Source organism: Cervus elaphus, chromosome 20 (assembly GCF_910594005.1).
Source record: "Cervus elaphus chromosome 20, mCerEla1.1, whole genome shotgun sequence".
NCBI lineage: Eukaryota > Metazoa > Chordata > Mammalia > Artiodactyla > Cervidae > Cervus > Cervus elaphus.
In genome coordinates this window covers 63,140,267-63,284,445 of record NC_057834.1, presented here as the reverse complement: position 1 = coordinate 63,284,445, position 144,179 = coordinate 63,140,267, and the positions used below count along the sequence as shown (strand labels likewise).

General features: G+C 36.1%; 2 protein-coding genes across 12 annotated transcripts; both read left to right on the top strand.

Annotated features, from left to right (window-relative positions):
- Nucleotides 1-36,498: 36,498 nt before the first annotated feature.
- On the top strand, nt 36,499-67,814 carry RNPC3 (RNA binding region (RNP1, RRM) containing 3). Of its 4 annotated transcripts, XR_006335603.1 has the most exons (17): nt 36,499-37,006; nt 38,139-38,186; nt 43,248-43,366; nt 44,275-44,358; nt 44,787-44,898; nt 45,952-46,020; nt 48,100-48,242; nt 50,042-50,167; nt 52,842-52,993; nt 54,907-55,068; nt 56,132-56,226; nt 56,314-56,372; nt 58,445-58,577; nt 59,276-59,347; nt 61,855-61,922; nt 67,318-67,493; nt 67,661-67,814. XR_006335603.1 is itself a non-coding variant. In XM_043875935.1 (15 exons), exons 1-14 carry the CDS (start codon nt 36,815-36,817, stop codon nt 59,333-59,335), a joined length of 1,551 nt encoding a protein of 516 aa, XP_043731870.1. In that variant the 5' UTR covers nt 36,499-36,814; the 3' UTR covers nt 59,336-59,347; nt 61,855-65,386. The 4 variants fall into 4 exon arrangements, 3 of the variants coding, with proteins under 3 accessions (XP_043731870.1, XP_043731869.1, XP_043731868.1); XM_043875935.1 differs by lacking the exons at nt 67,318-67,493; nt 67,661-67,814 and having other exon boundaries at nt 52,845-52,993; nt 61,855-65,386; XM_043875934.1 differs by lacking the exons at nt 67,318-67,493; nt 67,661-67,814 and having other exon boundaries at nt 61,855-65,386.
- Nucleotides 67,697-126,285, top strand: LOC122676562 (alpha-amylase 2B). Of its 8 annotated transcripts, none has more exons than XM_043875939.1 (12): nt 99,515-99,815; nt 101,615-101,687; nt 115,154-115,367; nt 115,699-115,845; nt 116,904-117,101; nt 117,496-117,726; nt 118,585-118,718; nt 120,895-121,017; nt 121,108-121,207; nt 123,991-124,109; nt 124,216-124,341; nt 125,636-126,285. In XM_043875939.1, the coding sequence occupies exons 3-12, from the start codon at nt 115,200-115,202 to the stop codon at nt 125,823-125,825; spliced, it is 1,536 nt and encodes a 511-aa protein (XP_043731874.1). In that variant the 5' UTR covers nt 99,515-99,815; nt 101,615-101,687; nt 115,154-115,199; the 3' UTR covers nt 125,826-126,285. The 8 variants fall into 8 exon arrangements, with proteins under 8 accessions (XP_043731873.1, XP_043731872.1, XP_043731874.1 ...); XM_043875941.1 differs by lacking the exon at nt 99,515-99,815 and adding an exon at nt 99,984-100,036; XM_043875938.1 differs by lacking the exons at nt 99,515-99,815; nt 101,615-101,687 and adding an exon at nt 67,697-67,820.
- The last annotated feature ends 17,894 nt before the right edge of the window (nt 126,286-144,179 follow it).

Genomic DNA, 144,179 nt, shown 5'->3' with positions numbered 1-144,179 from the left:
TCTTTGAATATAATCCCCCACTTTACTACATTTTTCAATACCTCAATAATTAGCAAAAAAAAATGCATTATAATTTATTTTTGAACAATATTAATGCTCATAAAATTTAGAAAAATTGTCATCTATAAAGTATATTTTAATAGGTATTTTAATAAATTACATACAGTTGGATTTTGCAATGCTGATAAAAATATAAATAAGGTCAACATGGACATTTCTAATAACATGCAAAGTTATATAAAATATATTCATTATGTTCTACAGTAAACACATTTTTCTGAAAGTTGTCATTCTTTAGAACTTCATTTATTAAGCATCCCATGTAGTGCTTGTAATAGATTAAGGATTATAAATAGAGGATGATGAAGCTACAGCTGTGAAAACCATTTAATTACCTGAATTAAGCTTGTAAGTTTTGCCAAAAATGCCTGCAGGATCAATCCATGTGTAGTTCATCAGGATTTCCATTTATTTCTTGATTTATTTAAAATTCTACTGAGATTGAACACTCAGGAATGACTGTAGAAGTCTTCATTTTTAATAAAACACTTGTTGACTCAAGTTATTAAGTGTTATTATCAATTCCAATAGAGAACCTAGATTTTGCAATAATGAAGGTAGAGATAAAATGGATAGAATCCAAAAACAATCTAAAGCCTGATTTCAGCCAACGTTTTATTCTCTATCATAGTCTTTATGAGTATTAATAAGAAATATTAAAATTAATAACTTTTAAAAGCTTATGTCCTCTAACAAAGTCTGTGTGTCTTAGTCACTCAGTCATGCCCAACTCTTTGTGACCCCATGGACTGTTGCCCTCCAGGCTCCTCAGTCCATGGAATTCTCCAGGCAAGAATACTGGGGTGGGTTTCCATCCCCTTCTCCAGGTTATCTTCTTGACCCAGGGATTGAATTCCAGTCTTCAACACTGCAGACAGATTCTTTACCATTTGAGCCATCAGTGAAAGTGTTAATCACTCCGTCGTGTCCAACTCTTTGCAACCCCATGGACTGTAACCCACCAGACTCCCCTGTTCATGAAATTCTCCAGGCAAGAACAATGGAGTAGGTTGCCATTTCCTTCTCGAGGGGATCTTCCCAACCCAGGGATCAAACCCAGGTCTCCTGCTTTTCAGGTAGACTGTTTACCATATGGGCCAGCAGGGAAGCCTGGGTCATCAAGGAAGCCCACTAACAAAGACTGGAAGAATTCTAATGTTCAATATTCAGGAAACTTTATGTAAGTTGGTGTACTTTATTTCCAGGTTTCCCAGGTGGCTCAGTGGTAAAGAGCCTGCTTGCCAATGCAGAAGATACAGGAGACACAGGTTCAATTCCTGGATCAGGAAGATCCCTTTGAATAGAAAATGGCAACCCACTCCAGTATTCTTGCCTGGAAAATCCCATGGACAGAGGAGTCTGGCAGGCTGAAGTCCATGGGGGTCACAAAGAGTCAGACATGACTGTGCAACTGAGCACACACACACATTAGATATTTTATATTAATTTACTCTTTTAATCCTCACAACCAGCCTATAACATAGATATTTATTCAATGCTTACTAAGAAACAGAAACTCAGAAATGTTAAAACAATTTGTTCAAAGTCATACAACTAATAATTAACAGAACCAAGATTAAAATGCAGATCTGTGTCACTGCGTATTCTATCCTCTATGCTATGATTCCCTAGTACTTGTAAAGCATGGGGAACTTTTAGAGCCAAAACAAATAACTTAGTTCTATCAAGAAGGTTCTATGACAACACAATTCTTGGAAAAAGAATATAACATTAAGTACATTTCAATAATAATCTCTATTCTGTTATGACCCGTTATTGTGATTTTTCAGGTGTCGTTTGAAACTTTCTTGGTATTCTCACCTTTAGGAAAAAAATCATATAACAAGTGAATAAAACAATGACTTTGAATTTGCTAATATCAATGAGAAAATAAAAAGGTCCATGGAAAACCAATTTAAAGAGTAGGGTTAATATATTTGTAGGAGAACTCATTAAAGAAAATGCTGACCTTTAATCCTAATTGTTCAATTAAATAGAACAACTGGAAAAAGGCTATCTCACTTGGTATTCTGTTAAAAAATGAATGTAGGTAGCAGAGAAACTTTGAAACGCCTGATTGATTTTTCTGAGATTACCAGGTTGTTTTTTCAGGGCAATTATAATATGAAGTAGATTGGCCAATTATAATATGAAGTAGATTATGTAGTATTAGCTAAGATTTAGATATGCTAATAATATACCAGACATTGTTTTAAATGCTTTCGGTTCAGTTCAGTCGCTCAGTCCTGTCTGACCCTTTGCGACCCCATGAATTGCAGCACGCCAGGCCTCCCTGTCCATCACCAACTCCCGGAGTTTACTCAAACTCATGTCCATCGAGCTGGTGATGCCATCCAGCCATCTCATCCTCTGTTGTCCCCTCCTCCTCCTGCCTCCAATCCCTCCCAGCATCAGGGTCTTTTCCAATGAGTCAACTCTTCGCATAAGGTGGCCAAAGTATAGGCGTTTCAGCTTCAGCATCAGTCCTTCCAATGAACACCCAGGACTGATCTCCTTCATTATGGACTGGTTGGATCTCCTTGCTATCCAAGGGACTCTCAAGAGTCTTCTCCAACACCACAGTTCAAAAGCATCATTTTTTGGTGCTCAGCTTTCTTCACAGTTCAACTCTCACATCCATACATGACCACTGGAAAAACCATAGCCTTGACTAGACAGACTTTTGTTGGCAAAGTAATGTCTCTGCTTCTTAATATGCTGTCTAGGTTGGTCATAACTTTCCTTCCAAGGGGTAACTGTCTTTTAATTTCATAGGTGCAATCACCATCTTCAGTGATTTTGGTGCCCCCCAAAATATAGTCTGACACTGTTTCCACTGTTTCCCCATCTATTTGCCATGAAGTGATGGGACCAGATGCCATGATCTTAGTTTTCTGAATGTTGAGCTTTAAGCCAACTTTTTCACTCTCCTCTTTCACTTTCATCAAGTGGCTCTTTAGTTCTTCTTCACTTTCTGCCATAAGGGTGGTACCATCTGCATATCTGAGGTTATTGATATTTCTTCCTGCAATCTTGATTCCACGTTGGGCTTCTTCCAGCCCAGTGTTTCTCATGATGTACTCTGCATATAAGTTAAATAAGCAGGGTAAAAATATACAGCCTTGATGTACTCCTTTTCCTATTTGAAACCAGTCTGTTGTTCTATGTCCAGTTCTAACCATCGCTTCCTGACCTGCATATAGGTTTCTTAAGAGGCAGGTCAGATGGTCTGGTATTCTCACCTCTTTCAGAATTTTCCACAGCTTATTGTGATCCACACAGTCAAAGGCTTTGCTTTACATATCTTATTTATCCTTAAAAAATCCTAATGAGATACTTTTATTACTATTTTCATAAGCATTTTGCAGAAGAGATAATTGAGACAGAGAGGTTCATTCTTCAAAGTCACACAACTGGTTAGTGGCAGAGTATAAATTTTTTTAACCCAACCAGTCTTTTGTGTCTGCTTTAAACAATATAATCTCCCTGCATAGAACAGAGGTAAAGAGCACAGACTCTGGAGCCAGACTGCCTGAACTAAAATACTAACTCCACTGCATACTTAGTATGGGACATTGAGCATAATTTCTCTCAGCCTCAGTTTCCTCATTTGCACATTAGAATGATAAATGGAATTATGTCTTATTCAGATCTTTGTCAGGATTATATGACATAGCCCACAAAGAGCCCTCAGCTTAGTGCTCATTAGCTGGAATTATTTAATCACTGTAAGCCATGATAATGATAATGAAGTCACTCTTCCCTTTCCTCTATATTAGACCAACAGGTATAACACCAGATGGGAAAAAGGAATCAACCAATTCATGGGTATCAACATTTAAATATCACATATCCTTAAACATGGGCTTAAGACTTTTTAAAAAAGTGTTTAAAAATATTTCATTATTAGATCATGGAAGTTATGATAAATTATGATATTTTATCTGATCTGATATTGATTAGAAGACATCTCACTAACTTTTATGATATGATATTAGCAAATACTCCTAGTTATACATAGATAAATGTACTCTTCTAATTTTTATTGAAAATATATTTATTTAGATATATATTTTTAACATATATCACAAGGAAAATGTTACTTAAGGACATTTGTTTATTCCTAAAATCTTCTTCATTAAATCTAAATCTATAAAATCTTGTTTTTAACTTGGAGTCATTGTCTTCCATGCTTTTCAACATAATATCTGTTTCATCAAATTTTGTTGGTGATACAGCATTTCTTAAAAGACTTCTATTTTGTTGTCTACAAGATTTATCTTCAAGTTTTTAATATCCATTCTGAAAGTTGTGATGCTGGTTTTTTTCTATTTGAAAGCTCATAGTATTATTTTTTCCTCAGTTGAATTGTATTTTGCTGAAAGTTAAGCAGCTTCTGTTCAAAAATAATGAGAAGTTTTAAAACAAATTGATGTCTCAATACTTTAACAATATCTTGTGTGATGAAGGGATTTGGTCATTCTTTCAGCCTTAGTTTACAACCAGTTTCATTTACTTCAGTGAATTTGGTATCTCTCCGGCTTTGGTTGCGTTGTTTCACGTGCAGGAACAACAGACGTAGTTCCAATAAGACACATACCTGAATTAGATAAGTAAAATATAATTTAGCTAAGCCAAGTTTGCATAAGTATAGGCATTAGCTAGTACATCACAATTGACACTTAATTGACAGCAACTGTAAGACCCATCCTAATTTTAGATATGTTAGTATTTAGGGAAAAAAATGCATCTTTGATTGGATGAGATGTGATAACTTACTACAGTGCTTATCTAATCACATAAACATATCTGTCACACCCTCACTGTCACTAACTTCACTATCCATAGCTTTCTCATCCTTTCTTTCTTTGCTTACCCAACAGGAATATTTTTAACTTCCCCTAAACTTCATAGTTTAGAATAGAGACACAGGTAGCCCTTCAGGCACAGGGCTACGAAGAGAAATAGAGTCTAATAACTAGGCTGCAAAAACCAATCTACATCCCTCACCAAAACTAATCATCCTACATTTTTAAGGACTGTAGTGTACTACATAGACTGATCATTTCATCATCAACCCTTTGCTCTTTTGTGTAAAAGCTGATGAAAAGTCTTGGGCAAAGTTGAGACTTAGACTTCTATTGGACCCTTTTACCTCCAGTGTTAAAGTAATTAACTATACATTTTAGGGGAGTGATCATTAAAATGTTGACATTTAACCTTTTAAAATCTGTACCTTTGAATATTTTGCTCCAATTTTTAAAGTTCTACTATACGTTCTCTGAATAAACTACAGAGAAAGAACCAAAACTAAATATAATTTTTCAAAGTAGCCAAACAACTTACAGATAGTAACAGAAGCTAGAGAACAAATAACATAAAGAACATTCTGACTAAGACTTAAATCTCAAATTGAAATCTGTAACAATCTTTCTTAACTGACTAAGCTGTTCTTCGTTCTTAATAAACTAAAGGGGAAAAACATTCTCTAGGAATTTGATCTATAATTATATTTTTAAATACAAGTTTTTTTAGTGATTTTGTTATTTCTGGAATAATACTCTTCTAAGTATTTACATAGCAAAGTTCTTGGTAAGTACTCAATATATGTCCAATATTATTTTCAATTCATTTCCCACATACAAATTCTAGTCCTTTAACTCAGAATAATTAAGTCCTATTAAAAGCATCTTAAACAAGTGTATTTATCCTGCTTGCTTATGCTTCCCCTGAATAGGGTCTAGTACTGCTGATTTATAGCGGTTAATTGAAAAGATCAAAAAAAAAAAAGATCTAGTTGACCTAAATATAAATTTAGCTTTGTTTGAAATTTCTGCAATTCCATTGAACATATTATTGTCCATCTGGATGATTAATTACTATAAATATAAAAAAGATGATCTCATATTGCCATTATATATACATTTTATGACAAGGTAGAGTTAAACATAATCTTTGATAAATAAAACATTTTCTTTATAAGGAGACAAACAGAAATATTATTTGTTTACACTGTCTGACATTTTATAGGAATAGGGAAAAAAATGCCAAACTAGCCTAAATGGACTAGACTAGGTAGTGAAAAAATAATTCATGAGAAAGTATTCCCTATTGAATTGAATTTGCAATTGATAGCAGAGTGTTAAAAAGTTCCATTTACTTAAATGTTTATCTTGCTAAATATTAGTGTCCTTGGAACTAGTGATTAAACAATTCTCCTAGGCAGTAGATCAATATAAGTTAGTGAACTAATTATATCTTATTTTGTCCTACTGAAAAGTACAGCATTATAAAGGTTTCACATTGTAATTTACAATCACAAACCATTAACTGTCTCAGCATGCTACTAAATGGTATGTTCTAATTTAGAATGTGGCTCTAACTAACTCTTAAATGAATTTACTTTAAAAACACTGAATGCTATACAACAGCATTTGGTAAACAGTATTTGAGGGATATTATTAAATATAAAAAAACAAGTATGGCAATCACCAAATGAAGAAACAGAATGAAATTTTACAAAAGTTGTATTGAGAAATGTGATATATAACATTCTCAGGTGTACAATTTAATAATGCAATATGTGTATATGCTGCAAAATGATCACCACAATAAATTTAACAGCTATTACCTTATGCACTTTTTCTTGTGATGAGAACTTTTAATATCTATTCTCTTAGTAACTTTCAAATATACAATGCAGTATTTTTATCTGGAATGATCATGCTCTACATTACATCCCCAGGACTCATGTTTTATAACTGGAAGTTTGTACCCATTTCTCCCACCATCATCCCTTGCCTCTGGCAACCACCAATCTGTACAACTGAATTTTCTGAAGCCATTAACATAAAAACTGTACAAAAGTTTTCACATTTTACTGTTAAATAACAGTATGAGACCTTAAAAGTGGCCCTACTATTCAACAGAATGGATAACAATTGATGTTGGATAAATGTAAAGAAAATCTGAGTAGTTGTCAGCTTTTATGTTTTGTCATGCCCTCTGGTCAAAGACCAAATAAGGAACATGTCTATAGTTGAACAAGTTAGGTTTGTTGCTTGCTGCTGTGAGAGAGAATGCATGCTACGGAGAACTGTGGAAGTTTTCAGAGATCTAGACTCTGGCTGCATGATTTGGGAGAGGGTGAAAGCAGTGATGCCCTGAAGTTGATTGTTAGAAAATGGGACAATTTTATGATTGGGTATCTCAATAAATCTTATTTATAAGAAAGGTACACTAGAGTGAGGCTAAAGCTATAACTGGGAAAGAAGCAACAGACATTCATATTAGCTAGAAGACTGAAGTGTTTGCTCTTCTGTCGTTCCACAGTTATTTATGTTCTTTTGTGTTCAGACATGATTAAGTGGGCTTGTTTTTGTCTTGCTCCATCATGGTCACACAGTAGCCTTGTCTAATCTTGGCATTCTGTAAATTTATTCTATGAGCAACAAAAGAACACCAACATTTAGCTAGGAATGGCAGGGCAACTGATAAGAACACTAAGCCTATGTTGATAGTACCAGGCCAGCCCCCTAAACGTTGGCAGTGGCTTTTCTCTTCATCAGTATTCATTTATGTAGACATTTAGTTGACTTTTTTCCTCTTCTTTGACAATTAGTTTATTTAATTCCATAAAAATGTATACAGTGGCTTTATTTTCACTGAATTCTGTACTATATTATCATGAATATTTTTAAAATGTTTTTCTTCCAATTTCACAGAGATAAAATTGACATTCAGGCCTGGATAAGTATAAGGTGTACAGCATAAAGGTCTGACTTACATTTATCATGAAATGATTACCATAATAACTTTAGTGAACAGCCATCATGTCATATAGACATAAAATAAAAGGAAAAAAATTGTTCTTGTAATAAAAACACAGGATTTACTCTCTTAACAAGTTTCATATATAACATTAAGCAATGGTAGTTATATTACTCATATTGTACTTTAGACCCTTAGTACTTATTTATCTTACAAGTAGAAGATTGCAACTTTTGACCATTTGTCATCACATGTAGATGCAAATGTGCTCCTGAATAAGCAATATGGGTAGAGTGTGTGCTAAATCATTTCAGTCATGTCTCACTCTTTGCAACCCTATGGACTGTAGCCCACCAGGCTCCTCTGTCCATGGGATTATCCTGGCAAGACTACTGGACTGGGTTGCCATTTCCTTCTCCAGATGGGGTAGAGTGCCTCAATATTAACTTTACTAAGTTTAATTTTTTATTACAACTAATGATGTGATCTTTTAAAAATGTTTTAATGATATTGGGTGGACTTCCAATTTATATTAAGGACTTATGTAGGGGGAATTTTATCATTAAAAGTAGTAATTCAAAAAGATTTGAAATAAATATGGAGAAAATAAAGCTGAAGTAGGAACTAGATTTTTTTGTTAACTTTGGAGAATTAAGGTTTACATAAAGTAAAAATAATAAAGAGCAAATAGGATAGAACTAGCTAATGGCTAACATTTATTAGATTATTATACCAATAATATTAACATTTTGAGTGCTAACTATTGGCCAAGTACTGGACATGCAAAAATTTATTTACTCCTTGCAACAACAGCATGAGTTCTAGCATTATTCCAATTTTACAGATGAGGAAAAAGAATAAGACAAGTTGCATAACTTACCTTAGGTCATCCAGACTAATATGTAACAGAAACAGATATGTGATATGAAACTATGTCTGTCTGCTTTCAGGGCCAAGACCTCAATCTTTATGCTATCACTTTATTTTCTAAAGAGGTTCCTCTAGGAAGATAATAAATCATAAGATTTAAGGTTATGAGACATCAGAGTGTCTATCTAGTATGAGGACACAGAGAATATGATGCCAATCACTGGTGAGGTCATTATTTTAGACTAGATAATATAATTTAATATTAATATAAAGAGTGAGAAAGGTAATACATAATTTTCTGCTACTTCTAAGAGGCAGAGGAACCAAAGATCAAATTTTTAACTTTTGTTGGATCATGGAGAAAGCAAGGGAGTTCCAGAAAAAAAATCTAATTCAGCTTCTTTGACTATGCTAAAGCTTAGTAGTGGCCACAGGACTGGAAAAGGTCAGTTTTCATTCCAATCTCAAAGAAAGCCAGTGCCAAAGAATGTTCAAACTACCACACAATTGCATTCATTTTATATGCTAGAAAGATAATGCTAAAAATCCTTCAAAACAGGCTTCAACAGTATATGAACTGAGAACTTCCAGATGTACAAGCTGGATTTAGAAAAGGCAGAGGAACTAGAGATAAATTGCCTACATCCATTGGATTATAAAAAAGCAAGGGAATTCCAGGAAAACATCTACTTCTGTTTCATTGACTATGTGAAAGGCTTCAACTGTGTAGATCACAACAAACTGTGGAAAATTCTGAAAGAGATGGGAATATCAGACCACCTTACCTGCCTCCTGAGAAACCTATATGCAGGTCAAGTAATAGAACCAGACATGAAACAACTGACTAGTTCAAATTGGGAAAGGAGTATGACAAGGCTGTATACTGTCACTCTGTTTATTTAACTTCTATGCAGAATACATCATGAGAAATGTTGGGCTGTGTGATTCACAAGCTGGAATCAAGACTGCTGGGAGAAATATGAACTACCTCAGATATGCAGATGATACCACTCTAATGGCAGAAATCAAAGAGGAACTAAAGAGCCTCTTGATGAAGGTGAAAGAGGACACTGAAAAAGCTGGCTTGAAACTCAACAGTAAAAAAGTAAGATCAGGGCATTTTGTCCCATCACTTCATGGCAAACAGACAGGGAAAAAGTGGAAGCAATGACAAATTTTATTTTTGTGGGCACCAAAATAACTGCAGATGGTGACTGTAGCCATGAAATTAAAAGGTGCTTGCTACTTGGACGGAAAGCTATTGCAAAACTAGACATCTCTTTGCTGACAAAGGTCCGTAAAGTCAAAGCTATGATTTTTTCATTAGTCACATATCGATGTGAGAGGTGGACCATAAAGAAGGCCAAGTGTTTGAAGAACTGATGCTTTCAAACTGTGTGTTGGAGAAGACTCTTGAGAGACCCTGGACTGCAAAGAGATCAAATCAGTCAATCCTAAAGGAGATCAACCCTGAATATTTATTGGAAGGACTTATGATGAAGCTGAAACTCCAATACTTTGACGACCTGATGTGAAGAGCTGACTCATTGGAAAAGACTTAGATGCTAGAAAAGATTGAAGGCAAAAGGAGAAGGGAGCAGCAGAGGATGATATGGTTAGATAGCATCACTGCCCCAATGGACAAGAATTTAAGCAAACTTTTGGAGATAGTAGAGGACAGAGGAGCCTGGTGTGCTGCAGACTATGGGGCCACAAAGAGTCGGACATGTCTTAGTAACTGAACAACAAAATAAAAAGCACAAGAACATAAAAAGCAATCTGGAACCTATGTGCTACAACTAGAAAGTCAGTGTGTGGCATAGAAGATCCCACATGATGCAACTAAGACTCAATGAAGCCAAATTAATTAATTAATTAAAAATAAATTATTGTTTTAATGAATAGATAATTCACTAAAAGGTAGCTAGTACATTTCATGATTCTACTACTATTTCATAGAACATATGTGTCTTAGAACATAAAGTACAAACCTAGATCTCTCTCCTTGAAGTTAGTATTAAATTTTAACAAGATCTACTCATACTGTCAAGATTATTATATTTCTTTAGTGCATCACTAGATCATGAGTAAAAAGGATTAACAGAAGCCATGTTGTAAAATGACATAATCCTTTCAGAAAGTTGCCAATAACTTGACAAAACTCAAAAGTATGAAAAGTCTTCATACCCAGCTTCCTTACTACATACCAATAATCTAATAAAGAGAAAAAGATTAAAATCTAAAATGCAAAACAATAGAATAAAATACAGGAAAAAATTGTGAGCAACGAATTTCATCAAAATATTTATAATGTTGGAAACATACAAAATTTGTAATATCAGAGGAATCACATACCCAAATAATTTAATACAATGCAATCATTTATAATTTATCTTTTAATGTTTCTAAGGATGTAGTGAAATATTTACACTATGTTAAGAATAACAAAAAAGCAAAATAAAAGTCTATGCACAAACATAAGATCATAACTATGCAAATGTATATACAGAAACTGGAGAGAAATATAGTATGTTCTTTATGAATATTTAAGAATAGTAATGACATATTGGGCTTCCCTGGTGGCTCAGTTGGTAAAGAATCCACCTGCAATGTGGGAGACCTGCGTTTGATCCCTGGGCTCGGAAGGTCCACTGGAGGAGGGCATGGCAACCCACTCCAGTATTCTTGCCTGAAGAATCCCCATGGACAGAGGAGCCTAGCAGGCTAGAGTCCATGGGGTCACAAAGAGTCAGACATGACTAAGCAACTAAGCACAGCACAATGACATATTATTTAAATATTCCTTGAAATTCTACTTTCCAAATTTTTGACTAGTAGACATGTCTGTCATTCCCTTTCTTAAATACTCATTTTCTAGAATCTATTGTAAACATAGACCCTTGAAAGGCAGAACTTACAACCTTTTAACTCACCTCCTCATATTCAACCACAGAAAATCATTTATCCCAAAGCCAGTCAAGGTACTGGAAGTCCAATGCTAAATATTTCCAGAAATGAACTAAGACAGAATGATCATATCAATTACTGAAAAAAATAGATGCTGAACATTCTCAATTTCAACTTGTTGCTGTTGGTCTAATGATCATTATACAAAAGGAATGAGAAGGTGGTGAGAGAAAAAGAGAAACCAAGTAGTGCAGCAGCAGAAAGGTAGAAAGCTGATTTTAGAGTTCACAGGATTTCTGAAAATAATAGAGTGGTCTCAGTTCCTGACATCCCAAATCCAGATTCCATGAAGCCCAACATTAATTATTTTCATTCTTTGGAATTCTGAGACATCTGTGGCTTTATAATAAACAACTTTTTACTTGACTTAGTTTAAGTTGGTTTCTGTACCTTGAAACCAAAAGAATTTGACAGGATAAATGAAAGAAAATGTAGCAGAACATCTTAACATACTTCCCCTCTTATGAAAAAAGGAATGGGAATATCAGCTGGAAAAGTACAAGTTTCGCGTCCCTGTGACTATAAAATTCAGTTGTTATTTTCAGTTCCGGAGTTAACATGTTTTCTTTTATGACTAGCTGAAATTTCATTTAAAAACAGAAGAATGAGTCAGAGAGACTGGAATAAAGGGAAGTGCAAGAGATTTCAAGCATGAGAAGGATTCAAAACACTAATGCTGGTTCTGATATATACAAGAAAAAACTCCTCTATTAGCTAAGGTCAACCACCAGCTGACAGAAAATGAGGATCTCCGCCCTATAACCATGAGGAATTAGATTCTGCCAACAGCCTGAAAGAACTTGGAAGTTGATTATCCCTTGAGTCTTCTCATAAGAACTCAGTTAGTCAACACATTGGTTTTTGTTCCTTGTGAAATCCAGAGCAGAGAAACCAGCTGAGCCAATTTAGACTTCTGGACCGATGGAACTGTGCAGTGATAAATTTGTGCGTTTAAGAATCTAAATCTGAAGTAATTTATTTATGGTAGCAATAGGAAACTAATACACTATCTTAGACCATCTATCCACAGTTGAACATTCAGAAGTCTACAGACATATAAGAATCACAGTGTGAGCCTCGTCCAATTGTGATCCACAGAAATGTTTGATGTTTTAAGCCACCAAATATTCATATGATTCATTAGGTACTAAATAAATGAAACAGATATAAGTACTGAGAATTGGGGTCTGCTGCATTAAAAATCAAAGCAAAGGTCATTGGCTTAGAGACTAGGTGAAGGGTGAAGCCTTGGAAAGTGGAGAGTAAGTTTTAGTGAAGGCTGAAAATATGGTGATAAAACTGCGATAGGAAGCTATAAGTAGAAACCAGGTGCCTAGATAATATACAGAACCCTTCTGCCAAATGAGGCAGCAGGAGAGGTAAGAGATGCAGGTTTGATCCCTGGATCGGGAAGCTCCCAGGGAGGAGGAAATGGCAACCCACTCCAATATTCTTGCCTGGAAAATCTCATGAACAGAGGTGCCTGGTGGGCTACAGTCCATAGGTAGGAGGAAATGGCAACCCATCCAGTATTCTTGTCTAGAAAATCTCATGGACAGAGGAGCCTGGTGGACTGTAGTCCACAGGGTCACAAAGAGTCAGAGAGGACTGAAGCAACTTAGTGTATGCACACATCTGTGTGTGCGCGCACTTGTATGTGCGCGTGCGCATGCACACACACACACACACACACACACACACACACACACACACGAGTATGGATAGCGAGAAGGGCATAATTAGATCCCTGGAAATCAGAAACATTTAAGGGATTCAGAGAGAAAGAGTAAAGGAGATCGATTGGTAGTATCCTAGGAAATGGGCAGAGGACCAAGAAAGAATGATTAAAGCAAACTGATAATGACAGAGGGGCCAGAAAGTTGTTTGACTATGTTAATGTATGTGTGTATCAGAAAAAAAAATTATAAGTATGTACAGTGAAATAGTAATGGTGATAATCTTTAGTAATATGATTAATATTTATTTCTTCTCCTATTTACTAATATTTTCTATTTTTTCCTATTAAAGATATGTGTAAGCTAAGGGTTTTTCCTACTTTAACATTAATGAAGATATCTTTCTGTACAAAGAAACACTAAAATGCCACAGAGAAATAAATAAAAAGGAAAAAGGTGTTGACTTGATCTGGCAATCAAACATTATTTACAATTTAAAAAGCCATTCCATTTATCAAAAGAGGAACGGACAAAGAAGATGTGGTTGTTGCTGTGGTTTAGTCACTAAGTTCTCTTGCAGCTCCATGGACTGTAACTTACCAGGCTCCTCTGTCCATGGGATTTCCCAGGCAATACTACTGGCGTGGGTTGCCATTTCCTTCTCGAGGGACTCTTCCCCACCCAGGGATCGAATCTGTGTCTCCTACATTGGCAGGTGGATTCTTCACCAATGAGGCACCAGGGAAGCCCCAACAGAACATTACTCAGCCATAAAAGAGAATGAAATAATGCCATTTGCAGCTACATTGGATGGACCTAGAGACTGTCATACTGAGTGAAGGCAAACACAGAAAGACAAAAATCATATGACATCACTTATACATGAAATCTTAAAATGGGTACAAATGAACTGATCTACAAAACAGAAATAGAGTTACAGATGTCGAAAGAAATCTTATGGTTATAAGGGTTGAGGACAAATTAGGAGGTTGGGATTGACATATACACATACTATATATAAAATAGATAACTAATAAGGATCTACTGTATAGCACAGGGAACTCTACTCAGTACTCTGTAATGGCCTATATGAGAAAATAATCTAAGAATGTATATGTATATGCATAACTGATTCACTTTGCTGTATATCTGAAACTAACACAACATTATAAATCAACTACACTCCAATAGAAATTTAAAAATAAAAAATAAAAATAAGTTACTTAGGAAGTAAAAAACATTTTTAATTAAAAATGATTTCATGTGAATTTGGAAGATGAATGGAGGTTGAGGAATGAATGGGAGCATCCACTTCACAGAGCTGTCATAAGTAACAAACATGAAAAAGTGGGTAAAGAGCTTGGCCAGTGTCTTAAACATATCAATAGAGTAAGCACTCCAACAGCGAATACCAGTTAAGAATTTTAGGAAAGGATGACAATATCTATATCATGGTGAACACACTTTGGATATAGGTTACCTTCATCAAATACTTTGGATTCTTTGAATCTGTTTCCTCATCTGTAAATTGTGACTAGGAATATCTACATATGTTTGGTCACAAGGTTAAGAATTTGATACTATGTGCAAAGCCCAAGCTCTAAGCTTTGGTTTTGAAATATTTCTGAATTACTGAAATAAAGAGGTGGAGAGAGCAAGCCTATAAAATCCCTTACAAAAAGTTTGGCAGTGAAATAAAGGAGTGAGTATGATCAAGATACACAGAGCTAAGGGAGAGTGTTTCAAGACAGGTGAAATCAAGTATATATGTTTATTTTCAGAAGAGAAGGAAATAATGAAGAGTGATAAGATAAAGCTATGAAAAAAGAACTGAGGATTAACTCATGAAACAATATTATTGAAGAAATGGGAGTAGATGGGCTCTAAAGCATGGGAAAGGCCTTTATCTCAGTGATATTTCCTGTGAGAGCTGAAATCTGGGAAAATATTTTCTTGGTGTGTCCCAGCTTGAGTGTGCTTCCACCTCAAGGTTGGAGAATATTCACTGACGCTACAAGTTTGAAAGTGAAGAAGAACTAAAGAGCCTCTTGATGAAAGTGAAAGAGGAGAGTGAAAAAGTTGGCTTACAGCTCAACATTCAGAAAACTAAGATCATGGCATCCAGTCCCATCACTTCATGGCAAATAGATGGGGAAACAGGGTAAACAGTGGCTGACTTTATTTTTGAGGGCTCCAAAATCACTGCGATGGTGATTGCAGCCATGAAATTAAAAGACACTTACTCCTTGGAAGGAAAGTTATGACCAACCTAGACAGCATATTAAAAAGCAGAGACATTACTTTGTCAACAAAGGTCCGTCTAGTCAAGGCTATGGTTTTTCCAGTGGTCACGTATGGATGTGAGAGTTGGGCTATAAAGAAAGCTGAGTGCTGAGGAGCTGATGCTTTTGAACTGTGGTGTTGGAGAAGACTCTTGAGAGTCCCTTGGACTGCAAGGAGATCCAACCAGTCCATCCTAAAGGAGATCAGTCCTGGGTGTTCATTGGAAGGACTGATGTTCAAGCTGGAACTCCAAAACTTTGGCCACCTGTTGTGAAGAGCTGACTCATTTGAAAAGACCCTGATGCTGGGAAAGATTGAGGGCAGGAGGAGAAGGGGACAACAGAAGATGAGATGGTTGGATGGCATCACCGACTCAAGGAACATGGGTTTGGGTAGACTCCGGGAGTTGGTAATGGATAGGGAGGCCTGGAGTGCTGTGGTTTATGGGGTCACAAAGAGTCAGACATGACTGAGTGACTGAACTGACAAGTTTGAATGTGATCATAATAACAATAATAATCATTTCCTTGCTTTTCTTGGTGTATTATAAAAATCATCCCTTCCCCCACAAAAAAGAGAAATTTAGAAAGATATTTGCTTGAATAAAAAAAAGAGAGAAATATATTTACTTGAGTGGCGCCTTATACAAACACCTTACCCCAAAATTATTGCTAGATTCCAGATATCCTTATACAATTAAGCCTCAGTAATTTGAATTCCCACTTCATATAAACACTGATTAGCACAAGGTATGTGCTTGTTCCCTTAGTACCTGAATTAATATTTTGAGCACTTTTAATTTTGGAGGTCGTGTAAAAGGAACGTTTTTAGGGTATTTTTGGCAGGTGCTTTGGCTGGCTTAACTGAATCTATTCATTAGTACAAGGGGACATTTTCCACTAGTTGCAGACCAAACCTAAGGTAAAGCTTACTGAGTAAACATTTCTGTTTACTTGTCATGGTAGATTATTTGATTTACATTTGAACTAGCTTGCTATAGACAATAGTTTTGCTTGATAAATTAATAAATAGCACATAGGGGCCAAGGTACATGGCTGGTAATATGTTAAGGACAACATAACATTGAAAGGTTTTAAATAAAGTGAATAATAATATAATTAGTATGGCTATATTGCAATTATCACTACCATCATCATTTTACCTTCATGTGGAGTTGAAGTTTCTTCTAGAAAGTGAATATGAACATAATTCATATTTAGTAAGTATTTTGGTTATGCCTTTGTATTGGCCAGGGTTCCCTCTGAATATATGAAGATATTTGTTTTAAGAAACTGGCTTACCTGATTATGGAGGTTAACAAGTCCAAAATCTGCAGGGTTTGCAGGCAGGGAGGCTGGAGACTCAGGAAAGAATCAATGCTGCAGTTCAAATCAAAAGCAGAATTCCCTCTTTCTTGGGGGAGTTCTGTCTATTTTTCTATCTAAACCTTAAACTGATTAGATGAAGCCTATCCACTTTGAATCCATTTCATTCAAATTTCACCAATTTAAATATTAATCTCATCTAAAAACACCCTCACTGAAATATCTAAAATAATGTTTGAACATGTATTTGGCACCATAGCCCAGCCAAACTGACACATAAAATTAATCATCGTGCCCATTTTTAATTGTAATCAGGTTTAACGCAACTTTTAAAACTGAGTTAGAAGGATATATATCTGTCAGAAATAGAGTTGACTGTAGTAAATTACTACCAGCGAGAAAGTTGTCAGATGCTCATACTTACCTCATCACTTCTGCTATTCTGGATAAGTAAGTTGTCTGCAAAACACTCACCCTGACTTTGTTTGACCTCCACCCCCACTCCCTAACCTTTATACCTACTTTGAAAAACCATCAACATTAATCCTATTGTTGCTGTTGTTTTAGTCACTAAGTCATCCTACTCTTTGCGACCTCACGGACTGTAGTCCACGAGGCTTCTCTGTCCATGGGATTACCCAGGCAAGAATACTGGAGCAGGTTGTCATTTCCTTCTCCAGGGAATCTTCCTGTCTAGGACTCAAACCCACATCTCCTGCACTGGCAGGTGATTCTTTACCCCTGAGACACTAGGGAAGCCTCAACATTAATCTTATGTCAGCCTTATTAAAAAATGCAAGCAGGCAATAAGTGGCATGCCATATGTTTCTCCCCTCCTCCCACTCCCCTTCTCTTCTCTGCTTCTGTCCTCTCCCCTCTTCTCTTTGGCAGCCTCTAAACCCAGGGACTTGTGAACACTGCTCTGGAGAGGTGTGTTTGACATTAATACCTTACACAGGAGGGAATGAACACATGACAACTGGCCTAGTCAGGCAAGTACAATAACAGCACCAAACTCTTAAGACCATTCCTAGAAAAGAGAGTGCAGAGGGTAAGAGTTCTGATTTCTTACTCAGTGCATAAGCACACTAACACATATATTTTGTAATTTTTAAAAATATGTAAAACATTAAGCCATCTAAGTGGAATAACTCAGATGACTATGATATGCATTTTTATGATACACATTTCAAATATAGCATTACCAATGGCACAAATAAAACTGAAATTTATTCTCACACAAGTTAAAGGTCCATGCTGGTGTGACAGTTGTGCTACACAATTTAATCACAGAGTCAGCCTCCTTCTGTCCTGTGTCCACCTATGTATTCATAGAAGATTCACTACCACCTATACAAAAGTAAGGACGAGAGAGGGAAGGAAAGATATTTCCTTTTTCTTTAAGGGTATTATTTACAGGAGGCAGAGAGTATGTCTATTTATATGCCACTGTCAAGTACATAAACATATCTAGCTTGAAGGGAGACAGGAAATCTTCTTTTCCAGTCTAGATGATGTATCATTATTATAAGGGGAAAGAAAATGGGTGAGTGGCATTAATAAACAGCAGTGTTGACCACATATCTAAGTTAGCTTAAAAATAATTATATACATATATAATTTTAAATGTGTTATTTGTATTATTTATATATAATTATTCTATTATATATGTATAAAATTAGGAATTTTAGCCTAATTTTCATTTTCATAATGGTCAAAGATAATCCAAATCTTTGCCCCAAACATTAATGCCAAAGAAGCTGAACGGTTCTATGATGACAAACAAGACTTTCTAGAATTAACACCAAAAAAAGATGTCCTTTTCATCATAGGACTGGAATGCAGTGTTGGAAGTCAAGAGATACCTGGAATAAGCAGGCAAGTTTGGCCTTGGAGTACAAAATGAAGCAGGGCAAAGGCTAACAGAGTTTTGTCAAGAGAACACACTGGTCAGAGCAAACACCCTCTTCCAACGACACAAGAGATGACTCTACACATGGACATCACCAGATGGTCAATACCAAAATCAGACTGATTATATTCTTTGCAGCCGAAGTTGGAGAACCTCTATGCAGTCAGCAAAATAAAGACTGGGAGCTGACTGTGGCTCAGATCATGAATTTCTCACTGCAAAATTCAGACTTAAATTGAAGAAAGTAGGGTAAACCACTAGACCATTCAGGTATGACCTAAATCAAATCCCTTAAGCTTATACACTGAAAGTGACAAATAGATTAAAAGGATTAGATTTGATAGACAGAGTACCTGAAGAATTATGCATGAAGGTTGATAACACTGTACAGGAGGTGGTGATCAAGATCATCCCCCCCAAAAAAGTGAAAAAGGCAAAATGGTTGTCTGAGGAGACCTTACAAATAGCTGAGAAAAGAAGAAAGGCTAAAGGCAAAGGAAAAAAGGCAAGATTTACTCATTTGAACACAGAGTTCCAGAGAACAGCAAGGAGAGATAAGAAAATCTTCCTCAGTGATCAGTACAAAGGAATAGAGGAAAACAATAGAATGGGAAGGAAAATTAGAGATAACAAGGGAATTTTTATGCAAAGATGGGCACAATAAAGGACAGAAATGGTATGGACCTAACAGAAGCAGAAGATATTAAGAAAAGGTGGCAAGAATACACAGAAGAACTATACAAAAAAGATTGTAACGATCCAAATAACCATGATGGTGTGATCACTCACTTAAAGCCAGACATCCTGGAATGGAAGTCAAGTGGGCCTTAGAGAGCATCACTACGAACAAAGCTAGTGGAGGTGATAGAATTCCAGTTGAGCTATCTCAAATCTTAAAAGACGAAGTGGTGAAAATGCTGTACTCAATATGTCAGCAAATTTGGAAAACTCAGCAGTGGCCACAGGACTGGAAAAGGTCAGTTTTCATTCCAATCCCAAAGAAAGGCAATCCCAAAGAATGTTCAAACTACCACACAATTGCACTCATCTCACAGGCTAGGAAAGCAATGCTCAAAATTCTCCAAGCAACACTTTAACAGTACATGAACCAAGAACTTCCAGATGTTCAAGCTGGGTTTAGAAAAGGCAGAGGAACCAGAGATCAAATTGCGGACATCTGTTGGATCATAGTAAAGCAAGATAATTCCAGAAAAACATCTACTTCTGCTTTATTGGCTAACCCAAAGCCTTTGACTGTGTGGATCAAAACAAACTGTGGAAAATTCTGAAAGAAATGGGAATACCAAACCACTTGACCTGCCTCATGAGAAATCTGTGTGCAGGTAAGGAAGCCACAGTTAGAACTGGACATGAAACAACAGACTGGTTCCAAATAGGAAAAGGAATACATCAAGGCTGTATATTGTCACCCTGCTTATTTAACTTATATGCAGAGTACATCATGAGAAACGCTGGACTGGAAGAAGCACAAGTTGGAATCAAGATTGCAGGGAGAAATATCAATAACCTCAGATATGCAGATGACACCACCCTTATGGCAGAGCGAAGGAGAACTAAAGAGCCTCTTGATGAAAGTGAAAGAGGAAAGTGAAAAAGCTGGCTTGAAACTCAACATTCAAAAATCTAAGATCATGGCATCTGGTCTCATCACTTCATGGCAAATAGATGGGGAAACAATGGAAACAGTGACAGAATTTATTTTCTGGGGCTCCAAAATCACTGCAGATTTTGACTGCAGCCATGATATCAAAAGATGCTTGCTGCTTGGAAGCTATGAAAAACCTAGACAGCATGTTAAAATGCAGAGACATTACTTTGCCAACAAAGTCTGTCTAGACAAAGCTATTTTTCCAGTAGTCATGTATGAATGTGAGTTGGACCATAAAGAAAGCTGAATGCTGAAGAATTGATGCTTTTGAACTGTGGTGTTGGAGAAGAAAGGACATCTTTTTTAGGTGTTAGTTCTAAAAGGTCTTGTAGGTCTTCATAGAACCATTCAACTTCAGCTTCTTCAGCTTTACTGGTCAGGGCATAGACTTGGATAACCGTGAAATTGGATGGTTTGCTTGGAAACAAAAAGATCATTCTGTCATTTTTGAGATTGCATCCAAATACTGCATTTCAGGCTCTTTTGTTGACTATGATGGCTACTCCATTTCTTCCAAGGGATTCCTGCCCACAGTAGTAGATATAATGGTCATCTGAGTTAAATTCATGCAATCCAGTCCATTTTAGTTCGCTGATCCCTAGGATGTCAACGTTCACTCCTGCCATCTCCTGTTTGACCACGTCCAATTTGCCTTGATTCATGGACCTAACATTTCAGGTCCTATTTAATATTGCTCTTTACAGCATTGGACCTTCTATCACCAGTCACATCCACAACTGGGTGTTGTTTTTGCTTTGGCTCCATCCCTTCATTCTTTCTGGACTTACTTCTCCACTGATCTCCAGTAGCATAGGAGAAAAGGAAAGATATACCCATTTAAATGCAGAGTTCCAAAGAATAGCAAACAGAGATAAGAAAGACTTCCTCAGTGATCATTGCAAAGAAATACAGGAAAACAATAGAATGGGAAAGATTAGAGATCTCTTCAAGAAAATTAGAGATATCAATGGGACATTTCATGCAAAGATGGACACAATAAAGGACAGAAATCGAACAGAACTAAGAGAAGCAGAATATATTAAAAAGAGGTGGCAAGAATACACAGAAGAACTATACAAAAAAGATCTTCAAGATTCAGATAATCACGATGGTGTGATCACTGACCTAGAGCCAGACATCCTGGAATGTGAAGTCAAGTGGGCCTTAGGAAGCATCACCAAGAACAAAGCTAGTGGAGGTGATGGAATTCCAGTTGACCTATTTCAAATCCTAAAAGATGATGCTGTGAAAGTGCTGCACTCAATATGTCAGCAAATTTGGAAAACTCAGCAGTGGCCACAGGACTGGAAAAGGTCAGTTTTCATTCCAATACCAAAGAAAGGCAATGCCAAAAAATGATCAGACTACTGCACAATTACACTCATCTCACATGCTAATAAAGTAATGCTCAAAATTCTCCAAGCCAGGCTTCAGCAATACGTGAACCCTGAACTGCCAGATGTTCAAGCTGTATTTAGAAAAGGCAAGGAACCAGAGATCAAATTGCCAACATCCACTGGATCATCGAAAAAGCAAGAGTTCCAGAAAAACATCTATTTCTGCTTTATTGACTATGCCAAAGCCTTTGACTGTGTGGATCACAATAAACTGGAAAATTCTGAAAGAGACAGGAATACCTGACCACCTGACCTGCCTCTTGAGAAACCTGTATGCAGATCAGGAAGCCACTGTTAGAACTGGACATGGAACAGCAGACTGGTTCCAAATAGGAAAAGGAGTACGTCAAGGCTGTATATTGTCACCCTGATAATTTAACTTCTATGCAGAGTACATCATGCAAAATGCTGGGCTGGAAGAAGCACAGGCTGGAATCAAGATTGCAGGGAGAAATATCAATAACCTCAGATATGCAGATAAGACCACCCTTATGGCAGAAAGCGAAGAACTAAAGAGCCTCTTGATGAAAGTGAAAGAGGAAAGTGAAAAAGCTGGCTTAAAGCTCAACATTCAGAAAACTAAGATCATGGCATCTGGTCCCATCACTTCATGGCAAATAGATGGGGAAACAGTGGAAACAGTGACTGACTTTATTTTTGGGTCTCCAAAATCACAGCAGATGGTCTTTGCAGCCATAAAATTCAAAGACGCTTACTTCTTGGAAGGAGAGTTATGACCAACCTACACAGCATATTAAAAAGCAGAGGCATTACTCTGTCAACAAGAGACCATCTAGTCAAGGCTATGGTTTTTCCAATAGTCATGTATGGATTTGAGAGTTGGGCTATAAAGAAAGCTGAGCAACAAAGAATTGATGCTTTTGAACTGTGGAGTTGGAGAATACTCTTGAGTGTCCCTTGGACTGCAAGGAGATCCAACCAGTCCATCCTAAAGGAGGTCAGTCCTGGGTGTTCATTGGAAGGACTGATGTTGAAGCTGAAACTCCAGTACTTTGGCCACCTGATTCGAAGAGCTGACTCATTTGAAAAGATCCTTATGCTGGGAAAGCTTGAGGTCAGGAGGAGAAGGGGATGACAGAGGGTGACATGGTTAGATGGCATCCCCAACTCAGTAGACATGCTGTTGCTCCTGTTGCTAAGTCGCTTCAATTGTGTCCGACTCTGTGCGACCCCATAGACGGCAGCCTACCAGGCTCCACTGCCCCTGGGATTCTCCAGGCAAGAACACTGGAGTGGGTGGCCATTTCCTTCTCCAATGCATGAAAGTGAAAAGTGAAAGTGAAGTCGCTCAGTCGTGCCCGAGTCTTCACGACCCCATGGACTGCAGCCTACCAAGCTCCTCCGTCCATGGGATTTTCCAGGCAAGAGTACAGGAGTGGGTCAATGGACATGAGTTTGGATAAACTCCGGGAGTTGGTGATGGACAGGGAGGCCTGGCCTGCTGCGGTTCACGGGGTTGCATTGAGTCAGACACGACTGAGTGACTGAACTGAACTGAGATGAACTAAGAGATCTTTTTAAACATTGTTTTTAACAAAAATTATAAATAATAAGAGGTTGGTGGAATGACAGTAATGCTAAAATGCATTACTAAGTAAAATTGAGCTAGTCAGAGGGTAAAGTACACAATGAAATGAAGCAGAATAAAATATATGCAATTCTTATTTCATGCTTAAACTTTCAGATTCCTTTCACCTCACCAACCTTAGAAACACATAAATGACATTTGCCCCAATTTTGTGCCCTCATTCTTCAGTTGAGGGCTTAATACCAGGAACATTTGCCTTGTCTAGGACAAGATTGCCATCTAGTGATAATGACTTGTAACTACAGGATATGGGAATGTATTTAGTGCGTACATATATGGATGTGCTTGTACTTAGTCACTCAGCCCTGTTCAACTCTTTGCTACCCCATGGACTGTAGCCTGCCAGGCTACTCTGACCTTGGGGATTCTTCAGGCAAGAATACTAGAATGGGTTGCCATGCCCTCCTCCAGGGGATCTTCCCAACCCAGGGATCAAACCCAGGTCTCCCACATTACAGGCGGAGTCTTTACTAACCGATCCACTAGAGAAGCCCACAAACATGCATGCATTACCTCACAACAAACCATTCTTTTTTTTTCCCAATGAATATTTATAGAGCTCATAGTATGAGTTGGAATGTGGAGAGACAATGGTTGGATATAATTAATATGGCTCCTAAAAGCTTAATTGGGAAAACAGATATCCAAATAATCACCAGTTAAATGTAAAAATAGCAAATATAATCACTTCTCTAGCACCAAACCTCTGCCAGAATAACTCACTTAATACTTATAGCAATTCTAAAATAAAGACATTGTCTTCCTACAGATCAGAAAACTGAACAAGAGAAGTTAAGTAAATTTCCCTAGGTCACAAAGCAGAGCAGGATTAGAAGACATAGACTGTTTCACTCTCAAATCTGTGTTTTTAAATTGACTGTGAATGTAAAACTGAAACTGTGATACATGCAAGCAAGATAAAAATATGACTTGACAACATTCATTGATTCAACAAATATTTACCAACCTCTTACAATGTATCAGATACTATGTTTGACCTGTAGATAAAGAAGCAAATAAAGACAAACATTCTAAACTCATGGAGCTTATATCATAAACACATATATGCATGCACACACAAATATACCTATAAGAATTAATATATAACTTCTAGGTTGTTATATGCCAAGAAATTAATAAGGCAAGCAAGTGATTGCTGCTGCTGCTGCTGCTAAGTTGCTTCAGTCGTGTCTGACTCTGTGCGACCCCATAGACGGCAGCCCACCAGGCTCCCCTGTCCCTGGGTTTCTCCAGGCAAGAACCTTGGAGTGGGTTGCCATTTCCTTCTCCAATGCATGAAAGTGAAAAGTGAAAGTGAAGTTGCTTCAGTTGTGCCTGACTCTTAGCGACCCCATGGACTACAGCCCACCAGGCTCCTCCATCCATGGGATTTTCCAGGTAAGAGTACTGGAGTGGGTTGCCATTGCCTTCTCCGAAGTAAGTGATTAGTGATATTTAAATGAAGAGGCATGCTACTTCCCAGAGCACTGGCAAAGTCCTCTGTGAGGAAAGGACATCTGAAAAGAGACTTAACAAATGTGAAGGATGTGAGCACCTAAAACAAGAATGCTAGAAAGAGTGACAGCAAACACAAAGGCATTAGAAGGGAGCCTATTTTTCTCTGGTGCCTTCACCCCACCATCCCCAACTCCCATTGAAGCAAGAATGACTAAAGGGAAGTATTCAAGAAGAATAGTAGTGGGATATTAAATTACAGCAGTACCCAGAAACCCTTAGAGGGCATAAGAACTTTATCTTTTATTCCAAGTGTGATGGGAAATCAAAGTTTCAAGGAGGGAAGTAACACAATCAAATTAATTTTTTTAAAATTTCACATTAGTTAGTGTGAGGAAAGTAGACTTTAGAGTATATAAGGTAGAAAGTAAGGAAATTGATCAGGAGGATAGTGCAAAATTCCAGGTGAGGCATATTGATGAAGTCTAACCATGTCAAGTCAAACTCACAAATAACCATAATTCAAAAAACTATAAATGTCATAACAGAAGTTACAAAGTATATAGGGGATAAAAGAAAAGGTCACATTTGAATGAGGATCAAGGAAACATAAATCAGGGTCAAGTAATGGAGGGACTCAAAGAATTAGGGAAAAAAAGATTAATCTCTATATTTTTTTTTTCTCCATGCTTTCTTAACACAGCTTCCAGGAGGTCCTAAAACAATTCTGGTTTCTATCTATCAATGTGATTAGTACATGTCTTTTTAAGTTCTTGAGAGTGCTGAGCACAGAAAATGTTTTTTGGAAATGACTAATAAATCTGCTCAAAGACCATCAAACTGTGGCACATCCATAGTCTGAAAAAGTTATGTTTCTTAATTTGCTGCAGTAAGAGATTGCATATCAGCAGAACTGGTGGAGAATTTCATCAGAACTAAGGAAGGAAAAGCCAATATTCTCACTGGTATGGGGGCAAGGTGAAGTTTAAGTAAAATTTAAATGAATAGTTCTTTGATAGGCTGAAAGCAAAGGATCAGGACTGGATTGAGAAATGGTCTTAAGGTCCTGTTTCCTTGGAAACTATGAAGTAAAAATGAATGTGGAATCACATCTGAGAACACATTATCTGAAGCTTTACACTTGAGTAGGAAATTGAGGGTATGTCTCTGTATCAAAGTAGCCACATAGTTCATTCCTCAGGAAATATGAGGATGTTCCCATGGCACTAACGTGATTGCAAAAAAGCAAAGTTTCTTGTTGTCTATTATTCTAGGGAACAAAGTTTTTTCAGTGGTACATCATTGGAGTTAATTAACAAAGAGGTTTTTATTTATTTATTTTACAGTTTTTCATCCTTGTGCATAGCTTTTAACATTATTATCTCATTTATTAGAGTGCAATTTTAAAATGCTAGTTTTGCCTAAAATATTGAAGTTCAATTTAAGAAGGCTATGAAGTGGGCACATGCCTGTCTTGGGAATGAATGAATGAGAAGAGCAGAGCAGTTTACAGGTGAGTGGAGACATTTGCCATTTGCTCAGACCACTTGTGAGCTAGTCAAAAGAATGCTGAAATGTCCTAGAAAGTAACTGACATTTAAGCCAGCAAACCACTGTAGGAAATAGCTGGATTCCTTGTGGATAGGGTCTATCCAACAGGGTCATTTGCTTGAATGAATGGCTCCTAGTGATTAGAAGCAATAACTGAAGGGGAATCGTAAGTAGTCAGCTAGAAGTGGAGTGGAGTGTTAGTTGCTCTTTGTCACCCAATGGACTGTAGCCCACCAGGCTCCTCTGTCCATGGAATTCTCCATGCAAGAATACTAGAGTGGGTTGCCATTCCCTTCTCAAGGGGATCTTCCCAACCCAGGGATCAAATCCAGGTCTCCAGCATTGCAGGCAGATTCTTTACATTCTGAGTCACAAGGGAATCACAAATATCATGAAGTTGTATGGCAGAGATCTTGCCCTTTAAAGGTCCACCAAAATGACCTATATATTTGGATATCTGACAGGAAGAGGAAACCAAGAGTCAAGAAAGAACTACATCTTTTAAAGCACAAAGGGGCTTTTAAAGCACAAAGAGGAAGTGAAGGAACGCTGAAAGAAAAGATTACCCTAGCTTCTTCACTACAGATTTCCATGGAGAAGGGTATAAGCTTAGAACTGAGATTAGTATTTTAACTGGACTGAATAAATAAATGATAAATAAGAGTTTGCTTTAAAATCAAAATGTAGGGAAGCTAAGGGACATGTCAGGGGATGCGGATCCAATAACACATGTTCGAAGCTGTAAAATACATACATATTTGTTGCCATGATTTATACCTTGACGAAACTGCAGGTAAAGTTTATTTAGAACTTAGTTTTGTCACTAAACTGGAATTATGGGAAATTTACATGTTGTGAACAAAGCTCAGTACCCACATGTTCATAATACAAAGATAGATGATTATATAAGACAAAGGTTTTGCAAAAACAGATCACAAATTTATTTTTAAGTGACATTTTTATTCCACATTACTTCAGAGACTTGGACTCATTTATCTCAAAAGAGAAAAATTAAATCCACAAAGAGACTGGTAGAATTATATACGTGTAATTGGATGACAAAGGAAGAGATGGTTGGATGGCATCACCAACTCGATGGACATGAGTTTGAGCAAGCTCTGGGATTTGGTGAGGGACAGGAAAGCCTGGTGTGCTGCAGTCTATGGGGTCACAAAGAGTCGGACATGACTGAGCAACTGAACTGAACTGAACTGAAGGTTCATGTGCAGAAAGTTAGTTTACTTACTACTGAGTAAACTAAGCTGTAAAGTGACAGGTGAAAGTTGTTAGGTCACACAAAAAAAAGCTTGATTTGGGTCTTAGAAACATATATAATTAATTGAAAAAATATGTATGTAATTAGGTTAAGATGAACTCATGAAGGTGGGGCCCTCATAATGGGATTTGCCCTTTTAAGAGTTATACCAGAACATTCACTCTATCTCCCTCTCCCTCTCTCTCTATCATGTGAGGAGGCCAGCCAGGAAAAGAGTTATCACAAAAACTTGATAATGCTGATACTGATCCTGGACTTTCAGCTTCCAAAACTGTAAGAAAATAAACTTCTTAAGGTAATCCACTCAGTTTATGGTATCTTTTTTATGGCAGCCGAAGCTATCTAATGTAAATTCTGAAAACAGAATTGCTAGATGAAAAAGTGTATTTATATTTTATTTAAGCAAAGGTTAAGGATTTACTCTTCTGAAAGCTAAGACAAAATTTACCTTCATATGCATGCCAACATAAGATTTCGCAGCTGGTTAAAAGGCTTATTTTACCCAGAAGTAAATCTACACAGGCTATCCATAAGATCCACACATCATCATCTCTCAATAAGTAACACAGAATAATACTGACATTTTGTCTTGAGCAGCATGATAATTTTGCAATGAATTCTTTAGCCTAGTTTCTTAAAGTCAGCATGCAAATCAATGAATATGTAGCCCCTAGTTACCAGCAGGATATATTTTAGTTTCTTGTGAGCAATATTAATTTACATGTAACATTCAGCGACCACTAATCTACTTGTAAGGCATACGTTGGACCATTCAACTTCAGCTTCTTCAGCATTATTGGTGGGGGCTTAGACTGGGATTACTGTGATATTGATGTCCTTTTCATTATTGGGGACTGGAATGCAAAAGTAGGAGTCAAGAAATACCTGGAGTAACAAGCAAATTTGGCTTTTGAGTACAGAATGAAGCAGGGCAAAGACTAATAGAGTTTTGCCAAGAGAACGCACTGGTCATAGCAAACACCTTCTTCCAAAAACACAAGAGAAGACTCTACACATGGACATCACCAGATGGTCAATACTGAAATCAGACTGATTATATTCTTTGCAGCCAAAGATGGAGAAGTTCTATACAGTCAGCAAAAAAAAGACCAGCAGCTGACTGTGGCTCAGATCATGAACTCCTTATTGCCAAATTCGGACTTAAATTGAAGACAAGGAAGGAAAACCACTAGACTATTGAGGTATGACCTAAATCAAATCCTTTATGATTATACAATGGAAGAGAGAAATAGATTCAAGGGATTAGATATGATAGACACAGTGTTTGCAGAACTATGGACAGAAGTTCATGGCATTGTACAGGAGACAGGGATCAAGACCATCCCCAAGGAAAAGAAATGCAAAAAGGCAAAATGGTTGTCTGAGGAGGACTTACAAATAGCTGAGAAAAGAAGAGAAGCAAAAGGCAAAGGAGAAAAGGAAAGATATTCCCATTTGAATGCAGAGTTCCAAAGAATAGCAAGGAGAGATAAGAAAGCCTTCCTCAGTGATCAGTGCAAAGAAACAGAGGAAAGTAATAGAATAGGAAAGACTAGGGATCTCTTCAAGAAAATTAAAGATACCAACAGAACATTTCATGCAAAGCTGGGCACAATAAAGGACAGAAATGGTATGGACCTAACAGAAGAAGAAAATATTAAGAAGAGGTGACAAGAATACACAGAAGAACTATACACAAGATCTTTACAACCCAGATAATCACAAATGGTATGATCACTGACCTAGAGTCAGACACCTGGAATGCCAAGTCAAGTGGGCCTTAGGAAGCATCACTACGAACAAAGTTAGTGGAGGTGATGGAATTCCAGTTGAGCTATTTCAAATCTTAAAAGACGAAGTGGTGAAAATGCTGCACTCAATATGCCAGCAAATTTGGAAAACTCAGCAGTGGCTACAGGACTGGAAAAAGTCAGTCTTCATTCCAATCCCAAAGAAAGGGATTGGATGCCAAATGCCAAAGAATGTTCAAACTACCACACAATTGTACTCATCTCACAGGCTAGGAAAGTAATGCTCAAAATTCTCCAAGCCAGGGTTCAACAGTACATGAACCGTGAACTTCCAGATGTTTAAGCTGGATTTAGAAAAAGCAGAGGAACTAGATATCAAATTGGCAACATCCATTGGATCATCAAAAAAGTAATAGAGTTCCAGAAAAACATCTACTTCTTTTATAGACTACGCCAAAGCCTTTGACTGTGCAGATCACAACAAACTGTGGAAAATTCAGGAAGAAATGGGAATACCAGACCACCTGACCTATTTCTTGAGAAATCTGTATGCAGATCAGGAAGCAACAGTTAGAACTGGACATGGAACAACAGACTGGTTCCAAATCAGGAAAGGTGTACGTCAAGTCTGTATATTGTCACCCTGCTTATTTAACTTATATGCAGAGTACATCATGAAAAACGCTGGGCTGGAAGAAGCACAAGCTGGAATCAAGACTGCTGGGTGAAATTCAATAACCTCTGATATGCAGATGACACCACCCTTATGGCAGAAAAAGAAGAGGAACTAAAGAGCCTCTTGATCAAAGTGAAAGAGAATGAAAAAGCTGGCTTAAAACTCAACATTCAGAAAACTAAGATCATGGCATCTAGTCCCATCATTCCATTGCAAATAGATGGGGAAACAGTGGAAACAGTGGCAGACTTTATTTTTTGGGCTCCAAAATCACTGCAGATGGTGACTGCAGTCATGAAATTAAAAGATGCTTGTTCCTTGAAGAAAAGTTATGACCCAACCTAGACAGTATGTTAAAAAGCAGAGACATTACTTTGCCAAAAAAAAGTCCATCTAGTCAAAGCTATGGCTTTTCCAGTAATCATGGATGGAAGTGAAAGTTGGACTACAAAGAAAGCTGAGTACCAAAGAATTGATGCTTTTGAACTGTGGTGTTGGAGAAGATTCTTGAGAGTCCCTTGGATGACAAGGAGATCAAACCAGTCCATCCTAAAGGAAATCAGCTCTGAATATTCATTGGAAGGACTGATGTTGAAGCTGAAACTCCAATACTTTGACCACCTGATGGGAAGAACTGACTCATTGGAAAAGACCCTGATGCTGGGGAAGATTGAGGGCAGGAGAAGAAGGGGATGACAGAGGATGAGATCGTTGGATGGCAACACCAACTCAATGGACATGAGTTTGAGTAAGCTCCAGGAGTTGGTGAGGGACAGCGAGGCCTGGCTACTGCACTCCATGGGGTCACAAAGAGTCACAAACGACTGAGTGACTGAACTGAAGGAATACATTAATGCTTAGGGGATACAGAGAACAATATAGCAATTCCTATTTTCAAGCTTACTAGCATGGGGGAAACCACACACACACTCAGTTAACTATAATGAAATGTATATATGATGATTTGAACTATAAAAATACATTCTGTCTTAGGAAAAGGATAAGTCTTTGGTGGTGGTTTTATTAAACTACAGAGTTTTGGCATGGTTTATTACACAGCAGTAAATAACAAAAGCATTGAAAAATCTAGTTTTCTGTGTTTCAGCTGCTGCAACACTAAGGAGAACAGAAAGTGCAGAGACAGTGTTGACGGACAAGGAACAATATAGTGAAAATGCAACATTTGAGGACATGAAGAAAATTAGGGAGCCAAAATGCAGATCTCTGTGGGAAAAACATTTTTGAAAGTTTTAGCTAGTACAAAGATCTTAGTCAGGGGTCTGAAAAACTCAAGAATAGAGAGAAGGTTCATATGTCTATAGTACGGTGTGAAGGAGGGGGAAAAGAATAGATGAAGTTCGAAAAGTATTTAATACTACCCTGGAGAAGCTAGATCATGTAAGCTCTTACAAATCAAAGGAAGAACTTTAGCTTTTAGTCTAAGTGAGAGGAAAGGCCACTGGAGAGTTCCAAGGGCATAACAGAATCACTGTGGCTTCTGTAACAAAAACATATTGAGGAATATATTATACATAATATTACACATGCGTAATAAATTTAAAAATATAAAAATTAAGTATGATTTATTAATGTATTTTCATACTTTAATAAATAAAAATAAAATTATATTTTACATTTATTTTTGGGTTGGTCATAAAGTTTGGGTTTTTCTGTAACATCTTATGGAACACTTGAACAAACATTTTGGCCAACCCAATATATATTTATATTTTATAATAATATATATAATATCATATATTTATAAATTAAAATGTGTATTCATTTATATATTCTTAAAATATAAATATATATATTTATTATGAAGAATTGGCTCATGTGACTATGGAGGCTGAAAAGTCCCATGATGTGTCATCTGCAAGCTGGAGATCCAGAAAAGCTGGTGGTGGAATTCAGCCTAAGTTTGAAAGCCTAAGAACCATGGGGAGTTGATGGTGCAGAACCCAGTCTGATTGTTGAAGATGAGATAAGATGTCTCAGCCTAATCAGTGAGGCAGGAAAAAGGGGATGATTCTTCTTTTCTCCACCTTCTGTAGTATTCTGGTGCTCAGCGGATTATATGATGCCTATCCACATTAGTGAAAGCAATCTACTTTACTGAGTTCACCAATGCAAATGTTAATCTCATCTAGAAACACCCTCAGCTACATACCCAGAAATAATATTTAATCTGGGTACCTTGTGGTCAGTCTAACTGACACATAAAATGAGCTATCACAGAGTATATTTTTAATGGTGAAAGAATAGGCTTTACTATGGGAAAAAAAATTACCTAGCCCTAAACTAACAGTGTATTTATTCAATAAAAGTTAATAAAAGCTATTTCTTACTTATGCAAAATTTGGAGACAGTCAAGCACATTTGTAGGGCAGTTGTCATTGATGTGGTGACCAGGTAGGTATTCTATGCAGTGTTTACCTCACAGCTCTTTGACCTTAATATACAGCCCCTACAATCACTGCTTTCACATCTCTTCTTCCATAATATAGTTTGGAATTGACACATGTTGCTTTCATTAACAGCCCACTGACCGGAATGAATTGTACAGTCCCATCTAACAAGGGAGTTGGAAAATGCAGAGAAATAACATGGAATAATTGCTGAGCCTTACTGAGTCCGCCCAGGTGGCAGTGCCTCTTAAAAATCAAAAGGTGGGACTTCCCTGGTGCCCAGTGGCTAAGACTCTGCTCTCTAAACCCAGAGGGCATTTCCAGGTCAGGAAACTAGATCCAACATGACACAACTAAGAACTCACCTGTTGCAACTAAGATCCTAAAAAAAAAAAAAAAAAAAAAAAGAGCGGTAATAGGCAACAAGGAAGCAGTGAGGGATGTTGTGAAAAAATTACTAAAACAATAAGGGTACCATAAGCTGAGAAAAGTCTGGGAAGCTCTGGGCTATAATAAGAAAAGGAAATGAGGGAAGCACAACCCAAAGCAGACCACAGCCACTTGCACTTAAACATGGAAGAAACTAAAGCAAATCACATCTTCCTCCTATCCCTCAGGTCAAGCCTTATACGAGGGTAGGGTAAGAATTGTGAATTTATTAGAGTTTGAAGATGATATTTCAAAACCAACTTGGACTATTAGTAACTGAGGGTGACCAAGATATTATGAAATCTGCCTGAGTTATTGTCAAGGGAAGGATAAGTTGTATTCAATTGACTACCACTAAAGCAATTAAGTAAAGAGAAAATAAAATGTTGTCATGTTCTTATCTCACTGAGTTGTGATAGCTCAATTATAGTAAAGACAATTAAACTTATCTTGACGACTGATGTAGCTATTACTGACTATAAGAGGAAGGGATAATATTAAAGTTAATCCATTCATGAACTCATTCATTGAACAAATATATACATATGCCTACCATATGCTAGGGCTTCCTTGGTGGCTCAGACATTAAAGAGTCTGCCTGCAATACAGGAGACCCAGGTTCAATCCCTAAGTTGAAAAGATCCCCTGGAGAAGGAAACGGCACCCCACTTTAGTATTCTTGCCTATGAAATCCCATGGACTGAGGAGCCTGGCAGGCTACAGTCCATGGGGTCACAGAGAGTCAGACATGACTGAGTGATTAACACACACACACACCCACACCCCCCCCCCACACACACCCCATATGCTAATTATATATGATAACTGTAAGAGATGCTGGAGAAAGCCTCCAAAGATAGTGTTTAAAGCAGCATGCTCCAATCAGTTTGGGCTTCCCAGGTGGCTCAGTAAAGAACTGGCCTGCCAAAGCAAGAGACACAGGAAATGAAGGTTCAATCCCTGTGTTGGGAAGATCCCTGAAGGAGAAACTGGCAACCCACTCCAGTATTCTTGCCTGGAAAATCCCATAGACAGAGGAGCCCAGTGGGTTACAATCCACAGGGCTGCAAAGAGTCGGACTCGACTTAGCAACTGAGCACACTAATCAGTTTCTCTCTCTACCTTGGCTGTATTATTTTTTTCTTTCTCACTCAAAGCACTTATTTATTCTCCAAAAGGAACCCATTTACTTACTCATCCACATGTTTCAGTCCGTCTTTACTACTAGAACGTAAGTGCCAAGAGAGAAAGGATTGCTTTGTTCTTCCTCCTCTCAATTCTCAACACTGGCATTCCCCATGGATCAATACTGGTCCCATTTCTCTCTACTTATACTCTTACACTTTGGATATAAATATTACATGTGCTGATGCTACATATGTACCCAGTGTTGCTGTTTCGCCAGAATGCCATACTTACACATCCAACTACCTACTTTAAAAATGGATACTGAATAGGTTCTTTAAATTTAACATTTTCCTTCCTCCCTTACAGTCCCTAAACTAGCTGCAATTTAGGAACTCTTCTCATCCTCAGTAAATGACATCATCATTCACCTAGATGGTTTGGGACTTAAGCCAAAACCCCCAAATTTATGTGTAACTACTCTTTTTCATCTGCAAATCTATTAATTCTACTTCCAAAATATATCCCAATTCCTGTTTGTTTTCTCCATATCTACTGTTGCCAAGGGCTTCTCTGTTGGCTCAGTGATAAAGAACCCACCTGCCAATGAAGGAGAGGTGGGTTCCATCCCTGGGTTGGGAAGATCCTCTAGAGAAGAAAATAGCAACCTACTCTAGCATTATTGCCTGGGAAATCTCATGGACAGAGGACCCTGGCGGGCTATATCCATGGGGTTGCAAGAGTTGGACATGACTTAGCGACTAAACAACAACTGTTACCATACTATTTCTAACAGTGTCTTTTGCCTAGGCCGCTGCAGTAGCCCAATTAGTCTTCCTGCTTCTACTCCATTTTTCACATTGCAACCAGAGAAATTTTCATATCTAACATGTAATCATTACATACACATTTACACAGGGCTCTATTAAAAAATTGTGTCAGTTTCCAATTGCTTTTCAGATAATCAAGACTCCGAACTAACCCATAGGGCCCTCATGATCTGGCTCTCCATACATGACATTTTGTGGATGGGTCCGTCACGGTTTCTCTAGTTTTTATTCGTTTTTCGTTTTTCCCTTCCCCGCTCCCCAATCCGTTTTCCACGGGAGCCAAACTTTGGTATACTGCTGCTGCTGCTGCTGCTGCTGCTAAGTCGCTTCAGTCGTGTCCGACTCTGTGTGACCCCATAGACTGCAGCCCACCAGGCTCCGCCGTCACTGGGCCTCTCCAGGCAAGAAAACTGGAGTGGGTTGCCATTTCCTTCTCCAATGCATGAAAGTGAAAAGTGAAAGTGAAGTCGCTCAGTCCTGTCTGACTCTTCGCGACCTCAAGGACTGCTGCCTACCAGGCTCCTCCGTCCATGGGATTTTCCAGGGAAGAGCACTGGAGTGGGTCGCCATTGCCATCTCCTTTGGTATACTATTTATTGCTATCCAGTTACCATCTGATCAAGTAGCAAATTAAAAAGAGCAGTAAGAGGCACCTTAGACCTCCAGACTATAGTTGCTGCACCTAAAATACCTCTACCTGGAATTCTCAAGGCCCTCACTGTATGGAATAAGTAAACATCTCAGGCTCACTCCATTCAGAAACAGGGCAGAATAGTGTAAAGTCCAGTCTTACTAGCAGGATCAAATTCCAGCTCTCTCATTTACTGGCTATGTGATTTACACATCCTTGTACACATCAGAGTCTTCAACTGTAAACTAGGGAGTGATGTTAGGGTATCTCTTCCTGCATGCCAGTCCTGTCCGACTCTGTGCGACCCTAAGGACTGTAACCTAAGAGGATCCTCTGGCCTCATGGGAGAATCCCATGGAATACTGGAGAGGGTTGCAATTTCCTCCTCCAGGGGATCGATCTTCCCGACCCAGGGATCCAACCTGTGTCGCCTGCGTTCTTTTACCACTAAGCCCCAAAGGCAGCTAGTTGCATAAAAGGGAACAATGGCCATACCTCATCAGGCTGCTGGGTCCCATGATTCAACAAAACAAAACACGGTTTGTGTCTCAATTTTTTCTTCCTTAAAACTGAGTTAGCCTGGCTATGTGAAGGATACTGAGCCGAAAAAGAAACAAACGTGCAACCTTCAGGCATCCCAGTGCCGTGGGCAAACACCCTGTATTTGTCAGTCAATCACAAGCACTTGGAAATCTGCCAGGATTAGAAACCTAACAAGCGCCATTCGGGACAGCCCCGGTGCCACGCCCAGACCGGAGCGCCGCTCGCACATGCGCAGCAGTAAGTCCTTCTGTCCTTGTTAACTTCGTCTTCGGAAAAGGCGGCTGAAGTCCGTCGTACTTTAACATTTTAATCCTCACACCTCTCTCGGGGGAATTTTTGTTTTAAACATCATCAGCAGCTATCTGGAATTTGAATCATTTTGGTTTCCCATCACTGTGGAAATTCCCGTTCCAATCTAAGGAATTTGTCCCCGAAAAGTTGTCACCGTCAGTGGTGCAGGTCTCGCGAGAAGGCGACCGTCTCGCGTTATTTCCTTGTTTCCAGAATCCTTAGCGCGGAGTGGAAGAAGACTCTTAGCTCCGCTTCTTTTGATTACTGCGCGTTCCTCAGCGGCTTCTCAGGTTTTGAGTCTGTGTGAGAAATGGCGGCCCCAGAACAGCCGCTGCCTATGTCCAGAGGATGCCAGAGCTCTGTTTCTCTTTCTCCCCCGCGGGGCGACCGAACCCTTCTAGTGAGGCACCTGCCAGCCGAGCTTACCGCTGAGGAGAAAGAGGACTTGCTGAAGTATTTCGGGGCGCAGTCCGTGCGTGTCCTGTCTGATAAAGGCCGCCTGGTAAGAGCGCGCGAGCCTCTAGTTTCCGGGGAAGATCCTATGCTGGTGACCTGGGGAAGGGAAGTTCTGATAGAAGGAAAAAGAAGAGTGGGGAAGATGCGCTTGTGGAGTGGGGGCTTCCTCTTCCCCTTCCCCGTCTTTCCTCTTTTATATCAAAATATCTTTCGTCCCAAATCAAGTTTTAATTGGCTTGTGCCTCGATTAGTTGCCGCGCTGAGGAAAAGGGCGATTGAGAAAGGCAAAGCAGACAGAAGTTATAGTTCGTGTCTCACCCACCCTGGGAATCTCTAAACTAATCGGATTTTAGAAGTATTTCTCTTAAACTCAAGAGTACTCTCAAAAATATTTTAAAAAAGGGGCACTTAAAGATTTTGGTTTGCTTATAAGCCAACGTTAAGACATTCATCAAAATAGAGATCAACTACAGAAGTCGACAACTTGAGTAAGCTTAGTTAGAGGATTTCTAGATTTTTGAGGAAGATGTTCTTCATAAAAATCGTACGACGTAATCTTTCAGGGAGCGATAATTTAAGACTATTGAAAGTTCAACCCAGGAATGTACAAAATTACTTTATTTTCCATTATATCTGAAGACGTTTTAGATGATTGCTCTTCATTAAAATAGTGACGGTGATGTTATGTTTCTGCCAGATGATCTATGATGGGACAGGGCATCAATAGTTAGTCTCCCCAAGTGATTTTAATATGCAGCCAAGGTTGTGAATTGAGTGAAAAGAAAGACCCATTTAAACTTTGCATTTGGCTATCTAGTGAAAAGTTTAGATCTTTGGATGCGTTATACATGGAACATATTTTATGATTTTGGATAGTTTAAGAATGGACCTCTCTGGATAGTAGAGATTTTTAAACGTACGGATGGTTGAAGTACTTGAAAATATATTTAAAACATGCTGTGTGTGTGCACTCCCAAGGCTTTCATTTCAAAGAAGTCTGATCCTAAACATTCAAAAACACTGTCCTGAAATTTGTAGTCAGTTAAATGATCTTGATTTCCTGCCTTTTCTGTGATTTTATTAATATGTCAAATCACTGTCAGCTGGTAAAATATCAGACGTCCTTATGAGAAATTGAAATTATATTTGAAATAATTTGTACCTTAATTGTTTTTCAGAAACATACAGCTTTTGCTACTTTCCCCAATGAAAAAGCAGCTGTAAAGGTATGACTGTTTCTTTTCTGTTACTTATTACCAACTTTCTATTATCCAGGCATAGTTAAAAAATGAAACATGAGGCTAAACTATAGTTTTTAAAAGCAAAGTAAAGTAAGTGAAAGTCGTTCAGTTCTTTCCTACTCTTCAGGACCCCATGGCCTATACAGTCCATGGAATTCTCCAGGCCAGAATACTGGAGTGGGCAGCTTTTTCCTTCTCTGGAGGATATTCCTAACCCAGGGATTGAACCAAGGTCTCTTGCATTGCAGGTGGATTCTTTACCAGCTGAGCCACCAGGGAAGCCCTTTTAAAAGCAAAAAGGTTTATATTTCCAGAGTTTGCCTCATTGGCTACATTTGGCTTGTCAGTTGGCAGATTTTGCCCAAAGTTTAGATATTTGGGCATAAGACTATTATGAGTTGACCAAAAAGTTCGTTGGGGTTTTTCCTTATGATGATATGCAATAGATTAACAGGAACATGAACTAAAATTGAATTGTAACCTGTTACATAATTAAAAATGACAAGCTTTGAAGGATGGAAACATCCTTTAGACGTAACAGTTGCAAGGCAAGGTGCTTTAAGCATTAAATAGAGAATGTATATTTAAAAAATCCTAGGGGATCATTTGCAAAGGAGGTGACCTTTGAGGTAGACCTGTAATGATTAGTTGCATCTTGAGACAAAAACAAAGGGAGATGGGCCTTCCATGTTTAGAGACCACTAAAGAAAGCTGTGGAGCATGGAAAGCTCTAAGTGGAGCAAAAGCTGAGTGTTGAAATCAAAATAGGACTTACTTGGAAAGTAGGTTGAGTCTAAATTTGGGTTGAAGGAAGGGAGGGATTGAATTTTGTTCAGTAGTTATTCTTAAGGTACGTGGTAAATTTAAGCTGACCAGTAACATAGTCAGCTCTATGAAAGATATCTTGTAGAGTTCATGTAATGGATTCAGTATGGAAAAAGATTAGATATAGAAAAATCAAAAGGAACGCCTAGACAAGAGAACTGTTACAGTGGCCAAGGTAGGAGAAAAGATCTGAATAAGGCAGTAAGAGGACAAAAGAAGAAGTAGATATACATTTGGTAGAGATTGTGTTTGTAGGTCCTGTGATCCCTATAGATATGGTTGAAAGAGAGGGAACGCTTGAAGATTTTCAGACCGAGTTCTTGAGTTATTACGTTAGCTAATATGAGGGACAGGACTCAGAGAATGTTTGCAAAGGTTTGTAATGAATTCATACATTATCTATTAACTTTGAGGAGTCAGTGGGCTACTTCTGTGGAAATATTATAAAAAGCAATTAAAAATATGGGTCTAGAGTAGAGGCAGGCTTAAAAATGGAATTTCTTCAACAAGGTGAATGAATATGATTTCCCAAAGGAAGAAGAGCCAGCAAAGAAGACAGGGAGGGAGGGAGAAGTTAAAAAAGGAAGTAGAACTAGAAAACAAATTCTCATGGCTGCAAAGAGAAGGGGGTTTTTCTTTTTTCTCTTTTTTTTTTTTTCTGTAAAAATATGGAACGCTTCACGAATTTTGCGAGAAGGGGGTTTTAAGAAGACAAGATCCTCTGATGACACAAGGTTAAGAATTAACAGTCTAATAGTAAAGTACTTTTTATTGTAAAACTGTAGAAATGACCAAATTCTTAATAAGGGGAAAGGGCACTTTAAATTGTAGTATATCCATACACTGGACTACAACGCTCAGAAAATGAAGTCAAATGAATATGTATTGATCAGGAATGTAACCCAGATAGATTCATGAACAAAGCTGGGAAATACATATGGTGTAACCTTGGAGTTTTTGAAAACTACTACTATGTATGTTAGTGTATGCCTAGAACAAAATGTGGAGAAGGCAATGGCGACCCACTCCAGTACTCTTGCCTGGAAAATCCTATGGATGGAGGAGCCTGGTAGGCTGCAGTCCATGGGGTCGCTAGGAGTTGGACACGACTGAGCGACTCCACTTTCACTTTTCACTTTCATGCATTGGAAAAAGCAATGGCAACCCACTCCAGTGTTCTTGCCAGGAGAATCCCAGCGACAGCGGAGCCTGGTGGGCTGCTGTCTGTGGGGTCGTACAGAATCGGACACGACTGAAGTGACTTAGCAGCAGTAGCAGAACAAAGTGTAGCAGAGCTATATACCAAATAATAAATGTCTTTCTCCCAGGGTGGAATTACAGAAGACTTTCACGTTGTATATATTAAAATATAGGAAAACATTTTTTTCAAAAAAGACCTTTTGAAATATAGTTTTAAAATATTGTTGGTAAAATATGGTAATGAACCACGTTGTTCTAGAGTCAAAATTAACTTGGAGGAGAGGACATGGAACCCGTCATTGTCTTTGGGAAATACTATATTGAAAAGAAGGAATGAGAAGATAGTAGCAGTGATAGAGTTTTTAGGCTATAGTGCACTTGATTGATAGTTTTTTAAAACAAAGGGAGAGACATGTTTCTAATAAGTAGCTGAGAAAGCTATGAGGACTAGTTAACATTAAAAATTAAAAGCTATAACTTTGAAGAGAATGTGTGACACATTTTGAGGGGAAGAAACTTGAAGTAATTCACCTGTATTTCAGATAATCAAAGGTTCGTTGACAGTGAAAAGTTCTAGATTGAATTAAGGACTTGAAAATTATTAAAGCATTTAGAAACTTGGTTTGTATAATGGAGTCAAATAAGAATGCATAAAGATGGTAAAATAAAATATAGTCCCAGTTAAGCCCTAAAGTTCCATTTGTTCAAAAAATACTCAGTACTTGCTATGTGCTGGATGCTCCTTTAAATCTTGGGATTAATCAGTAAATAAAACGCAGATTTGTGCCCTCATCTGAACTCATGTTCTCGAAGGAGAGACAGACCATAAATAATAAACTTAATAAGTTGTTTAGTATTTGAGAAAATGAGAAATGCTATTTGGAAAAAAAAAAATAGGATCAGGAGTGCTGGGTTGAGAGGGTTAAGCTACAGTTAAGGTAGTTAGGGTCATGTTGATCAACATTTTGAAAGAAGTGAAGGAAGTTAGCTAAAGAAATAATCTGGGGAAGTGAATTCCAGTAAGTGGAATAAGTGAAATGCTCTAACTTGTGACCAAGGCATAAAAAATGAGGGGAGAAATTGAATTTGAGGTCAGATAAGTTAGGGCCATAACATGTACATTCGAAGTACACTAGATTTTGCTGAATAAAATTGGGTGCCATTGTAGTACTGTGAGCAAAACAGCATCATAATTTGACTTATATTTAGAAGTATCACTTTGTGTTAAGAATAGATGGAAGGCAGGGAAGAGTAGAAACAGGAAAATGTGTTAAAAGATTATACTGCTAGTTTGGGCCAAAGATGATGGTTTCTTGGACCATGGTGGTAGCAGTGGAGATGGTAAGGAATAGTTAGATTCTAGATTAATTTGGAAGTAGAAGCAAATAGGAATTCTTGATGGCTTAGATATGCAACGTGGGAAAGAGGTATTAAGGGTGATTGCAAGATTTTTGACATGAGTAAATGAAAGAAGGGAGTTTCCATTGAAAGTTTCCAGATGGGAAACATTTGAGGTGAGGGTGGGGAGAGAAAATTCAATTCCTGGAGTGTTAAGTTTAAAATGTTTAAAATTAAAAGAAGCTATCCAGTAGTTTGGATACATGTTCGTTGACTTAAGGACAGAGATTTTGGCTGAAATTATAAGTTGGGAAATTATCAGCATAAAGATGGTCCTTAAATTTAGGGTACTGGATTAGATCCAAAAATAGACCTCTGGAGTATACTGACATTAAGATTTTAAGACAGTATAAGCCAAAGTGATTGAGGAGTAAAATACAGTAAGTGTGGAAGAAAACTGTAGGGAAGTTATAATGTCTATAGACTCCAAGTGAAGAACATGTATCAAGGAGGGAGTGATTGTATTAAATAGTATAAAATGAAGATAGAGAGTTGGCCATTGGTGTGGCAGTACAGAATTTGTTGTTTATGACAAGCAGTGTCAGTGGAATGATTAAGGCATAAACCTGATTGGAGTGAGTTTGAGACTCGATGGGAGGAGAGGAATTTTAGATAGAGGGCATAAATGTTTCATGAGGAGCTTCAGTGCAAGAGTAATTTAAGGGGAGAGAGGGGAATAGTGATAAGTGGGATCAATAGATGAGGGAAAAATACTTTTTTAGGATGGGAGAAGTCAGATTGTGTTTGTATGCTGTTGTGGACAATCCCGTAGAGGACAGAAAATTAGCAATGTAGGTAGGAACACACCCTGTACAGTTTCAGAGAGAAGAGGGGCTGGGATTTAGTATACAAGTGAAGTGAAGTGAAATTGCTCAGTCATGTCTGACTCTTTGCGATCCCATGGACTGTAGCCTACTAGGCTCTTCCATCCATGGAATTTTCCAAGTAAGAGTACTGGAGTGGGTTGCCGTTTCCTTCGCCAGGGGATCTTCCCGACCCAGGGATTGAACCCAGGTCCCCACATTGCAGACAGACTCTTTACCATCTGAGCTATCAGGGAAGCATATACAAGTCAACTAGATTTAAATAAGAACATGGATCGTTGATATGTGATAACAGATAGAAGGTAGAATATGTGGATTCAGAAGATGGTAGATGAGAAATTATGGTGGGAAATCCTAAGTTCTCATTTTGTAGCTTCAGTTTTCTTAAAGTAGGAAGCAATATCCAAGGCTAAAAGAATGGGACAGGAATATCATGAAGTTAAGGAAGAAGGCAATAGTGCAAAATATTATCTTAGAGATTGGTAGAAAAAAATGAACTGAAATGTAGTATGTAACTGGTTGGCTTCACTAAGGGTTGCCCTCAGATTTGTGTTTGTGACTGTGAAGTTAAAGTGAAACCAGCCCAGTTCATTATGTTTGTTTTTCTAAACATTTTATAAACACTGCCTAAGGAATAATGAAGGCTTGGCAGCCTGAGATTAGAAATGGGTGAAAAATAGCCAAAGAAATGTTATCAGCTTTAACAAAAAGCATGTATAAATTACTTTATATGTTGTCTCTAATAGATAACTTTGGTACAGTTATGAATATTTTTACTCTTTTGTTCTTCCAATTGAAGGCATTGACAAGACTTCATCAACTGAAACTTCTGGGTCATACTTTAGTTGTTGAATTTGCAAAAGAGCAAGATCGAGTTCATTCACCATGTCCTCCTTTGGGCACTGAAAAAAAGAAAAGGTATGTCGATAGGTTTTCCTAGCCTTTTAAAAGTTTATTATTATTTTCTTATTTTATTAAAAAAATTCTTAAAAATTAAAAAATTACTAATTTTTTTAAAGAGTTGTATTGCTCTTTGATTATTTTCAGACTAGCAAGTAAATAATCTGAAACAGTAAATAATTGTATCTGCCTACTGAATCTAGTACTTGAAAGCAATACATTTGTTTGTTCCTAATTATGCATTAGTAACCTGAGTATTGATTTAATATTAGGACTTAACTAATGTGAAGTGGAAAGAGAGTAGGGTGAAAGTGTTCAACTATAAGTGGAGAGAAGGTAACTAGTATAAAATCCTAGTGTATAGCAAGGTATCATTAATAGGCACGGCCTTGATTCCTAGCTGTAATTCTTCGTAGCTATATGACCTTTATAAATTGATTTACACCAGTGATTCTCATAGTACAATCCCTGTACCAGCTGCATCGTCTAGAATCTTGACTGAAGGAAAGATTGTTCATCCTTAACCTAGTCCTGTTGAATCAGAAGTTTGGGTTGCTTGGGGTGGGGAGGAGCATAGGCCTCAGTGGTCTGATTTTTAAGAAACCCTTGCTGATGCACATTAGAGACATTTGTATGCCGCTATTTTATACCTGTGAACTTCAATTTTGGTGGATGAGGGCTGTCAGTAAGATTCATCATACCATTGTCGTGTGGTTGCTATGAAGAATAAATGAAAATGTGGCTTGCCTTATATAATATCTGGAATTAGTTTCTCTTTTTCATTGGTATTTACTTAACAGTTGAAAATTTTACTTATGCAGCTGTTTTCATAATGCTGTGTTTGAAAAGATAGTGTCATTTTTGTGTGCAGTTTTTCATTCTGTTTCTTCTGTAGATAACATCAACTTTGATTCCATATTTCTTAGGTCTGATGATCCTATGGAAGATGATAAAGAAAAGAAAGAACTGGATTGTTTAACTGTAGAAAATGGAATTGCACCAAACCATGGGTTAGCATTTTTGTTTGTATTTCATTGTGTCTTTTGGTTTTATTTTGGATAGATAGGTTTGTGTGTGGGGGGTATGTGTGTGTGTGTTTTGTCAAATAAGATATTTTTAAAGGAAATTTTATTATATATAATGAAGATTTTTAGTGTGTTGATTAAACATATTGAACATTAAGAGTTTGTCACTGAATTTGGTTCCATTAAAATGTTCAAAGTTGTAAGATAAGCTCTGAAAAGAAATGCTATATTCTTCTATAATGCAGAGAGAAGGCAAGTTGCTGTTTAAATGTAATCATTTGGATCTTTTAGGAACAGAGTACTCTTAGATTTACTTAATCATTTGAGCAATTTGTATGTTATTAGTTTACCTTAAATGAGTTATTGATATGAAACTTACTAAACCACAATAAGCATTTTAAATATTTTTTTAGGCTGACTTTTCCTCTAAATTCATGCCTCAAGTATATGTACCCACCACCTTCAAGCACAATCCTAGCAAATATAGTAAATGCTTTGGCAAGTGTGCCTAAGTTCTATGTGCAGGTAAGTAGAATGAACCTTTCTCAAAGTAAATACTTTCTCATACTTTTTAAAAAATAGTTGTATTAATCAGACTAATTCCTATAGGGGTGATAATATTTCAGAATTTTAAAGATGTCTTAGATTGGGCTGTTACAGCTAAGTACCATGATTGGGGCGGTTTTTAAATAATAGAAAACTATTTCTCACAGTCTGGAGGTTGGAAGTTGTATTCCAGTGTGTCAGGATAGCTAGGTTCTGGCGAGGGCCCTCTTCTGTGTTGAAGATGGCCATTTTCTCTTTGTAACTTCATGTAGCTGAAAGAGCGTGAGAGAGCTCGCGGTTGTGCTTTTTATAAGGTACACTCATCCCATTTGTGGGGATTCTACCCTTATGACCTAATAACTTCCCAAAAACCTCATGTCTTAATATCATACCATTATAGGTTAGGATTTAACATATAAACTTTTGAGAGGGACATAAACATTCAGTCCATTGCAAAAGGTAGTGAAAAAATTACTACTTTCAAGTAAGGGTTTTTATAAACTATAGCATAAAAATACTAATATGTTTAGTATTAATAATACTAATAAGGATAAGCTAATTTGGGAAATGTAATCTCTGGTAATTCTTCGTTACTTTAGCATATGCTTTTCCTTTCTTAGAGGAAAAGATACAGAGGATCCCTCAATAAATGCTTAGAAATATTGACAATAAAAGATACTTTTAAGTAAAAAATATAGATGATGATTTTCTTATTATTATGCTTCTCTATGTTTCATAATTCCACAATAATCAAGGAAAAAAACACTTTAGTAAATTTTACATTGTAAGAAAATGACATTTTTAATAATGAGAATGATGGTATTTTGCACAATTGATAGATATTTTAGGAAGGCTGATCTTCTAAGATATACCAGTTTAGTCTTTTCCTGGGATTATAAAGGCAAGAGGTGATCCTTCCTTTGCACTAAATTAATCACTTGTGTTATTGCAAAGTGTTTGAGTACACTATCAGATGTGAGTTGAATCATGATTTTTCTATTTGATTTCAAATGTTTTATCCCTTTTATTAAGGTGCTTCATCTTATGAATAAAATGAATTTGCCCACACCTTTTGGACCAATTACTACCCGGCCTCCTATGGTAAGAAAGCTCTTGGAATTTTCAACATTCAAAATTTCTCTTGTGGTGAGATTATTGAGGCTAAATTTTACAAATGTTGTGCCACTGATCTCTAACGTTTATTGAAAATGAAGAACCAATACAAATTTAACTTAATAATAGTCCTGTGGAGAACTGAAAGTGGGAAAAAGCCAGAACTTTTTTTTTTTTTTCTTTCTTGGCCATGCTATGCAGCATGTGGGATCTTAGTTCTGTAATCAAAAATTGAACCCATGACCCCTGCAGTGGAAGCGTGGAGTTGTAACCACTTAACTGCCAGGGAATTCCCCAGAATATTAAAGCAATGCTTTTGGTAATAGAGGCCATTATTTCTCTTAGGGTTATTCAGTCCTTTGATCTAGAACATTGTGCTGTCCTATAAGACAGTTACATTTTAACAAGCTGAATTGTCTAAAATTTCCATCTTTCTGGTTTTATTGCTGGTAAGTTATATTTGCAGGAGATGAAAAAGGTTGATAATTTTTTTATTAGAGTTTACTATGCAAATCTATCAATAATTTTGTTGGTAGGTTATATCTGCTCGAGTAATTTTAGTAATTTTATTGTTTGCTGTAATACTCAGTACTTTATTGGAGAAGGCAATGGCAACCCACTCCAGTACTCTTGCCTGGGAAATCCTATGGATGGAGGAGCCTGGTAGGCTGCAGTCCATGGGGTCACTAGGAGTCGGACATGACTGAGTGACTTCACTTTCCCTTTTCACTTTCATACATTGGAGAAGGCAATGGCAACCCACTCCAGTGTTCTTGCCTGGAGAATCCCAGGGACGGCAGAGCCCGGTGGGCTGCCATCTGTGGGGTCGCACGAAGTCAGACATGACTGAAGCGACTTTGCGGTGGTGACAGTACTTTATGTTTTCTTATGTTATTTTTATTTTTATTAATTGGAGTATAGTTGATTTACAGTGCTGTATTTCAGGTGTGCAGTCACACCTAAATCAGTTATATTAATACATATACATATAGCCACTCTTTTTTAGATTCTTTTCCCCATATAGACCATTGTAGATTATTGAGTGGTTTCCTGTGCTATACAATAGGTTCTTATGTATATTATGTGTAGTAGTGTGTATATGTCAATCCCAATCTCCCAATTTATCCCTCCCTCCCTTCCCTCCTGATAATCATAAGTTTGTTCAGATTCATGACTGATTCTTAAGTCATGTTTGTAACTCTTTTCTGTTTTCTAAATGAGTTCATTGTACCATTTTTTTAGATTCCATATATAAGCAATATTATATGATATTTGTCTTTCTCTGACAACTTCACTCAGTAAGACAGTTTCTAGGTCCATCTGTGTCACTGCAAATGGCACTGCTTCATTCTCTTTTATGGCTGAGTAATATTCCATTGTATAAATGTCCCCTTAGTACTTTTTTAGATAATAACAGTGATAAATTATTTTAAAGGCTAACATATAAATAGAAAATTTGCTTTTGTATTGTGCATTGATTGCTTTTCTAATGTCTATATTAGCTTCATAATCTTTCTTTGTAACTCTGAAACCTCAATGCCTGGCATGTTGCGAGGATAATAGTTAAGATTATACTAGCTGCTGTTAACAAAACTCAAATCTTAGTCATTTAACACAATTCATATTATCTCTTGCTCATGCCAGGTTCATTCCAAAAGTAGGGCAGAATGGTGTTCTTTTCTGTCACTAAAAAGACCCAAGTTAATCTGCATTATGTGCATTCCCTGGTTGGTGAGGACGTTACCATGCAGCCTGCAGGTAAAAAAAAACAAGAGAGAATTTTATGTGTGGGAAGCTTTTATGCTAACCTTTTCATTGACTAAAACTCAGGTGAAATCCAACTGCAAGGAAAGTTTGGAAATTTAGTCCAGTTAGGTGCCAAGGAAGAAGAAACAAGTTTTGTGATCGACTAAAGTCTACTAAGGCAGGTGTTCCATCAGTATATGTTGAATGTGTAAAAGAAAATTATGAGGAATAGAGAAATGTGAGAATCATGTATCTGAATGGAAATAGTTTTCTATTCTGTAAACATCATAGATTACCATATTGTTTTTTGTTTTTACTTAGTATGAGGACTATATGCCATTACATGCACCTCTTCCACCTACATCTCCTCAGCCACCAGAGGAACCTCCTTTGCCAGATGAGGATGAGGAATTATCTAGTAAAGAATCAGAATATGAAAGCAGTGATGATGAAGACCGTCAGAGGTATGTAATGTCAAGTGTTTGTGTAGATTCTAATAAACATAGAATATATGAATGAGATTCTCTTACTCTTCTTAAATTTTGCATATAGTTCTTCCTAATTCAGGGTCCTTAGCATTTGTCCATCCCCAGCTCCCCATTATACTATAGATTAAGACCTGAGACTAGAAATCAAGACCTTAGGAAAAATTTTTGCATAACGAGTAATTTTTTTGATTGATAATGTTATAAAATTGATCATCGTTTTTTATTGATTCTGTATTTGAGAACTTGCCCACTTGTTACAGTTTATTTATAACTTCAGCATCAGTAATTGCAGTGCTTTTACGGTCTTCTGGCAGACATGGGCATGTACAGAATGGTGAAAAATTTGAGTTATTTGACATGCACATTGCTAGATGAGGTAGAACAAAGGGACATTCTGTCCTCTTGTTTCAGCTCTTATACTGTAAACAAGGGTCTTTTTCACTGTTTATAAGTACCATGTTTTTCACATTTTTGTGCTGTTTGTTGGTTTTGCTGTTTAAAATGCCCCCAAGTGTAGTGTTGAAGTGCTGTCTAGGGTTTCCAAAATCAAGAGGGCTATGATGTGTTTTATGGAGAAAATTCTGTGTGTTAGGAGACCTGAGTTAGTGCTGTTGACTATGAGTTCAGTGTTATTGAATCAAAAATATATATTAAATAAGATGTTCTTAAAAGTAAACAAACATAAAATGAGGTGTATATTGATCAGTGAATGAAATGTGAGCACATGCTTGCGGGAACCTAATCCTGAATTTCCTCTAGGGACAGTGATTCATTATTCACTAATTCAGTGTTTGCAAAGACTTTATAGAACAAAATCAGGTTGTATTTCTGTTTTGTCAGCTTACTTCCCTGGACTTTATTTACCCCAGAGTAATTTCTAGAGCAACTTCATAGAATTTTATACAAGAATATTCATAATAATTACTGAAAATGAATTATTCTTTTATTGGTTGTTCTTGACGATCTACATATATTTTATTTAAAGCTTCTGGAAAAGAACAATAAGTTGTTAATAATGTTCAGCAGAGCCTAAAATAAAATTAAACTCTGGAGAAATAGAGCTGTGACTAATGGTTTTGAACTTGCTTTGTGGAAACACTGTATCTGATCCTGTGGAAGAGCCGAGAAAGACTAGACAAGATCTATTCTAAATATTCATAATCATAATGCAGATAAGTTATATACAAAGTATCAATTGTCAACCCTTGATTGATTAAGCTACTTTAGAGTATAGTATTTGAAAACTCTGTTTTCAAGAATGGTGTAAGTTATTTATATAAGGATGCTTTCCAACAATTATGCACAAAATGTTTTTAAATAAAGTATTTAAGTCTAGGTTTTCCTTAATAATTAGAATATGAATCAAAATAATTTTACTATGTTTGTAAGGTCTGTTGAATATCAGTCAAGGAAAGAGCAGTAAAGTTACAAAGATTATATTTAGTGTATCTTGTTTAACTTTTTGGCACAAAGTACAGTCATTTATTTGGGCAACTAATAATTTTCATAATAAAACATATCTTTAAAACTTGACAAATTGCAATTAAGAAAATTCCCGGTTCCTTCAAGCTAAGATGAAAATTGGTCAAGGAGATTCATAACTTGAGCTTTTGTCAAATGAAATATATCTTAAATTATGACTTAGAGATTCTACTTAAGCTATACAAATCATTTTATAATTTATAAGCTCAAATAAAAATTTAAGCTTAACAAAAGCAATGGTAAATAACTGGGCTTTTACATAAATCTTATTTACTTTTCTTTCGCTAATGTAGAATGACCAAACTAATGGAACTGGCAAATCTTCAGCCCAAAAGACCAAAACCAGTAAAGCAGCGCCATGTGAGAAAAAAGAGAAAAATAAAGGATATGTTGAATATATCATCATCTATTTCACACAGGTAGTTTTGTTCTAGATTATAGGATAACGGTTCTTTCTATACTTTGTTTAATTGCTTAACTGAAATCATTTCTCATTCTGACTTTTATCAGTCCATTTGGCTTACCAGTGATTTCTTATTTGCCAAATTCACAAGTATCCCTAATTTTCTCAAAGTTGACCAGCATTTGATACTATTGACTATGCCAGGTTTCAAAATTGTCCACCTTTAATTTTTTTGTTTCTCATCTTAACTCTGTCTCTTCCTCTTTTTCTTCATACTTTTTTCTTTTGTGACTTTCACTCACTCACTCACTCGCTTTTTAAGTATTGGATTCCATTTACTCCTGTCTGTGGTCATTTTCCATTCATATGTTTTTACTACTTGTTAATATCATTAATTTTTATGATTTACCTGTTGTAGCTGATAGATTCCAAATCTCCATCTGTAGATTTAAACTCCTGAGTTCCAAAGTCTTTATTTCCAGTTTCCTGTTTGTATACTCAATGTCTTATATGCACTTAAGGTATTATTCAAAACAAAATTAATTTACTTTATCTCTTTCTCTTCCTGTACTGACAGTTTTGATAATGGCATCAACAGTGTGCTTACATGAAAGTTTGTTAGTTTTTCCTAACTTCACTGCCTAATATCAAACATTTTTTTGCTTCAAAGTACCCTAGCAGGTAAAAGTTCACATGGCTTAGCACACAGAACCCACCTTTAAATATTCAATGTGTGATAAGTTTTATGCTAAATATTGTGGGGTTTGGAGTATGCTTCCAAAGCTCAGTGCTACCTTTTCAAACAGTGAGTTAATGGTCTTATGGACAGGTAAAACATACGCACAGATGACTATTGTATTAGCATTTATAATATTAAATGTTATAACAAGATGTAACTGAGAATGTATGATTGTGAGAAAGGAGAGATCACAGCCAGTTAAGAAATCTGGAAAGATTTTAAGACAGAGGAGACAGTTTGAGCTGGGCTTGAAGGAGGAGCGGCAAAAATGGGTCAGGGAAGAGAGATCCAATTTGAATAAAAAAGTACATTTCCAGAGGTAAGGCAGTTTGGTGCGTAGGAATAGAAATGAAAGGGAAAGCTAGAAGGATGTGGAGATACCTGCCTTCCTTAAATGTTATGTTACGATATTTGAATACATTGAAGGAACTGTTTTAATACCACTGACATTAAAAAGTTAAAAATTTCTCTCAGATTTTATCATCTTACAGTAAGCTTTCAGGAAATACACTGATTTTGGGGTGATGATCAGGGCTATAAGTATGAAGGAATTTTATTAGATATAAATTAATTTCCCACTATGTCTTAAACTTTGTGTTAGAACAGAGAAATTGCCAGTGAAATAGTGTTTATTACTGTGTATTTTGTTTGAAATGTATTATCCCTTTTGACTGATGATCTGACATTTTGCATTAACAAATTTTTTTTTGAAATTATGGTAGAAATTATTAGCCTGTTTACCATGGATTTCTGTGTACTTAGATATCTTAATCAGTGAAAATTGCCATTAATTACAGTTTTAATTCTATTCAGCTTTTCTACAAGGTAAATTTACTTTGAACTTGTAAGTAACTTCATAAATAGAGAAAAGTTTGTTAAAGTTATGTTTTTACATTTTTATAGGAGTGGGTCTTTAATCTTTGGATTTTTTAGAATTATTTTCTCATGTTAAGTGTACATAATATGATGCATATTTCCCACCTATGTATGTTTTGATATCACAGTCCCATGCTTTTAATTTCTATAACAGCACCAAGCAATTAAAAACTAATATAGTTGACCCTTAAACAACGTGGGTTTTAACTATGTGGGTCCACTTATATTTATGCAGATTGTTTCAGTAAATACTACAGTACTACATGATCTGAGGTTGGTTAAGTCCATGGATGTGGATCCATGAATACAGAGGAACCATGGATATGGAAGGTTGATGAAGTTATATACATACAGATGTTTTACTGCTGTGGGGTCAGGGCCCCTAACCTCTTGAGTTGTTCAAAGGTCAGCTGTAATGTGAACCAATTAAATTTACCAGTGGCTACATTAAAAGATGAAATTAATTTTAATAATGTATTTTATTGAACCAGTTATACCTGAACTGTTATTTCAAAATACAATTAATATAAAACATTATTGAAATGTTTTACATTTCTTTTTTTCCATACAAAGTTGTCAAATCTGGTGTATATTTTGTACTTAGAACATAAGTACAGATTAGAACATAAGCAAGATTTCAAGTGCTTATTAGCCACATGTGGCTTATGGCTACTCCATTGGCCAGCATAGATTTATTACATATAGTATATAGAATACAGTGCATAAAATACTTACATTAATCATAGAGTGAACTTTTTTGCATATTGGCCAATATCCTGACGTTCAGGATCAATAGTCTTCAAGTTCTATCTCTGTCTTTTACTGACTGACTTTATGCAATTATTTAACATCCTTTAACCTCAAACTCCTTACCTGTCTAAACTAAGAATTTAATAATATCCATATGAGAATAGTTGTTAGGATTTTTAAAGTATTAAGTATAAGTTACTTTGTTCAGTGCCTCTAGTGTGTTTTATTAGTGTTAATGTTTTAAATTTAAAGTTAATATGAAATAACATTTTTCTCAAAATTTTGTTTGCAATTACAAAGTAATGCTATGATTGTTTATAAACAGCAGTTTACATCCAGTGTTGTTACCTTCGGATGTATTTGACCAACCACAACCTGTAGGTAATAAAAAAATTGAATTCCATATATCTACTGACATGCAAGCTGCATTTAAGAAAGATTTAGAAAAGCAACAAAATTGTGAAGAAGAAAATTGTGGTAAGCATATTCTAGTTCTTTAACATGCTATGTAAAAATTTTTCTCAATCAGTTTTTTGTGTTAGAATTAAATTTTGTGTGCTTCTGTTTTTAGTATTTGTGAGTATATTTAAAATGTGCAATTAGGTCTTCCTTAGTGTCATGGAATACTATTCATTTTAAACTTTTTAAATAAAACTAAAATTGGTTCTAAATGTGTTACCTTTTACTAGTAATGAACTCTAGGGTGAAATTTAGTCTGGTTTTTGCTGATGTTTATTTATGCGAAAAATATAAGTGTTTCTTGTACTGAGTTATTTTTCACTGCTTACTAAATGTGTGATGCTCTGTGGTTTTACTAGTATAGTTGAATTACTGGTTAGGAAAACAAGCTGTGAAATCTTTTGTAGGTTTCATGTAGATTTTTTTTAATCCAAAAGACACGGAAGGTTGTTAAGCAAGATACCATTCTTCAGTTTAAAGATAATATATTGATATTACAGATTTTTTTTTCCTGCTTATTTTAAACATTAATTTGATATTATACTACAATGTCATTTCTTTTAATTTTTAAATTTTAGAAATAATACCAGCCTATAGACAATACAATCAGAACAGAAGCCTGTGAAGTTTTAAAAAGTTAACACCTCAAACCCCACTTTTCCCTATCTGACTACTTAGAGATAAGCATTGTTAGTAATTTGATATGAAGATAGTCCTTCCAGATCTTATCCTATGCTTGTGTATAAACATTTTATTTTCTCTTCTTTTTTTAAAAATAGTCATCATAGGTTACTTTTTGAGGCTGCATTGCACTCTACAGTATAGTTATGCAAATGTTTCATCAAAATCTATTGATAGAAGTTGAGGTTTTCATTTTTTTTATTACTACAGAAATTCTGGTATGTACATTTTTGTACATATATCTTCAAGCACTTAAATGAATATAGGGTAGAGATCTAGTAAGTATTGCAAATGTACTGAATGAATAGCTAGTTTTAGTCTTGTCTCTCTGATGGTAGTGAGAACATGTTGCCTTTACAGATAGCTAATTTTTTTTTGTTTCAGTGTCTGTATTTGATGGCTAGTCACCCTTTGACACAAATTTCTATTTTTTTAAGCATAATTTACTCAAAGACTTATCTCTTATTGAGGGGCGTGGCAGTCATCCCATTCTGCATCAATGTAGAGTAATGGTGAATAAACAATGAAAACAGTTTTAAAGGTTCTTTTCTTACTGATGCCTTCAGGCCACAGGAGATCTCTTGGCACAATAGTTTTGCTGCATTAGGAGGAGACTTTTAAGATCCTAAGTGTGGCATTATTTGCATCATTTTCATAGCTTTTTTAAGGTTTTGTTTGCCTTTTTAGGTAGTATAACTGGGAATTTTTCTACTGCATGTTTAATCCTGTCCTTCCCAACCCTCTACCCCAAATCAGTTTAACTTTCGCTGAAGCTAAAATTCATGTTTTCTGAATGAAATTCATTATATTGCTATGTTGTGAATTAAAAACTTATAATGATTTTAATTTTCCTAATTGAGTAAGTGTGCAAATACATATTTTTCCTGACTTCTTGTAGGACCACCATTAGTATTGATCTTTTTTTTTTTTTTGGTGGGGAGAGGTATAATGGATTTTTGTTTTTGTTTTTGTTTTTTTTAAGTATCCTCAAATGGAAGTGTCTTATTTTATGATTTTTATGTTATAGTGTCAGAGTTGAATAGTTGTGATAGAAACCATATGGCCTGCAAAAGCTAAAATATTTACTGCTTGAACCTTTATAGAAAAAGATTGCTCACCCCTGTTTCAAAGCATTGAGAAAAACACCAAAGAGGTTTAGTGCTAGAAGATATTGTAAAAATTAAAAATGGAAAAGAAAAACTATTTTGAAGGGAAGATTTTTAACGACTAACATCAATGTTAACTCTTAGACTTACCTGCTACTGAAGCTGATGCATCTAATATAGGATTCGGAAAAATCTTCCCCCAACCAAATTTGAACACCGCAGAGGAGATTAAAGATGACTCTGATGAAATGCCATCAGAATGTATTTCTAGAAGGGAGTTGGAAAAGGGCAGAATTTCTCGAGAAGGTAATTTCATGAAATAAACCAGAATTTACTTTCTATTTTACACTTCTTTGGCCCTTCAGAAACAAAACAAATCTCTTCATGTTATTTACTTTAACTAAAGCATGTACTTCAAGACATCTCTGCAGTTAAATGTTTTTAATCATCACTTTTGGTTTTTAGTGCTCATACTTTATAGGGAAGAAAGTATTCCTCAATACAATGTTCCCAGAGTATATTTGTTTGGAAGAATGTTTTCATTTCTGAAACTTTTATATGACATCTTAAGTCAGTATGACCAACAGTCTGGAATTCTGTATTCAGGTCACAGTTGATAGACCATCACAATACTGTGTCTGAGATGTATGCAAAGCAGTTGTTTGTCTAAAATATAGTTTTAACTCTTTGGTAATTAAAAGCCTGTGTTTATGAATTTTATATCCTAATATGATAGCTTTTTACTTCTAATGGATTTTTTTCCTATTTTAGTATATCTTAAAATATTTAGGGATTTTAGATTGACGTGTGACACATTATAATTTTTTCATAATATCGGGAAACAGACTTCCAAATCGCATTTTTGCTTAAACATATAGTTGTCAGGAATACATTTCAGAGACTAAATAGAAGTAGCTACATAGAGATTCAGAACCCACAGTTTGTTTGAAATTCTTGATAATTACATTGTAAGTAATTTATTTTACATTTGAATATATTGGTGTCTAGTACTTAGATTGACTTTAATCAGAACAATAACACAGATGTTTGATAGCATCTTTATTTGCTTCAGTCTTTCAAATAAAGTAACTCATTCTTAAAATTAAACTTTAAAGCGCTTTAATGAAAATATTTTATCAGATACATTTTAGTTATTCTAGATGCCTGAAATTTTTTAACTTATCACTTTAGATTTTTAATGGGTATTTTTATGCCATTAGTAACATTGTCATTAATTTCTATGATTTTAACATTTTCTTAATGCTTGTCTATTTAGCAGTTATATTTGAATGCTGTTAAGTTTTTCTTGAAAAAAATTGATGAAGCTGTCTTAATTTTATATCTTTGTTTTGCTTTGTTTTTATGTAAGAAATGGAAAATCTTTCAGTTTTTAGAAGTTACGAACCTGGTGAACCAAACTGTAGAATTTATGTAAAGAATTTAGCTAAACATGTTCAGGAAAAGGTAAGCTGAAATTTATAAATTGGTTTTATTATTTTGCATGTTTTCCCCTGGTTTTCCTCATTGGTCTTTTCTTTGTTGAAATTCTAGGACCTTAAATTTATTTTTGGAAGATATGTTGACTTTTCATCAGAAACACAGCGGATAATGTAAGTGGCATGTATATTCTCAAATTATGTTTTGTTTTTACTCTGTTAGAAATTAACCCTTTTTTAATATCATTTTCCCTTTAGCGATTAAAATTATATGAAGAAATTGCTCATATCTGTTGCATAATTAATCTTTTAGACATCTAGATCAGGATTCAGCAAATTTCTTTTTAAATAGTAAAAATTTAATATTTTTATATTAAAATATTACAGTGTCTGTTGCAACTACTCAGTTTTGTCTTTGTAGCATGAAAGCAGCTCTAAACAATATATAAATGAATATTAATGACTGAGTTCCATAAAACATTAATAGAAACAGGTTTCATCATAAATTCTAGACTTCTTCCCTAACCCTAAAGCGGTGGTTCTCAAACTTTAACCTGCCTAAAAGTTTAGTAAAACCATTTCCTTGGTCCATCCCTAGAAAGGATGGTTTTCTAAGCTGAGATAGGGTGGATATATTTGTGTTTCTAAAAAGCCTGTGGATAATGCCAGAGCTGCTGGTCCAAAGATTAGATTTTGAAAACTAGTGTTTTAATGACTAATCCAGGAGTATATGGTACGAAAGCCAAGTGTTTTAGATTCTTACTGTGGTGGTAGCTTCTCTTCTTTCAGTTGGAAAGACTGAAAATTGGAAAGACTTCCAATTTTATGAGTGCAAAAGAGAAGGATATGATTGTAAATGATTTAAAAGCTAATGTTTGAAGTTAGAATTTCATTCTTTGAAATTTTATAATTAGTTAACTCTAAAATATGTATGGCCTTGGCCATATAAATTAGAAGTAAAAATTAGAAAATGTAAGGAGGGAGACTCTTGAAGTTAGCTAGAGAAGTGACTAATGTAAAATTAATATTTTTAAAGTCTTAACCTGGGCAGTGTACTTCTTTAAATAAGCATACACTATGTTTTAAAATTGTCCATTTATATTCATCAGTGGCAGATACCTCTTTTTATCAGGACACCAAAAGTTTATTCTGCTGGATGTGCAAATACTAACCCTTGTTCTTGTTGTTGCCTTTGTATAAGCGGAAAAAATTTAAAAATATTTACATTTGAATATATTGGTGTCTAGTACTTAGGTGTCACACACTGTGTGTGTGTGTGTGTGTGTGTGTGAATGTATGTATGTCACAAACAAATGTGTTATTGTGTGTGTCTATATATATATGCATGTGTCTGTGTGTATATGTATATTCCATGTTTATGCATCCTTTCTATTTCCAGTATTGCCTCCCATTACCATTTGAGAGGAAAAATAATTCTGTATTGAGAAACTGTACACATCAAAATGATAAATTAATAATTGTTTCCTGTGGGACTAGTCTTGTGAATTTTTTAGAAAAAAACTTGACTGCACATTTTGATTCTTAAAAATTCTTTATATGCTTTTGCTAGTCTCAGAGACTAAATGTTAGGCAGTACTTTAGTTTTAAATTATAGTCTGTTTTTTAAGTAGTTTAGAGTATAGTTTGCTCCCCCAAAATGTTGACAGCTATACACTAGGGAATAATGACTAACTTGGAATACAAAATCTGGTTTGTGTTTTTGGCCCTAACTTTACCTCTCAATGTAACACTGAAGAATTCACTCAGTCTCTGTACACATCGTCTGTAAAATGGTGATTTTTGACTAGGTGATCAATAAGGTCCCTTTCTCCTCTGAAATTCCATGTTAATTTTCTATAGTTTCTGTCAACCCTTTTATTCCTCATCGTATAGTTGTTTTTCTCACTTGAGTAAACAGTATTAAATTGGCTGCATAAAACTTTTAAAAAAGAGAGATAAAAGAAAAACTTATTTACTTTTATAGTTGCAAGTAGTATGATTTTTTAAATCACATATGCTTTTATAATAGTTAAAAAATGATAAGAACATCAACTTACATCACCTACTTATGAAAACAATTTTAAAACAGAATATAAAATATAATTTTAGAAAGCCTAAGTAATGTGCGAATCAGATAGTATAGTCATTTTTATTCTGAAATAGCAGAATTTTAACACATTCCCATTCACAATCAGAATTCTTTGACATTCTTTGAGTCAAAACATTCTTTCTTCCTTGACTTTTAGGTTTGATATACGCTTGATGAAAGAAGGTCGCATGAAAGGACAAGCTTTCATTGGACTTCCAAATGAAAAAGCAGCAGCAAAAGCGTTAAAGGAAGCTAATGGATATGTTCTTTTTGGAAAACCTATGGTGGTTGTATCCTTCAAATTAGTTGGTTCCAGATTGAGTTTATAGCAGTAAGGGTATAGTTGAAACTAATTTTTATATTATGCTTTGGAAATCTCAGCAGCTTGCATTCCAGCTTGAGAATATTCAGTTATAAATATTTATAATATAAACATTTGAGTCAGATGACAATGTTATTTAGATTTTTATCAGAAAATAAGCATAATGAGGCTATTAAAATCCAGCCAAGTCTAAACATTTTATTTAATACCTAAAATATATATACTCATGCTAAACCAAAGATAGTACAGTATCCAGAAGTACATTAGAATCCTTAAAAGGAAGATATGATTCATTGTACTTCAGTTTTATATTTTATTGCATTGTAATTAATATTTATGTTTAAGAATTTTAATAACAATATATCATTGATTAGCCATCGTATTTTCTGCAGTTAATGCAATTTCAAGCTAGAAATCAGTGGGATAAATGAAGGAGCAGAGGTCTAGGTGTAAAAAATGACTAAACGAAAGGAAAAATTTTTTGCTTCTCCCCCAGATCGTAGACAGCTAGGAGGCATTCAAGAAATACCTACAAACGACTGAGTAGGAAGACAAATAAGAGAAATTAAAAGCTCTGCTGCTACCCTACATTAGGATGTTCTTGATAATTCTTTAGAAAAGATTCCTTTCATGTTTCTAAAGGAAACCTTAATTTTTAAATATTAGCAATTTGCTCGATCTGCTAGACCAAAACAAGATTCTAAAGAAGGAAAAAGAAAGTGTTAAAAATTAGTAAAGGTAAGTGTGGAGATAACATACTAAAAGGATGACTTTCTTGAGAAAAAATTAAGAAAGGATAATAGCCTGAGTAATGTTTTTAAAGAACCCATCACTCTGACCGTCTAACTATGCTGTTAATTTTCATTAAACTTCACAATTCTGGAATAAAGCTCATTTGTATGTAAAAAATTAAATTTGGAGAGAACAAATTTTATAAGGGCAATGTATCTTTAATATTCTTAATTTACTTTCTTTTCTTAGAATAAATCAGTACTTCTTAAATTTTAACGTGTATTATAATCACCTAGAGAGCCTGTTAAAACACAGATTACTGGGTTTCCTCTAACCCCCATACAGAATTTCTGACTCAGTAGTTCTGCAAGGGTGTTTGGCCTTGGGTTATCAGTTTTCCTAGTTTTCCTGTGAATAAGATTTTCTAGGATACTGGACTTTTTAATGCTAACATTGGGAAAATGTCTGCCAAGTTAGGACAAGTTGGTTATGGTTGGTGAGACATGAGAATTTGCATTGCTAATTTCTAATTGTCCTCCTCACAGAAATATGTCCATATTTTTTGGAATGAAGTATTTCATCTTTCAAATAAGTAATTTGAATTCATAATTAAGTAATTTAATAATTAAAAATGGGAAAATGAAGCATTTTATGTCAATGTTGATTTAAGAAAGATGAGTGGAAATACATTCATTTTGTTTTAAATCTTTCTGCTTTAGAATAATGGAAGAACATGAATAAATGGGCCAAAATTACTCATGGTTAAGCTGAAAAAATTATATAAAGTTTTGCTAATGTTTATTCCTTTTGGGAGGCACCTTGAATATTTGAATTTTGTAGTAAAGTATCTATATACTGGTATAGTCAGATATCTTACAAATACCTTAGAAGAACAAATGAAAATAAACCATTTTCTGTGTGTGTTTAAAGTAAACATTTATTTGTAAATCTAACATGAAATATGAGAAAAAAATTAAACTGCATTCTGCTGTTCCTCTTTAGAAGCATCCCTGCGTAAATACTGCTGTAATACTGTCATACAAAGTGTATCCTTTCTTGTCGTATCCTTTTGGGGCAGTGTTTTTTTATTTTCCTAGAAGTGTTTTGTCTCTCCCCAACCCACTGATCCAGCTTAAGCAATATATTTTTTTTTTTTACAATGTATTGAAATTAAGTATTTCTAAAATTATCTGTGTTGATTGAACAAATCTTTTATGTGGTTTTTAGATTTGTTGCTGAATTTTCTATGCTATCCTTTAGGTTATGTAGTTTTTCCAGAGAAAGTTAGTGAATCAGGTCAACTTACTTACTTGGAGAATGGATGCATTTACTTTAACACAGATTTTCTTCTTCTATTTATATATTTTCTAAGTCTAATTGAGTAACATAAATGCTCTCTCTTTCATGATGTATCTGGTTTAGGTGTTCTATATAACCTGTTATAAAATTTGACTGGGGAAAGGGTTTTTCCCCCCTATAAAAAATACATATGTTGAAAATTTAAATAACTGAATTTCAGTGTGAATTCCAGATAAAAGTAGCAAACATCTGAGGTTTTATTATGGAAATCTCCTTTGAGATAGCAAGTGGAAGTATCTTTTTTCCCTTTCTTTTTCTAAACAAAATAAAAGGATTGAGAAAAGAGTAGCAGAGAGGGAAAAAGATAAAGTTGACTCAGGGTAGCACAATAAGCGGAAAGAAACAGTTCTGGTAGGTATGTAAGAGCAGTGGTTTCCAGACCGGTTGATAATCAGAACCACCCAAACAGTGGTTCTCAATTTTCACTGCATATTAGAATGACTTGCAGAACTTAAAAAAAAAAAAAAAAAAAACTAAAGAAAAATAATAAAGTAAAAAGTATTTTGCTTGGATTTCTTCCTAGAGTTTTGTTTTAATTGGTCTGTATTTCTGCGTAGATATCAGTATTTTCTAACCTCACAGAGTATTGGTTCTAATGTACAACCAAGGTTGAGAACCACTGAGGAAGGATTTTTATACATTAAGATTCCAGGATTCTATCATAGAACTAATAGATGAGAATCTCTGGAATCAGGACCAAGAATCTAATTTTCCCTTAGTGGTTCTAAGGACTGACCAATTTGAATACTGCTTTGTTAGATTAAACTGATTACATGGATCCAAGACATTACCCTAGCCATCTAAACTTTTATTAGTAGGAAAATAACAGCATTGGAGGATTTACATCCCTTTTCTTGCAAATCCTACTAATAGTACTATGAAAACAACACAAAATTCTGTTGTTAATCATTATCACTCAGAGTACCAAAAGCAGGAAATAGTGAAGTTGCTGTTGCTTTTTGCTATTGGCACAGTTAAAATTTTTATTTTTTTAATGTTATAAGTCAGTTTATATGCTGTTAGATAATTAAAATTTTGTTGCACTGACATGATTCACTAATTTTCTAAATATAAATGTTCTAGCTTTTAGTTATTTTAGAACTAGTGAACTATTTAATAATCATTATTTTTAATGAATTTTTATGGTGTTTTAGGTACCTTTTATCTCTCAAGTGCTTTCCACCTTTGTGGAGATGAAATTGACCACCTGGACTATGGAACTGTGCGTAATAGCTTTTAAAGTGTATTTAAAAATTAAATCTGTATGCATTCAAATTAGTTTATTAGAGATCTGTCACATGTATTTTAATCATCTTCCTCATATAATAAATTATTTTCTTTCCAATTAAAATAATGATCTTAATTTTTCTTTGTTATTTATATGTTGAGGAAAGTGTAATTTGATAATTACATAAATTTTTTTATCAAATAATTTTATAATACTAAATAGAAATTTTCTTTTATGGTTACAAATATTGCCCTTTTTCATTCTCACTTGTATACTGATGCACTTAACACTTTTTTTTATAGTAATCTTATTTTTTGTAATTATTCTCAGAGTAGTTCTGCTTGGCTGAGTTTTGATGATTTTGATGTTGTTGTTTTGATTTTGTTTTTTCTCTTAAGTGGTGGGGGATTTTTCACAGGTTAGGGAATTTGTATACTTGCCCTAACAGTTTTTCATTGTTGTGTCTCCCCGTGTATCAGAATGTCACGCAGTGGTATAAATGTTTCCTATATAAAATTATTCTGTTCCCTTAGTAAAATTAACTTCAGCTCTATGTTAAGTAGGAAACATTGATATGTTTTATTGGATTTGTTCTGGTTGATACTCTTCTGTGAGTATGTAGTAACAGTTTTACCTTAGAGTCACTTAGATCTTTGTTAGAATGATGTTGTATATTACAGCTTCTTCCCTTTTACTCATAGCTTTGTGAAATAAGGTAAGTGAAAAGTTTAAAGGTAGGAAATAGAAGAATGGAGATTTGAACCCTGGCACATGCTAATATTTAGATGTCAAGTGGTAAGAAAACTTGACTAAGAGTAGGTAAACCCAAATGAAGAAAGAAGCTGAACTAGGAAGGAGTGATTAAATATGTTAGGTCTGTTGATGATGCAAGAAAGATGAGTTCCGAAGACAACTTTGTTAAGGAGTCTTGCTCTCTGAGGGAATAGTGAAATGGGTTGTTAATACAGGGGGATATAGTATCAAGAAGGTTTTGTTTTTATTTGATAAAGATTGAAAATATAGCAGATTTGTATGGCCTAATGTAGTAGAGAAAAAACAAAGACATGATGCAGGAGTGAGAGAAATGTCACTGGAACCATAGATATGGTGTATAAATAGAAGGGTTAGTTTTAAAGATGGGTGTGTAAACAGCTCATTAATAGCAGTGGAAGGAAGGGCAGATTATAAAGATCTAGATATTTGCAGTTTGGTATATCTAATGGGAGCATATACAATTTTTGTTATATTTTCTCAGTTAATAGGAAGCAAGGTCATGAAGTAGAGGGATGAAGTGTTGGGGAAAAATGGATTGAGGAAAGATGTAATATAGATATTTAGGGAAGTGAGAAAAAGACACTTAGAAGGATTGCTGGATATTACTTAAAAAGTGCCTACTTGAAGTCCATGGTTGTTAATTTAATTGAGATCAGTCAGTGTGGTTTTGTGTTTTTCCCAGTTTAGCCTTTGTACTGCTATTGAGTGGACAGTCAGATTTTTAAAGTTGGAATTTCCTCACATGAATATAACAAAAAGGGAGAAGGGGAAAGGTGTTGACATAATCAAAAGAATGATTATGAAGGAGGGACATGGAAAGTAATCTGGTAATGAGCAAATTGAGAAAATGGAGTTTCAGGCACAATGGAGAAATGGTATGATCCATTGAGATTGCAGTGTGGTTGAAGATGTGTTGTTATTTCCTAGAGGTAGGAAATTTGGGAGGTTGAAATAGAGTAACGGACTGAGATTGAAAATATTAGAGTACCGTAATTAGTAACTTCTAGAATATGAGTATGGTAGTTGAGTGAAAGTGAGGTTATGTAAAGATATGAATTCAAGAAATTAAGAAACTTGGATATTGAAAGGATCATATGCGTTTTTTGAAATGATCATTAATTATGATAGGAATAGTGAGCCAAAAGCTAAATTATTCCTTGGAATGTGTAAATTTGTCAGGTTTATGACAGTCCACTCCACTATTCTTGCCTGGAGAATCCCATGGACAGAGGAGCCTGGTGGGCTACAGTCCATGGGGTCGCAAAGAGTTGGACACAACTGAGTGACTAACACAAACACACCAAAAAAGAATATTTTTTAAAATCAACCTAAATAAAACCCTGGAGTCCCTGTCCTGCTATAGTGTTAAGAATTTCAGCCTTAATAGTTCACTGAAAAATAGTGTTTTTAAAGTGGTTTTACAGGTATAGATTCTAAATTCAAATCTTGTGTCCATGCCTTAGTTGCTTTAAGACTTTTTTTTCCCATTTTCCATGGGAATAATAAAAATGGCTACCATGGGATTGTTATAAAGATGATTAGATGGATATAAAATACTTAAGTCTGGTGTTGTGTGTGTGTGTATATATATAAAGAGAGAGAGAGTCACATTTTCAATAAATATTAGCTCTCATAGTGGTGGTTGTGGTGGTTCTCAACTCACCCTGATACTGAAGGTGATATAAAAATTCTGAGATTTTCAGTAAAAATTCAGTCATCTTTCCACCTCAATTATCACTGAGATGCCCAGATTCTTCCTTGCCACACCTAGGGAGCAGGAAACTATTTGAAAAGTTTTGGATCTTTGGTGTCTAGAAATTATGGAGATGGAGAAGTACTTACATAGCAAAAGCCCAAATAGCTAGTCCGTCATTGGATTTTTCAGTTATTTTAAATAATAGTAACTTTTTCCTTTTGCCAGAGAGATTTGGCACACTGGCCAAGTGTGGGTCAGACATTTCACCTGTGAGGCAAGAAGTGAAGTTTTATATAAAACATGTGACTTGAAAGTTGGGAATAGGCTTGTTCTCTCAAGGAAAAGCATAGCATTGTAAAATCAAAAAAGAAACTTAGATATTAGGCAGCCAAAAACAAATGTTTTGCTACAATATGAAGTCTATAAAACTCTTTTTTCCATGTGGTTGTTTTCCATTTATGCCTTTTACAAGGGCCTGGGCTGGTGTAAAGCAAAGGAGGTTCCTAGGGTGTAAAATTTAAGGAGGCATATACTTTCAAGTAATTCAAGTGCTCTTCACCTTATCCTAGTCATTAACAGAATGAGCATAATCCTGATTATGTAAATCAACAAATTAAAGGAAAAAAAAAGATAGCATGCAAGTTGGGCTTCCCTGGTGGTTCAGTGGTAAAGAATCTGCCTGCCAATACAGGAGACGTGGGTTCAATCCCTGGGTCAGGAATATCCCCTGGAGAAGGAAACGGCAACCCACTCCAGTATTCTTGCCTGGGAAATCCCATGGACAGAGGAGCCTGGCGGGCTACTGTCCAAGGGGTTGCAAAAGAATTGGACACGACTTAGCAACTAGACAACAACAGCAAAGCATACAAGTTGCTGGTTTAGATGATTTGGAAAGTATTTGCTGTGCAAGTGAAACTCCTTCAAAAACCAGTGTCTTAAAAAAAAAAAAAAAAAACCAGTGTCTTGAGAGATTAAGTCTTTGAAATTTGAAAGGAAGTAAGGGAAAGGAATCAATACCTATTAAGGACCTAAAATTTTAAAGACATTGTACTGAGTGTTTCAGATCAGTTCAGTTGCTCAGTCGTATCTGACTCTTTGTGACCCCATGAACCATAGCACGCCAGGCCTCCCTGTTCATCACCAACTCCCAGAGTTTACCCAAACTCATGTCCATTGAGTCAGTGATGCCATCCAACCATCTCATCCTCCATTGTCCCCTTCTCCTCCTACCCTCAATCTTTCCCAGCATCAGTCTTTTCAAATGAGTCAGCTCTTCACATCAGGTGGCCAAAGTGTTGAAGTTTCAGCTTCAACATCAGTCCTTCTGATGAACACCCAGGACTGATCTCCTGTAGGATGGACTGGTTGGATCTCCTTGCAGTCCAAGGGACTCTCTGTTTATGTATAGTAATTTGACCTTCTAACACCCCATAAGAAGAGAACACTTCCCTTTGTGAGTAATGAAGTTTTTTGATAAACTTCAAATCTAAGTTAATAAGATACTTTATTACATTTAATTGTTTTTACTAATGCATGTAAAGCAAAAGATAGTGACTTCAGAAGGATTGTTCAGTAGAGATGACAGCTAAACTACATGTGTTAGGCACATAAGAGACAGAACTGATGATTCTCAGAAATAGATATAGAATTCCCACCCCCATAACTTAAGCTACTATAAATTATACACTGGAATTTCCTGAAAGCAAACTATAGTAGAGATACAGCATTCACACAAAGGATAGTATAGGGAATTTAGAATAAACAACCAAGACTCACCAAATACTGAAAAAGTACTAGGAAAAAGAGATTCTGTACCCACTGAGCTCAAGCTTTAATACTATGGGAAAAAACTGGGAGATCAATGAAGTATCTTTGATTTAATATACAAAGATTTAAAGGGATGAGAATGTTTAAAAATATATGTGTATATTTATATGTATATCAGAAATCAGTAAAAGGGTATTTGACTACATAGGACATTTCTTTTTTATTACATTATGGTATGGCATCAATATACCACTTCTCTAGTACTTATATTCTAGGATCTTTGAAAATTTAAGAATTGCAGAAGAAAATATGAACAGCTGATTAATTTCTGTATCATGAATCTTTTCAGAGCTTAATATGATACATAAAATGTTATATATTATTTATGAAAACATTTAATATCTTTCTGTGTAAGAAAAAGATGGAGGGGAAAGAGAGTGAAATTTGAGTGGGTTGTTCTCTCTCTATATATATATATTGGAATTTTCTTTTAAAAACGTATTTGAATATTTTTCTAAATGTTAGCATTATTAAATTTGGGTCTTGGGATATGGAGTCTGTTACACTTTTTCACACTTTTCTGTATGACAAATATATCACCTCTTAAATGAAAAATAAAATAATGAAACACCTCTAATCCAGTGTTTCTTAGCCATTTTTTGCCCTTCTACCTCCATGAATTTTTAGACTTTTTTTTTTTTTTCCTAATCATCCTTATGAAATTTTAATACCACAGTATAATGTTATGTCTCTTTTGGACTTTGTATCTGTTCTTATGTTTTTAAAAGAGTAAGGTTTTTCTTCCTGCCCAACCCAGTGAACTAACCAGCAGTAGAATTTAGAAGATAATTATTCTTATTAGCAAGCTAAGAATCTTAAATCATGTAATTCTCTGACCTTAGCTGAGCAAAATCAGATACTGGTAACAGAAATATCTGAAAAAAGTTCAAGTTCCTAGATATTAAGTAATGCATTTCCACGTTTTATATATATGGATCAAGATAGACTTTTTAAGAGAAATTGGAAAGTATTTGAATGAAAATGAAAATATGGCATCAAAATTTGGGAACTCCAGCTGAAAGGAGGGTTTTTAAGAGAATTTGGCTTTATTAGAAAAGAAGAAAACTAACAAATTTAACCTTCTACCCTAAGGAACTAGAAAAAGAATAAACAATACAGAACAAGGAAATAATGAAAACAATTATACATCAGTGAACTTGTAGACAGAAAAGAGTTGAAAATACTGGAAACAGAACTAGTTCCTGAGAAGATCAATTGAAACAGTTCTGGCCTGACAGCAAAGGAAAACTGCTCTTCTCTCTCAGGTTGTAAGTACATGATACTGGAGTATTTTTAGTAAATTTATTTCCATAAATATGGCAACTTTGATGAAATGAGCCAACTTCCTGAAAATATTTAACTAAACTTATATGAGAAGCAGGTAACCTACTTCTCAATTCTGAATAATTCCATATCTAATAAATTTACTTTGTAGTTAAAAGTCTCCCTGGAGGCCTGAAGAGCTTGACTTGTGAATTCTGCCAAGCATTAAATGAAGAAACCAACAACAATGTACAACAAAACACTTCCAGATTCATGTTAAGAGGCCTGCAGTACCTTGGTCATAAAAAAAAGACTATGTGTTTCTATTTCTCGTAAGTATAGATGTAAAAATCTGCAACAAAATATTAGCAAGTTGAATCAAGCAATATGTAAAAAGGATTTAAATCATGACCAAGAGAACTTTATATTGGGAAAGGCAGTCTGTTGAACCTTTTGAAATCAATAAATGTTTACTCATTCTGTCAGCAGACTAAAGAAGAAAAAGCTTATGATTATCTTAATAAATGAAAGAAAAACATTTGACAAAGCTAAATATCCATTCTTAGTAAAAACTCAGTAAACTGGGAATGGAAAAGAGCTTCCTTAAGCTGAAAAGTGTCTGCAAAGTCTCCCAGTTGTCTTTCAAAGTGAAGTGAAGTCCCTCAGTTGTCTCCGATTCTTTGTGACCCCATGGACTGTAGTCTACCAGGCTCCTCCATCCACAGAATTTTCCAGGCAAGAGTACTGGAATGGGTTGCCATTTCCTCCTCCAGAGGATCTTCCCGGCCCGGGGATCGAACCTGGGTCTCCCGCATTGTAGGCAAATGCTTTGCCATCTGAACCACCAGGGAAGTCCTAAAGGCTAAATGTTTTTCCCCAAAGGAAAGGGAGACAAGTCAAGGAAGGCCACATTGACTACTATTCAACATCTCACTGACAGCCAGTGCATAAAATGAGAAAGAGAAGAGTATACAAATTGGAAATTAAGAAATAAAACTATTCTTATACAGAGATGATATGATTGTTTATGTAGAAAATTCCAAAGATTTAAAGGCTCCTACAATAGAGTTAAACAAGATTGTAAGATTAAAAGTAAATATGTAGGAGTCAGTAAATAAACTAGCGATGAACTACTAGACCTTGAAATTTTTTTTTTTTTTTTTTTTTATAATTAACATTGCAGTAGTACCAGAATTGAAATAATTAGGTATAAATCTACGAAAATGTGTACTAGGTCCTTATGCCAAAGGCCGTCCACCAAATTTTGAATTAATCAAAATTAAAGACTTAGGTAAACAGAGAACTATACTGTATACATGACTTGAAAGAGTCATGATTGTTGTGATGTCTCCTCAAATAGATTAATTTCAAATTGATATTGTAGCAGGATAATTTGTTGATACTGCTAAACTGACTTTCAGAGCTCTTTGGAAAAACAGCAATCAGAATGTCCAGCACAATTTTTAAAAAGTCAACAATTATATGACTTAAGTTACATACTTCTAAGGTTTATTATACAGCTAGAATAACAGTAAAATATTTGGCAGAAGGATAGATGCATAGATCACTGAAATAGAAAAGTCCACAAGTAGACCCACACATGTATGGCAGATTTTTTGACAAAAATGAGAAGACAGTTCAGTGGAGAGAGGATTGCTATTTAAATGTAAGATGTTAGAATAACCAGACACCTGTATCCCCACCCCCCACCCCCCAAAAAGAAAAACCTTTAAAAACTTCCTTTCACACAAAATTGATTTGAAATACAGACCAAAAGTTACAGGAAAAAATATCTGTGTGACATTACTTACACAAGGAATTCCTGTATACAACACCAAAAGTTTTCTTCATTGAAGATAAATTAGATGTCATCCAATAAAAATCTTATTTAGAAGACACTATGAAGAATGAAGAGGCACACACTGGGGAAAATCTTTGGGCAGCATATATTTGACAAAAGAATATCCAGGATATATATAAAGAACTGTAAAAATAAGAAAACAAAAATGAACAATAAATTTGTAAACACTTCACCAAAGATTAGCAGATGGCAGATAAGCACATGAAATGATGCTACACATCATCCATTAAGTTCAGTTGTGTCCGACTCTTTGCGACCCAATGAACCGCAGCACGCCAGGCCTCCCTGTTCTTCACCAACTCCCAGAGTTTACCCAAACTCATGTCCATTGAGTCAGTGATGCCATCCAACCATCTCATCCTCCGTCGTCCCCTTCTCCTCCTGCGCTCAGTGTTTTCCAGGATCAGGATCTTCTCAAATGAGTCATCTCTTCATATCAGGTGGCCAAAGTATTGGATTTTCAGCTTCAACATCAGTCCTTCCAATGAATACCCAGAATTGATCTCCTTTAGGATGGACTGGTTGGATCTCCTTGCAGTCCAAGGGACTCTCAAGAGTCTTCTCCAACACCACAGTTCAAAAGCATCAGTTCTTCGGTGCTCAGTTTTCTTCACAGTCAAACTCTTATATCCACACATGACCACTGGAAAAACCATAGCTTTGACTAGACGGGCTCTTGTTGACAAAGTAATGTCTCTGCTTTTTAATATGCTGTCTAGGTTTGTCCTAACTTTATTTCCAAGGAGTAAGTGTCTTTTAATTTCATGGCTGCAGTCACCATCTGCAGTGATTTTGGAGCCCCCAAAAATAAAGTCAGCCACTGCTTCCCCGTCTACTTGCTGTGAAGTGATGGGACCGGATGCCATGATCTTAGTTTTCTGAATGTTGAGCTTTAAGCCAACTTTTTCACCACCCTCTTTCACTTTCATCAAAATGCTCTTTAGTTCTTCTTCACTTTATGCCATAAGGGTGGTGTCATCTGCATATCTGAGGTTATTGATTTTTCTCCCAGCAAACTTGATTCCAGCTTGTGCTTCTTCCAGCCCAGCGTTTCTCATGATGTCCTCTGTATATAAGTTAAATAAGCAGGGTGACAATATACAGCCATGGTGTAGTCCTTTTCCTACTTCAAACCAGTCTTTTTCCATGTTCAGTTCTAACTGTTGCTTCCTGACCTGCATACAGGTTTCTCAAGAAGCAGGTCAGGTGTTCTGGTATTCCTATCTCTCTCAGAATTTTCCACAGCTTATTGTGATCAACACAGTCAAAGGCTTTGGCATAGTCAATAAAGCAGAAGTAGTTTTTCTGGAACTCTCTTGCTTTTTCGATGATCCAGTGGATGTTGGCAATTTGATCTATTTAGAGAAATAGAAAATACAACCACAATAAGATGGCACCACACACCTATTAGAATGGCTTAAAATACATGCTGATAGTACCAAGATTAGTCAAGAATGTGGAGCAACTACAGCTCTCGTATATTGCTGATGAAATTACAAAATGGTACAACCTGCTTTACAAAACAGTTTGAGGAAGTTTGTAGTAATGTTAACATGTGACTTCACCACCACACTTCTGAGTATTAATCTAAGAACAACAAAAACTGTTCACACACAAATCTATACCTAAGAGGTTTCTGGGAAGATGATGGGGTAGGAAGTACCAGGAGTCCCAACTTAGCACCTGTATAGTTGCACCAAAAGAATCTGCTTGATGTCACTATTTTGGAACTCTGGAGTCTAGGGCTTGCAACTTCCAGACAAAGCCTTGGACAGTAAATTGTAGTTAATTTAGACCAGTTTCAGCTCTTAGCATAGTGATAGCAACCAGTATCCCAACGCCAACCATGTGGGCAGGCAGTCATATATGTATCCTGGAACACCTTGCTAATAGGAGTCAGGGTGGGCAAAAAGAACCCTGAACTCTTAAATATTGGGGTATCTATGCCATGATTGTTAATGCCACTTTTGATCACAGAGGTGCAGAGATTGGCAGCCATGGTTGTTACACCTCCCATGTTTGTAATCCCTCTCTCCTATCTCTACCACCCCCAGTGAAGTGACTTACAGGGGAATAATAAGCCAGGTCGCCCCTTTTGCCTTTCCTCTTTAGTTTTCCCACTTTGGGGAGCCAGGCATGCTTAAAGACTAGGACATTCCAAAAAAACTGCACATATGGGGAAGATTAGAAATAGACCACTAATCCCAAGGTAAGGGTAAAAAATATGGGAAGGCCTTGGGTTTTACAATTCAGGTTGATCCTTGACACAGATACAGCATGCAGTAATTTAAAAACCAAAAACAATAACAAATGAGCAAACTGTAGAAGGGGCTGAATCTGAATTCCAGAGTTACCATAATGTAAAATCAAATGACTAGTTTTCAAGAAAACATACAAAGGAACAGGAATATATGAGTGATTCAAAGAAAATAATTGTATGGAAACTATCCCTGAATAAGATCTGATGGCAGATATGCTAAGCAAAGAGTAAAATAACTGTTCTAAAGATGTGCAAGGGACTAACAGCAGATGTGGAGGAAGTAAAAGCAAAACAATGTAGAGTAAAATGGCAATATCAATAGATAGAAAATGTTTCTGGAGCTGAAAAGTACAATAACTGAAACAGAATACAGAGAAATCACTCAAGAGATTTGAGTATGCAGAAGAAAGAATCACTGAGCATAGGACAATGAAAATTATCAAATTTGAGGAACAAACCAAAGATTGAAGAAAAGTGAAAATGGGCTAATGTCCTGTGGAAAACCATTAAGCAGGCCAACAGGCACACTGAGTCCCAGGAGAGAGAGAGAGAGAGGAAGAGCCAGAATGATTGAGGAAGTAGTAGCTGAAAACAAATCTGATGAATATAAATATCCAAGAAGTCCAATGAATTCCAAGTAAAACTGACTCAAAAGTCCACATCAAGACATAATAAAATTACATAAGACAGAGAAGTGAATATCCATATAAAAGGGATTCTTGAAGATTATCAGAAGATTTTCCATCAGGACTTAGGAAGCCAAAAGGAGTGGACTGATACAAATTTCTAAAAGAAGAAAAATTCAACTAGGAATTCCCTATCTGGCAAGACCATTTGTTGTTGTTGTTGTTTGTTTGTTTGTTTCTTCAAAAGTGAAGGAGACATTGACATTCCTAAATAAAGCTCAGAGAGTTAACCACTAGACCTTTCCTGCAAGAAATGCTCACGGAAATCTTACAAGGGTCAAATGAAAGGACACTAGGTCATAACTAAAAGCCATATGGAAAAATACAGATCATAATAAAGAGAAATACAGGAACAATTATAAAAGCTAATATTATTGTAAAAGTGATCAGTTGCTAAATTTTTTATATACAGGATTTAATAGACTAATACATTGAATAGACAGTGTTTAGTCAATAAGGTTGTAATATTGTAATTGTGGTTTGCAAATCTACATGTTGTTTTCTACTTCATTAAGGGACTAATGTATTTAAAATACTTGCTTATGTTTAGGGGCACACAGTGTATAAAGATGTAATTCAGGGGACCTCAACAATTGAAAAGACTGGAAACAAGTGTAAAGACTTTTTTTTATATGTTATTGAAGTTAAACTAGTATAAATTAAATTAGATTTTATAACTAGTATGTTAAGTGTAAACCCCATGGTAACCACAAAAAAAAGAGCTATAGAATACACACACACACACAAAATGAGAAAGTATTTAAACCTTTTACTACCAAAAAAAATGTCAACATAAAAGATACTGTATGGTGCTGGAGCTGTGGCTTTGTGGCACAGCAGCGACTTTGAGGAGATACCCCACATCCAGGGGCAAAGGAGAAGCCCCAGCAAGATGGTAGGAGGGGCGAAATCACGTTTAGAATCTAACCCCATACCTGCCAAAGATGCTCAAGGGGCTCAAACATACTTTGTGTGCACCACGACCCACAGACCCCACAGAGACTGAGACAGAACTGTGTTTAAGTATCTCCTGAGGAGACAAGATCACAGAAAAATAACCAGTCTGATCAATTGGACCACAGTCTTGTCTAACTCAGTGAAACTATGAGCTATGCGTGTAGTAGGGCCACCCAAGATGGAGGGGTTATGGTGGAGAGTTCTGATAAAATGTGGTCCACTGGAGAAGGGAATGGCATACCACTTCAGGATTTTACCTTGAGAACCTCGTGAACAGTATGAAAAGGCAAAAAGATAGGACAGTGAAAGATGAACTCCCCAGGTCGGTAGGTGCCCAATATGCTACTGGAAATCAATGGAGATATAACTCCAGAAAGAATGAAGAGACGGAGCCAAAGCAAAAACAACACCCAGTTGTGGATGTGACTGGTGATGGAAGTAAAGTCTGATGCTGTAAAGAGCAATGTTGCATAGGAACCTGGAATGTTAGGTCCATGAATCAAGGCAAATTGGAAGTGATCAAACAGGAGATGGCAAGAGTGAACATTGACATTTTAGTAATCAGCGAACTAAGATGGACTGGAATGGGTGAATTTAACTCAAATGACCTTTATAAATACTACTGTGGGCGAGAATCCCTTAGAAGAAATGGAGTAGCCATAGTCAACAAAATAGTCCAAAATGCAGTACTTGGATGCAGTCTCAAAAAATACAGAATAATTTCTGTTCGTTTCCCAGGAAAACCATTCAATATCACAAGAATCCAAGTCTATGCCCCAACAAATAATGCTGAAGAAGCTGAAGTTGAACAGTTCTATGAAGACCTACAAGACCCTTTAGAACTAACACCCAAAGAAGATGTCCTCTTCATTATAGGGGAATGGGATGCAAAAGTAGGAAGTCAAGAAATCCCTGGAGTAACAGGGAAATTTGGCCTTGGAGTACAGAATGAAGCAGGGCAAAGGCTAATAGAGTTTTGCCAAGAAAATGCACTGGTCATAGCAAACACCCTCTTCCAACAACACAAGAGAAGACTCTACACATGGACATCACCAAGTGGTCAATACGAAAATCAAATTGATTATATTCTTTGCAGCCAAAAGTGGAGAAGCTCTAAATAGTCAGCCAAAACAAGACTGGAGCTGACTGTGGCTCAGATCATGAGCTCCTTATTGCAAAATTCAGACTTAAATTGAAGACAGTAGGGAAAACCACTAGGCCATTCAGGTATGACCTAAATCAAATGCCTTATGATTATACAGTGGGAGTGACAAATAGATTCAAGGGATTAGATCTGATAGAGAGCCTGAAGAACTATGGATGGAGGTTTGTGACACTGTACAGGAGGCAGTGATCAAGACCATCCCCAAGAAAAAGAAATGGCAAAAGGGTTGCCTGAGGAAGTCTTACAAATAGCTATGAAAAGAAGAGAAGTGAAAAACAAAGGAGAAAAGGAAAGATACACCCATTTGAATGCAGAATTCCAAAGAATAGCAAGGAGAGAAAAGAAAGCATTCCTCAGTGATCAATGCAAAGAAATAGAGGAAAACAGTAGAATGGCAAAAACTAGAGATCTCTTTAAGAAAATTAGAGATACCAAGGGAACTTGTCATGAAATTATGGGCACAATAAAGGACAGAAATGGTATGGACCTAACAGAAGCAGAAGATATTAAGAAGAGGTGACAGGAATACACAGAACTATACAAAAAGATCTTCATGACCCAGGTAACCAAGATGATGTGATCATTCACCTAGAGCCAGACATCCTGGAATGTGAAGTGAAGTGGGCCTTAGGAAGCATCACTAGAAGCAAAGCTAGTGGAGGCGATGGAATTCCAGTTGAGCTATTTCATATCCCAAAAGATGATACTGTGAAAGTGGTGCACTCAGTATGTCAGCAAATTTGGAAAACTCAGCAGTGGCCACAGCTGAATAGGTCAGTTTTCATTCCAGTCCCAGAGAAGGGCAATGCTAAAGAATGCTCAAACTACTGCACAATTATGCTCATCTCACATGCTAGCAAAGTAATGCTCAAAATTCTCCAAGCCAGGCTTCAACAGTACATGAATGGTGAACTTCAAGATGTTCAAGCTGGATTTAGAAAAGGCAGAGGAACCTAGATCAAACTGACAACATCCTTTGGATCATTGAAAAAACAATAGAGTTCTAGAAAAACATCTATTTCTGCTTTATTGACTATGCAAAAGCCTTTGAGTGTGTGAATCACTACAAACTGTGTAAAGTTCTTCCAGAGATGGAAATACCAGACCACCTGACCTGCCTCCTGAGAAATCTGTATGTAGGGCAAGAAGCAATAGTTAGAACTGGACATGGAAAAACAGACTGGTTCCAAATCGGCAAAGGATTACATCAAGGCTGTATATTGTCACCCTGCTCATTTAATTTATATGCAGAGTACATCATGAGAAATACTGGACTGAATTTAGCACAAACTGGAGTCAAGATTGCCAGAAGAAATAGCAATAACCTCAGATATGCAGATGACCCCACCCTTATGCAAGAAAGTGAAGAACTAAAGAACCTCTTGATGAAAGTGAAATAGGAGAGTGAAAAGTTTGGCTTAAAACTCAACATTCAGAAAACAAAGATTGTTGTATCAGGTCCCATCACTTCATTGCATATAGATTGGGCTCCAAAATCACTGCAGATGGTGAGTGCAGCCATGAAATTAAATGATGCTTACTCCTTGGAAAGAAAGTTATGATCAACCTAGACAGCATATTAAAAAGTAGAGGCATTAGTTTGCCAGTGAACATCCATCTAGTCAAAGCTATGGCATTTCCAGTAGTCATGTATGGATGTGAAAGTTGGACTATAAAGATAGCTGAGTGCTGAAGCATTGATGCTTTTGAACTGTGGTGTTGGAGAAGACTCTTGAGAGTCCCTTGGACAGTATGGTGATACAATCAGTCAATCCTAAAGGAAATCAGTCGTGGGTGTTCATTGGAAGGACTGATGCTGAAGCTGAAACTCCAATTTTGGCCTCCTGATGCAAAGAACTGACTCATTGGAAAAGACCCTGATGCTGGAAAAGATTGAAGGTGGGAGGAGAAAGGGGTGGCAAAGGATGAGATGGTTGGATGGCATCACCCACTCAAAGGACATGAGTTTGAGCAAATTCCAGGAGTTGGTGATGGACAGGGAAGCCTGGTGTGCTGCAGTCCATGTGGTTACAAAGAGTTGGAAACGACTGAGCTACTGAACGAACTGAGAAGGCACTAAAGGAGGAAATGAGCCCCCCTCCCACCCCGCCCTGTAAAAAAGCAACAAGTATGAGGCATATAGTATACAAGCAAAATGATAATCTCTTTAAAATACAAATGAATTAAACTCCTGGGACAACACCAAGATTGAGAAAAGATACAAACACTGGATCCCACTGTATGCTGACTACCACAGTCACTTTAGATCCAAAGGCCAAATCGGTTGAAAGTTTTGAAAATGATACTCAATGCAAATAATAACCAAAAAAGAGCAGGAGTGGCTATATTAAAATAGACTAATATACAAAATAGACTTAGTCTAAAAAGTTAGAAGAGACAAAAACATTAATACAAATTTCAATAGAGAAAAATGATATAATCATTTACACACCTAATGACATTATCAAAATATATGAATCAAAAACTGACAGAGTTTGAAGGGAAAAATAGGTAATTCTACAATAACAGTTGGAAACTCTTGGGCTCTGGTAATGATAATGTGTAGTTCAGTCAAGCAGAAGTAAGGAAATAAATGACTAAATAACTCCCTGCCTAATAGCCATATACAGAACACCATAGCCAACAATAGCATACATATTTATCTCACGTGTCCATGGAACATTTTCCAGAATAGACCATATGTCAAGCCACAGATTAAGTTTCAATAGATTTGTAAAAAGATGTGCAAAGTATCTTTTCCAACCACAATGGGATAATGTTAGAAATAAATAAAAGAAGGAAAACTGGAAAATCCACACTGTTGTTGAAATTAAACAGTGTGCTGTTGAACAACTAATGGGTCAAAGAAGTTACATGGGAAATTAGGAAATACTTAAAAACAGAAACACAACATCCCAAAAACTATTGTTCAGTCGCTAAGCTGTGTCCAAATCTTTGTGACCCCATGAAGTACAGCACAACAGGCTTCACTGTTCTTTGTTATCTCCTGAAATTTGTGCAAACTCATGTCCATTGAGTCAGTGATGCCATCCAACTGTTTCATCCTCTGTCACCCCCTTCTCCTGTTGCCCTCAATCTTTCTCAGCATCAAAAATCTTTTCCAGTGAATCAGCTCTTCTCATGAGGGGGCCCAAGTACTGGAGCTTCAGCTTTAGCATCAGTCCTTCCAATGAATTTTCAAGGGTTGATTTCCTTTAATATTGACTGGTTGCAGTGACCAAAACCATGGGATGTATCAAAAGTAGTGCTTAGAGGAGAATTTATAGTTACAGTCACTAACATTAAAAAACAAAGATCTCAAATCAATGAGTTAGCTTTATAACTTTAAAGGACTAGAAAAAGAAGAACAAACTAAACCCAACCTAGGAAGTGTAGAACATAATAAAGATTAGAGTAAAGATAAGTGAAATAGGGAATTTAAAAAATAGAGAAAATCAATAAAACCAAAAGTTGATTGCTCAAAAAGACCAACAAAATTGACAAACCTATAGCTACAGTGACTAAAGGGAAACCTATAGCTAAAGGGAAAAAAAAAAATCACTGAAATCTGAAATGAAATTGGAGACATACTACATTACAGATACTATAGAAATAAAAAAGATTATAAAAGTAATATAACAATTCTCCACTAATGAAATACATAACTAGATAAAATGGACAAATTCCTAGAAATACAAACTTACTAAAGACTAAATTGCAAAGAAATAGAAATTCTGAATAAACCTATAATTAAGACAGAGATTGAATCAATGATCACAAATCTCCCAACAAAGATAAGCCCTGAACCCTATGCCTTCACTGTTGATTTCTGTCAAGCATTTAGGGAATAATTCAAACTAATTTTTCTTAAACTTTTCACAGAAATTGAAGAGGAGGGAAAGTTTCCTGATTGATTCCATGAGACCAATATTACCCTAATATCTAATAAAGAGAAAAACACTGCAAGTAAAGAAGACAGCAGGCCAATATCCCTTTGGTTCAACACTGATGCAAAAGTCCTTAAAAGGAACATATTAAAAGGATTTTACATGATGACCATAAGGGATCTACACTGTAATACAAGGATGGTTCATCATTGAAGATCTATCAAACCTAACAGAATGAAGGTAAAAACTACACCATCAACTTAATTGACAGAAAATCATTTGACATAATTCAATATACTTTCATGATAAAAACACTCAATGAACTGGGAACAGAGGAAACTACCTCAGTATAATAATATTCTTAAATGAAAAAACTCATAGCATCATGCTGCTGCTGCTAAGTCACTTCAGTCGTGTCTGACTCAGTGCGACCCCATAGACGGCAGCCCACCAGGCTTCCCGGTCCCTGGGATTCTCCAGGCAAGAACACTGGAGTGGGTTGCCGTTTCCTTCTCCAATGCATGAAAGTGAAAAGTGAAAGTGAAGTTGCTCAGTTGTGCCTGACTCTTAGCGACCCCATGGACTGCAGCCTACCAGGCTCCTCCGTCCATAGGATTTTCCAGGTAAGAGTACTGGAGTGGGGTACCATTGCCTTCTCAGTCATAGCATCATACTCCATAGCTAAAGACTGAACGCATTTCCACTAAGAACCAAAACAAGTCAAGGAAGCCCACTATTGCCACTTCTCTTCAAGGTAGTGCTGAAAATTGTACCCAGAGCAATCAGGCAAGAAAAGAATAAAAAGAATTCAAATTAAAAAGGAAGAAGTAAAATTATCTCTCTTCACAGATTTTTTTTCTCCTGCTTTATGGAGATATAATTGATATATAAAATTCTCAAAGTATACAACACAGTGATTTAACATATATATACACTGGAAAAGAATATCCACATTGATTTATTTCACACACTCATCATACCATATGTTTTTGCTTCATTTTTTGTTTTAACGAGAACATTTTAAGTATTACTCTCTTAGCAAAGGAGAAGGAAATGGTGACCCACTCCAGTATTCTTGCCTGGAGAATCCCGTGGACAGGGGAGCCTGGTGGGCAGCTGTCCATGGGGTCGCACAGAGTCGGACACGACTGAACGACTTGGCATGCATGGCATGCTCTTAGCAAATTTCAATTATAGATTACATTGTTACCAACTATAGTCATTATACATCATGTCCTTAGTCCTTATTCATTTTACAACTGAAAGTCTGTAACTTTTACCAACCTTTCTCTATTTCCCCCACCACCCAGCCCCTGGCAACCACTTTCCTACTCCCTGGATATGAGCTCAGCTTTTTTTTTTTTTTTTTTAATAGAAATGATACCATGCAGTATTTGGTCATCTTCTCTCTGGTTTCTTTAATGCCTCCAAGCTCATTCACACACAGTGGAATATTATGCATAAATGTATGTATTTATGTGTGTGTGCATACATATATACTTATATCATGTTTTCGTGATCCATTGATTTGTTGTTGGCCCTGTAGGTTCTATTGCAATGAACATAGGAGTACAGATGCCTCTTCTAAACAATGGTTTTGTTTACTTTGAATATATACCCAAAAGTAGAATTAGTGGATCATATAATAGATAGATTTTAATTTTTGAGGAATTCTCATGCTGTTCTTCATAGTGACTACCAGTTTGCATTTCCACCTGCAGAGTATAAGCCTTCTCTTTTGTTCACATTCTTGCTAGCATTTCTTATTACTTACCTTTTTGATGATAGTCATACAAACAGGTGTGAGGAGGGTGATCTCATTGTGGTTTTAGTTTGCATTTTTCTGCTGATTGGTTATGTTGAACATCTTTTCATGTACCTGTTGCACGTTGTATGTCTTATTTGGAAAAAAAAATTCTGTTCTGGTCCTTTGCCTATTTTGAAATTGGGTTATTTGGATTTTTTTTTTCTATTGAAATGTAGATATGATCTTATTTAGAAAACCCTGAAGATTTCACACACGCACACACAAAATCAACATACAAAAATCAGTTGCATTTCTGTACACAAATAATGAACAATCTGAAAAGGACTGATCAGTCTGTACATGGAAACAATTCAGTTTACAATAGCCTGAAAATGAATAAAATGCTTAGGAATTAATAAAGGAGATGAAGGACTTGTACAGTAATAACTGCAAAACATTGCTGAAATTAAAGAAGACATAAATAAATGGAAACACATCCCACATTTATGGATTGGAAGATCTAATGGTGTTGAAATATAAATTCTATGGAAAGAGATCTACAGAGTCAATGCAATTCCTATCAAAAATCCCAACTTTTTTTTTTTTTTTTTTTTTTGAGCAATAGGAAAACCCATTCTAAAATCTATATGGAATTTTAAAGAACCCCAAATGGCCAAAACGATCTTTTGAAAGAAGAACAAAGCTGGAATACTCACACTTCCTGATTTCAAAACCTACTACAAACCTACAATGAAATAAAATAGCCCAGAAATGAATGAATGTGTTACATGTATGGTGAAATGGTTTTTGACTAGGTTTCCAAGACCATTCAATGAGGAAAGATTCTTTTTAACAAATGGTACTGGAAAAACTGGATAGTCACATGTAAAAGAATGAACTTGGTCACTTACCTAACACTATATACAAAAATTATCTCAAAATGAAAAAAAAAAATTATCTCAAAATGGATCAAAAATATAAATTTAAGAGCAAAAACAATGAAACCTTAGAAGAAAATATAGAATAAAGACTTCACAATGTTTTATTTGGCAATGACTTCTTAGATATGCTACCAACAACACAAGTAACAAAAACCAGTCAAACTGGATTTCATGATAATATTTAAAACATGAACGTCAAAAGACACTATCAATAGATTTAAAAAAAAAAATCCACCCACAGAATGGGAGAAAATATTTGCTAGTCCTGTATCTAATAATGGATTAATATCCAAAGAACAGTTAGACAGGTTCTGGGCCTCACCTGGCTTCCCTGCAGTTGCTTCTCCATCTTGTGGTTGTCAGTGAGATGGAGTTATGTTTCCACATTCAGAACAGGAAGCTTGCTGGGTATTTGTTGAAGTGCTGTCATCTTCACATATCTTAGTAGGGGCCAAAATTCCATCCTCTTCAGTGCTGAAATGCATTAACAACAGAGGATAAAGAAGGCAAGGTTCCTAGCCCAAAGGAAACACAGAGGTGAAAGCCTCAATGACAATTTAATGAAAGCATATCTATTTGGAGTCAGGGACTGCTGTGAAAGACCTGTGACATTTAGAGAGACTTTATGGAGAGGCTTATTGGAGAGGAGAAGCTGCTATTCAACAGCGACAAACGTAGGATAGATTTGGAAGAGATGAAATAATCATCTCACTTTAAACCCCAGAAAAGGAGGCAACTACTAGACAATTCGTGGATTACAGCCTTGTTGTGGTGAAGGGGCTTGTGTAATTTACTGAAGCTCTGAGCTATGCCATGCAGGGCCACCCAAGATGGACAGGTCATAGTGAAGAGTTCTGACAAAATGTGGTTCTCTGGAGGAGGAAATGACAAACCACTCTGGTATTCTTGCCTGGAGAACCCCATGGACAGTTTGAAAGGGCAGAAAAATATAATGCCAGAAGATGAGCCTCCCAGATTGGAAGGTGTCCATTATGCTACTGGGGAAGAACAAAGGCCAATTACCAAAAGTTCCAGCAAGAATTGAGCAGCTGGGACAAAGCAGAAATGACATTTAGTCATGAATGTGCCTGTCAGTGAAAGTAAACTCCAGTGCTATAAAGAACAATATTGCATAGAAATCTGAAGAATTATATTTATGAATCAAAGTAAATTGGGACGAGGTCAAGCAGGAGATTGGGTTTCCCAGATAGTTCAGTGGTAAAGAACCTGCCTGCCAACCAGGAGATACAGGTTCAATCCCTGAGTCAGTGTTGGTCCTTTAATGGACCTGAACCTAGTGGTCCGGAGTTGATGATAAGAGAGTGAAAGAAGGAAAGAGGCTAATATTCCCTGGGTTATGCAGCCGGCTTTCGTGCTCCAGGGAATCAGCCAGAAATAGAGAGATAAAGAAAAAGAGAGGAAGAGAAAGAAAGAAATACACGGGAACCAAAGCTCTGATGGAGCAAAGGTGTTTTAATTCTCAGCGCGTGGGCATATATACTGTCGTACAAGGTAGTTATCCTCAGCAAAGATAAAGATTAAAATTCCAGACTTACAAAACACAAGGCTATCCCTATTAAAGAGAGAAGAGGGTACTTATCACCATAATGAGAAACTAACAAAGGAAATGCCTGGATTCCTCAGCCCCAGGAAAGGTGTGCCTCTCCTCTTCATTCCTGAATATTCAGGAATTAATAAGGGCCAAAGGTTTCCTGACAGATCCAAAACAGCACACAGGAACCCTCCTGTTAAATGCATCCTGACAAGTCAGGAAGATTCCCCCGGCAAAGGGAATGGCAACCCACCCCAGTATTCTGGGCTTCCTTGATGGCACAGTGGTAAAGAATCTGCTTACCAATGCAGGAGATGTAGGAGACCCAGGTTCAATCCCTGGGTTGGGAAGATACCCTGGAGCAGGAAATGGAAACCCACTCCAGCATCCTTGCCTGGAAAATTCCATGGACAGAGGAGCCTGGCGGGCTACAGTCCATGGGGTAGCAAAGACTTGGACATGGCTGAGTGACAGAGCACATAAGCAGGAGATGGCAAAATTGAACATTGACATCTTAAGAATCAGTGAAATAAAATGGATGGGAATGGGCGAATTTAATTCAGATGACCATTGTATCTACTATTGTGGGTGAGAATCCCTTAGAAGAAATGGCGTAGCCCTCATAGTCAACAAAAGAGTTCAGAATGCAGTACTTGGGTGTGATCTCAAAAATGGCAGAATGATCTCAGTTTGGTTTCAAGAAACACCATTAATATCACAGTAATCCAACTCTGTGCCCAACCACTGATACTGAAGAAGCTGAAGTTGAATAATTCTATGAAGACTTACAACACGTTCTAGAACTAACACTAAAAAAGATTTCCTTTTTATCATAGGGGACTGGAATACAAAAGTAGGTAGTCAAAAGATACCTGGAGTAACAAACAAGTTTGGCCTAGGAGTACAAAATGAAGTAGGGCAAAGGTTAACAGAGTTTTGTCAAGAGAACACACTGGTCATAGCAGGCACCCTCTCCCAACAACACAAGAGACAACTCTACAAATGGACATCATCAGAAGGTCAATACTGGAATCAGATTGATCATATTCTTTGCAGCCAAAGATGGAGAAGCTCTATAGAGTCAACAAAAACGAGACATGTGCTGACTGTGGCTCAGATCAAGAACTCTTTCTTGTAAAATTCAGACTTAAATTGAAGAAAATAGGGAAAACCACTAGGCCATTCAGGAATGACCTGACTCACACCCTTTATGATAATAAAGTGGAGGTGATAAATAGATTCAAGGAATTAGATCTTGTAGACAGTGTCTGATGAGCTAAGGTCAGAAGTTTGTAACATTGTGTAGGTGGCAGTGACAAGAACTGTCCTAAAGAAAAACAAATTCAAGAAGGTAAACTGGTTGTCTGAGCAGACTTTACAAATAGCTGAGGAAAGAAGAGAAATGAAATGGAAGGGAGAAAGGGAAAGCTGTAGTCAAGTGAATGCAAAGTTCTACAGAATAGCAAAGAGAGATAAGAAGGCCTTCTTAAATGAAAAATACAAAGAAATAGAGGAAAACAATAGAATAGGAAATACTAGAGATTTCTTCAAGAAAATTGGAGATATCAAGGAAACATTTCATACAAGGATGGGCATGATAAAGGACTTAATTGAAGCAGAAGTGATTAACAAGAGATCGCAAAAATACAGAGAAGAACTATACCAAGAAAGGTCTTAATGATCTGGAAAACAACGATGGTGTGATCACTCACCTAGACATCCTGGAATGTGAAGTCAAGTGGACCTTAAGAATCATTACTGAAAACAAAGATAGTGAAAGTGACAAAACTCCAGCTGAGCTATTTGAAATCCTGAAAGATGATGCTGTTAAAGTACTGCAGTCAATATACCAGCAAGTTTTGAAAACTCAGCAGTAGTCACAGGACTGGAAAAGACCAGTTTTTATTCCAGCCGCTAAGAAGGGAAATGCCAAAGAATGTTTAAACTACCATACAGTTGTGCTCATTTCACATGCTTTCCCATTATAGCAAGGTTATGGGCTTCCTTGGTGACTCAGTAGTAAAGAATCTGCCTGCAATGCAGGAGACATGAGTTCAATCCCTAAGTCAAGAAAATCACCTGGAGAAGGAAATGGCAGCCTATTGCAGTATTCTTGCCTTGAAAATCCCATAGGCAGAGGAGCCTCCCAGGCTATTGTTCATTGGGTCACAAGAGTCAGACATGATTTAGCAAGTAAACCACCAACCACAACCTCAGCATGGTTATGCTCAAAACCCCTCAAGCTAGGCTTTGGCAGTACATGAACTGAGGACTTCCAGATGAACAAGGCAGGGTGTAAAGAGGTAGAGGAACCAGAGAGCAAATTGCCAACATTGTTTGGATCATGGAGTAAAGAAGGGAGTTAACAGTAAAATATCTATTTCTGCTTCATTGACTACCCTAAAGCCTTTGACTGTGGATCACAACAATTTGGAATATTCTTCAAGAGATGGGAGTAGCAGACCACCTTACCTGTTTCCTGAAAAATCTGTATGTGGGTCAAGAAGAAACAGAACCCAATATGGAACAACTGACTGGTTCAAAATTAGGAAAGAATTATGACAAGGCTGTATAATGTCACCATGCTTATTTAACTTGTATGCACAGTAAATCATGCAAAATTCTGGGCTGGATGAATCACAAGCTGGAATCAAGATTGCCAGAAGAAATGGCAACAACCTCAGATATGCGGATGATATCATTGTAATGGTAGACAGTGAAGATGAAATAAAGACCTTCTTGACAAAGGTGGAAGTGGAGAATGAAAAAGCTGGCTTGAAACTCAATATTTTTTTTAAAAAATAAGAAAATGACATCTGGCCCCATCACTTCTTGGGAAGTAGAAAAGGAAAAAGTGGAAGCAGTGACAGATTTTATATTCTTGGTTTCCAAAATCACTGTGGACCATGGCTGCAGCTATGAAACGAAAAGTCACTTGTTCCTTGGAAGGAAAGCTATGACAAACCTAGTCAGAGTGTAGAAAAGCAGAGGCATCACTTTGCCGACAAGAGTCCATATAGTCATAACTGTAGTTTTTCCAGTAGTCATGTCCAGATGTGAGATTAGCCCATAAAGAAGGCTGAAAGCTGAAGAATTTATGCTTTTTAATTGTGGTGGTGAAGACTCTTAAGAGTCCCTTGGACTACAAGGAGATCAAACCAGTCAATCCTAAAGGAAATCATCCTTGAGTACTTATCGGAAGGACTTGCTGAAGCTGAAGAGCCAATACTTTGGCTACCTGATACAAAGAGCTGACTCATTGAAAAGTACTCTGATGCTGGGAAAGATTGTACATTAAAGGAGAAGGTGACTGCAGAGTATGAGATGGTTAGATAGCATCACCAACTCAATAGACATGAATCTGAGCAAACTACAGGAGATAGTGGAGGACCGAGGAGCCTGACATGCTGCATGGGGTAACAAAGGGTTGGACACAAGGATGGAGGAATGGGGAGTTGAATTGGTACAGAATTTCAATTTTACAAGATAAAAAGATTTATGTAAATCAGTGGTGGCAATGGTTGTACAATGTTATGTTTGAATTTAATACCAATGAACTATGCTTAAAAATTAATGGTAAATTTTTATGTATGTGTTTACAACAATAAAAAAAACCCTGCCTATAAGTAAATAGCCTGCTTTATTCATCATCCTCCAAATTGGAAACAACCCAAATGTTTTTCAATTATTTTTGTACCTCTACATAAAATAGTGACAACTGATCATGGAATTGTATGGATTTATCTCAAGTGTATCATGTTTGGTAAAAGAAACCACACTCAGAAAATCACATATTATGTGGCCACATTTTTATATAATAATATAAAACTAAAATTATAGAACAGCTACCTGGTGAATAGTTACCAAGTGGCCAGATCTGGGTAGATGAGTTGACTACAAAGAGAATTGTGAGGTGTGATAGAACTATCTATTGTAATGCTTTTAAAAGTTCTATAAATCTTTATTGAGCTCCCATGGGTTGCAACATAGAGATATAATTGTATTGTTCTGTGTGTGTTTATCCAGTTTTCCCAATATCAGATATTGAAGAGACTATCCTTTCTCCCTGGGTGTTCTTTGTTCTCCTCTGAAATAGTAGTTGACTGTATATTTAGAGGTTTTAATTTTGGGCTTTCTGATCTGCTCCACTAGTCTATTTTTGTGCTATTCCCTACTGTTTTTTGTTTTTATTACTATAGATTTATAGTATAATTTAAAATCAGGAAGTGTGATGCCTTCAGTTTTGTTCTTTTTCCTCAGTATTGTTATTTAGGGCCTTTTGGGGTTCCATACAAAGTTGAAGATTGTTTTCTTCTGTTTCTGTACAGAAAGTCATTGATATTTGATGGATGAATCTATAGATGGATTGGGTAGTATGGGTATTTTAGTAACATTAATTCTTCCAGTCCATGAACATAGGATATTTTTTCATGTGTTTATGTATTATTCAGTTTCTTTCAGCAAACTCTTATGATTTTTGTTGTACCAATGTTTCACTTTCTTGGTTAAAATTATTCCTAAATATTTTGTTGTTTTTAAGGTTATTTTGAATGAGATAGATTTCTTTATTTTTTTAGATGTTACATCATTAAATCAATGTATAGAAATATAACTGGTTTCTGTATGTTGATTTTATATCTTGCAACTTTTCTGAAATTGCTGACTAGTTACAATACTTTTTTCTGGCTGAGATTTTCAATATACAAGCCTGTATTATTTACAGCTAACTACAGTTTTACTTCTTCTTTTTGGATTTGAATGCCTTTCATTTCTTTGTCTCACCAAATTGCTCCAGTTAGAACTTCTGCTGCATTGAATAAGAGTGATAAAAGAGGACCTCTTTGTCTTGTTACTGATCTTAGATGAAAACTTTCAACTCTTTTCCTTTGAGTATAATGTTAGTTGTGTGTTTCTTGTATATGGCCTTTATTATGTTGAGGTATGTGCCGTCTATGCCCAATCTGTGGAGTATTTTTATCGTGAAAGGATGTTGTATTTTGTCAAATGATTCTTCTATATCCAGTGAGATGATTGAAATATTTGTCTTTCATTTTCTTAAAAAGTTACATTTATTGCATATGTTGAACCATTCTTGCATCCCAGGGATAAATCTTACTTGGTCGTGATGTATAATAAGCATTTTAATGTATTCTTGAATTGAATTTGCTAATATTTTGTTGAGAATTTTTACATCTATATTCACCAGAGTTACTATCCTATAGTTTTCTTTTCTTGTGGTGTTCTTAGGTGACTGATATCAGGATAACGTGGGCCTCGTGGGATAAGTTGGAGGTATTCCTTCTCACTTTTCTGGAAGAGTTTTAAGAAGGGATGGTGTTAATTCTTCTGAAAATGTTCAGTAGAATTTGCCAGTGAAATTATCTGGTCCTGGGGTTTAGGGTTTTAGAAGGGTTTTGATTACTGATTCAATTTCTTTACTTACTATTAGTCTGTTCAGATTTTCTGTTTCTTCCTGATTCCATCTTAATAGGTTGTGTGTTTCTAGAAATGTTTCTACTTCTTCTACATTATTTAATTTATTAGCATCTAATTATTTTTTAAAGTTTCTTATGATTTTCTGTATTTCTTCAGTATTATCTTTTTTTTCTTTTTAGTTTTATTTCTCTTTTATTTATCTTTTCTTCATAGTTAGTCCAGCTAAAGATTTGTAATTTTTAAAAAATTTTTATAAAGAGATTAGTTTTGTTGATCTTTTCTATTGTTTTTCTGATCTCTATTTCATTTATTTTCTCTCTAATCTTTACTATTTTCTTCCTTATGCTAACGTTGGGCTTGCTTTGTTCTTTTTTTCTAGTTCCTTGAGATATAAAATGAGACTTTTTTGTCATTTTTCTAATTTCTTAATATCTACATTTAACACAATGAACATTTCTCTCAAAATTGCTTTTGCTTTATACCATGCATTTGTATATGTTGTATTTTCATTTTCGTTTCAAGGTAGTATTTTTTAAATTTATTTATTTATTTTTTGAATGATGATTGCTTTGCAGAATTTTGTGTTTTCTGTTAAACCTCAGCATGAATCAGCCATAGGTATATATATCCCCTCCCTCTTGAACCTCCCTTCTATCTCCTACCCCATCCCACCCCTCTAGATTGATACAAAGCCCCTGGCTGAGTTTCCTGAGCAACACAGCAAATTCCCATTGGCTATCTATTTTACATATGGTAATATAAGTTTCCATGTTACGTTTTCCATACGTCTCCCCTCTCTTCCTCTCTCCCCCTGTCCATAAGCCTAATCTCTATGTCTGTTTCTCCATTGCTGCCCTGGAAATAAATTCTTCAGTACCATTTTTCTAGATTCTGTATATATGCATTAGAATATGAAATCTCTCTCTCTTTTTGACTCACTTAACTCTGTATAATAGGTTCTAGGTTCATCCACCTCATCAGAACTGACGCAAATGTGTTCATTTTTATGCCTGAGTTATATTCCATTGTGTATATGTACCACAGCTTCTTTATCCATTCATCTGTCAATGGACATCTAGGTTGCTTCCGTGTTCTAGCTATTGTAAATAGTGTTGCAATGAACACTGGGATACATGTATCTTTTTCAATTTTGGTTTCCTTAGGGTATATGCCTAGGAGTGGGATTGCTGGGTCATATGGTGGTTTTATTCCTACTTTTTAAAGGAATCTTCATACCGTTTTCCATAGTGGCTGTATCAACTTACATTCCCACCAACAGTGAAAGAGCATTCCCTTTTCTCCACTTCCTCTCCAGCATTCATTGTTTATAGACTTTTTGATGATGGCCATTCTGACTGGTGTGAGGTGATATCTCATTGTAGTTTGAACTTGCATTTCTCTAATAATGAGCGATGTTGAGCATTTTTCATGTGTTTGTTAGCCATCTGTATGTCTTCTTTGGAGAAATGTCTCTTTAAGTCTTTTACCCACTTTTTGTTTGAGTTGTTTGTTTTTCTGGCATTGAGTTCTGTGAGCTGCTTATATATTTTGGAAATTAATCCTTTGTCAGTTGTTTAATTTGCTGTCATTTTCTCCCATTCTGAGGGTTGTCTTTTCACCTTGCTTGTAGTTTCCTTTGCTGTGCAAAAGCTTTTAAGTTTAAGCAGATCCCACCTGTTTACTTTTGTTTTTATTTTTATTCCCATTACTCTAGGAAGTGGGTCATAGAGCATCTTGCTTTGATTTATTCATCGAGTGTTCTGCATATATTTTCCGCTAGAGTTTTATACTTTCTGGTCTTACATTTATGTCTTTAATCCCTTTCTAGTTTATCTTTGTGTACGGTGTTAGGAAGTGTTATAATTTCATTCTTTTACATGTAGCTATCCGGTTTTCCCAGCACTGGGAAATGGGAAACCAGCACCATTTATTGAAGAGGCTGTCTTTTCCCCATTGTATAGTCTTGCCTCCTTTGTCAAAAATAAGGTGCCCATCGATGCATGGGTTTATTTCTGCACTTTCTATCTTGTTCCATTGGTCTATATTTCTGTTTTTCAACAGTACCATACTGTCTTGATGACTGTAGCTTTGTAGTATAATCTGAAGTCAGGAGGTTGATTCCTCCAGCTCCATTCTTCTTCCTCAAGACTGCTTTGGCTATTTGGGGTCTTTTGTGTTTCCATATGAATTGTGAAGTTTTTTGTTCTAGTTCTGTGAAAAATGCCATTGGTAATTTGAGAGGGATTTCATTGAATCTGTAGGTTGAATTTGGTACTATAGTCATTTTTCACAATATTGATTCTTCCTACCAGGAATGTGGAATATCTCCCAATCTGTTTATGTCATCTTTGATTTCTTTCATTAGTGTCATAATTTTCTTTGTACAGTTCTTTTGTCTCCTTAGGTAAGTTTATTCCTAGACATTTAATTATTTTTGTTGCAGTGGTAAATGGGATTGATTCCTTAATTTCTCTTTCTGATTTTTCATTGTTAGTATATAGAAATGCAGGTGATTTCTGGGTATTGATTTTGTATCCTGCAACCTTGCTAAATTCACTGATTAGCTCTAGTAATTCTCTAATATTATCTTTAGTGTTTTCTATGTACACTATCATGTCATCTGCAAACAGTGAGATATTTACTTCTTTTTTTCTGATCTGTATTCCTTTTATTTCTTTTCCTTCCACAATTGATATAGCTAGGACTTCCAGAACTATGTTGAATAATAGTGGTGAGAGTGGACACCCTTGTCTTGTTCCTGATTTTATGGGGAATGCTTTTAGGTTTTCACCATTGAGAATAATGTTTGCTGTAGGCTTATCATATATGACCTTTACTATGTTGAGGTAGGTTCCTTCTATGCCCATTTTCTGAAGATTTTAATCACAAATGTGTGCTGAATTTTGTCAAAGGCTTTTTCTGCATCTATTGAGATGATCGTATGGTTTTTATCTTTCAAATAATAAGGTGTATCACATTGATTTATTTGCATATATTGAAGAATCCTTGCATTCTTGGAATAAACCCAACTTGATCATAGTGTATGCGCTTTTTGATGTGTTTCTGAATTCTGTTTGCTAAAATTTTTTTGAGGATTTTTGCATCTACGCTCATCAGTGATTGGCCTGTAGTTTTCTTTTTTTGTGTTGTCTTTGCCTGGTTTTGGTATCAGTGTGATGGTGGCCTCGTAGATGAGTTTGGAAGTGTTCCTTCCTCTGCAATTTTTTGAAAGAGTTTTAGAAGGATAGGCATTAGCTCTTCTCTAAATGTTTGATAGAATTCTCCTGTGAAACCATCTTGTCCTGGGCTTTTGTTTTTTGAGAGATTTTTGATCACAGCTTCAATTTCAGTGCTTGTAATTGGTTGTTCATAATTTCTATTTCTTCCTGGTTCACTCTTGGAAATGAACTTTTCTAAGAATGTGTCCATTTCTTCCAGGTTATCCATTTTATTGCCATATAGTTGTTTATAACAGTCTCTTATAATCCTTTGTATTTCTGCATTGTCATTGTAACCTCTCCTTTTTTCCTTTCTAATTTTGTTGATTTGATTCTTCTTTTCTTGATGAGTCTGGCTAAATTGTTTGTCAATTTTGTTTATCTTCTCAAAGAACAAGCTTTTAGTTTTATTAATCTTTGCTATTGTTTCTTTCGTTTCTTTTTCATTTATTTCTGCTCCAATATTTATGATTTCTTTCCTTCTAATAATTTTGGAGTGTTGTTGCTCTTCCTTTTCTAATTGTTTTATGTGTGAAGTTAGGTTGTTTGATGTTTTTCTTATTTCTTGAGGTAGGATTGTATTGCTATAAACTTCCCTATTAGAACTGCTTTTGCTGTATCCCATAGGTTTTGAGTTGTCATGTTTTCATTGTCATTTGTTTCTAGAAATTTTTCGATTTCTCTTTTGATTTCTTCAGTAACCTGTTGGTTATTTAGAAACGTGTTGTTTAGTCTCCATGTCTTTCTGTTTTTTGCATTTTTTTTCTTGTAATTGATATCTAGTATCATAGCATTCTGGTCAGAGAAGATGCTTGATAAGATTTCAATTTTCTTAAATTTACTGACATTTGATTTGTGACCTATGATGTGGTCTATCCTGGAGAATGTTCCATGTACACTTGAGAAGAAGATACATTCTTCTGCATTTGGATGGAATGTCCTGAAAATACCAGTGAGGTCCATCTCATCTAATGTATCATTTTAGACTTGTGTTTCCTTGTTAATTTTCTGTTTTGATGATCTGTCCATTGGTGTGAGTGGGGTGTTAAAGTCTCCTACTATTATTCTGTTACTGTCAATTTCTCCTTTTGTGTCTGTTTTATATTGAGGTACTCCTCTGTTGGGCATTGATATTTACAATTGTTATGTCTTCCTCTTGGATTGATCCCTTGATCATTATGTAGTGTCTTTCCTTATTTCTTGTAGTAGTCTTTATTTTAAGGTCTATTTTGTCTGATATGAGGATTGCTACTCCAGCTTTCTTTTGCTTCCCATTTTCATAGAATGTATTTTTCCATCTTCTCACTTTCAGTCTATACGTGTCTTTAGGTCTGAAGTGGGTTTCATGTAGACAGCATATATATGGGTCTTGTTTTTGTATCCATTCACCCAGTCTGTGTCTTTTGGTTGGAGCATTTAATCCATTTACCTTCATAGTAATTATTGATATATATGTTCCTATTGCCATTTTCTTAATTGTTTGGGGTTCATTATGTAGATCTTTTTTCTTCACTTGTATTTCTTGGCTATATAAGTCCCTTTTACATTTGTTGTAAAGGGGTTTGGTGGTACTGCCTTTTCATTATTTTCTTTTAACCAATTGTTTGAAGTCAGCTTTTCACAGGCTTCAAGGTTAAATTCTTTCTTCCTTTTGCTTTTTGCCCTTCTAAGGTTGGCCCAGTGGTTTATGTAAGCTTCGTATAGGGTGACATTTGCTGCTTTTAATATTCTTTCTTTGTGTTTAGTCTTTGTTAGTTTCATTAGTATGTGTCTTGACGTGTTTCTCCTTGGGTTTATCCTGTATGGGATGCTTTGTGCCTCTTGAACTTGATTGACTATTTCCTTTTCCATGTTGGGAAAATTTTTAACTATAATCTCTTCAAAAATTTTCTCAAACCCTTTCTTTTTCTCTTCTTCTTCTGGGACCCCTGTAATTCGAATGTTGGTGTGTTTGTTATGGTCCCAGAGATCTCTGAGACTGTCCTCAGTTCTTTTCATTCTTTTTACTTTATTGTGCTCTTCAGAAGTTATTTCCACCATTTTATCTTCTAGCTTACTGATTCATTCTTCTGCTTCAGACATTCTGCTATTGATTCCTTATAGAGTATTTTTAATTTCAGTAATTGTTTTGTTTGTTTCTGTATATTTATTCTTTAATTCATCTAGGTCTTTTTCACTTGAGTCTTGCATTTTCTCCATTTTCTTTTCAAGGTTTTTGCTCATATTAACTATCATTATCTTGAATTCTTTTTCAGGTTGTTTGCCTACTTCCTGTTCATTTATTTGGACTTCTGCGTTTGTAGTTTGGGTTACAGGGCTTCTGGCATCACCAGGTACTCAGGGGAGTTGGTGGTTAGGGCAGGAGGGAATATACTGCTCTAGAAGGGTGTGGCAACGGGTATTGGCCAATATGCTCCAGCGTTTTTGCCTGGAGAATACCCCTCCCTGACAGAGAAGCCTGGAAGGCCACAGTCTACAGAGTGGCAAAGAGTCGGACATGACCGAAGCAACACCTTGCGCATAGATGCAAGACTTTTTTTTGCCTGTGACAGCTCTGCCCCAGTAAGAGTTGAGCGTGAGGATGGCACAGCTGCTTGAGTTGTGGAGACCTAGCAGCACCAAGTGTTCAGGAACATGGACTGCCTCCACCGCAGGAGTTATGGCCCTGTCAGTCTTTTCCCAAGCCCCTTGTAGCTGGTGATCAGAAGGCCTCTTTGGCCAGTCTTTCTCCATAGCTCTGTCTGTTCAGTCACTGAGAGGGCTCCCTTGCCTTGGGTCCTTCTCTGTTGTTTGGCATGTCAGGCACATAGAGGGGGACCCCCTGACTGGGCTCCGACTCTGTAGATCAGTGCATCAGTCACTTGAAGGAGCACCCTGGGTGGGGTCCTACCTTGTAGTTCAGTGCATCAGGTGTTTGATGGGCCAGCTTCTCTATTGTTCAGCTGCTGAGGCTGGCGTGTGGGAAGAGAGGCTATGGTGATGGTTCAACCCCCTATGCATGATTCAGCAGTATCACTTTGCTTTCATGGCTGCCTGGCTTTCCTCCACAGGCATTTTCCAGTCAACAGCAGCCCTCGACCTGGGATTGCTCCACACTCCCCAAACTCCAACTCCCAGCCATTGCACCTTCCAGGGGCCCCTCATCCTTGTCTGTGGTATGTATGACTGTGGCAAGGACTGTCTAATTGTCATTCCACTTAGGCTGCCACAGATCAGCTCTTTCACTCTCAGCCTTAAATGTTTCTCCTGCGACTCAGACAGTTGTCCTGATGTGGGGATCAGACCCCTGCTTTAGTTCCCCCACGTGCTGAGGGCAGGTCCAGTCCTACTAACACTCCTGTTTTTCTTCCTAGTTCCTTCATCCTACCGAGTTTTGGATGGTTCTGTATATTATTTTCCTCTGCTCAGGTACTACTGTCCACTCTCAGCTGGTATTCTGCATGTACTTCTGTGTCTGAGGGTGTATTCCTGATGTATCCATGGAGAAAGATGTACTCCAGGTCCACCTACTCTTCTGCCACCTTGTTCTTCTCCCAAGATAATTTTTAATTTTCCTTTTGATTTCTTCTACTGCTCATTGGTTATTCAGAAATGTGTTGTTCAGCTTCCACATATTTATAGACTTTACAGCTTTCCTCTTATTGATTTCTAGCTTCATACCACTCTGGTCATACAAGATAGTTGGTATGATTTCAGTCTTCTTAAAATTGCCAAAGTTTGTTTTCCATCCTATCATATGAAATATCCTGGAGATTCTGTGTTCACCTCAGAAGAATGTATTCTGCTACTATTGGGTGGAATGTTTTATAGATGTCTGTTTGGTCCATTTGTTCTAAAGTTTGGTTCAATCCATTGTTTTCCTTTTGATTTTCTGTCTGTATGACCTCTCCATTGCTTACAGTAGCATCTTAAAATCCCCTACTATTGTACTGTTGTCATTTTCTATTTGTTTAATATATTTTAGTGCTCTGATGTTGGGTGCATGTATATTTTCAATTGTTATACCTTCTTGAAGTATTGACCCCTTTGTCTTTATATTATAACCTTCTTTGTTGCTTATTCCGGTTTTTGTCTCTAAGTCTATTTTGTCTTATGTAAATATGGGTAACTTACTTGGAATATTTTCTTCTGTCCCTTCACTTTGAGCCTATGTATGTCTTTAGACCTGAAATAAGTCTCTTATAGGCAGCATATAGTTAGGTCTTGTTTTCCCCAGCCCACTCTGTGCCTTTTGATCCATGAATCCAATATCTTTACATTTAGAGTGATTATTGATATGAACGGACTTACTACAGTCATCTTATTATTTGCCTTCTGCTTGTATTTCATCTCTATTGTTTCTTTTCCCTCTGTTTCTACCTACCTTTGTAAATTTGTCATTTTCTAAGTCCCCCTTTTTATGTTTTGTGTCTCTTTTGTAGATTTTTGCTTTTGGGTTACCGTGAAGCTTACATAAAACATCTCATGGGAATAAAAGTCCTTTTTTTTTTTAATCCTGATAGCAACTTTTCTTTTCTCATATATAAATATTTCATCAGTTTACTCCTTTTAAATTTTTGATGTCACAACTTTCCAGTTTTCTTCTGTGCATTCATTACCAAATTATACTAGTGATAGTTATTTTTAATGCTTTTTCATTCTACCTTTATACTATAATTAAATGGTTAACACACCTGTATAATATAGTTTTCTAATTGTGATCTTCTATTTTTCATTTTTACTAAAGCGTTGCATATTTTCAGATGTCTTTGTGTCACTAGCTGCATCTTTCCATCTCAGCTTGAAGAGCTTTGTTAGCATTTCTTGTAAGTCAGGTCTAGTGACTTCAGCTTTTGCTTGTATAGGAAAGCCTTTCAGTTCAGTTCAGTCACTCAGTTGTATCCAACTCTTTGTGACTCCATGGACTGCAGCACGTCAGGCTTCCCTGTCCATCACCAACTCCCAGAGCTTGCTCAAACTCATGTCCATTGAGTTGGTGATTTATTTCTCCCTTATATCTGAAGGATAACTTTGCCTGATAAAGTATTCTTAGTTGTCAATTTGTAATCTTTCAACATATTTAATATATCATGCCATTCCTTCCTGGCCTGTAGAGTTTCTTGTGAGAAATCCACTGATAATCTAATAGAGTTCCTTTGTAGATCATGTTCCTTTTTTCTCTGGCTAAATTTAGGATTCTTTCTTTATCATTGATATTTTTTTAACAGTTTCATTGAAATGTGTGTTGGAAAAATTTTGGTATTGAGATAATAGGCTGTTCTATTAGCTTCATGAACTTGTATGTCTAATTCCTTTCCCCAGTTTGAAAAGTTCTTAGCTATTATTTTTCAAATAAATTCCCTGCCCTCTTTTACCTTTCTCCTCCTTCTGGTACACCAATTATTCTTATATTTGTTTCTCTGATCAAATCCTTAGGGTTCATAGGGTTTCTTTGTTTTAAAAAAAAATCTTAGTTCTTCTAACTGGATCATTTCTAAATTCTTATCTTCCCAGTCACTTATTCTTTCTTTCATCTAATTTGTTCTGTTACCTTTGCTGTCTAATGAGTTCTTTATTTCATTTATGGATTTATTCAGCTTCAGAATTTCTGTTTGGTTCCTAAAAATTCAACTTCTTGGTAAACAATTCCTTTTAGTCATTAATTTTGTTCCTGAGTTCACTGACTTTCCTTTCTGAGTTTTCTTATAGCTTATTGAATTTCTTCATAATAGCTACTTTGAATTCTTTATCAGATCTCAGTATTTTATGCCTTGGGGTTCAGTTCCTGGAGAATTATTATTTTCTCCTTGTGATACAATATTTCCTTGATTTTTCATGTTTGACAGTATGTGCCTTTGCTTTTACAGTTGAAGTAGCAAATACTTTCCTTAGTTAAGAAATGCTTACTTGGACTGTTACAGCTCAACAGGCTGACAATTAGAAAACTTTCTTTTGTTTTCCAGAAGGAGGCACTGTAGCTCAAGTTTTGGATTTCTCCTGTAGACACTGGCTCTTGGGACTGTGCTCGCGAGTTTAAAAAGAATTTACATCAATATGGGGGTAGGCTTGCTTAGGCTTAGCAACAGATTTTGGGGGTGCCATAGCTTGATAGGGGGATCCTAGAGTTGGGGAATCCAAGGTTCCTGAAGCAGATAGTAGGAAACATGTTCCTCCAATGCCTTTATCTTATCTGCCCCTTTTCCTTTCCTCCCCTCCTTCCCATCATAGAAGTCACTCCACAGAACTCCAGATCTACTAGGGAGAAATGGGACCTTGCATGTGGCCAATTTGTCACTCACCACTTTTGTTTTCCGCCGCCTGCTCTAACACAGAGGTAGCTACTTCCACTGCCAAAAGCCCAGTGTCATTTAAGGGTCACCTTGGAGAGGAGAGCTGCCTCAGTAACGTCTTCCTTCTCCTCTACCTCCAACCATGGCTCAATCCTGCTCCAGTGGCATGCTGGGTTCCCTCATCAAGCTGACTGGACCTCCGCAAGTTCTCTCTTTTGAGGGTCCACCCAATTGTGTGCTCTCCAGGTTACACTTCTCCCAATTGGAGCAAATGAGAGTGGGGCAGACTCATCCATTCCCTTGAATCTGTAGCCCTCTTTGAAGCCCTATCTACCTACAGGAGGGTAGAAATCTCCTAAGTATCCTGTATAAAAAATGCAGAGGACTTTTGTTTGGTTGTGGATGTCCAGTTAGTTATAAGTCAAATGCGAGAGGAAAAAAGGAACTATTCATACCACCATGATGCTGATGTCATGTCAGTTCTGCTCCTTGTTAGAGTGGTTGGTTATTTGTCTAGTGTAAATGCTACTTGTCTTGTTCTTAGGTCTTATTTTCTACATCAATAAAATAAGATGATTATATTTAGATAAGTGTTTTCAAACGACCAAAAAGCAGGACAAGAACAATGTATTAACGGCAGTTTTTTTATAATTTCATGATTTTATATTAAATATATATATATTTGAAATTTTGGTTATTACTGAAAATCTAGGAATCACTGGACTAATTTATTCCAATAGTCTCTGTCAATGTTAACATTCCCTGATCTTATGGTTTATCCTTCCCTTCACTTCTTACATTCCAAGAGAAAGAAAATGTCATTTAAAAATATTTTATGAATCAAAGATCTTAAGGGAACTTAGTGGTTGTATCACTCAGGAAAGGAATATGTTATGCTGTAGTAACAAAGAACTAAAAATTATCAGTGCCTTACAGTAGAAAAGTTTATCTCTCATGTTCATCTCAGATTAACAAGGGGATTCTTCATATCAGTCACTTTATAATCTGTCACAGAAAATCATCTTGACACATGTTTTGCAATCATAGAAGCCTCAAAGTAAAAACATTGCTTCTGTTTGCATTTCATTGCCAAAGCAAATCGCATGATCACACCTGAAGTCAATAGGACAGAGGTGTATATTTCACCTGCGGGGAGGAACACTGAATATTGATAAGCCACAAAATATTCGGTGGGTGAATATGATACGAGGAATAAAAACTAACAGAAGTATTAATTTTACTTAGAATGAAAGAAAAAATAGGAAATTTTGGAATAACTCTTACTATTTCTGTAATCTTCTCAACATATTAATATTAACTGAACAGAAATTTCCATATTTTAAGATATTATCACATATAATTTTTTGTTTGATTTTTTAGAACCACCCAGTGAGGGAGATTAAAAAGACTGAATTGTGATAAAAACTCACTGCAGTATTATTAATAGATCACCTGGTTTTGAATTTCAGTGTCAATATTTACTAAACTATGTTCATGGACAAACTGCATTATTCCATTTCTTATTGTCTCAGGTTCCTTCTTTAAAAACTGAGTATAATCATAATTCTATCCTGAATTTATATATCTGTGAGGAGTCAAAGTGGTAATACATGGAAAAGGCACGTAGTAACACTTGATTCACATCACTAGTCATTATTTTTTGAAATTTTATCATATTTATCAACAGTACTGTTATTCTCATTTTTCAAATGAAGACCTAAATGCAATCTATAGATTTTAATGTTTTCCCTGAGCTTCACATAGTAAATGGCAAAGCTTGGATTCAAAATTAGATTTCCAGTTTAGAGATTTCATTTACAGTCTACTTACACTTAACTAATTTGACACAATCATGCTCTAATCTGTGTCTTTAAGGTTATTTTAGCAAATAGTACCCCCCGCCCCACCATGGGTTGATATAAATGGATCGGGAAAAAAAGACTGATTGAGATTAGGAGAAGATATTGAGAATGAGAAAGGAAAACAGATAGAAAGTCAGCAGCTGAGAAGGTGTGGTGCAATTAGAAGAGGAGGCTGGGGAGCAAACTGAGCTGGGGGAGCGAGGTCAGCAGTTTGCTCAGGAAGCAGGAGGGAGAGTGGCCAAATCTGGGGTCATGTGGGGCTCAGAGTATACTTTTTTACAAATTAGGTTTGGAGAGTTTGAGCAGGATTGTGAGAGCACCTCTTGAAAAGAAGAGTATTTATAGGAAATCTAAAAATTTTGAATTTAGAATTTTTTTTCCTCACTGAAAAGAAAACTAAACCAGAACTGTGTGATTTTGTTGTTTTATAATTGGAAAGACTGAACTGTGGATTTGGGAGACCACTCACTTAGAGAAGTTGATGTGGTAAGTTATTAAAATTGTTTTGAGTGTCATATAGTTCACTCTTCTGTTTTTGTCTTGAAACGAGTGATTTCTGTCATATGCTTTGATACAGTTCAGAGTTCACAATCTATTTTAGACTTGTTGACAACTCAGGTTTCAGTATCCAGCAGCACAAAATGTACTCTGTGTTTGAAATGCCTCTGGGCCATGGCTCAAAATGTTTCTCTCATTTCATAAATGTGGTATGTAAACTTGATTGTCTTTACCTTCATTTCTCTAATCTTTACAAGTGACTTATTATCCTGAGAATAAACCTTGTAGATAAGTCTAAGTAAACAAAACTGTTTTTCTTAACATTAGATATGTTTTATTGAGACTTCAAATATAAATGTTCCCTAAAGAGTGTTGCTTTGTTAAGATATTATCAAGCATCCTATTTAATATTTTTTAGGAATTCCTAAGACATCTCATTTGGTAAATTATAGTAACCATTTGAGTTTTAAAATAGAAATAAACTTCCACTTTTTATAACAATCCAGAAAATATGAGGTGTGGGCAACAGAGCACTGATACTAGTATTACTGTGAATAGCTTCTCTGAGTAAAACCACTTTAGGAAGACTATAATAACAAGCAGACTATAATAACAATAGAAGTAGATATAACAGCTATTCCAAGTTCTTATTTTTCTGTTTTGTTATTAATGCCAAAGATGTCAAAAATTTACAGTATTTACCTTCAAGATATAAATACCTGTTTTAATGTCTCTGCTCTGAAGTTTATAGCTCTTTAGATTAATTTAGATGAAAATTAAGATTACATGAGAAAACATATGACAATGGCTGATCCTTGGTAGAAGTTATTATATGTTTTCATATCTCCAGCTATGCTCTGATACTAGTAAAATCCCCCAAATTGTGTCTGCAAGTTATCCTTTATTCTAACAATACTTTTAAATGCTTTGTGAAAAACGCTTGTTATTTAAAGGACAGTTCAGAGATAACTGATGAGGCAAGGATGAGAAGTTTTTACAAAACTAATATGTGGTCTGCCAGAAACTCTAAAGAGGTTTTAAAAAGAGAGAGCTAGAAAGAAAGAAAAAGAAATGAAAATGGGGAAAAATTACAAGTGGAAAACATTCCTGGTTTCTTCTTTTCACCATCTGTTCCTCTGGGGGGATATGAAAATACTCTGAGATGTAGAAAATATTTGGGAAAAGTAGAATGGAAAGACAATATTTAAGATGAAAAGTGAGAGTGGAATGAGAGCATGAGTTTCTAGCAGTTGAATAACACCAGAAGTAAAAATAGAAATATAATAATAATATTACAGCAACAAAATATTGATACATTGAGCTTTTACTGTATCCATGCACTGGTATAACAGTTTTACATGTGTTAATCAATTTAATCATCATAACAGCTCTATGCGGTACATATTACTTTTTTCTAGTTTATAGATGAATTTTAAGATCACACAGCTGATAAATGTCAAGGTCAGGATTTAAACTATATTTTGTGTAACTCCTAAAGTCTCATTCTTAACCATTACATTTTTATATTTGAAACCTTGAGTCAAGTGTGAAGTTCAAATAATGCTCTTGTCTCTCAACTCTTTACCACCATCAGTGCTATGTCATCCACTCTCTACTCAGTCTTTCCTATTGTTTCTAATATTCATCTACATTCAATTATTTTCTTGTCCTCTTTGCAAATTTTCCTTCCTTTTTTGTTATTGAAAACATTTATTTGGTAATTAAACTCCTCTCCCTACTTTGAAGGCAACTTATATATGTTCCCTCCTACCTGCCCCATCATATAGACTGCAAAGCTGTAACATTGGATTCAACATCTGCATTGGTACCTCGTCAACTTTCAAGAGTCCAGCTCTCCAGGTCTGATAATCCCACCACAGTGCATTGGCCTATACATGCTAGTTGCTTATAATGGCATTTGTTTTGATTGGTTGGTGTCTGTGCTAAATCAGTTGTTAAATATTTTGTACATCATTTCTGAAACTATCATTTCTTTGTTGAAAACTGCCAAATCTCTCTTCTTTCTTCATATCTAGTGTTTTTTAATACAGTAAACTCAATATATCCCATATTCACTCTTCAGGGTCCCTAAACCAAGTTTGCCTCTAGATTACACTATGAATAATAATAGTATTGTCATTGTTTTACTCACTAACTTCTAAATCATAGAGTCACTAACCTTTAAATCATAGAGTCCTCTTTGATTCTTCCTTTTCTCTATTCCCCTACATTTGATTAGCTACCATTTTTGTATAATTATCTCCACTAAATCTATTGTTGGGCTTCCCTGGTGACCCCAACAGTAAAGAATCTCCCTGCAATGTGGGAGACCCAGATTCCATCCCTGGGTCAGAAGATACCCCAGAGAAGGAAATGCCAACCCACTCCAGTATTTTGCCTAGAAAATTCTAGGGTCCGAAGAGCCTAGCAGGCTATAGTCCGTGGGGTCAAAGAGGCAACACGACTGAGGAACTAACACACATAAATCTATTGCCTCTCTCCCCTTTATATCAATTCATTATTGCTGAATAACAATAATAACTTACTATGTCTTAGATATCTCTTTTTCGACTAAGTCGTTCTTCTACTGATTTAGCTATGGAACAATCATTCAACTACAGTTAGCTGGAAGGTCAGCTCACATGATTGGAAAGGTTCAGGCCACTTAAATCTCTCCATGTGGTCTTCTATCCCAGTTATCACACCACAATGGTCTCAGATTTTCAAAAGATGTGGAAATGACAATCAAACTTCTGACTGTTTGTCTCTTGTTCGCTGATATCCCTCTGGGCAAAAGAAGTTATAAACCAACTCCATAATCTATGTAGGAAGAGATTCCACAAAAATATGGATACTGGCAAATGTCATTCATTGGGTGGCACTTATTGGTACATAGTCTGCAATTTTTATTTTTACTACTAAAATCCTAGTTCAGATTTTTCATCATACTCTGTTTTACTACTGCATAAGTTTCTATCTTCACCTGCCAGTTCTCTTTGCCTGCCAATCCATCTGCTATACTCCAGAAACTCTAATCATGTTACTTTCCATTTTAAAAAACAAGCAAAACCTTCTGTAGCTTCTCATAGTTTTCAGAAGAAAGTCTGCTTACTTCTCCCTGACTTTGCAAGACCCTCAATATAATTTTACTAAGTCCTCCACCACTTCTAATTCAATGTTCTATAAAACTATATTAATTTCTTGCTATTCTCCTTGCCTAATTCCTACAATTGGTACACTTTTTTTTCCTTATATGTATGGCAAACACTAACGAGTATGAAAGAGGAAATTAATAGTAACACAATAATAGTGGGAGACTTTAATACCCCACTCACAACTATGGATAGATCAACTAAACAGAAAATTAACAAGGAAACACAAATCTTAAATGACACAATGGACCAGCTAAACCTAATTGATATCTATAGGACATTTCACCCCAAAACAATCAACTTCACCTTTTTCTCAAGTGCCCACGGAACCTTCTCCAGAATAGATCACATCCTGGGCCATAAATCTGGTCTTGGAAAATTCAAAAAAATTGAAATCATTCCAGTCATCTTTTCTGACCACAGTGCAGTAAGATTAGATCTCAATTACATGGAAAAAATTGTTAAAAATTCAAACATATGGAGGCTAAATAACACGCTTCTGAATAACCAACAAATCATAGAAGAAATCAAAAAAGAAATCAAAATATGCATAGAAATGAATGAAAATGAAAACACAACAGCCCAAAACCTATGGGACACTGTAAAAGCAGTGCTAAGGGGAAGGTTCATAGCATTACAAGCTTACATCAAGAAACAAGAAAAAAAACAAATAAATAACCTAACTCTACACCTAAAGCAACTAGAGAAGGAAGAAATGAAGAACCCCAGGGTTAGCAGAAGGAAAGGAATCTTAAAAATCAGGGCAGAAATAAATGCAAAAGAAACTAAAGAGACCATAGCAAAAATCAACAAAGCTAAAAGCTGTTTTTTTGAAAAAAATAAACAAAATTGACAAGCCATTAGCAAGACTCATTAAGAAACAAAGAGAGAAGAACCAAATTAACAAAATTAGAAATGAAAATGGAGAGATCACAACAGACAACACTGAAATGCAAAGGATCATAAGAGACTACTACCAGCAGCTCTATGCCAATAAAATGGACAACTTGGATGAAATGGACAAATTCTTAGAAAAGTATAACTTTCCAAAACTGAACCAGGAAGAAATGAAAGATCTTAACAGACCCATCACAAGCAAGGAAATCAAAACTGTAATCAGAAATCTTCCAGCAAACAAAAGCCCAGAACCAGATGGCTTCACAGCTGAATTCTACCAAAAATTTAGAGAAGAGCTAACACCTATCTTACTCAAACTCTTCCAGAAAATTGCAGATGAAGGTAAGCTTCCAAACTCATTCTATGAGGCCACCATCACCCTAATTCCAAAACCAGACAAAGATGCCACAAAAAAAGAAAACTATAGGCCAATATCACTGATGAACATAGATGCAAAAGTCCTTAACAAAATTCTAGCAAACAGAATCCAACAACATATTAAAAAAATCATACACAATGACCAAGTGGGCTTTATCCCAGGAATGCAAGGATTCTTTAATATCCGCAAATCAATCAATGTAATACACCACATTAACAAATTGAAAGATAAAAACCATGTGATTATCTTAATAGATGCAGAGAAAGCCTTTGACAAAATTCAACATCCTTTTATGATTAAAACTCTCCAAAAAGCAGGAATAGAAGGAACATACCTCAACATAATAAAAGCTATCTATGACAAACCCACAGCAAGCATCACCCTCAATGGTGAAAAATTGAAAGCATTTCCCCTGAAATCAGGAACAAGACAAGGGTGCCCACTCTCACCACTACTATTCAACATAGTGTTGGAAGTTTTGGCCACAGCAATCAGAGCAGAAAAAGAAGTAAAAGGAATCCAGATAGGAAAAGAAGAAGTGAAACTCTCACTGTTTGCAGATGACATGATCCTCTACATAGAAAACCCTAAAGACTCTACCAGAAAATTACTAGAGCTAATCAATGAATATAGTAAATTTGCAGGATATAAAATTAACACACAGAAATCCCTTGCATTCCTATATACTAACAATGAAAAAACAGAAAGAGAAATTAAAGAAACAATACCATTCACCATTGCAACAAAAAGAATAAAATACTTAGGAGTATATCTACCTAAAGAAACAAAAGACCTATACATAGAAAACTATAAAACACTGATGAAAGAAATCAAAGAGGACACAAACAGATGGAGAAACATACCGTGTTCATGGATTGGAAGAATCAATATTGTCAAAATGGCTATTCTACCTAAAGCAATCTATAGATTCAATGCAATCCCTATCAAGCTACCAACGGTATTTTTCACAGAACTAGACCAAAGAATTTCACAATTTGTATGGAAATACAAAAAACCTCGAATAGCCAAAGTAATCTTGAGAAAGAAGAATGGAACTGGAGGAATCAACCTGCCTGACTTCAGACTCTACTACAAAGCCACAGTCATCAAGACAGTATGGTACTGGCACAAAGACAGAAATATAGATCAATGGAACAGAATAGAAAGCCCAGAGATAAATCCACGAACCTATGGACACCTTATCTTTGACAAAGGAGGCAAGGATATACAATGGAAAAAAGACAACCTCTTTAACAAGTGGTGCTGGGAAAACTGGTCAACCACTTGTAAAAGAATAAAACTAGAACACTTTCTAACACCATACACAAAAATAAACTCAAAATGGATTAAAGATCTAAATGTAAGACCAGAAACTATAAAACTCCTAGAGGAGAACATAGGCAAAACACTCTCCGACATAAATCACAGCAAGATCCTCTATGACCCACCTCCCAGAATATTGGAAATAAAAGCAAAACTAAACAAATGGGACCTAATGAAACTTACAAGCTTTTGCACTACAAAGGAAACTATAAGCAAGGTGAAAAGACAGCCCTCAGATTGGGAGAAAATAATAGCAAATGAAGAAACAGACAAAGGATTAATCTCAAAAATATACAAGCATCTCCTGCAGCTCAATTCCAGAGAAATAAATGACCCAATCAAAAAATGGGCCAAAGAACTAAACAGACATTTCTCCAAAGAAGACATACAGGTGGCTAACAAACACATGAAAAGATGCTCAACATCACTCATTATTAGAGAAATGCAAATCAAAACCACAATGAGGTACCATTACACGCCAGTCAGGATGGCTGCTATCCAAAAGTCTACAAGCAATAAATGCTGGAGAGGGTGTGGAGAAAAGGGAACCCTCTTACACTGTTGGTGGGAATGCAAACTAGTACAGCCGCTATGGAAAACAGTGTGGAGATTCCTTAAAAAACTGGAAATAGAACTGCCATATGACCCAGCAATCCCACTTCTGGGCATACACACTGAGGAAACCAGATCTGAAAGAGACACGTGCACCCCAATGTTCATCGCAGCACTGTTTATAATAGCCAGGACATGGAAGCAACCTAGATGCCCATCAGCAGATGAATGGATAAGGAAGCTGTGGTACATATACACCATGGAATATTACTCAGCCGTTAAAAAGAATTCATTTGAATCAGTCCTGATGAGATGGATGAAGCTGGAGCCCCTTGTACAGAGTGAAGTAAGCCAGAAAGATAAAGAACATTACAGCATACTAACACATATATATGGAATTTAGAAAGATGGTAACGATAACCCTATATGCAAAACAGAAAAAGAGACACAGAAATACAGATCAGACTTTTGAACTTTGTGGGAGAATGTGAGGGTGGGATGTTTCAAAAGAACAGCATGTATACTATCTATGGTGAAACAGATCACCAGCCCAGGTGGGATGCATGAGACAAGTGCTCCGGCCTGGTGCACTGGGAAGACCCAGAGGAATTGGGTGGAGAGGGAGGTGGGAGGGGGGATCGGGATGGGGAATATGTGTAAATCTATGGCTGATTCATATCAATGTATGACCAAAAAATAAATTAATTAATTAATTAATTTAAAAAAATTAAAAAAAATAAAAAAATAAAGAAATGCACTCAGGAAAAAAAAAAAAAAACATTTCACCTTCTCTTTTCATTAAAATAAAACTGATTCTTAAGGGCAATTTTCAGTCAGTTCGGTTCAGTCGCTCAGTTGTGTCTGACTCTTTGTGACCCCATGGACTGCAGCACAGCAGGCCTCCCCTTCCATCAACTCCTGGAGCTTGCTCAAATTCATGTCTATCAAGTCAGTTTTGCCATCCAGCCATCTCATCCTCTGTGATCCCCTTCTCCTACTGCCTTCAATCTTGCCCAGCATCAGGGTCTTTTCCAATGAGTCAGTTTTTTGCATCAAGTGGCCAAAGTATTGGAGTTTCAGCTTCAGCATCAGTCCTTCCAATGAATACTTAGGAATGATTTCTTTCAAGATTGACTGGTTTGATCTCCTTGCAACCCAAGGGACTTCAAGAGCCTTCTACAACACCACAGTTCAAAAACATCAATTCTTTGGGCAAACCACTTCGGCATTCTTGTGTTAAGAACCCCATGAACAGTATGATAAGGCAAGGCAGTTTTACATTCCTCTATTCCTGTCAGTCACAAAGGATTTTCATATTAATTAAATCCCAGAACACTTTACTCACATGTCTCTTAAAATAATGATTATATCTTTCATTTTATTATTGTTATTTGTATTTGTGCATGGACTTGTCCTTTCTCAGACTTAATGTGATAAAAGTGCTACAACAGTGCTGTCCAATAGAAATATAATGAAAGCCACATATATAATATAAAAATTTTAGTAGCCATATTAAAAGAGGTAAAAAGAAACTGGGGGATTTAATGTTAATAATAAATTTTATCTAGCCTAGCTTCCCTGGTGACTCAGATGGTAAAGAATCCTCCTATAATGTGGGAGACCTGGGTTTGAACCCTGGGTTTCGAAGATCCTCTGTAGGAGGACATGGCAACCCACTCCAATATTCTTGCCTGGAGAATCCCCATGGACAGAGGAGCCTGGCGGGCTACAGTCCGCGGGGTCACAAAGAGTCGGACACAACTGAGTGACTAAGCACAGCACAATGTATTATAAAGTGTCTCAACATGTAAACAACATACAAATTAATTTTTACATTCTTTTTCATACTAACTCTTCAAATTCTGAAGTGTATTTTACATATATAACATGTTTCTGTTTCAGTTCAATGAGTCACTCAGTCATGTCCGATTCTTTGTGACCCCATGAACCACTGCATGCCAGGCCTCCATGACCATCACCAACTCCCCGAGTTTACTCAAACTCATGTCCATTGAGTCGGTGATGCCATGCAACCCTCTCATCCTCTGATGTCCCCTTCTTCTCTCGCCTTCAATCTTTCCCAACATCAGGGTCTTTTCAGATGAGTCAGATCCTGGCATCAGGTGGCCAAAGTGTTGGAGTTTCAGCTTTACCATCAGTCCTTCTAATGAATATTCAGGACTGATCTCCTTTAGGATAGACTGGTTGGATCTCCTTGTAGTCCGAGGGACTCTCAAGAGTCTGCTCCAACACTACAGTTCAAAGCATCAATTCTCAGTGCTCACCTTTCTATAGTACAATTCTCACATCCATACATGATTACTGGAAAAACCATAGGCTTGACTAGATGGACCTTTGCTGGCAAAGTAATGTCTCTACTTTTTTTTTTTTTTTTTTTAATGTCTCTACTTTTTAATATGCTGTCTAGTTCGGTCATAACTTTCCTTCCAAGGAGCAAGCATCTTTTAATTTCATGGCTGCAGTCACCATCTGCAGTGCTTTTGGAGCTCAAAAAAATGAAGTCTGCCACTGTTTCCAGTGTTTCCCCATCTATTTGCCATGAAGTGATGGGACCGGATGCCATGATCTTATTTTTCTGAATGTTGACCTTCAAGACAACTTTTTCACTCTCCTCGTTCACCTTCATCAAGAGGTTCTTTAGTTCTTATTCACCTTCTGCCATAAGGATGGTGTCATCTGCATATCTGAGGTTATTAATATTTCTCCCGGCAGTCTTGATTCCAGCTTGTGCTTCTTCCAACCCAGCGTTTCTCATAATGTACTCTGCATATAAGTTAAATAAGCAGGGTAGCAATATACAGCCTTGATGTACTCCTCTTCCTATTTGGAACTAATGTGATGTTCCATGTCGAGTTCTACCTGTTGCTTCCTGACCTGCATACAGATTTTTCAAGAGGCAGGTCAGATGGTCTGGTATTCCCACCTCTTTCAGAATTTTACACAGTTTGTTTTGATTTACAGTCAAAGGCTTTGGCATAGTCAATAAAGCAAAAATAGATGTTTTTCTGGAACTTTCTTGCTTTCTCGATGATCCAACGGATGTTGGCAATTTGATCTCTGGTTCCTCTGCCTCTTCTAAATCCAGCTTGAACATCTGGAAGTTCATGGTTCACATATTGCTGAAGCCTGGCTTGGAGAATTTTGAGCATTACTTTACTAGCGTGTGAGATGAGTGCAATTGTGCGGTAGTTTGAGCATTCTTTGGCATTACCTTTCTTAGGGATTGGAATGAAAACTGAGCTTTTCCAGTCCTGTGACCACTGCTCAGTTTTCCAAATTTGCTGGCATATTGAGTGCAACACTTTCACAGCATCATCTTTTAGGATTTGAAATAGCTCAACTGGAATTCCATCACATCCACTAGCTTTGTTCGTAGTTATGCTTTCTAAGGCCCACTTGACTTCACATTCCAGGATGTCTGGCTGTAGGTGAGTGATCACACCATTGTGATTATCTGGGTCGTGAAGATCTTTTTTGTATAATTCTTCTGTGTATTCTTGTCACCTCTTCTTAATATCTTCTGCTTCTGTTAGATCCATACCATTTCTTTCCTTTATTGAGCCCATCTTTGCATGAAATGTTCTCTTGGTATCTCTAATTTTCTTGAAGAGATCTCTAGTCTTTCCCATTATATTGTTTTCCTCTATTTCTTTGCACTGATCACGAGGAAGGCTTTCTTATCTCTCCTTGCCATTCTTTGGAACTCTGCATTCAAATGAGTATATCTTTCCTTTTCTCCTTGCTTTTCACTTCTCTTCCTTTCACAGCTATTTGTAAGGCCTCCTCAGGCAGCCATTTTACTGTTTTGCATTTCTTTTTCTTGGGGATGGTCTTGCTCCCTGTCTCCTGTACAATGTCATGAACCTCCATCCATAGTTCATCAGGCACTCTATCAAATCTAGTCCCTTAAATCTATTTTTCACTTCCACTGTATAATCGTATGGGATTTGATTTAGGTCATACCTGAATAGTCTAGTGGTTTTCCCCACTTTCTTCAATTTCAGTCTGAATTTGGCAATATGGAATTCATGATCTGAGCCACAGTCAGTGGCCACACAGTCTTTGCTGACTGTGTAGAGCTTCTCCGTCTTTGGCTGCAAGGAATATGACCAATCTGATTTCTTTGTTGACCATCTGGTGATGTCCATGTGTAGAGTCTTGTCTTCGTTGTTGGAATAGGGTGTTTGCTATGACCAGTGCATTTTATTAGCCAAACTCTATTAGTCTTTTCCCTGCTTCATTCTGTACTCCAAGGCCAAATTTTCCTGTCACTCCAGATGTTTCTTGACTTCCTACTTTTGCATTCCAGTCCCCTATAATGAAGAGGACATCTTTTTTGGTGTTAATTCTAGAAGTTATTGTAGGTCTTCATGGTACCGTTCAAATTCAGCTTCTTCAGCATTACTGCTTGGGGCATAGACTTGAATTACTGTGATATTGAATGGTTTGCCTTGGAAATGAACAGAGATCATTCGTTTTTGATCTGTCATTTTTGAGACTGCAAGTACTGCATTTCTGACTCTTATTGACTATGATGGCTACTCCATTTCTTTTAAGGGGTTTTTGCCCACAGTAATAGACATACTGGTCATCTGAGTTAAATTCACATGTTGCAGTCCATTTTAGTTTGCTGATTCCAAAAATTTTGACGTTCACTCTTGCCATCTCTTGTTTGATCACTTCTAATTTGCCTTGATTCATGGACCTAACATTCCAGGTTCCTATGCAATATTGCTCTTTTTACAGCATCAGACTTTACTTCCATCACCAATCACATCCACAGCTGGGTGTTGTTTTTGCTTTGGTTCCGTCTCCTCATTCTTTCTGGAGTTATATTTCCACTGATCTCCAGTCACATATTGGGCACCTACTGACCTGAGGAGTTCATCTTTCAGTGTCCTATCTTTTTGCCTTTTCATACTGTTCATGGGGTTCTCAAGGCAATAATACTGAAGTGGTTTGCCATTCTCTTCTCCAGTGGACCACATTTTGTTGGAACTCTTCACCATGACCCATCTCCATCTTGGGTGGCCCTACATGGCATGGCTCATAGTTTTGTTGATTTAGACAAGGCTGTGGTCCATGTTATTAGATTGGTTAGTTTTCTGTGATTGTGATTTTCAGTCTGCCTGCCCTCTGATGGAGAAGGTTAAAAACTTATGAAAGCTTCCTGATAGGATAGACTAACTGAGGGGGATGTATTTCAGGGGTTTAATAGTGAAGTTTTCCTTGTGGTTACCATGTTGGACATTGCAACTCAAAAATTCTATGAGAAACGTTGATGTAGTACAGAAAATGTTGACCTGTGTTAGGACGATTATCAAATTTCAAGTTTGTAACTTATCATGTGGGCCTGAACAATGTACTCGGTCTCTCTGAGTCTTAGTTCGTTTATGTGTACAAAGTTTCTGCAATGATTAGAGTAGAATGTATTATACAATTTCTGACATAGTGTTCATTTATTTAAAAAAAGAAATCAACGTAGACACAACCCAAGCTACACCAATGTCTTGCACAGTACCTGAATTTTAGAGTCTGTATTTTGCAACCATTTTTTGATCACATAAGCCATTATGCTATTTGTTTTGCAAGGACCATTAACTATGAAGTCTACCCTTAAGAAAATCTGTTCCAGATGATGGCCATATAAATACTTACTTTTTACAGTAGAAATCAAATATCACTTAATAATATTATATAAGTTAAAAAAACTATCATACAGAGTAGTCCTACCTAACTATCAAGATGAGCTTCATAAAGATGCTTTATGCATCTGAAAGGCAGCATAGTTACTAGGTATTCAAGGGTGATGGAAGGGAACTTGAAAGTACTTGAATGTCATGAAGAAATAAAGTTGCTTGTGAAATATGAAGGAATTTTAGTTTTTCAGTGGATGGGTGTTAGGGATTGTGTGTTTGTGTTTCACTCCACCACAAAATTCAGATGTTGATACCCTACCTCTTCTCAGTGGGATGATATTAGGCAATGACAACTTTGGGAAGTAATTATGTTAAGGTAAAGTCATGAGAGTGAAGCTTAGAATTAGTGTCCTTGTAAGAAGCAAAAAAAGTGTAAAATTCTCAATGGTCTACACTATGTGAGAATACAAGAAGGAAATTGGCCACCTGTGAACTTGGAAGGGGGCTTTCACCAGACACTGGATTTCTGATATTTTGATTTGGGTTTCCCAGATTCCACCAATATGAGAAATAAATGTTTAATTATAAGCCATCCAGTCTATGATATTCTTTTTATAGCAGCTTGAACTAAATAATAATTTTAAAAAAACTTTGGACACAGAGATTATTCACAAAGTGGGTTGGAGGAAGGACTGAAGGAGAGCACTAGGATTCATAGGCTGCTCTTGGTATTTCCTCCATGAAGCTAGTACTTCTTCATTTTTCATCTTAGTAAATGGTGTCACCAAATACCCACTTCTTTAATTTTTCTCTTTCCCTTATTCTTGAGTTCTAATCTATCTATAAACCCATTGCACTTTTACCTGTGAAATGTATTCTGTCAATGCCCCAGTCCAAACTATTTACTTCTTTCCTAGACCACTGAAAAAGCCTACTGATCTGTTTGCCACCATTCTTATCTTCCTATAAGCCAATTTTTTCACAGAAGAGCAAGAATTATTTTTAAAAGTTAATCAGAACCTCTTAGGTCCCTTTTTTTGAGCCTCAGTGGCCTTCTCTTTCATTATATTCTATAGGGTCCTACATGATCTGGCCTATTTCTCTTCACCTCTTGTTTTCCTTTCCACTTTGCCACCTGCTTTAGTTGCGCTGACTTTTATTTATTTTATCTTTTTAGTGTCATTTGAGTATTCTTAGCTTTTTCCTACTTTGGACTTTTATTATTGCACTTTCTTCTATCTAGATTACTCTTTTTCTGACCTTAAAATAACTACCTTCTTCTAATCTTTTAAATTCTACCTGAAAATCACTTTGTCAAAGGTACCTTCCCTGAATATTCAGTCTAAAATACACTGATGGTGAAAACATTTTCTATTTTATTACACTGTTATTTAATACTAGTTCTTATTGCCATCTTACACTGTTTTAGTATTATTATTATCTACTCATATATTTTTTTGTTTTCTACTATAATGTAAGTTGCCATCTTACACTGTTTTAGTATTAATATTATCTACTCATATATTTCTTTGTTTTCTACTATAATGTAAGTTTCCATCTTACACTGTTTTAGTATTATTATTATCTACTCATATATTTCTTTGTTTTCTACTATAATGTAAGTTGCTCGAGAACAGTATCTTGTCTGTCTTGTTCATCGTTGTATCCTGAATACTACCCATTTTCTTAGCAAAAAAACAGACACTCATTTAATGCTTGTTGAATGACTAGGTTAACTTTTTTCCCACCTGTACTATATTCTCTCTAGTAGAATTTCATGTATATTAAGAAGGAAAATGGATGTGAATTCATTAACAGTGTTTTATCAGGTATAAGGAATACTTGGTTATAAGAAATAAGAGGGGGAATAAAGCCATACTCTACTGCTACAGCCAATGCATTAACCACAGGATTTGATGAAGAGGGGAGGGAGGAAGGTCTGTTTCCTCAATTCATGGTCATTCTTCTTCCAAGTGGTTTCTTAAATCTTGGTGCAGAAAGTTAAATGATTAAAATTTTTGGTTGAGGGTAAAACCAGAATGGAATTGAATAGTCTGTTTTTGTTTTGTTTTGTTTTTGAAACTGAAATGATACAAATGTTTGCAATATTTTGACTGTGAATTCAGTTGACTCCAATTGTTTTTTTCCTTCTATTGAAAGGTTGTTGCTGAACGATAAGACGCGGGATTCTTGGCCTCCGGAGGAGACGAATTCAATCCGGGGCCAGAGACGAGGCTGGATCGCTCAGAGCTTTTGTGTAATAAAGTTTTATTAAAGTATAAAGGAGATAGGGGAAGCTTCTGACATAGGCATCAGAAGGGGGCAAAAGAGTACCCCCCTCCTAGTCTTTAGCTGTATGTTATATAGTCACTCACAGTCTGTTAATGAAATGAAAGGAATGTCATAAAATTTAGAATGGCATCAGATAATTCATCCCAGGCCATAAAACGATTGACTTGAATCTTGTAGAAGGGCAGAATACCAACAAATAGTTCCGTTTACATAGATTAGGGGAACAATACCTGAGTAAGTAAGTTAGGCCGTTTGGCGGAACCAACTTGAAGATAGAGTCTGGGGTTCATTAACATAGCTTAAGACAACATTTCCATACGAAAAAGGAATGTATTGGTTAACTCAAAGTTTGAGAGTAGTTAGCTTTAGGTGAGACCAGGTGTCATGGCAACACAGAATGTTAAGAGAAACCTCCTTTTAAATTTGTATAGAGAAGGAAAAACAGATCGCTGGTTTGTTTCTTCCTGCCGCTTAAGAGAGATAAAAATGTCTGGCACTTACAGCCTCTTTCCTCCATTTGGAGACCCCTGGCCTTCTTGCCTGTTACCCTCTCACTATTAATAAAGGACTTCAGAAATAAGGTCTAATCTTAGCTAAGTAATGCATGATTATGAACTTTATATATATTTTAATATTCTCTCAATGAGGAAAACATTGTTATAAAAGGTCATTTAGATCATGACTCTCCAAACCCCTGGCCATGGACCAGTACCAGTACCAGTACCATTCTGTGGCCTATTAGCAACTGGGTCTCACAGCAGGAGGTTTATGCGGCTGGTGAGCCAACAAGGCCTCATCTGCTGCTCCCCATTGCTCCCACAACTCGAATTACCACCTGTACCATTCCCCACCCCTGGCTAGCCGTGGAAAAATTGTCTTCCATGAAACAGGACCCTAGTACCAAAAATGTTGGTGACCGCTGATTTAGGTGGTATTCTTAGGAGATTTTATGGATGTTCTTCATCTGCTTAATATTATTATTGATAGTTCTCTTCAGATTATGAATAAAGAGTTTGAGGTCCAAATGTTTATTCATGTTAACATTTGCTTTGTAAAATATGCTTCTTACAGGAATACAGATAGTTGCTGGAAAGAACACTGACAACTTCAGTGCAAAATGAAGTTCTTTCTGTTGCTTTCAGTGATTGGGTTCTGCTGGGCTCAGCATGCCCCACACACCAAATCTGGACGGACATCTATTGTCCATCTGTTTGAGTGGCGCTGGGTCGATGTTGCTCTTGAATGTGAGCGATACTTAGCCCCCAAAGGATTTGGAGGGGTTCAGGTGAGTATTGCTCATTGTATAAATTGCAGACTTTACTGTGCTGAGAGTAAGTGATAGTATCCTCTGTGTCTGAAAGCTAGGACAACATTTTACTTCAGAATTAAAGTACTCTAAGTAAAACAGTTTTCTAAGGAAGAAAAAATTTGAAATTTTTGGTGACCTTGTTTTATTTCTAAGATAATTTTTTTCACCAGGTTATCAATAGTTGCAAAAAATGTAGCTCAAATACAAAGATTCAGAAGTAATTTTAGATTATTGATTAGTTTCTAAAATATTCAATGATATAAAGTAAGCCATAATTTGATACTTATTAAGTGTGTTTTATTTGTAGATCTCCCCACCCAATGAAAACGTTGTGATTACTGACCCTTCAAGACCTTGGTGGGAAAGATACCAACCAGTTAGCTACAAGTTATGTACAAGATCAGGAAATGAAAGTGAATTCAAAGACATGGTGACTAGATGTAACAATGTTGGTGTAAGTGAATTAAAGTTTTCTTTAAACATATTATATAGAAAAATAATTTCTCTCTCTTGTCTCTTGTTCCTTTTATGCAGAATAATTTTCATATATTTTGAAATTTTACTTTAGCTATAAATAAATTTTATATTTTATATTTTAAAACTATAAAATTTAGTTGTTACCTAATATTCAGCTTTGTAATTATATATATGCCATTTATCCACTAAAGAAAATGAAGGAAAAGTTTAAGGCCAGAAGCTTACTTATAAAGCAAAATAACAACTTTTAACCCTTTTGCCTGTGCACATTCCTGGGAAATACTTTTCCAGTTTTAATAGGAAATTCTACTTATAATATTTGCTGATAGGTTCATGTCACTTGTTTCTCCACCCATAATCCTGGGTCTTCCTTCCCACAGGTTTTATGATGATATGTAATTATTTTCTCTTTGATAAGGAGGACAATGACAGGCAATACCTAACTTTATTTCTTCTGATCCTAAATAGATACCAGAATCTGGCTTCTTTTTTCTTAGGATGACCCATGTAAATTTCAACAACAACAACAACAAAAAATCAATAATCTCTTCTGCCTCAACTGATTCTGATCTCCTGCCAATAATAGTGTCTTTGCATTTTTTTTCATAGTTTTAGTAGTTTGGGGTTCATTTAATTTATCATGCTCAGTGCTTACTCAGTCATGTCTGACCTGTTGAAAGCCTATGGACTATAGCCCGCCAGGCTCCTTGGCCCATGGAATTTTCCAGGCAAGAATACTGGAGTGGGTTACCATTTCCTCCTCCAGGGGATCTTCTCTGACCCAGGGATTGATCCCATATCTCCTGCATCGCAAGCAGTTTCTTTACTCCTTGAGCCATTTGACCAAGTGGCTAGAATGCATGTAGGACTTCCATTCACAATGCTTTATTTTACACTTGACTGTTACTCTTCTAAGATGGTAAGTTATAAAATAACAAATATTTTGGAGTGTCATCAATGTGCTATAAACTCTAAATAATAATATAAACTTCTACCTCTCTGTAAGCCAAACTGAAATAGAAATTTTTCTTTCAGGTCCGCATTTATGTGGATGCTGTAATTAATCATATGACTGGAAGTGGTGTGAGTGCGGGAACGAGCAGTACTTGTGGAAGTTACTTCAACCCTGGGACTAGGGATTTCCCGGCAGTCCCATACTCTGGTTGGGATTTTAATGATGGAAAATGTAAAACTGGAAATGGAGAAATTAAGAGCTATAATGTTGCTTATCAGGTACTTAGCAAAAATGAGCTATCTATGCTTTTTATTATCCACATGTAGCTTACTGATCTCCATTTTAAATGTTAGTTTAGATTGTTTAGGAAAACAAGATTCCAAGTCTGACTGTTAAAAATAATAATTTCAAATCAATATTTAAAACATTTTCTCAAATCTAATTTTTCACAATGAAAAAGGTCATCCACTGTATTTTCTACATTCTCCATTTTTATAATGAAAAATATTTCAAAGGTATGTCTATACTAGGATGTCAGTAACCTCAGAGACCAGTGCAAATAAGGCATTATAGAAATATCTATTAATATTAATGAATAAATGAAAATAATTAAATGGATTCTCAGGTGGAGGTGATGTTCCAAGGATCAATCACAAAGTTTTACCTCTGTAGGTCAGAGATTGTCGTCTGGTTGGTCTTCTTGATCTTGCATTGGCGAAAGATTATGTGCGCTCCACAATTGCTGAATATCTAAACCGTCTCATTGACATTGGTGTAGCAGGTTTCCGAATCGATGCTTCTAAGCACATCTGGCCTGGAGACATAAAGGCAATTTTGGATAAACTGCATAATCTAAACACAAGCTGGTTCCCTGAAGGAAGTAGACCTTTCATTTACCAGGAGGTATGTCAATACATGTGTATGCTAAGTCACTTCAGTTGTGTCTGACTCTTTGCAACCCTATGGATCATGTCCATATAAAATAATACCATTTATTATTCATCAGAGCATAATTCATCATCAGTATTCATCCATAATTTATCAGAAAATAAATGGCAGATTTCATTAAAAACACAGTTTCTTTAGATTAATGGATGAATCATTTATATAGAAGAGTGCTCCTTAGCCTCCTTTTATTCAGAGACTGTATATTTATCATAGGAGGTGTTTTATGCAAGTTCTGAGAATGTATATAAGTTGCAAAAATCTCTGTGTCATATTAACTTCCCCAGAGGTCATTATAGAAGACAGATAATGTAGAAATTGTCTTAAGACAGGTTATCTGACTTTAAATCTTGGCTCTAGCACCATTAGCTGTATTTATTTAGTAAATTGATCAACCTGAGGAACAATTTTTTCAAAATTTATCAAAAAGAATAATGATAATCGTTATATCTTTATATTCTTTGGAGAATTAAAGAGGTAATGTTTATCAAACACTGAGAAATTAAGGTTAGGGTTAGGGTTAGGGTTAGGGTTAATGTTGTCAGCCAGACATTAAGTGCTATATAAATATGAGCTATTTTTATCATTTATGAATAAGACTAATTCGGACAGCATTCTCACAGGACAACAGGTTACTTTGTCATGCTCCTTTTAATATTGTACTATATATTTTAGCAAAGAAAAATAAGAATTTTGATATAAGGAAGACTATTTGGGGCATTTCATATAAATAGTATAAAGTTATTTTCTATATAATTTTAACTTGTTAGTTAAAATTCTTTCTTAAAATGATATTTTTTTCTTCATTTCTATGAGGTAATTGATCTGGGTGGTGAGACAATTGCAAGCAGTGAGTACTTTGGAAATGGCCATGTGACAGAATTCAAGTATGGTGCAAAACTAGGCACGGTTCTGCGCAAGTGGAATGGAGAGAAAATGGCTTACTTAAAGTAAATGAAATACGATTTCTTTCATTTGAATTATTTCACAGATTTATTTGTGATATTGCCCCAGCATGAGTTTTCTTCTTAATGCATTTTTGTTTAGACAACTCTCAAGGATTCATTTACTAATAACAAGTGTTATACTTCCATAACTGCTAAGGGATGATCATTATTATTTAGGATGTCAATCACAAGGAGGTGCTTTTTGAGATCCAAAGCATAAAATAGAGATTTTAATCTGTGATTTTGATCTAGAGATTTCAGTATGACTCTACTAGATTTGACTAATGTTTACGTATAATTTGTAAAGGTCAGGTTATTGTTAAAATGATTCTATAATTTATGAAGTTCCTACAATGAAGCCATGCTACAGAATTACATATATTAATCAACTAATTGATTTCTAATATTAACATTTTAACAATATAATATCGAAGGCTTATTTAAACCCAGTTTCTCATTCTGTATTGTATGATAGTGGATGTTTGTCCTTCTGAAGCCCATCTAAGTTATAATATACTGAAACTTCTAAAATATCTTTTATAACAAAAATCTTATACCTGTAACATGAATGTAGTTTAAGTAATTCCTACATATATACATGTATAGAATGTATTCCTAGATAAAATTGAGGTGGCCAAAACGTTCTTTCAGTTTTTAAGTATAAATAAAAGATACATTTTTCATTTTTACCAAGAACCTTATTGAACAACATATTCACCATTTAGTTCCACTATCTTCTGCCATTTTCCAGGCAACTTCATAATTCTATCTTCCCAAAACTTTTTATCTTTTTGAGCAAAGAAGTATTCCAGATGCCTTTTACAGTCTTCCAGGTAATTGAAATTTTTTCCATTAAGAGAATTTAAAAAAGACTGAAAAAATGGGAATTTGAAGGTGCAGTGACTGATGATTATGGCAGATGAATCAGAACTTCCCAGCTGAGCTGTAACAATTTTTGCCTGGTCATCAAAGAAACATGCAGTCTTGTGTTATCCTGATAGAAGATTCTGCGTTTTCTGTTGACTAATTCCAGTTGGTTTTTGTTGAGTGTTGCTTTCAGTTGGTCTCATTGAGAGTAGTCCTTGTTGGAATTAATAATTTGTTTTTCCGGAGGAGCTCATAATAGAGGACTCCCTTCCAATCCCACCGTATACACAGCATCACCATCTATGGATGAAGACTGGCCTTTGATGTGGTTGTTGGTGGTTCATTTTGCTTGCCCCATGATCTCTTCCATTCCACATTATTATACAGTATTCACTTTTCATTCTTTGTTGCAGTTTTGTTTCTAAAATGGAATGTTTTCTTTATGTTTAATTAGAGAACTACATGCACAAATATAGTCAAGAAGGTTTTTTCCCCCCACTTAACTATGTGGAACCCAAATATGAAAGCAATTAAACTAACCAAGCTAGTGCAGATGATTTTCAATTCTTGATTTGGGTATTTTGAGTTTGTTGGCCATCACATGTGTGGTATCACATTGATTGTTCTCAAAAGTGTCTCAATTTGATCCCTATCAACTTCAACTGGTCTACTAGACCATGGAACATCATCTAGTAAGAAATCTTCAACATGAAACTTTGCAAAACTTCACAAAAATTTGCACTTTTTGACACATTCAATCAGTAACAGCACCTTCTCCATACCCTGCACAAATCTTTTTTTTGCATTTCAGTTGCATTTTTGTTTCTTGAAATGTTGGGCATCCCTGATAGCTCAGTTGGTAAAGAATCCGCCTGCAATGCAGGAGACCCCAGTTTGATTTCTGGGGTCTCTAAGAGTTGGACACGACTGTAGTGAAGCATAGTATGCCAAAAATGCTGCTTTTTTTTTCTTCCAACATTAATATTAAAATGGCTAACAAAAATTCACCAATTTTGATAATTTTTTTTAAAATACACACTGCTTTGACAGCTGTCACAACACAATCTAACTAAGTTGTTTCAGTTGAAAGATGACTAAGCACTACTAGAGCCATCTAATGGCAGAAATCAAATGCAACTTTTGGCCAACCCAATATATCTATATATATTACATTTAAAAAGCCCTGAGAATAATCATTTAATTAGAGAATTTCCTTACAGGGTGCTATAGTGAAAGGAATAGACATTTAGGTTACTCTAAAGTCATTGTAAAAGAATACATATATGTGTTTTTAAGATTTATTTTTTAATAGGAACTGGGGAGAAGGCTGGGGTTTCATGCCTTCTGACAGGGCACTTGTCTTTGTTGATAACCATGACAATCAGCGAGGGCATGGAGCTGGGGGAGCATCTATTCTTACATTCTGGGATGCTAGGTAAGAAACAAAGTTCCCCATTTTTAAACCTACATTTTAATGATGTTAAAAATATTTTCTTCTATAATGATATAATTTTATGCCTTTTAGACTGTACAAAATGGGAGTTGGATTTATGCTCGCTCATCCCTATGGATTTACACGAGTAATGTCAAGCTACCATTGGCCAAGATATTTTGAGAATGGAAAAGTGAGTTTTGGTGCTGTCCAAAATATCTTTTTCTCAAAAAAAAAAAAAAGTTAGTTTTGGTTTAATTTCTTGTGATGCTGTTACATTCACTAGTTTGTCAAATATTTATTAAGTGTAAATTTGATGCAGTGCTCTTTTAACAATGCAGTGGATATTTAAAAGTTAAAAATGAATGATCTCTGTTGATAGAGTGTGTAGGCTGTTTCAAATATAACAAATATACACTCTTAGCCAACCACCCTACAAAAAAAAGTAGCACTTAAAAATAAGGATACAGTGAGTAAAATGCATATTAAGGTATTTGGAAAGTTAGTGAAAAGTTTTCTTTTCAAACTGGAGATTTCAAATGCAGCATCATACATCAACTTCATACCTCAAGGGGAAAATTCTCTTCAGATAGATATTTCTCTTGTTTCTAGTAGGTTCTTTTCAAGTTGAGAAGTCCACTACTACTTTTTACAGCAACTCATTCTATTCTTAGATAGCCTTAATATTTAGGTGTTCCTTTATATTGACCCAACTTATAGTTTCCACTACAATTAGTCTTTTTTTATTTCTGATGTCAGGAGTCATGGCATATATTCATTTCCCCTTTTCCATAACATTTGCAAGGCTTTTCCAAGACTTCTGCATGCTAACAACTCTTAGCTTTGTCCATCATTCATCATGCCATATGATTTAAGACAGATGTTGATAACCTTCCTTGACATAATCTGTCTTTTCCTATGATTATCTTTGAAAGTACAAATCAGAAATTTGGTCAGTTTAGTAAAGGATGTTGTTATATTTTGATTAATATATTTATTGTAAAAAGAATGAAATAAAATAATATTTATTTAGCAATTATCATCTGTAAAGCATTTTTACATATCTTATTCAAATTTTATACAAACTAAGTCATATTTTCATTTTATAGAGGAGGAAAGTCAGACACAGAAGTTATATGTATTAACTAAGTTTTCCTTGTTAGTAGTAACTGAACCTATTACTTATTCTTAGTAATAGAACCTAAGACTAAGTCTTTTAATCTTGCTTTTACTGACAATAAAGTCCTTGCCATTTCAATGATATTACACTCACTTCCTATGAGTGATAATTGAAAAGTCATTGTAATTCCTTAGAAAGATGAGAGGGTTAAAAAAAAAATCATTCCCTTGTTTGAAATACGGCACTAGAGATTGAGAAGTTAGTGATAAGAAAAATTCAGTAAAAATACTGAGCAAGTTGGATAGTAAATGAAGACACTACAAAGACACAAATAGGACAGATTGGGTTTGGTGTACTAAATGAGTGGCTCAGATGGTAAAAATAAGGACACATGTAATGTTAAAAATCTAAGCTTTTATCAATAAGTAGTAAAACTGGATATTTGTTTTATATCTGGATATTTGTTTTATATCCAGAACAATAAGTAGGAAAACTGGATAACTACATGTAAAAGAATGGCATTATACCACTTCCTAACACCATATACAAAAATAAACTCAAAATGGATTAAAGACCTAAATGTAAGGACAGAAACTGTAAAACTCTTAGAGGAAAATATAGGCAGAACATGCTGACATAAATCACAGCAAGATCCTCTTTGACCCACCTCCTAGAGTAATGGAAATAAAAACAAAACTAAATAAACGGCACCTAATCAAACTTAAAAGCTTTTGCACAGCAAAGGAAATTATAAACAAGATGAAAAGACAGCCCTCAGAATGGGAGAAAATAATAGCAAATGAAGCAACTAACAAAGGATTAATCTCTAAAATATACAAGCAGCTCATGAAGCTCAATATCAGAAGAACAAATAACTAAAGAAAAAAAAAAGTGGGGAGACAGAAGACCTAAACAGACATTTCTCCAGAGAACACATACAGATGGCCAGTAAACACATGAAAAGATACTCAACATCACTCATTATTAAAGAAATGCAAATCAAAACTACAATGAGGTAGCACCTCACATCAGTCAGAATGGCTATCACCAAAAGATCTATAACTGAATGCAGGAGAGGATGTGGAAAAAAGGGAACCCGCTTGCACTGTTGGTAGGAATGTAAATTGATACAGTGACTATGGAGAACAGTATAGAGATTTCTTTAAAAATTAGGAATAAAATTATCATATGACCCAGCAATCGCACTACTGGCCATATACCCTGAGAAAACCGTTATTCAAAAAGACACATGTACCCCAATGTTCATAGCAACCCTATTTACAATAGCCAGGACATGGAAGCAACCTAGATGTCCAGTGACATATGAATGGATAAAGTTGTGGTACATATACACAATAGAATATTGCTCAGACATAAAAAGGAATGAATTTGAGTCAGTTGAACTGAGATGGATGAACCTAAAGCCTGTTATATACAGTGAAGTAAGTCAGAGAAAAATAAATGTATTAATGCATATATATGGAATCTAGAAAAATGGTATGTTTGAACCTATTTGCAGGGTAGGAATAGAGACATAAAGAACAGACTTGTAGACACAGCAGGGGAAGGAGGGGGGAAAAATTGAGAGTAACATTGAAACATACATCACCATATGTAAAATAGATAGCTAGTGGGCAGTTGCTGTATTACTCAGGGAGCTCAACCTACTGCTCTGTGACAATGTGGAAGGGTGGTATTGGAGGGTAGGGCATTGAGGAGGGAGGAGGCATGTGTATACTTGTGGCTGATTCATATTTTTATGCAGCAGAAGCCAACACAACATTGTAAAGTAGTTTTCCTCCAATTAAAAAATAAATATGAACTTTTAAAATTTACTTATTTTTTTGGTAATTGAGGATGTTAATGATTGGATTGGGCCACCAAATAATAATGGAGTAATTAAAGAAGTTACTATTAATCCGGATACTACTTGTGGCAATGGCTGGGTCTGTGAACATCGATGGCGTCAAATAAGGTAGGAATACTTATTTAGACATATCCTCTAATAATAAACTTTCTTAACATTTTGTTTTAAACTGTTGAAGCATTCATCATTATTTCACATGCTCTTTTGTTTTTAGGAACATGGTTATATTCCGTAATGTGGTTGATGGCCAACCTTTTACAAACTGGTGGGATAATGGTAGTAACCAAGTAGCTTTTGGAAGAGGAAACAAAGGATTCATTGTTTTCAACAATGATGACTGGTAAGTAAATATCAGTTAAAAATGATATTTTATGCTAATATTCTTGGTTTATTCTTTTCCTGCTCATTTACTTTTTTCATCTCTGAAAAATTCTTTAGATGGCAGATTAAGAAAACATAATGATCATAAAAAACCAGAAGAAAGATGATGATGATGACTGTTATTCTTTTGACCTCTGTTTATAAGTGCTTTCTTTTCTAAGTGGAGTTATTTTTTGTGCACTCTTGCATATCTCTGGCAGATATGATGCACATGTATATGCCCCGCATATAAAATACACAGCATAATTAATAAAAACTTTTTGAAATTTCTAGAAGAATGTCTTATAGGAATTTTAAATCAATAATGGAAAAGTGTTCCCTCTAGTACGAAATATCTTTTTCTATAACTTTTTTTCACCTACTCTCCTATCTGGTTTTTTGATCTTCTTTTAAACTTTACTGTCTCTTTGTGACAAATACTTTTTAAAGCAGATATATAATGAATACATATAATACATATAAAGGTCATTTAATCACCTCAGGAGATTTTTGAGTTTTAGTTCTGAGACATCTCACACTGATTTTCATTTATGATACTTAAAATTCTCTGCCTCCAGTATACTGTTTCCCTTATATATAGAACTATAGCTCAGAAGACCCCAATCCAAGGCCAACTTCCACTCTTCTTAGCTCACTCTAGGCCAACATATATTTCAGTGACAAAAAAAATAAATAAAGTATATACTTATCTTCCCCAAGAATTTATTGCTAGTCCTTTGATGTCTGTCTTTTATAGATGGGAGAAACAAGTTTATGAAACATCTTTATATTTTGAAACTGTTTACTTCTTTATAGAAATGTGAGATTATTTTTATCTGCAACCTCAATTTATTTTAATTTCTTGAAAACAATTTTTGAAGAAATAATCAAATTTAAATTCTTGAAAGTAATAAGTATCTTCTTAAGTTCAGACAAAGGCAAATTAAAAATATTTGTGTTTACCAAAGGTAGTAATTTTCTCTAAGGGACACAAGTCACTCAAATCTTCGCTGATACTCTTCAACCTTATTTTTTTTTTTTTTTATAAAATTTATTATTGACTAGGAAACTCTGAAGTCCTCTATTAGAATTTTGTTGGCTCTGAGAAAACTGGTTACATCCACTGAAGAGCTCTTTGTGTTTGAATTTTATTTTAATTGAGATCTTGACTGCTTAGAGTTCTATAGCACACAATTAAACTATTTTAGAGACAGTCTCTAATCTTGATTTTACTTGTGGAAAATTCAAGTTAAATCTTAAATTTCATTTTACAGGGCATTATCTGCAACTTTGCAAACTGGTCTTCCTTCTGGTACATATTGTGATGTTATTTCTGGAGATAAAATTGGTGACAATTGTACAGGAATTCAAATCAATGTTTCTTGTGATGGTAATGCTTATTTTTCTATTAGTAACTCCGCTGAGGATCCATTTATTGCAATTCATACTGAATCTAAATTATAAAATGTAAATTAAATATATATATATATATATCCAGAGAAATAAAGTTTATTTGATTATATATGTAATATATAACTTCATAATTCATTAATTTTGGTAAAAGCTATAATAAGTAATCAACTTGAACAACTCAGAAAAGCATAAAAAATGATAATTATTAGTACAGTCAACATTTTGTTTCACTTTGAAGATTCTCATTATGTTATTTGTCAAAAGAATTTCTAAGAACTCAGAAAGGTGTGTTGAAAAATGTTTGTTGCCATTAACACCATTTGCCCAGCTATGTATCTCTAATCCACATCTGTATTTCTTACATAAAATGTTTCTAACAGAAGCACAGCATAGCTGATTTAATGATGATTCCTATACAGTCATACAGGTATAACACGGGTATTTTTCACAATGTAAAGACCCTTTCATGATTAAGAAGTTAAAAAATAAAAGAAACAAATTATGTAGTCTATAATTCTTAATTCTCTTGAGCTCACAGGTATCTTCTCCTACTTTATATTCTTTCTTCTTTTTCTTTTTCTTTCCAATAGCTTTAACATGATGATGTTGTATGGCTTTTGTTCCATCTCCTAACCCCTAATATGGATGTATGTTTAGGTAGGGCTCTCATGGTACCCTATACTCAGATTTTCTTCCTGATCTTTTAGCTATTTATTTCCTTCACTTTGATTGTAAATTTGAAATTTATTAAGTCTCTCATCTAGGTATTCTTATAACTCTCAGTTGTTTTATTTTCATGATTAAATAAGAAAATAAAAGCCATATCTTGGAAACTCTCTTTTAACCCATAAATCTTGTATCTATACTTGCCCCTATCATTTTCTTCTCTCATCCTATCATAATGAGCATAGAGCACTTCATTTTACCAAAGTCCATGCCCTCCATTTTCACCTTTTTGAGGACTTTATTTCTTAGATTATCCCCTTTTTTCTGACTTAACAATCTTTCTTTTTTTTTTTCTGAAAAATCAGTCCCCTCTCTCAGCTAGATAAAACACATGGCCCTCAATTTTTCTCTTCCTTGTCAAACTCCTAAGTTTTCATGACACAGCCTCAACATCCTCAACACCAGTCATTTTTCATCTCCTTACTCCAGTTTCCATCATTACTTCATTTAATCTGCTCTTGTCAGCATAATCAAAAATATTTTTGTTACTAATACTATGTACTCCTTTATCCTCATCTTGCTCTGTTTCACTACATTATTCAATATGGAGAGACACTCTCTCTTCCTCTCTTCCTTTGGTCTCTATGATTCTACTCTCTCCTTATTTTCCTTCTCTCTTACTGATTGCTCTTTTTCAGGTTTGTTTGTTTGTTTGTTTTAATTGGATTAGCTTCTGTTTCACCTAAGAACTCAGTTGGATCTAATTCTCTGTCTCTCTAGCCTCTCTCAAAGTGATTGCAATCATTTCCATGGATTTAAAACACATTGGCAAAAAATAAAAAAATAAAACACATTGGCATAGAGACCTGAATCTGCCAACCAGATCTCTTCTTCACCTTCACATTTACAACAGATGCTTCACATCTCTACTTCAGTATTTCACAGATATCTCATACCTGACATATCCAGAATGAGACCTTCAATTTTGTCTTCAACAAACCTTTTGATACTCCATGCTGCTCTGTTTCACCACTTACTTAAAAACCTGGGATATTTCCTTGATTTTTTCCCCTTTCTCTTAACTTGCCCTATTCACCCACATAAACCTTAAATCTACTAATTTTTATTCAAAATATTTCTTAATTCCCTGCACTTCCTTTCCTGTATCCTCTTCATTTTTCTTTCCGGTGTTTCAAAACAATTTGTATCCTATTTGTACTGTTTTACTTCCTCAACTGATTTACTGGATTCCCTGATAGCTCAGTTGGTAAAGAATCCACCTGCAATGCAGGAGACGCTGGTTCAATTTCTGGATTGGGAAGATTCACTGGAGAAGGGATAGGCTACCCACTCCAGATTCTTGGGCTTCCCTTGTGACTCAGCTGGTAAAGAATCCACCTGCATTGCAGGAGACCCGGGTTCAATCCCTGGGTTGGGAAGATCCCCTGGAGAAGGGAAAGGATACCTACTCCAGTATTCTGGCCTGGAGAATTCCATGGACTGTATAGTCCAGGGGATCACAAAGATTTGCACAGGACTGAGTGACTTTCGCTTTCAGATTGAGTTCTTAAAAAATATGTACCCGACTCTGTTCTGAGACTGAGGATTCAATAAAGACCAAAATAGAATACTATCTCATAGTATTATGATGAATTGGTAAGAAGGAAAGTATAGAAAGTCATGACAATAAGAGGGGAATTTGACTAATCCTGGATAAATATCTTTGTAGAAGTGGCCTTTGAACTGAGATTTGAATGATAAATTTGTGTTAGTTAGGGAAAGAGGTGAGAAAAGAACCTTCCAAGTAGAAGAGGCAGAATTTCCTAGCTGGGTGAAGGATCTGGGTGAGTTTGAGTAACTAAAGATTAGAGAGAAGAGTCTGGGAGATGAGGCTTCAGATGCAGACAAGTGTAACCATCCTGTGAAGAATTTTGGCCTTTTATCTTAAGATAAGTGATAATCTCCACTGCTGGATTTTGGAAAGGTGGTGGTGCTGGTGGTGGTTTTCTAATTTGAAAACATCACTCTGGATGCATATAGAGAATTGAATGATTAGAGAAAGGGCTAAAGTAGATGCTGATATTGCAATGAGCCCCTCCATAATCAAAAGAATAGGAAGTTATGTTAGTCAGATATTCTAATAGTAACAATTTCAGTAGATATCTTTCATGTTTTATTTTCCAGGACAAGATCTTTAAACTCTAGACAAATATCTTTCCTGTCAAATACTGTTATCCAATAACAGAAAGCCTTTCAAATATCCTTTTTGACATTTGCAACCTTAAATTCATAATGTTCATCTTCCTTTCCCTTCCCTGGGAGGGTATAGACCTTATTATCATGGTTTACTCGACTCCTCTCTTAAAAGGGTCCTCTGGATACAATTTTATATAAAAGAAAGCAGGTGATTCTGATATGTTACAAAACTGCTATGAGTTGTTCCCAGGCCCTGGCTTGTGATTAGTCTCCTTGCATCCATCCTGCAATGCATTTGTTATAAACAATAAAGTCTGACTTTAAATTGTGAGTCTGTGGTGTTTTGTATTTAATAATATTAGTAAAATAAGAGAATTTAGTCATTTAAGAAAAGGATGCCTAGATAGTGGCAGTAGAGAGAAAAGAACACAGTCAAGAAATATTTAGATGGTAAATTAAGAATATGATGTTGAATCGGACCTGAGTGACATAAAAGAAGAGGGCTTCAAAAGATGAAACCAGATTTCTGGTTTGCAGAACTGAATGACTGGTGATGCCAGTCACTGAGTTATGGGACCGCTTATAAAGAACAGGGCTTCCCTTGTGGCTCAGCTGGTAAAGAATTTGCCTTCAGTGAGGGAGAGCTGGGTTCAATGCCTGGCTTGGGAAGATCCCCCGGAGAAGGAAAAGCCTATCCACTCTAGTATTCTGGCCTGGAGAATTCCATGTACTGTATAGTCCATGGGGTCGCAAAGAGCTGGACACAACGGAGTGACTTTCACTTCACTTCACTTCATAAAGAACAGGAGCCAGCTGAACTAAAACCCGGGTTAAGAGCATTTGAAGGAAAGTGGGGGCAAACATTCAAAAATGTCTCCAAATTGAAAAATAACATGTCATATTCAAGAAAATTAAGAAAGGCCAGTGTGACTGAAGGTCTGGTATTGGCAAGGGAAAGAGCAAAACAGGCTGGAGAGCTGGGTTCATACTAGATGATGTATAGTTCTATAGGTTATCATAAGGAGTTGAGAAATTATAAAAAATGTCTTAAAAATTTAGTAGTTTTAGACCTGGAAGTTTGTAGTTTGACTTAAATGCTATGACTATTATTCTGTGAAAGTGAAAGTCCCTCAGTTGTGTCCAAATCTTTGCAACCCATGAACTATACAGTCCATGGAATTCTCTAGGCCAGAATACTGGAATCTTTCCCTTCTCTGGGGGATCTTCCCAACCTAGGGATTGAACCCAGGTCTCCTACATTGCAGGTGGATTCTTTACCAGCTAAGCCACAAGGGAAGCCCAAGAATCCTGGAGTGGGTAGCCTATCCCTTCTCCAGCAGATCTTCCCAACACAGAAATCGAACCGGGGTCTCCTGCATTACTGGCGGATTCTTTACCAACTGAGCTATGAGGGTAACTATTTGTAAAATAAATTGAGATAATGAAAGAGGAAATTAAAATATGTCAATTTTTGAGAAGTATAAACTTCGTAAGGATAAGGCCTTGGAATAGACATGTACCTCTCATCCTCTTTCTGATTTTTCCCAAATTTAATTAATTTCCAATTACCCTGATTTCTCAGGTCATAAATGTCATAGGATCTCAATAAAAATATTATAAGCTCAATACCAGATCACCATAATGATGTGAATATCTTAAATTAATTCACACAAATTCTTTGGTTTCCCTGTACATATAAAAGTTATCTTTATACCATAGTCTATTAGGTATGCAATAGAATTATACCTTTAAAAGTGTACTTACCTTAATTTAAAAAATTAATACTTTATTGCTAAAAGAGGCTCTCATCTGAGCCATCAGTGAATCATAATCATTTTGAAGAAATATCATCAAAGATCACTGATCACAGATCATCATAATAAGTATAATCATAATGAAAAAGTTTGAAATATTGTGAAAATTGAAAGTGTATCAGAGAGACACAAAATGAGCACATGGTGTTGAAAAATTGATACTTATAAACTTGCTCATACACCTTCAATTTTTAAGAAGTGCAGTATTTGCAGAACAGCAAGGAATGAGATATGTGTGTATTTGAAAAAATTCAATATCCTCTCAACAAATGAAGTATAGAAGGAATGTAACTCAACATAGGGCTTCCTTGATGGCTCTTTGGTAAAGAATCCATCTACCAATGCTGGAGGTGAGGGTTCAATCAATAGTATCCCTTCCAGAAGGAAATGGCAACGCACTCCAAGTTTTTGCTGACAATGCTTATAGACAGAAGTGCCTGGCACACTACAGTCCATGGGGTCACGAAAGAGCTGAACACGACTTGACAACTAAACAACAAGCTCAACATAATAAAAATCATACATGACAAGCCCACAGATAACATCATACTCAAAGGTGAAAATCTGAGAGTTTTTTCTTTAAAATCAGGAACCTCACAAGGATGTCCATTCTCGCCATTTCTATGCAAAGCAATGTAGGAACACATTAGGCAAGACAGAGACATAAAAGGCATTCAAATTGGAAAGGAAGAGGTAAAATTGTCTCCGTTTGTAGATGACAAGATATTATATATGGAAATTCTTAAATACTCAGAAAGATATCTGTTAGAATTAGTAAACAAATTCAGTAAATTTGCAGGATACAAGATCAACATGGAAAAATCATAATAATAGCAAACCATCAGAAATTAAGAAAGCAATCTCATTTTCAACAGCACCAAAAATAATAAAATACTTAAAAATAATTAGTCAAAGGAGTGAATGATCTGTTGGCTGAAAACTAAGACATTGAGGAAAGAAACTGAAGAGGACATAAACTAATAGAAAGATATCCTATGTTCTTGGGTTGGAAGGATTAACATTGCTAAAATGTACATATCACCAGAAGTGATCTACAGGTTCCCTGTCAAAATTCCAATGACATTTTTCACAGAAATAAAAAGCAATCTTAAAATTCATATGATATCACCATACACCTTGAATATCTGAGGAAAATCTTGAGAAAGACCAAAAAAAAAAAAAAAAAAAAAAGAACAGCTGAGGCATAAATCGTCCTTATTTTAGACTAAATTTCAAAACTATGGTAATCAAAATAATACAATATTGGCACAAAAATAAGATACATAGGCCAATGGAACAGAGCCTAAATATAAACCCTCACTTATATGGTCAAACAATCTTTAATGAGGGTGTTGACACCAGTCAGTATGGAAAGGATAGTCTCTTCAATAAATGATGCTGGAAAAATGATTTTCTGCATGCGAAAAGATGAAAATGGACCCCTGTCTCACAGCACTGAAAAAAATTATTTGAAATGACTTGAAAGACTTAAATGGTGGCTCAGATAGTAAAGACTCTGACTGCAATGTGGGATACCTGAGTTCAATCCTTGGGTCAGGAAGACCCCTTGGAAACGGGAATGGCAACCCACTCTAGTATTCTTGCCTGGAGAATTCCATGGACAGAGGAGCCTGGTGAGCTACAGTCCATGGAGTTGCAAAGAGATGGAAATGACTGAGAAACTAACTCTTTCACTTTTCACATGCAAAAGAATGAAACTCAAATAGAGCGCATCTAGATGCTGGACCAATATATGATAAAGACTTCCTAAAGACATTGATGTTCAATAAACCAAAGAGATTATACATTCTGTGGTATCAAGCAATAAGTCATAAGGTTTTTGCAAAGATAGAAAAATCTTTATTTAAACCAACCTTTTTAGAACATTTGCCTTTTGTTCTTATGATTGTATCAAAACAAATTCCTTCCTTCCAATTTGAAAGTAACTGGAAAAAATTCAGGGCCTTTATTTAGGGCTGGTTTAATTGATTTAATCTTTCTCTTCTTTTGTTTCCCTTTGCAAGCCTCTTTTTAAAAATCTAGAGATTAAGAGAAAACAAATCTAGATTTATCAAATGTAGCTTACAGTTTGTTGCAGAAAATTATAAAGTTTTAGAAGAAATTATTTGAGTGCCAATAATGTAATACTTTAAAAAAAAAGAAGGGAAAGTGATATATTTAAAAAAACAGAAACCTTCAAAGGTCTTTCACAAGAAATCGAACAGATGGGCAAACATGCAGCCTGTTTGCTCTTTTTGTCCTTGAACATGAACTCTGGAGAAAAAATGAAATATGGCTAAGAGCCACTCACATAATTTGTTTTTAGTTAGAAATAAGTGTGTTGGAAGAGTTTAGGTACAAAAAGCACCATTTACACAGAATGAAAGGTAATATTTATTATTTCTCTGCATTTGCAAAATGCAACCCATTTAGTGGGGATATTTTTAAAGGACTTTTTTGTCATGAAATGCTTATATTTTCATCAGTTCAATTAATGGATATTTTGGAAACACTTCCTTGAACCTCAGTTTCTTCACCTGTAAAATTAAAATAATATCTACTTTTTTAGTCTGGTGTATTAAATGAGAAATTGTATAATATACTGAAGCTGAAGCTCCAATACTTTGGCCTCCTAATGCAAAAATCTGACTCCTTAAAAAAGACCCTGATGCTGGGAAAGATTGAAGGTAGGAGGAGAAGGGGATGACAGAAAATGAGATGGTTGGATGGCATCACCAACTCAATGGAGATGAGTTTGGGCAGGCTCTGGGAAATGGTGAAGGACAGGGAATATTGGTGTGCCTCAGTCCATGGGGTCACAAAGAGTCAGACACAACTGAGTTACTGAACAACAGCAGCAACAAAACCTTTCCTAGGTCAAAATCTTTATGCTTTTTCTAACTGATAAAAACAAGGATTCTATATGGTGTAGGTGATGAACAGATTCAAGGGATTAGATCTGCTAGACAGAGTGCCTGAAGAACTATAGATGATAGTTCATGATGTTGCACAGGAGGCAATGACCAAAACTATCCTAAAAAAAAAAAAAAAAAATGCAAGAAGGCAAAGTGGTTGTGTGAGAAGGCTTTACAAATAGCTAAGGAAAGAAGAGAAGTGAAAGGCAAGGGACAAAGGGAAAGATACACCCAACTGAATGCAGAGTTCCAGAGAATAGCAAGGAGAGATAAGAAGGCCTTCTTAAAATGAACAATGCAAACAAATAGAAAAAAATAATAGAATGTGAAAGACTAGATGTCTCTTCAAGAAAACTGGAGTTATCAAGGGAGCATTTCATGCAAGTATGGGCACATTAAAGGGTAGAAACAGTGAGGACCTAACAGAAGCAGAAGAGATTAAGAAGAGGTGGCAAGAATACACAGATGAATTATACAAAACCATTTTATTGAGTCACTCACATAATTTGTTTTTAGGTAGAATAGTGACCCAGAGAAGCATGTTGGTGTGGTCACTCACCTAGAGTCAGACATCCTAGACAGTGAAGTTAAGTGGGCCTTGGGAAGCATTACTATGAACAAAGTTAGTGGAGGGGACATAATTCCAGCTGAGCTATTTAAAATCCTCAAAGATGATGCTGTTAAAGTGCTGCACTCAATATGTTAGCAAATTTGGAAAACCCAGTAGTGGCTACTGGAAAAATTCAGTTTTCATTCCAATCCCAAATGCAATGCTAAAGCATGTTCAAATTACCATACAACTGCACTCACTTCATATGCTAGAAAGGTTATGCTAAAATCCTTCGAGGTAGGCTTCAGCAGTGTATGAACTGAGAACTTCCAGATGTACAGGCTTGATTTAGAAAAGGCAGAGGAACCAGAGATCAAATTGCCAACATTTGTTGGATCATAGAAAAAGCAATGGAATTCTAGGAAAACTTCTGCTTCATTGACTACAGTAAACCTTGGACTGTGTGGATTACAACCAACTGGAAAATTCTTAAAGAGATGGGAATACCGGACCACCTTACATGTCTTCTGAGAAATCTGTGTGTGGGTCAAGAAGCAATAGTTAGAATGAAACATGGAACAACTAAATGGTTAAAAACTAGGAAAGCAGTATGACAAGGCTGTATATCATCACCCTGTTTATTTATCTTATATGCGGAGGTCAGTTCAGTTCAGTCATTCAGTCTTGTCCAATTCTTTGCGACCCCATGGACTGCAGCACACTAGGCTTCCCTGTCCATCACCTGCTCCTGGAGCTTACTCAAACTTATGTCCATTGAGTCCATGATGCCACACCATGAGAAATGCCAGGTGGATGAATCAGAAGCTAGAATCAAGATTGCTGGGAGAAATATCAACAACCTCAGATATGTAGATGATACCATTCTAGTGGCAGAAAGTAAAGAGGAGCTAAAGAGCTTCTTGATGAGGGTGAGTGAGGAGAGTGAAATGTTGGTTTAAAATTCAAAATACTAAGATCATGACATCTGGTCTAATCACTTCATGATGAATAGAAGAGGGAAAAAGTCAAAGTCAAGGCAGTGATAGATTTTTTTCTTGGGCTCCAAAAATCACTGCTGACTGTGATTGTTACCTTGATATTAAACATGCTTGCTCCTTGGAAGGAAAACCATCAAATCTAGACAGTGTATTAAAAATCAGAAATATCACTTTGCTGACAAAGCTCTGTATAGTCAAAGCTATGGGTTTTCCAATATGGATGTGAAAGTTGGACCATAAAGAAGGCTGAGTCCTGAAGAACTGATGCTTTCAAATTGTGGTGCTTGAGAAGGTTCTTGAGAGTCCCTTGGACAGCAAGAAGATAAAGCCAGTCAACCTTAAAGGAAATCAACTCTGAATATTCACTGGTAGGACTAACGCTGCAGCTGAAGCTCTGATAATTTGACCACCAGATGCGAAGAGCCAACTCATTGCAAAAAACCCTGATGCTTGGAAAGATTGAAGGCAAAAGGAGAAGGGGCTGGCAGAGGATAGATGGTTAGACAGCATCATTGACTCAATGGACATAAGTTTGAGTCAACTCTGGGAGATAGTGAAGGACAGGGGAGTCTGGAATGCTGCAGTCCTCAAGGCTGTAAAGGGTTGGACACCATATAGGACTGAATAACAACAAATAAACTGTTTGACTTCAAAGGAGGGAAATGATGCATGTTCTGAGATGGTCTGAGAAAGCTTTGTGGAGAAGGAAGGTCTTGATAATCAGATAAGGAAGTTTGGGTTTTTTTTTAAAATTTATTTATTTATTTATTTTACTTTACAATATTGTATTGGTTTTGCCATACATCCACCATGGGTGTACATGTGTTCCCCATCCTGAATCCCCTCCCACTTCCCTTCCCATCCCATCTCTCTGGGTCATCCCAGTGCACCAGCCCCGAGCACCCTGTCTCATGCATCGAACCTGGACTGGTAATTCGTTCCACATATGATAATTTACATGTTTCAATGCCATTGTCCCATATCATCCCACCCTTGCCTTCTCCCACTGAGTCCAAAAGACTGTTCAATACATCTGTGTCTCTTTTGTTGTCTCACATACAGGGTTATTGTTACCATCTTTCTAAATTCCACATATATGCATTAGTATACTGTATTGGTGCTTTTCTTTCTGGCTTACTTCACTCTGTATAATAGGCTTAGTTTCATCCACCTCATTAGAACTGAATCAAATGTATTTTTTTAATGGCTGAGTAATATTCCATTGTGTATATGTACCACAGCTTTCTTATCCATTCACCTGCCAATGGACATCTAGGTTGCTTCCATGCCCTGGCTATTATAAACAGTGCTGCGATGAACATTGGGGTACACGTGTCTCTTTCAATTCTAGCTTCATCAGTGTGTATGCCCAGCAGTGGGATTGCTGGGTCATATGGCAGTTCTATTTCCAGTTTTTTTAAGGAATCCCCACACTGTTCTCCATAGTGGCTGCACTAGTTTGCATTCCCACCAACAGTGTAAGAAGGTTCCCTTTTCTCCACACCCTCTCCAGCATTTATTGTTTGTAGACTTTGCATAGCAGCCATCCTGACTGGTGTGTAATGGTACCTCATTGTGGTTTTGATTTGCATTTCTCTGATAATGAGTGATGTTGAGCATCTTTTCGTGTGTTTTTTAGCCATCTGTATGTCTTCTTTGGAGAAATGTCTGTTTAGTTCTTTGGCCCATTTTTTGATTGGGTCATTTATTTTTCTGGAATTGAGCTGCAGGAGTTGCTTGTGTATTTTTGAGATTAATTCTTTGTCTATTGCTTCGTTTGCTATTATTTTCTCCCATTCTGAAGGCTGTCTTTTCACCTTGCTTATAGTTTCCTTTGTTGTGCAGAAGCTGACACCTTATCTTTGACAAAGGAGGCAAGAATATACAATGGAGAAAAGACAACCTCTTTAACAAGTGGTGCTGGGAAAACTGGTCAACCACATAAAAGAATGAAACTAGAACACTTTCTAACACCATACACAAAAATAAACTCAAAATGGACTAAAGATCTAGATGTAAGACCAGAAACTATTAAACTGCTAGAGGAAAACTAGGCCAAACACTCTCTGACATAAACCACAGCAGGATCTTCTATGACCCATCTCCTAGAATACGGAAAATAAAAGCAAAAATAAACAAATGGGACCTAATTAAAATTTTAAAAAAAGATAAGGAGGTTTTAAAAGGAGGAGAAAAGAGGGAGGAGTTTTCCAAGAAGAAAAGGTGTGAAAGAGGCACAAAGGAATGAAAGAGACTGTGTGGTGATAAATAGATCAGTTGATTAGTGAGCCTGTAGAAGGAGATTTATAAGATACTATTGGAAAATAGTTTGGATAAGTAGAAAGAGACTAATATATTTCCCCTCAAGTCTTTCCTATTAGATTTGATGTATTAATACCAACAATAGCATTTCCAAATATATAGAATATCACTACCTATGCAAGATAATTATATGTTACCATGGGGAAATTCTAGGAACTATCAGTCTTTAATTGATATAACCAGAATTAGTTTATTAAGTTACATTACTTTTATGGTTTCCATACTTCTCCTACCAGCCCCCAGCTGTGTAATTTAAATGAAATTAAATTATACTATAGTCCACTAGCACATAGGTCTGTGAATATATGAATCCTTTCAAGTTTGTGTAAATCTGTATTTGTCAGTCCTCACTACAAGTTTCTATTGTGTGTTGAAATATTTGATTTTGAATGACAGCCTACTTCCTGCTTACTATTTTTAGATCACTGGGGATGGAAATAATAGGACTATCCCTTGATTCAACTGTCAGTCCAGGGACACCTCAAGCTTGATATAAAATGTTGAAAAACCCTCAATCTGCCAGAAACTAATGGTTTTAGGAATATTCCTGGCTTTGTAGAAAAGAGTTTAATTATGAAATGTTTTCCTGTATCATAATGAGTATTAATAAATTGTATCCAACAAAATTATCCTTCAGTGAAAATTTTAGAAGGAAAAGCATTATTTGTTACAGAGTATTTTCTGCCTTGTATTCTAAAGTTACCAAATTAATGAAGAAATTGGTATCCATTTTTTTGTTGGAAAAAAAAAACAGTCAACAAAGGGAAGGAAAATAAAAAAGACTAATATCTAAATAGAAATTTTTCTGAGAAAAGCATATTTTGGTAAACATAGTTTCATTTCATAGAGGTTTAGTTTTAAATTTACCAAATGGTCCCAGTTTCTGGGGTGAAATTTATTGAAAAACCAAAGAAAGGCGTAAGGAAGATAGAAACCAAACCACTGCCTTTATTTAAAAGCTAATAATATAAGAGAGAGCTTCCCTGATGAGTAGACAGTAAAGAATCTACCTGCAATGCAGGAGACCCTGAGTTGGGAAGATCCCCTGGAGAAGGAAAGGGCTACCCGCTCCAGTATTCTTGCCTGAAGAATTCCATGGACAGAGGACAGGTGTTTTTGTTTTGTTTTTTTTCTTTTTTAAAATTTATTTATTTTTTATTTTAATTGGAGGCTAATTACTTTATAATATTGTATTGGTTTTGCCATACATTGACATGAATCAGCCATGGGTGTACATATGTTCCCCATCCTGACCCTCCTTCCCATCTCCCTCCCCATCCCATCCCTCAGGGTCATCCCAGTGCACCAGCCCTGAGCACCCTGCCTCATGCATCGAACCTGGACTGGCAATCTATTTCACATATGATAATATACATGCTTCAATGCTATTCTCTCAAATCATCCCACCCTCACCTTCTCCCACAGAGTCCAACAGTCTGTTCTTTACATCTGTGTCTCTTTTGCTGTCTTGCAATAGGGTCATCGTTACCATCTTTCTAAATTCCATATATATGCATTAATATACTGTACTGATGTTTTTCTTTCTGACTTACTTCTCTCTGTAGTTTTTATCAGTGGGCAAATGACAGTCTTAACAGTGAACTTAAGAATTAAATAGACATTTATACTCAACAGGCTGAACTGGAGCAGGGCACCTAGAAAGGCAGAGTGACTCCAGAAGAAAAATGCAAAATATCTTTATCAACATATAAAAATCATTGCCAAGAGAAAGAGAAGGAACTAAGCTATATGTGTGCAATATTTCCTTCCAAATAATCAGAAGACTACCCACTCCTCTAGTGAGTGAAGGGCAGAGAGAAACCAGAGCATTCTGTAAAGTAACTATTCCTTAAAAAATAAAAGATAATTGAGTAAGGAAAAATAGATCTCCTTCATGGTTCTTTGTGTTTTAAAAGTGTAATAAGCATTTTGTGTCAAAATAAATAATTTTAATAAAGAAAGGAATATGAATAAAAAAGAACCTCAACTACAGTTTCTTTCTATACATTTTCTCTATTCTTTACTGCTGCTGCTAAGTCGCTTAAGTCATGTCCGACTCTGTACGACCCCATAGACGGCAGCCCACCAGGCTCCGCCGTCCCTGGGATTCTTCAGGCAAGAGCACTGGAGTGGGTTGCCATTTCCTTCTCCAATGCATGAAAGTGAAAAGTGAAAGTGAAGTCGCTCAGTCATGTCCGAATCTTCTCGACCCCATGGACTGCAGCCTACCAGGCTCCAACGTCCATGGGATTTTCCAGGCAAGAGTACTTGAGTGGGTTGCCATTGCCTTCTCCACTATTCTTTACTACTGACATTTTAATAAATATTCAGAGCTCTCTCTAATACTTAATTTGCTTTGGAATCCTGGAATTCCTATCTGTGGCCCATGATTGTCTTTGATTTTATCTCCCTTTTGAAACCTTCCTACCCTTATGCAACATTTGGTCATGAAGAACTCACAAGAATCAGTTAGGTTCAGTCGCTCAGTCATGGCTGACTCTTTGCGACCCCATGGACTGTAGCGTGCCAGACTTCCCTGTCCATCACCAACTCCCAGAGCTTGCTTAAGCTGTCCATCAAGTCGGTGATGCCATCCAACCATCTCATCCTCTGTCGTCCCCTTCTCCTCCTGCCTTCAATCTTTCCCAGCATCAGGATCTTTTCCAGTGAGTCAGTTCTTCGCATCAGGTGGCCAAAATGTTGGAGTTTCAGCTTCAGCATCAGTCCTGCCAATGGATATTCAGGACTGATCTCCTTTAGGATGGACTGGTTTGATCTCCTTGCTGTCAAAGGGACTCTCAAGAGTCTTCTCCAACACCACAGTTCAAAAGCATCACTTCTTCGGTGCTCAGCTTTCTTTATAGTCCAGCTCTCACATCAATACATCACTACTGGAAAAACCATAGCTTTAATGGCTTAATAATGTTTATGTTAACTGAATTAAATTTTAATAATTCTTTTAATAGTCTCCTGGAAATAATCTTAACTCAGAGGTATGACTGCATTGGTAATAATATCATAATGGGGAAGCTATGTAAGTAGACTCTGAGCAGTCTTCCAGCCACTAAATATCAGTCTCTGCCTACTCTATCATTTTCCACTTAAGACTAAAGAATGCTCTGAGTGACAAAACCTGTAATAATCATTTCTACTTACACACCAGCTGAAAAGTTGCTTGGAAGTATGTTTATTTTCTATTTAGCAGTAACATATATATTCCACAGATGGAGACTCTTATGAATGCAAATGATAGACTATCTCACTTCCTCTCTCAAGAGTACCCTTCACACATAGCTAGAATCTTTTAAATTAACAATGTTTAACATGGGACATATTCTAGTAAAGGCTTGGTTAAAGGGGTGGTAGGGAAAATGCCTACTTTTTATAATGTGGTTATTTAGACTGTGCAGGAAAGGAAAATTTCCTCTATGATGAATCATTAGCATAGTTATTTATTATTTTTTAGCTATTTACATGTGGATTTAATTAGTGGATATATAAACAAATTACCTTTAGGAGTAAGGGGAAATTTTGTAATTTTCTATTTAAGATGATTATGTAGTCAAATAGGTTACAAATTTGTTTTTTAACTTACCAAAAGAAAAATATAGTAATGAGGCTACTCTGTATGGAGTTGTAAAGGGGTGTTTAGGGACTGGATTGCCTGTCCTCACAATTCTTCCTCCTTGTCCTAGGCAGCTTGAAAATATCTATAGGAGCATGATATGTTGCTTTTAAACTTAAGCACAGGAAGAAACCTTTAAAATATTATACTTTTATATTTAATTGCAGTACCTTACATGGGAAATGTTTTTGAGAGGGTGTGTGTTAGTCACTCAGTCATGTCCAACTCTCTGCAACCCCATGGACTGTAGCTTGCCAGGCTCCTCTCTCCATGAAATTCTCCAGGCAAGAATACTGGAGTGGGTTGCCATTTCCTTCTACAGGGGATCTTCCTGACCCAGGGATCAAACCTGGGTCTCCTGCATTGCAGGCAGATGCTTTACCGTCTGAGCTACTAGGGAAACCCAAAGTGAAAGTGACTCAGTTGTGTCTGACTGTTTGTGACCCCATGGACTGTATAGTCCATGGAATTCTACAGGCCAGAATACTGGAGTGGGTAGCTGTTCCCTTCTCCAGGGGATCTTCCCAAACCAGGGATTGAACCCAGGTCTCCTACATTGCAGACAGATTCTTTACCACCTGAGCCACAAGGGAAGGCCGTTTCTGAGAGGTTTAACAGTTAAATTTTGTAAAGTCATTTATGAAATATATGTATGTGTGTTCAGTCATGTCCAGGTCTTTGCAGCTTCATGGAGTGTGCCAGGCTCCTCTGTCCATGGGATTTCTCAAGCAAGAATATTTCAACAGGTTGCCATTTCCTACTCCAGGGGATCTTCCCCACCCAGGGATCTAACCCTTGTCTCTTGCATATCAGTATTTGCATGTGGATTCTATACCACTAGTGCCACCTGGGAAGCCTGTATTATGAAATAATCTATAATATGTCAAATCTTCTTACTATTTTTTACAGCACTATTTTTATACAACAACACATAATATTGAAAATAAGTAGAATGTAACTCACAAATAGTGTAAAAAGTTGAATAGTTTTCAGTTTCAGTAATGCTGCATAATCAATAAACTCAAAATCTCAGGCAATTAAAACAACAAATGTTTATATTTCTTGCTCTCAGGTCTGCAGGTTCTTTGAGATATCTCTGCTTCATGCTGCAGTTTACCTGGACTTGACTTCAGGCTGTCAGTTAAAGTCATATCTGATCCATTTTCTTCAATCAGTGGCTACTCAAGGTATATTCTTTTCATGGTTCAAGGCAGAAATACAGGGACCAAGTCCAGTCATGAAAGGACACAGAAAGCCTTTGCTTGCTTCAGTGTGAAAATATTTCATTGATTAAAGGAAGACATGTGGATCAGCCTAAAAGCTGTATTTAGTGGCTTTGAGGATAATGTCATTTGAGGAAGAAAATATACCCTATATACTTTAATAGGAAGAATCTCAAAGTCATATGGAAAAAAATCTTCAGAATTTGGAATAATAATACAGGACAAAAATAACAAAGGCAAGTATATATGTGAAATATCAAACAAAAACCAAACTCAGCTTTTATCATAGACACTTCAAGACAGACATTGTATACTAAATTACCAATGTATTAGCATACTTATATGTGCACAATACTTTGCATTACCATCATCCTGATTATATAGCTTCCATAGTTAGCAATGACTTTTAGTGATAATATCTTCTAGGATATTATCTACATGAACAGAAGATTTCAACATGTGCAATGTGATGAATATTTATCCTTGTCAAACATCTTCTCCTTTTCTGGTAACAGCACACAGCTTTCCTGTTAAGAAATCACACAGAGACCATATTTCACCTGTTCTGTTATGGCATGAAAGTGAAAGTGTTAGTCACTCAGTCGTGTCCGACTCTGCAATCCCATACACTGTAGCCCACCAGACTCCTCTGTCCAAGGAATTCTCCAGACAAGAGTCCTGGAGTGGGTTTCCATTCCCTTCTCCAGGGGATCTTCTTGACTCAGGGATCAAACCCAAGTCTCCTGAATCACAGGCAGATTCTTTATTGTCTGAGCCACCAGGGAAGCCCTGTCTGTTAAGGCATAGTCAGCCTTATTTCTCACCTGCAGTGGTAGGCATATGATATGGGTTGGAACAATCAAGACAATCCATTTCCTTGTCACAATATTTTGTTCAGGGGTGGGTTTATAAACCAAGTCAGAAACCAATTAAGAATCAGTCTTGAATCTTTGGCTTAAACTGTTGAGAAAGATGTGCTTGTTTTTTTTTTTTCTGAGTTTTCCAGACTGGTCGGAAGTAAACTTTGCATTTGAACAGTTTTGCTACTGTGCAGCAAAAGCCTGCCTGAGAATTAAGCCAAGACATAGGAATGCAGAGACAAGAGATAGAGACAAAAAATGTCTTGAGGTTTTTTGAGTTTTTAATTCCAGTCCAAAGCCATCTGTATCCCTTACTTCCTAGTCACAGAACTAACATATTTTACTGGATTGTTTTTATCACTTCAAATCCAAAGCATGCCTATTAATTCCTTTGCTTCTTTTTGCTCTACAGTATATCTCCAAAATTCTCTTTTCTGGACTCACTTACCATATCACTTTGCTGGCATACACATAACCCCTCATTTCAAGGGTGATCTACTCCATGTGATCTTAATTTTTCACTATATCCTAGACTCAAAATTAATTCGTTTGTTATTTTCCCTGACAGTGCAAATTTGCTGAATAAAATGGCTTCTTTAACCAATATCTTTGTTTGCTCAGTTAAGTGTTCATATCAGCACTCTGGTCTCAGTGAAGATTCACATTTTTCATGATATGTCTCAAACTCTATTTACTGTGGCACTGACAGCTTGCCCTCAAAGTCTTCCAGATTCTCTACCTGGAAGATGTGACACAATATCTCAAACATTATTGTTTTCTTCTGATTATGTGGCAACCTGCCATTTTCCTTGTTTGCATTATGGCTTCCTTGATGCCTGTTAAGCTACCGAGTGGAACTACCTCTTCTCTAATATAGACCACCAGCCTCTTTCCTGCTGATGCTGTTTCCTTGTTAAAAGACTATGCTGTTGAAACCACACTTCCGCACCAAAGCCAAAATAGAGCTCTTTTTTAGTGCCAAAAATAGTGCCAGTCTTTTTTAGTCTACTAGGAATCTCTTTCCTGCAACATTATATTGCCTAAGTATCCAATCATCGTCACCTTTTAATTTATTTATATTAGAAAGAATTTCACTTTACATGCATAGTTTCCTTCTCTAGACTTTACCAATCAATCTATGGGAACTTGACCTCAATCCATCTTAGAGATAGAGGCATTTATATTATTCAGAATCACTCCTTACCATTAATAATTTGATCAAGTTTTGTCTTTATT

Excerpts from the sequence above, each read along its gene's own strand:
- RNPC3 (XM_043875934.1), top strand. The coding sequence starts at position 36,815 with ATGGCGGCCCCAGAACAGCCGCTGCCTATGTCCAGAGGATGCCAGAGC. Across the intron at positions 37,007-38,138 it reads TGTCTGATAAAGGCCGCCTG|AAACATACAGCTTTTGCTAC; the intron begins GTAAGAGCGCGC and ends ATTGTTTTTCAG. Across the intron at positions 56,227-56,313 it reads CTAAACATGTTCAGGAAAAG|GACCTTAAATTTATTTTTGG; the intron begins GTAAGCTGAAAT and ends TTGAAATTCTAG.
- LOC122676562 (XM_043875938.1), top strand. The coding sequence starts at position 115,200 with ATGAAGTTCTTTCTGTTGCTTTCAGTGATTGGGTTCTGCTGGGCTCAG. Across the intron at positions 115,846-116,903 it reads CTAGATGTAACAATGTTGGT|GTCCGCATTTATGTGGATGC; the intron begins GTAAGTGAATTA and ends TTTTTCTTTCAG. Across the intron at positions 121,208-123,990 it reads GATATTTTGAGAATGGAAAA|GATGTTAATGATTGGATTGG; the intron begins GTGAGTTTTGGT and ends TTGGTAATTGAG.